Source organism: Perognathus longimembris, chromosome 6 (genome assembly GCF_023159225.1).
Source record: "Perognathus longimembris pacificus isolate PPM17 chromosome 6, ASM2315922v1, whole genome shotgun sequence".
Classification (NCBI taxonomy): domain Eukaryota; kingdom Metazoa; phylum Chordata; class Mammalia; order Rodentia; family Heteromyidae; genus Perognathus; species Perognathus longimembris.
The window spans coordinates 50,617,227-50,726,966 of record NC_063166.1 but is presented as its reverse complement, the minus strand read 5'-3'; the positions used below and the strand labels follow the sequence as shown (position 1 = coordinate 50,726,966).

Below are 109,740 nucleotides of genomic sequence, written 5' to 3'. Positions count from 1 at the left end.
GACTCAGGGTCTGAGCACTGTCCCTGGCTTCTCTTTGCTCAAGGCTAGCACTCTGCCACTTGAGTCACAGTGCCACTTCTGGCCATTTTCTGTATATGGCGTGCTGGGGAATCGAACCCAGGGCTTCAAGTATACAAGGCAAGTACTCTTGCCACTAGGCCATATCCCCAGCCCTTGCCTTGCTTTTGCATTTCGGAATGTCTGAGTCTCGGTGGCCTTCTTGGTGGTGGTTTCGCAACTTGGCATAACATTACCTATGTTCCTTTATTTCTTGATGGATCATTTGTTTTGTTTTTTTCTGTATGGCCATTCCAAGTGGTACATTTCCCATAAGGGTGGGGAGGGTGGGTGAGGGGATGCTTAGAAAGAGGAAGACCTGGAGAAGAGGAAGGAAAGAGGGATGCGAAATGGTTTTTACAATGTGGTCTCAAAACAGATTTTGGGGGAATGGGAGACAAAAACCAGGAGAGCGCAAGGGTAGGATTGACACTGTCCAAAAACAAATGTACTCTTTACCTGACTTGTATAACTGTAACCCCTGTGCACATCACCTTTATAATGACAAATTTAAAAATTATTTTAAACAATTTTCTGGTAGCCTCCGTTGGTGGAGTAGGTGACAGCACACCTACAGATACAGAGTCATCAAGGATATGGGAGTCATAAACCCTAATCAGGACATTCAAGCCAAAAGTTTAATTTTGTTTTGTTTCTGTGTCTTGAAGAACCAGATATACATGCACTAATATGTCTTAGTGGAGTCATTATCTCCACAGCCAAATAAATTCACAAGTTTCATGTTAATAGTGCCTGGAAGGATCCTGAAGGTTCCAGGTGAGTTTAAGAGGAGGAGTCATGATTTTATCCTCCTAAACATTAAATTGTTCATGAAGATGTTCAAAAGTTTGTGTATGATTTCAGTCCTTTTCCTTATGAATTCTTTACTGGAAGTCTTCCACCTGGAGCATAGAGCTCAATCCTCTGTCCACTCTCCCTAGGAACTAAGAAAACCGCACAGCGACCCTACAGGCTGTGAGTGGGAACTAAGGAATTTGATGTTAATGTTTACCTATTTCCTCCCAAGAAAACAGTTCTGCCAGAATTGGGAAAGAACTCCAGAGAGATAAGGTGGGAGAATGCAGTCTTGATCTTCTATGCAACCTCTGGGAATGAAACACTGACTAAAACCAGCAGCAACGTTGTTTGTGCTAGGCAAACTTGAGATCCTGGAGAGCCTCTCAGCCTTGGTAGGATTCTCAAATCCTGCTCTGGAGTGAGCAGGAAAGAAGACAGATCCTTGCTTGACTCATCAGTAAAGAAAAATATTTGGGTTTTTACAGCGCTCCTGCTGCCCTAGCCAAAGCAGCATTCATCACAGTTCTGAGCTTGATAGTTTTCTAAAGAGGCACAAGGTTGAAGTCATTCCAATCGTTTTTTATTTTTACTTTTTGAAATGGGAGATGACATTGACCCAGAAGTCAGGGCCATGCCTCCATATCTCCTTCACAAGGCTTGTCTGCCATCCCTCCTGATCCCTCTGTTCATTTGCTGAGCACAACCAATCTCTTTTCTGGGACAGCTTTGTTCTGAGATTTCAAAAGTGATACCAAATATTATTGACATCAAATATAATTTCAGCTGCAGTTTGGGATCGCAGCCATCTTCCCCATCCTTGCACTTAGAAACAAGAGGAGCCATTCTCATTGCAGAGCGGGTATGAAGGGTGATCACTGGCCAGTAGGAGTCATGACCAACTACAAGGATTAAGGAAGAAGCTCCACAGTACAATACATGCCTAGGAAGAGTAAAGCCCTGGATTCAATCTTTAGCACCTACATAAATTATTTTTTCATAGTTATTACAAATACATATGCAATGCACATGTGTATATACCAACTAATAATGTATACTTTATATAACATACATGTAAGTACATATATGTGTATGCTTGTGCATAGCAATTAGATGGCATTCTACTGTGAAGAACTGCCTCTGCCAGTTAACTAAAAACATAGAAGGAATGCCAGAGTTAGGAACATCACCATTTTGCAGCTATCATAAATTGAGTCAGGCAAGAAAGATCAATAGATGTTAGAACTGACACACAAACATTTGATTAAGAACAGGATATATTCATTGGCATAGAGGCTCATGTTTGTCATCCCAGCTGCATGGGAGGCCGAGATCAGGAAGATTATAGTTTTAGGTTTGTCTGGGTGGATGGAGACATCATCTTAGCAGAAAAGGCTGGTCACAACAGTAAATGCCTATAAAATGTAATAGGAGGATCATAATTGAGCTAACCTTAGCAAATAGTGAGTCCCTATCTTGAGAAACTCTCTCTGAAGACAGACAGACAGACAGACATACACATACACATACACACACAGAACTCAATGTAGGCATGACTATTTCTCTAGATACAGAGATAGGAAGGCCAATACAATTTCAATAGAATTGCAAAAATTGCACCAAATTTTACCTCCACACAGTACAAAATTATCTTATTTTCCCATAGCTCAATAACATGACATATGACCATTGTCAATTCCAATAAGGAAAAACTAGCATCACCTGTTGATTTAATTTGTCTTCCACTGATAATTACTAAGGCTGGGCGGTTGGCCAGATTTACTATTAATCACTAACTTATTTGTCTTGGGGTCACAAAATAAGGTTGGCAGGAGTACTGCTCCTTGGGATTTGCAATACCACATCCAATAAATCAGTTCTCTGGAAACATTGGAAGGATGTCTGACGAGGATGCATGTTCTCTGTAAAGGGAAAATTTTGGGTTTGCTACTTGGAAGCCATTTGTAGGATTGTAGGATGTATTCTGTTTTGGAGTGAAGGGTGAAGTGAACCTCCACATGGCCAGTCCATTTCAATCCCCATTGAGAGTTTACATGAGCTATCATCTGAGTCTTGGATTCCCTGCTCCTTACTGTTTCAACAAATGGTTTTGAAAGAACCCTGGTTTGGCCAGGCACCAATCGCTCACACCTGTAATCCTAGCTACTAAGAGTCTGAGATCTGAGGATCAAAGTTTGAAGTCAACTCAAGCAGGTTAATTGGTTAATCTCTAATTAACCACCAAAAACCTAGAAGTAGAGCTGTGGCTCAAGAAATGATTTGCTAAAATGGAAGAAGGCGCCACCGCAGTAGGGAGGCACCCCAACTCGCTCCAACTGAATAATGAGCTGGGAACTCCAGCACCCAACACCCCATCAAGAACCCAGGAAAACCAGCAGCCAGAAGCAGTGGAGAAACGCAGGAAAACAAAAAGGAGCAAAAAAGAAGAGCCGAAAACCTACATGGAGCCGGAGAATCTACGGGGCACCCTCCCCCCACCAGCCGACCCTGGCCCAAACAGGGCCAGGCTGGGAAAGGGGACCCGGCGATCGGCAGACCGACTGCGGAAAACTCACACCGGGAGCGCAGAGTCCAGACAGCAGAACTCCACGGACACCAGGGAGAGCGCAGACCAAGACACACGGCAATGGTGGCGATGGGAAGTTCGGGTAAACACCCGGAACGGTCGTAAGCGGCTGGGGAACCCAGCGGTGCAGAAGGGAAGAGCCAGGGATGCCACCACGACCTTTCACCACACCTGAAGGACCAACAGCGGCGCGAGACACACACACAATCCAGGACCAGTGAGTCCCCCATTACCCCCTCCCCCAATGGGAAACCAGCTATCAGAGACCCAAACCCTACAAAGAAGCTAGATTTCCCTCCCTCCCCCTCCCCACCCTGAGGGAACAAAGAACCCCCAAATCAGGCGGGAAGCTCCCATCAGGCGCTGGGAAGGCACAGGAGTTTTTTTTTTTTTTTTTTTTTTGGCCAGTCCTGGGCCTTGGACTCAGGGCCTGAGCACTGTCCCTGGCTTCTTCCCGCTCAAGGCTAGCACTCTGCCACTTGAGCCACAGCACCGCTTCTGGCCGTTTTCTGTATATGTGGTGCTGGGGAATCGAACCTAGGGCCTCGTGTATCCGAGGCAGGCACTCTTGCCGCTAGGCTATATCCCCAGCCCCAGCACAGGAGTTTAGCAGGGGAAGGGCGGAGCAGCCCCAAGGTCGCCCAGGAGCCGGAACTGGCCGAACCGGCCCTGCCCCCTTCCCAACAGGGGCCGGGGGACGGCCAGCAGTGCAAGCCCCACCCAAGGCGCCTTGACCTCGTGGACTTTTACAACTGAAAACACAGGCACTGGTGGGCAATACCAGCACAGCAGGGACACCTGGGCCTGATCACGCCCTCCCCCCCCTCGCAGTGGAGGCTCAGTCTGCAGGCGCTAACCTGCGCCTGGACAGTTGATCCCACTGGGCCCCACACATACTATCCCCCACAGCGGACTCACGGGAGGATGCAAGCACAACCCAACAACCCAGGGCTCGCTCTGGTAGGTGTACCCCACTCAGGTGGACGGGGCCACAGCGGCAGCGCCCATTGTAGTGGGCGCACAGCGCACAGGTGGGCAGGGCCCCCAGCGACAGCGCCTGCTCTGGTAGGCGTACCCCGCTCAGGTGGGCGGGGCCACAGCAACAGCGCCCCGCTCTGGTAGGCGTGCCTACACAGGAGGGCAGAGCTCTCTATCGGCCCATGCCTACTCAGTTTGGCGCATTTCGCACAAATGGGTGGGCTGCACCCCAACAACACCGGGCCAAGAGCGGTCCACATAGGAAGATGAACTGCCTGAGAGGTGAGCTCCTCTGACCAAGATACAGAGTGGAAAAAAGAACCAAAAAAGAGATAAGCCTCCACGCCACGCTGAATTAGCAACCAACAAACCCCCAACAGGGGCATGCTAGGGTCAGCACAGCACAGCAGCAGGACACTGTCCCGCAGAGAAAGACACAGAACCTACCAGCCCCCAAGTGCAGGGAGAGTCACTACCTCAGCAACAACCGAGAAGGTCACGCTCACCCATTGGGAAGCAAGGTACAACAGCCAAACCCAAACCCAGAGCCAGGACACCAGGGCACAAGGCTCCCACTGATGGACCAGTGGGAACCAGCACAAAACCAAACTAGGGAAGCCACCCACAGATCTCCAGATGCGCAAATCACAAAGAAATATAACACAGTTCATCAAAGGGCAAGCCAACTCGCCAGCTCCAAAAAGTAGCACGACTGAAGAGGAGATGGAGAATAAAAAAGCAAATGAAGCCATGTTAACAGAAATGATGGAAAGCATCAGAAACAAAATCAGAAAACAATTCTAGGAGTTTAGAGTGGAAGTCTTGAAGGACATCCAGGAGCCAAGAAAGAAATGGAAGCAAAAATGGATACAATGCAAACCTCCGTTAAAGAAGACCTTAACATCCTGAGAAGTGAAATGCATGAAAAAATAGATTTAAAATACAACTCTTTAAAGAAGAAATTTCCACAATCAGAGCTGATCTGACAACCATAAATAGCTCTCTGACATCCATAAACTCCGCAATTGAATCCACAGCACAAAGAATTGACCATATGGAATCCAGAATCTCTCTCTTAGATGATGAAGCAGCCGACAACAACCAGAAAATTACCACACTCCAAGAAACAGTGAAGCTTCAGGGCAGACTAACCCAGGAACTAATGGACAAAGACAAGAGATACAATCTGTGCATAATTGGAATAGAAGGAGCCTAGTACCAGAGCAGAGGGCTTAATCATGTTCTCAATAAAGTAATTGCAGAAAACTTCCCCAATCTCACAAGGGACCCCATCCAGGTAACCGAAGCCTATAGGACACCTGGCAGGCCAGACCCCAGAAAAGCCACCCCAAGGCACATAATATTCAAGACTTCAGATCTCAAGAATAAAGAGCAAATTCTGAATGCAGCCAAAATGAAGAAAGAAATTTTCTACAATGGGAAGAGGATCCAAATAACAGCAGACCTCTCCACACAAACCTACCAAGCGCGAAGTGAGTGGAAGAACACTATCCAAGTACTACAGGCAAACAATATGCAACCCAGGATTGAATACCCAGCGAAATTGGAGTTCACATTCGAAGGGAAAACCAAATCTTTCCATAGCAAACAGGATCTAAAGGAGTATGTGAATAAAAAACCAGCCTACAGCAAATTCTAAGAGGGGAATCCCACCCAACAGAGATAGTACAGGACACACAGACAGAAACAGAAACAGAAAGAGCAGCTCACTAAAGATAAGAAAAAAAAAAAAGGAAAAAACAGCCCAACAAGAAAATGGAAGGAGAAAAAACACTCTTATCCTTGATGTCTTTGAATATAAATGGTATAAAGTCTCCGATAAAGAGGCGCAGACTGGCAGAATGGATCCGCAAACAAAAAGTTGGCATCTGTTGTCTACAAGAGACCCGCCTTACAGCAAGGGACAAAAACGGGCTCCAATGAAAGGATGGAGCAAGATCTCCCAAGCAAACGCACCTACCAAAACGGCAGGTGTAGCCATCCTGATCTCAGCCAAGCTGGACTTTACATTAAAATCAACTCAAAAAGACAAAGAAGGACACTACATTTTAATACAAGGAAAAATCCAGAATCAAGGCATCACGATGATAAATGTATACTCACCGAACAAAAGAGGCCCCACATATGTCAAGCAAATTCTCACAGAATTACAGAATAAGATAGACGCAAATACAATCATAGTGGGAGACTTAAATACCCCACTCTCCCCAAGAGACAGATCCAACACCCAGAGGATCAGCAAGGGAGCTGAGGACCTAAGTAACACCATACCCCAAATGGATCTGACAGATCTATACAGAATCTTCCACCCTACAGAGACCCAATACACCTTCTTCTCAGCAGCCCATGGATCATATTCCAAAATAGACCATGTCATAGCCCACACAAAGAACCTCAGCAAATATAAAAGTATTGACGTCATCCCATGTATTATATGTGATCACAGTGGATTAAAGGTAGCCCTCAAGAACAACACTTACCACAGAGGCTATACACATTCTTGGAGGGTAAACCCCACACTGTTATCCAACACATGGGCCACAGACCAAATTAAAGATGAAATCAATGAATTCATAAGCCACAATGACAATGAAAATACATCACAAAGAAACCTATGGGACACAGCTAAGGCAGTACTAAGGGGCAAGATCATTGCCCTCAGCCAGCACTCACATTAAAAGAATGGAAGCAGAGCAGGTGAATAACCTCACGATGAAACTAAAACAACTGGAGAAACAAGAAATGACCAAATCTAAAATGACTAGGAGGAGAGAGATCACAAAGATTAAAGAAGAGATAAATCTGATTGAAAATAGAAAGACCATTCAACAAATAAATAAGACTTAAAGCTGGTTCTTTGAGAAAATAAATAAAATTGACACACCCCTCGCAAGACTTACAAAAAAAAGAAGAGATTCATATATGTAAAATCAGGGACTCCACCAGAAAAATTACAAGTACTCACGACATTCAAACAATCATAAGGAGCCATTTCCAGAACCTCTATTCAGTAAAAAACAATAATTTTACAGAAATGGATCAATTCTTAGAGAAGTATAAACTGCCCAAACTCAACCAAGAAGAAATAAATCAACTAAATAAACCAATAACTTACAGTGAGATACAGGAGGTAATCAAGAGCCTCCCAACAAAGAAAAGCCCAGGCCTAGATGGATTCACCAATGAATTCTATAAAACCTTTAGTGAGGCACTAATACCAATACTCCTCAAACTCTTTTGCGAAATAGAAACAGAGGGAGAAATCCCAAACTCATTCTATGAAGCTAATATCATACTCATTCCCAAACCAGGCAAAGACCCAACAAAAAAAGAGAACTACAGGGGCTGGGGATATGGCCTAGTGGCAAGAGAGCTTGCCTTGTATACATGAGACCCTGGGTTCGGTTCCACAGCACCACATATACAGAAAATGGCCAGAAGTGGCGCTGTGGCTCAAGTGGCAGAGTGCTAGCCTTGAGCAAAAGGAAGCCAGGGACAGTGCTCAGGCCCTGAGTCCAAGGACCAGGACTGGTCAAAAAAAAAAAAAAAAAAAAGAGAACTACAGACCAAGATCACTAAGGAACACAGACGCAAAGCTCCTCAATAAAATATTAGCTAACAGGATCCAGAAACTGATCAAGAAAATTATACATCATGACCAAGTAGGCTTCATCCCAGTCACAAGGATGGTTCAACATCCATAAATCAATCAACATAATTCACCACATAAACAGAACTAAAATCAAGAATCACATTGTTATCTCAGTTGATGCCCAAAAAGCCTTTGACAAAATACAACATCCATACTTATTAAAAACTTTGGAGAGAACCGGAATAGATGGAACATTCCTAAAAACAATAAAAGCCATATACAACAGACCAACTGCTAACATCATATTAAATGGAGAGAAACTTAAATCATTCCCCCTAAACTCAGGAACAAGACAAGGATGCCCACTCTCCCCACTTCTTTTCAACATAGTGCTGGAATCCCTAGCCATAGCAATAAGGCAAGAGGAGGACATCAAAGGGATCCACATTGGCAGGAAGAAATCAAGTTATCCCTATTCACAGACGACATGATCTTATATCTGAAGGACCCAAAAAACTCAGTCCCCAAACTCCTACACTTAATGAACCATTTTGGCAAAGTAGCAGGATACAAAATCAATCCACAAAAGTCAGCAGCTTTTCTTTACACCAGCAATATAAAAACAGAAAAGGAAATTATGGAAACAATTCCATTTACAGTAGCCAAAAAAAGAATAAAGTACCTAGGGATCACCCTAACCAAGGACGTGACGGACCTATTCAATGAAAATTATAAAAATCTAATAAGGGAAATCAAAGAAGACACAAGGAGATGGAAAGACTTCCCATGCTCATGGGTAGGCAGAATCAATATAGTGAAAATGGCCATATTGCCCAAATTGTTATACAAATTCAATGCAATCCCTATCAAAATCCCAGTCACATTCTTCACTGAAATAGAGAAAGCAATCCATAAATTCATATGGAACACCAAAAGACCTAGAAAAGCCAAAACAATTCTAGGCAAAAAAAGCAGTACAGGAGGTATCACACTACCAGACTTCAAGCTCTACTACAGGGCCATCATAACAAAAACAGCCTGGTATTGGTATAAAAACAGATTGGAAGACCAATGGATTAGAATTGAAGATCCTGAAATAAAACTGCACTCTTACAGTCAGCTGATATTCGACAAAGGAGCTAAAGACATACAATGGAATAAACATAGCCTCTTCAACTACTGGCGCTGGGAGAACTGGGCAGCCATATGCAGAAAACTCGAAGTAGACCCAAGCCTATCACCATGCACCAAGATCAACTCAAAATGGATCAAGGACCTCAATATCAGACCTGAATCCTTGAAACTACTGAAGGACAGAGTAGGAAAGATGCTAGAACTTATAGACACAGGAAGGAACTTCCTAAATATAGTCCCAGGGGTACAACAAATAGGGGAGAGACTCGACAAATGGGACTACTACAAATTAAAAAGTTTCTGCACAGCTAAGGACATAGCCACCAAAACAGAAAGACAGCCAACCATATGGGAAAGGATCTTTACCAGCACAGCAACAGACAAAGGCATCTGTCATCTACAGAGAACTAAAAAAACTAAGCCCCTCCAAGCACAATAAACCAATTAGGAAATGGGCAAAGGCGCTAAAGCGAGACTTCACAAGAGAAGAAATAAAAATGGCAAAGAAACATATGAGGAAATGTTCAACATCCCTGGTAGTAAAGGAAATGCAAATGAAAACAACCCTGAGATACCACCTCACTCCAGTTAGAATGGCCTATACTCTGAACTCAGGCAACAACAAATGCTGGAGGGGGTGCGGGGAAAGAGGAACCCTTCTCCATTGTTGGTGGGAGTGCAAATTAGTACAACCACTTTGGAGAACAGTATGAAGGTTTCTCAAAAAGCTCAATATAGACCTACCCTATCACCCAGCCATACCACTCCTAGGCATCTATCCTAAACAGCAAGTCTCAAGATATCAAAAAGACATTTGTACTTCCATGTTTATCGTGGCACAATTCGCAATAGCCAAAATATGGAAACAACCCAGATGCCCCTCCACAGATGAATGTATCCATAAAATATGGTACCTTTACACAATAGAATACTACATAACAATTAGGAATGGTGAAATATTGTTATTCGCAGGGAAATGGTCAGAACTCGAACAAATAATGTTGAGCGAGACAAGCCTAGAACACACAGAACAAAGGGGCATGATCTCCCTGATATATGACTGTTAAGAAAGGGAGACGGAGAGACAGTAGAGACCAGGTCTGTGAAACCATAAACTTCTTGTCAAATGGTATTTCCCACAGGATTGGGTCAGCGACCCAACAGTATGTAACTAAAACCAAACAATTACTCAACATATAAAGGTCAAAAATCGACCTCTCAGTGGAATACAATAGCTCAAAAGCTATGTATGTACGTTCATATAAGACTACTGTCCACATATTGTCTAATATCGACATTACATTTAAAGCCCTAGGCGAATATTCTTGGGCTTGGCCACGTGGCTACTGCATATGTTCTTGATACATTGTATATTGTATATATGTCTACCTGACCTAGAGAAGGGAAAGAAAAACAGGGCGTAAGATATCACAAGAAATGTACACACTGCCCTACTATGTAACTGTACCCTTTTTGCACAACAGCTTCTCAAAAAAATTTGTGTTCAATTAATAAATAAATTAAATTAAAAAAAAAGAATTGATTTGCTAGTCAGTGAAAAGAGCAGATACTCAGAAACCTTGCTCTCCAAAATCACAGACACTAAAAATTTTCGGTTTGAAACCATGTCAGTGAAAATATTGTTATTTGCATCTTGCCAGAGGATCTGAACATTGAAGGTAACTTTAACCCAGAGAAGCAATGCCCATTTCCATCTGGTACTATAAACCTGTGGGCCAGGGGCCCACCTGGTTCTTATTTGGTCAGATAGACAAACAGTGTATAAGAACAGCAAAGTTTATTCAAAACTCAAGTATAACCAGGCACCAGTGGTGGCTCACGCCCATAATCCTAGCTAACTCAGGAGACTGAGATCGAGGAAGGAGCATCAAAGCCAGCTCAGGCAGGAAAGTCTGTAAGATCCTTAATTTCCAAGTAACAACCAACAAAACAAAATGGCAGAAGTGGAGAAGTGACTGAAGTGGAAGAGCTCTAGCCTTGAGCAAAAAAAGCTCAGGAACAGCATCCAGGCTCTGAGTTCAAATCCCAGAACACCCCAAAACACCCCCAAAAACAATAACAACAAAACCCTAAAGTATACGGTAACCAAGAGGCTGTGGCTAGAAGCAGTTCAACAGCTGCTATTGAGAGTTGTTTTCTCTTTTATTTTCTAGGGAGAGGGTCCAGGACAACCTCAATGGAGAGTGATTATGCTAATTAGGGCTTGATTGACAGGTCTGGGTTATATAACGAGCTATATTTGGAATGTGCTGAATATTCACTCCCAGGTTTTTAATTAGATTCATGAGAGTGAGAGGCAAGTAATATTCATAAGCTGTTAAGCAGAGAAAAATACCTAAAGAGTTGAGTGAGCACACTGACATGTGAGACTGCATACCTTGGGGACAGGTAGACATCCCTACCTTTCCCCTATCTGCAGGATGCAAATAACTACAAGAACTAGGGAGACAACCACAAAAGGAGCATTTGTGGATAGTTCAGACAGTGACTTAGTTCACACCTTTCCTGTCTGCCCCCAGTTAGCGAATCACCTCTGTCGTATTAATCCCGGCTCCTTATATGAATGTTATTTTAAGATTTCACTCAATTTTGTAGTTTCCAAGGACATAAGCTCAATTCAGACCTAGTGTAACCTCTTTCCTATGCAGCTTGGCTGTGCTTTGAGCTTCTCAAAAACAAATTTCAGACAAATGTTTCCATAAACTCCACCTCCCTCTAATCTTACAAAAGGGAAATTTTTGTTTTGGCTCATGGTTTCAGTTCTAGTGCTTCAGGACTTTTGGCAAGGTAGCACAGGGTAGTGGAAACATATGGGAGAGAAAGCTACTAACCTGCTGAGAAAGGAAGCAAAGAAAGAGAAAAAATGGAACCAGGGTTCTAATATCCCCTTCAGGGGGCACATCCAATATAATATAACTGCTTCCCATTACGACTCATCTTTTAAAGGCTTAATCCCCTCCCAACAGAATCATGTGCAGACAGCTGGTGATGGCTTCCCAGCTAGAGTGTCTGGACAGCACTTTGGTTCTCTTCCACTTGGGCCTTGCTTCTCCACATAGTTCCTTGGACTTTTTCATGCATATCTGAGAGGGAACATGCTAGGCATTGAAAAGCAAGACCTAGTTTTCTTTTCTTTTCTTTTCTTTTTTTCTTTTTGGCCAGTCCTGGGCCTTGGACTCAGGGCCCGAGCACTGTCCCTGGCTTCTTCCCGCTCAAGGCTAGCACTCTGCCACCTGAGACACAGCGCCCCTTCTGGCCGTTTTCCATATATGTGGTGCTGGGGAATCGAACTGAGAGCTTCATGTGTAGGAGGCAAGCACTCTTGCCACTAGGCCATATTCCCAGCCCCTCAGTTTTCTTAAACTATACCGTTCTTCACAGTCACTTCTACGCATTCTCTTGGTCTAAACCATCACAGGATATCCCAGATCCAAGAAGTGAGAAATTGAATCTACTTCCCAATGAGAAGAGTAGCAAAGAACTTTTAGTAATCTTTGAGCTACTACTTAGTTGTTCTTAGTTATTCTTCTTATTCTTTTGAGGCAGCAAAGGATTTTCCCACATATTTCTTGGACACCTCCTTTTAAAACCTGTCCTTAACCAGGAATCAGCGATCCATACCTATAATCCTAGATATTTGGGAGTCTGAGATGAGGATAATGAAAGGCCTTAAAAAGGTGGATTATAGTCCAGGCAGAAAGGGTTGGTGGGAATTTAAACTGGTTCAGCCACTCTGGAAAGCGGTATGGAAATTCCTCAGAAGGCTAAACATAGAGCTAACCTATGACCCAGCAACCCCACTTTTAGGCATCTACCCAAAAGACCACAAACAAGAACACACTAAAGCCACCAGCACAACAATGTTCATTGCAGCACAATTTGTCATAGCTAGAATATGGAACCAACCCAGATGCCCCTCAGTAGACAAATGGATGAGGAAAATGTGGTACATATACACAATGGAATTTTATGCCTCTATCAGAAAGAATGACATTGCCCCATTTGTAAGGAAATGAAAGGATTTAGAAAAAATTATACTAAGTGAAGTGAGCCAGACACAAAGAAACATGGACTCTATGGTCTCCCTCATAGGGAATAATTAGCACAGGTTTAGGCTAGTCACAGCAGAGGATCACAAGAGCCTAATAGCTATGCCCCTATTAACATATAAAATGATGCTAAGTGAAATGAACTCCATGTTATGGAAACGATTGTTGTATCACTGTTGTAATCACTTTCAACATGCCATGTGAAACCATAGCATCTATTATTGATGATCCTCTTGTATCCCCTTCCTGTGGTTGTACCTGCACTATCTCTGTATCTTATATCTGAGTACATTGGAAACCATGTATACTGGTATTAGAACTAGGAAACTGAAAGTGAACACCAAAATCGAGAGACACAGGGTAAAAAGACAAACGACTACAAAAGCAATACTTGCAAAACTGGTTGGTGTAAATAAACTGAACAACTCATGGGGGGAAAGGGAAAGGGGAAGGGGCAAGAGGGGAATGAGGGAGGAGGTAACAACACAGTACAAGAAATGTATCCAATGCCTAACGTATGAAAATGTATCCTCTCTGTACATCAGCTTGACAATAAAAATAAAATTTAAAAAAAAAGGGCTAAGAGGCGTGGCCAGTTGGTAGAACACTTGCCTATATACTGATTTTTGTCACTTCTGCTGTCCCTCACACTCCTACCCATAACTTCAATATGACCATAATATCTGGATTGAGCACTTTGTGCCCAATACAGAACACCTACAACTGATTCTGATACATGGCAGTGTTCAGTAAGTATTTGTTGACTGTTGTGGGATTGATGAAATGGCTCCAGGAAGAGAGAGCCATACAGCTGGAAGCAAGCAGTGATCAGACTTTACATGCACGTGTTAAACACAGACTGCAAGTGTCAGGCATTCAGAAATGAAAAGAGAGAGAATATACAATCTTGGATGTTAGGTCTCAAGAGTACTGTAAGGTGACTTTAGTTCCTTGTTTTATGGATGAAGGCAGTGGGATCCAACAGTGGGTAGGTTTAAAAACCAGGAGCAGGCACTGGTGGCTCAGGACTATAATCCTACTCAAGAGGCTGAGATCTGAAGATCGTTGTTTGAAGCCAGCTCAGGCAGATAAATCCAAGAGACTTATTTCCAATTAATCAGCAAAAATCAGAACTGGAGGGATGGCTCGATGGCTCAAGTGCTAAGAGAGCCTTAAGCAAGAAAGCTGATTGAGAAGCTGAGCCCCTGAGTTAAGTCTCAGTACTGGTGCAAAAGACAAACAACTCAAGCCCCTTACCCCCTTGCCAACTAGGCCATGTGATTTGGGTTACTTGCTAGGGCTCTCAGCTCATCCCCAATGTTGCATCAGGAAATTGTATTCCTAGCCTGACAGTGCCACAGTAAGATGTCAGAAACCAGATGATGAGTTGCGCAATGAAAGTCAAACTTACCCTTCATGAGTTCTTCTCATATTAGACAAAAGTAGTTTGTTTGTTTTTTTTAAAGAATTTTGTGTCATTTATTTGTCTTTGGTAGTAGGATCAGCTACATTAAAAAAAAAATCCTGGTCTTTTGGTGTGACCAAATCACCCTCCCTTTTCTCTAACCACAGGCTAAAGTGTTGTCTGTAAAAGGTAGAGATTTCTAAGCCAGTTCTCCCTACCCAAGTGATCCTATGGTAGAAAGATAGAAACGTGTTCTCTGTCTTTCCCTGGAAGTAAAGCTTTGTGATCCTTACCTTTGTTGCATTTTTGAAAGCACTAATTAGTTTAAGGCATTTTCCTAGTATGCAGCACTAAATTCTGGAGTGTGAGTAGCTTCTACATTGTGAAGCCTTAAGCCAGATAATGACTCATTTTTGCTTAACCCAAGTGTTCAATTCCATGTTTTAGTTCTTATTCAAGTTTCTTGAAGGATTCTATTTAAGAAACATGTGTTAGGACAAAGGAACATACTAGTTCATGTGGAAGATTCATTTCAGAAAAGAATACAGGGATTTGCCAAAGAGTATAAATCAGGTTTCAAAAACAGAATAAGAAATGGTGCTTGTACACTTTGTATACCAAATGATGAATATATTTTCTCCTTCAAATTGAGATCATAATCTTACTAAACAAAATTTGTACTGGTGATTTTTTTTAATGAATTAATGATTCTCTCCCACTCCCCTCCCATCTTTACTTCCAGCTTTATGATTAGCAATACCTTAAAAAACTCACAAGCTAAGCCCAGGAGAAGTTATGGGTTCAAATTTTCTTGCCTATGATGATGCTTCAACAAAGTACAGACTTCATATTAATTCACCAAATGGATGATTGATGTTTATTTGCTTAAGCAATGAATAGCTAATGAGACGAGATGGATTGCATTTTTCTTTCTGTATTTGTCATGAGCCGTACATTTTCCAGCTTGTGCTTCAGTTAAAATCACATCAATGCACTTAGTCATTTCATGCTCTTCCAGAACCATCTGCTGGCATTCCCCTCCTTTTCAGTTGGTGCAATGACTCCATCTTACAGAGACACTGCTTATGTTTGTCAACTGAGTCTGTAAAGACAGGATGCCCTCTGCACTTCCCTTCCTTCAAAACACAAGGTTCCTAAAACCCTAGAATCAGATTTGTATGACTTTCCTTAGAGACAGTTAAAATGCCAAGTTTTATGTTACATGTGGAGTCTGTCTTAAGAACGTGGTGAGTCACACACTCACACTGCTGTCTAACCCTCTTCTTGTTGAGCCCTAATCCTGCCTAGTAGTTGCATATCAACAGTTATGTGGACAATCACATGGCTGGTGTAAAATCATTTGCCTCAGAAGCACTGTCACTCAGGAAGGGCTCAGATAAACATAAGGAAGTATGAGTTTCCTTCACTCCCACACTGACTTGCAAGATCCTAGACTCATTGTGAATTCCACTCTATAGACATCAGGGACTCCCAATTTTTTTTTTTTTTTTGGCCAGTCCTGGGCCTTGGACTCAGGGCCTGAGCACTGTCCCTGGCTTCCTTTTGCTCAAGGCTAGCACTCTGCCACTTGAGCCACAGCGCCACTTCTGGCCATTTTCTGTATATGTGGTGCTGGGGAATCGAACCCAGGGCCTCATGTATACGAGGCAAGCTCTCTTGCCACTAGGCCATATCCCCAGCCCAGGGACTCCCAATTTTTGACCACTGCAGTAATGTTACACTTATATAAGTCATAGAAATCCTTTGGAAAACTGTTTGATGGTTTCTGACAAAGTTAAACATACACCCAACATGCTAAATTTATTCCAAGGTATTTGCCATAAGAATGCAAATGTATTCACACACAAAAAAAAGACATAAGAATGCTCATAGTAGCCTTATTTCCAACAACAGCTAGAAAAAGCCCAAATGTCCACGAGTAGTCAAGAGTAAATAAACTCTGGGGCATCTAGATGATGAGATGCCACATAGCAATTTTTAAAAAAACACAATGCACTTGTGGCTTATGCCTGTAATCCTAGCTACTCAGGAGGCTGAGATCTAAAGATTGTGGTTAGAAGTCAGCCTGAGCAGTGAAGTCTGTGAGACTCTCATCTTTAACTAACCACCCAAAAGCCAGATGTGGAGCTGTGGCTCAAGTTGTAGAGAGCTAGCCTTGAGCACAAAATCTCAGGAACAGCAGCTCCCAGGGATTTTAAGCCCCAGGATTGGTATGCACAGAGGAGAATGACTGATTCAAATAACATGGATGCATTTCAAAAACATTATACACAGTAAAAGAACCCAGAAAAAAGACTAGAAATGGTATGATTTCATTTCTATTGAACTCTGGGAAAATACTGTTCTAATCTTTAGTGACAAAATCAGACCCATGATTGCCAGGGCTAGGAGGAAGCACAAAAGGCCTTTTATTTTAGTGATGGTATTGTTCTATATCTTGATTGTAGTGGTAAATCACAAGTGTATACATTTGTCAAACCTATTAAACCCTACAATTTAAACAGATGCACTCTGATATGTATAACTTGTACCTAAATAAAGTTGGCTAACAACAACAACTATAGTTGAACATATCTCCCAAATAAGTGAAAATAGAAGGGACTTTTCTAAGGTGCTTATGATGTAGGATAGGCAAAGTGGCAGATCCAAGTCATGCAGCCCTGCACTGAAGAAGGGATTGGACAAAGAAGCATATGGACAAGAATTAGAGGTGGAGGAAGGAAAGGCAAAAAGGAGTGAGGGACAGAGAGAGCGTAGAGATCAGGAGAGAGATATGACATGAACTGGGACCATTATGCTTTGGAGTTAATGATACATCATTTTAGTAAAGGCCTTATCTCAGTCACACTTCATATATTCTTGCTATCTCCCTACATGCGTTAACCTTTCTTCTTCTCTTGCTTAAACTCATATGGAATCTTTAGTTTTTTGTAAGTCCTTAAGGCCTTATTCTCCTTGAACTGCTACTAACTGCTTATTATTACTTAATTTTAAATATGTCTATGGCTTTATAATGTAGGACACAAGCTCCTTGTGGGAGTATTGGACCCTAATTCTCCTACAGTTCCTTTACTGTAGGAGCTGGGCAGTTCTCATAGAAGTCCTGCACCTGCATTCTTTTTGAGACAGGGATAACAATTAGGGGTAAATAAGAGACATCTACATTCTTTTTTTTCCCCCATTTTATTTCTTTATTGTCAAAGTGTGATACAGAGGGGCTACAGATTCATATGAAACATCTACATTCTTATGCTTCAACTTAGGGAGATTTGAAGTTTTTGAACTCTTTACTAATTCATTCCATTTCTGCTTCAATTGAAAGACCAAAATTTCAATCACAAAGCCAAGACCCTCTCCAGAAAATGTCCATTCTGAGGCAAGCTGAAATAGAGTTGGTACAGTTAATTACATGATAATTTCAAATATTAATGATTTCTTCTTTCCAATCAGGAATTTCAGGCAGGGCAGTCACATTTGTATTCAACACCTGTCAACCCTGACCAGAAATCAGGTTTCTATTTAAGACACACCTTGACAAGTGGATTAGATGTTCTAGTGAAAGGCAGATAAATGTCACTCATGTCACTATAAATAAAAGTCTGGGCCTGCTTATCAGCTTGTAGGGTTGAGGTCTTACCTTCAACACTTCTCAGAGTGCTTTACACTTTATTATCCTTTAAATGAGGTCTTTTCCACTGCGCTTCTTCCATTTATACTTCCAGAGGGAATTAATACTGTTCAACTCTTTGAAAGATAGGGCTTCTGTCACCTTCCTGTCTTTTCCTTTAAGAGACAATACAACCTGTGGCCTTAAACAGAAATCTGCCAGAATTTTCTCAAATGTCATATTAGGGAATGTAACGTAGTGGGATCCTTTTATAGTGCTGGGTCTAGGACATCCTATACTTGCTTTACAAGCAAATCAGGTTCTAGCAGGTTATGGTCATTTCTGGTTATGGTTTCAAGTATAGGATTTGACATATAAATCCATGTAATAATAAGCCTAGACTTAGATCTATGTTTCTTATCACATTCTACTTCCTGAAACCTACATATGCTTGCTAAAGGTGTCAGTAGCAACATACACAAGTTTCTGTACATAGAACACCATTTCTCAAAGCATCTAAGGAGTACAGGCAACTAAATGCACTGCAACAACAACAACAAAAGATTCTATGAAGAGAAAGAAATTTAGATATAGGGTAACTGAAGAGACTCTAAAATGGCCACAGAAATGCAGTCTGCTTAGGCCATTGTAACCCATATTTCTCAGCTATTTGACCACAGAATCTCCACATTAAAAGGTATATTATTCATTGTTACATTTTTGGAGTTTGAGGATTTTATATGCTTTTGTTTGACTAATGTGTGAAGACAGATTAACATAGCTTAAAATGAAATGCCCTTTCTGACTAAATCAATGTATTCTTATTAAAGCCTTTAAATGCACTTTCAGTTATTTGTATTTCCAGATTACATTTGTATACCTTCATTTGACTACATTGTAAAGCTCAACAGGGATAAGACTGCATACAAAGACATGTTCTCCATTTTTGCTTATCAATGTCATGTTTTAGGTAGCAAGGATTTGAGATATGAATACATCAAAATATTACAACTTGAGGGGCTGGGGATATAGCCTAGTGGCAAGAGTGCCTGCCTCGGATACACGAGGCCCTAGGTTCGATTCCCCAGCACCACATATACAGAAAACGGCCAGAAGCGGCGCTGTGGCTCAAGTGGCAGAGTGCTAGCCTTGAGCGGGAAGAAGCCAGGGACAGTGCTTAGGCCCTGAGTCCAAGGCCCAGGACTGGCCAAAAAAAAAAAAAAAAATATTACAACTTGAAAAATCAGTTTTGGTTCTAGAAACTTATAGATTCCATTTCCAGATTTATGTTCACAGAACTCCTATGAAATCTAAATTCCTCATTATACAGGTGAAGAAACTGAGGCTTAGAAACATCAAGCACAGTCACGATGCATTTACCAAGGTTCTTCAGAGAAATAAAACAAATAGTATTTGAGAGTAAAGAAATTTAAGAAACTGTCTCACATGATTGTGGAACCTTGGCAAAATCTAGTCTGATGTGGTACTTCAATAGGCTAGGAAGGGCTGTGGTTCTAGTCCAAGGGCAGTCTGATGGCAGAAATCACTCATTTTCCCTTTATGGTTTTATATATATACACACATATACCTATATGTATATATAGGTATATATGCCAAAGATGTATTTCTATATTATCTTCAAGAGCTTTTTAATTCTGCCTTTTTCATGCTTAGAATTACAACCAATGGAGCTTTTGGGGTTTTGTAAAAACAAAAACAATTAGGTAGGACTGTTATAGTTTAGATCTAGAATGTTCCTCAGAGGCCCATGTGTTGAAGGCTTGGTCCCCACATGGTAGAGCAATTTAAGAGGTGACAAATGGATCTGTGACCTAATTGATGGATTAACTCCTAATGTATTCGTAATTGGGTTACTATTGGGAAGTGATGAAAACCGTAGAAGGGAAGGCCTGATTGGAGAAAGTGAGTCATTGGGGGCTAGCCTGTGAAGGGCAGAACCTTGTCCCAGTCCTTTCTTATTTTCTTCTTTCTACTTCAAGGCTGCCAGGAGGCAAGCACCTCTGTTCCACTACACCCTCCTGCCATGATGCTCTACCTCACCACAGACCCACCACCATGGGGCCATGTACTTAAATCTCTGAAATCGTAAGCCAAATGAATCTTTTCTCCTTTGACATTGTCCGAGTGTCATAAAGGCAAAAAGCTAACATAGCTATTTATTTTAAACTGACATTTAGATAAAGAATTATTATATAAAGCTGGGCACTGGTGGCTCATGCCTAGCTATTCAGGGACTGAGAGCTGAGGGTTGTGGTTTGAAGCCAGCCTGAAAAGGAAAGCATGGAAGGCTTTATTTTTCCAATTAACCCACAAAAATCTGAAAGTGAAGCTGGGGCTCAAATGGTAGTGTCAGCCTTGAGCAAAATAGCTAAGGGATAGCACCTAGGTCCTGAATTCAAGTTCCAGTACTGGAATTTTAGAAAATAATTATTTCTTTCTTTCTTTTTTTGCCAGTCCTGGGGCTTGGACTCAGGGCCTGAGCACTGTCCCTGGCTTCTTTTTGCTCAAGGCTAGCACTCTGCCACTTGAGCCACAGCGCCACTTCTGGCCATTTTCTGTATATGTGGTGCTGGGGAATCGAACCCAGGGCCTCATGTATATGAGGCAGGCACTCTTGCCACTAGGCCATATCCCCAGCCCTAGAAAATAATTATTTAAATAATAATTTAACATTTTTTTTTGACAGTCCTGGGGCTTGAACTTGGGGCCTGGGCACTGTCCCTGAGCTTCTTTTGCTCAAGGCTAGCATTCTACCATTTGAGCCACTTGAGGAATGGAATGGAACCCAGGGCATCATGCATGCTAGGCAAACACTCTACCACTAAGCCATATTCCCAGCCCTTTAGGCTATTAAATAAAAAGTAGTCTCTTAAGTCTCTACAGTGCAACATGTGTCATTTTTCATGTTTTCAACTCCATGTGTGGATCTATTTGAGGGTTGGTTTCTCACCGATTCCTCTATCTGCTTCTGCATTAATAGTCTTACTGCCTTATTCTAACTTCATAAATCTTGCTTCCTGATTTACATGGTGTCTTTTTACCAACAAAGTATACTAACTCCGGGTCCTAAATTTATTTCAATTAAATGCAAAACAATGCAAGAAATTCTTTTTTCCCCCCTGCGCTAGACATGGGGTTTGAATTCAGGGCCTGGGTGCTGCTGTCCCTGAGCTTTCTCATTCAATGGTAGAGCACTCTACCACTTTGGGCTACAGCACCACTTCTGGTTTTCTGGTAGTTAATTATGGATAAGAGTCTTAAGGAATTTCCTGCCTGGGCTGGCTTTGAACCACCATCCTCAGATCTCAACCTCCTGAGTAGCTAAGATCTACAGGCATGAACCACAGGCAAGTATTTGGCTGAGATCAGCAATTTTTCTGCACACACACACACACACACACGTAGCTGGAAAGCTGGATGGATGTTACGTGGTGGCTAAACTCTGTAACTAAAGTGAGTAATTTATGTAAACCAGACACTGTTGAAAATACCTTAAGAATCCTCCGTTTCATAGTTCTGGTATTGTACGGCAATATAAAACAGAAAAGAAATCCGGAAATGGAATTAACGATGGAGCTTAGCTGCTTCAGCCGCAGTTTGGGAAGAAAAGAAGGTAAAGTAAGTCATGCCTTCTCCAGAGTGCCCAAACGGGAAGGGAAGTGCTCTCCAGGGCCTGCCGAGCGCGGGGATGTGTCCCAGCCCAGGGCAGCGGACGTGGAATCTAAGGCAGTGGCCACCGAGAGCGACAAGTGTCCAGCGAGGCCAGGCGCAGTTTCGGCTGCAGGACCAGCGATCCCGCCACCACCCCGGCCAAGTTACTAACAGCCCCGTCAATTAGCCCACTCACCTATGGGAGTGTCTTTCCCGACTTCCCTCTCGGCGACGCGGTGACGTCACTGCCGGTCTCCGGCGCGCACGTGGGAGGAAGCGCCGCTGCTTGTGGCCGCTGTTCCGCTTGTCTCTTAGGTTACACTTGGCCACCAGCCTCGGCCGCTACGCCTGTGCTGCCGCGATGGGAGTCCCAGCGTTCTTCCGCTGGCTCAGCCGCAAGTACCCGTCTATCATTGTCAACTGTGTGGAAGAGAAGGTGAGGAGGCGCCGGAAGGCCGTCCAGATGAGCCCCGGCCACTGTATCTCCAGGCCGCTGGGCCTGGGTGTGAGGTGCCCCCTCCCGCCTGGACCTCACCGGAGCCCTGGCCTTCCCGCCAAATCCCGGGGCCGCGGTTGTCCCGCACTCGGTTAGACGTGGATTTTGAGAATTGGAGTGCGGAAGTAGCCTGGGCGGGGCCAGAGGCTGTGGCTGGGCCTGGACGCGCGAGAGGGTCGCTCCTCCCTAGCCCCGCTTTTCCTGGCACCGGAAGGCTCCGCCCACGGCTTTGTTTCCTCCCAGGTCCGCGCAGTTTGGGGACTTGGGACTCCACCGCGGCTGTGCTGCACTTGCCAGCCCTGCCGAGTTGTTGTCGAGTTAGCTGGTTATGGTTGCAGGTGCAGATAGATCCCTGCTTTTAATTAACAGTCTTTTAATTGTTGGCGGTGAGGTTTCTGTTGTTTACTATCTAGCGAGGCTGTTTTTTGCAGTAAAGTTATAAATATATATGAATTATATGTGTACACACACACCCCACCCCACCTCCACCACAAAGCAGTCTAGGACTAGACAAAAGTCGAACGAATGCCCTCGCCTCTTGTGTCCCGGAGTGGTTGTTGAAGTTATCAGGAACGTTAGGCGCACTCGAACAGTTAAGAGACTTGAGGTTATACGTTCCTTAAAGTATATAATTTATTTAATTTAACTTGTCCATCCAAGTGAACATTGCTTCTTTATCAGAATCACAGTCAGAGACTTGGCTGTACAAGTTTGTTTTGAAAAATAAAGGAGAGAACTTTAGAAATGAAAACGTACTTTGATTGTGATCCCTGTACAGATGCATATTATGTGTGATTCTGTTTCTTAATGTTGATTTTCTTTTTCCTAGACTTGCCTTTTTTCACTTTGTACCTCCCCTCACTATTTTTATCAGTCATTCTTTCTTTGGGGAGACTCATTGTTGGAGTTTTGTTTCTATCTCCCGCCCTCCTCCCCCCCCCCCCCACCTTTCTCGGTTTCACCCCGTGGCCTAGGCTGGCCTTCAATTTGCAATCCTCTTACTCTCAGCCTCTCCCAGTGCTGGGATTACAGGCACGTGCTCAATTTTTGAGTCCTATTTATTTCTGTGATAGTTAAAAAAATAAATTCTAGAGGTTTACTGGAAAGCTGCTTTCTGGGATTTTCAATGGGAAGTACTGTTTTCTGGATCATTATCTTTCTTGCTAAAATGAAAACTCTTCCTCGGTTTTTGTTCTTAATTGAATTTTTAGTAAATGCCATTGGGCCCACAAGTTTTCTGTCATTATAGGTCCACAGGTATCTCAATTCTGCCCTATACATATGAGACATGGAGTTCCAAATTTGAAAGCTGTCAATACTTAGAAGACCTTGTTCTTTTGTCTAGTTATTCACAAAGTTCAAGATTAGTGTGTTTTTATGTACTTAATTAGTAGTTTTTGCTGTACTTTAAATGTGCCAGTTACTATTCTAAGCATTTTATGGATAGTAGCTTCCTAGATCCTCAGAACCAGCTGCATAACTGTTATTTATTATTACAAGTCAGAAAACTGAAATAGAAGGATTAAGTATTACTCTCAGGTAACATCAGACTTAGTATAGAAGCCACAAAGGCCATGCACCTAATATTTACTCCTTTCTTTGTTTTTCCTTTTTTTCATTTTGATCAGTTATTTCTGAATTTTATTTTTTAAATTAGTTATTTTTGAGAATGTGTGTTGCTATATAGCCCAACTGGCCTTGAACTGCTGGGTGCTAGCAGTTTTACTGGCTTCATCTTGTAAGTGGCTGAGATTATAGGCATGTCTAGCTTCTTTCTGAATTTCAAACTATCATGATTATGGACCTAGGTATAGATTTTATTTTAAATTCTTCCTCCCCCTCTTCCCCCCCCCCCCACATGTACTTGAATATGTAGCCCAGGCTAGCTTTTTTTGTTTGGTGCTGGTTCTAGGGCTTGAATTCAGAGCCTGAGCACTGTCCCTGAGCTGTTTTGCTCAGGGCTAGTGCTCTACCACTTTAGCCACAGTACCATCTCTGGCTTTTTAGGTGGTTAATTGGAGATAAGAGTCATGTAGACCTTCTTTCCTACCCAGTATGATTTTCAACCATGATTCTGAGGCCTCAGCCTCCTGAGTAGCTAGGATTACAATCATGAACTATTGGTGCCAGGCTCAGGGTTGGCTTTTTACTGGAAAACATTCTGCCTCAGCATCCCAGGTGGAGCGCTGGGATTACAGATTATAGTGTTACCACGTCTGACTTTTAATTGTCTTGGTAGGTATTTGACAGACTCTGAGTCTGGAGTCTTGTGTTATTCGGTGTTAAGGAATGCTCTTTGATTATTTCTTAAGCTTTTCATCTTCCCTCTCAAAACTGTAGATACTGGTCATCACTGGTAGTTTTTCTTGTCTATTGTCTTCTAGCTCTTCTCTCTACCATCACTCCTATTTTTGCAGCTTTATGAAAATATAACTAACATAAGTAAACATACATTGACGTGTACAATTTACTAGTTTATACATCTGTATAACTATCACAAAAATGAAACAGCAGTATCACTTCTAGAGTTTTCCTTTTGTCTTTTTATAATTCTCCACCACCCTTCTTGTGGTTTGTCAACTGTTGATGTGTTTTCTAGTCCTGTAAGTACCTTTTCCTCTCTAAAATTTTATCAAAATAGCATTCTACAACATAAACTCTTTTCACAGCTTACTTTCCTGTAGCATATTTGAGATTTGTTCATGTTGATACATGAACCAGTAGTTCATTTTTTTAGAGGAGAGATATCTTGCTATGTATTCTATCTGTCCAGAGTAGATCTTCCTGCCTGGGCCTTGGGAGTACTAAGATAGGCATGCATCATCATGCCCAGCGTCATTTGCTTTTTAGTTTTTTATCTTATTCTGTTCTGAGTGTACTACATTTTGTTTATTCATTCCCCTGATTGAATTCAATGGTTGGATTGTTTCCAATTTGAGGCTATTACAGAAAATATTTTGTACAAGTCTTTACATGGACATAGGCTTTGGTTTTTTTGGAGGGTTTTCTAGGAACGAGATTGGTTTATATGATAAATTTGTGATTATTTTAAAAAGAAAAACCTTGTTGTATTCATAACCTTTGTTAAATGATACCTCCTTTGTACAACTATAAAGGTAAAAAAGAAAAAACTACTTTTCCCAAATTGGTTGTGCTATTGTACTTCTTTTTGTTTGTGGTTTTTTTATTATCAAATCATGCACAATTGTTGAATCAGTAAGTCATACACTTGACATAGTAATATTAAAGTGGCTAGGCAATAAAATCCAGCACCATATTCATCCAAAGAGCACTGGAGCAAAGCATTTACATTTTGCCATTTACATTCACCTTATAGTATTTCAAGTTAGGTAACAACCTTTTCTCTATAGCACTTCATCCTTTTCTCAGCATTACCATGAACTCACAAGATGAAGGGTGGGCTTTTTTATTGTTAGAGACAAGTACAACCATATTTCAGACCTCAGAGTTTGCTGATGAGGAGAAATGTCTCCCTTATTCTGGATCTTGGCTTTTACATTTTCTATTGTATGTAGAGCCCAACCTTCAAATGTGATAGTCTTCTCCCTAATTTTTTTTTGTAAATAAAAATCTGCATCTTGAGCTAGGTGCTGATGGCTCATGCCTATATCCTTGATACTCGGGAGGCTGATATCTGAGAATTGAGGCTCAAAGCCAGTCTGGTCAGGAAAGTCCCTGAGACACACACCCCTGACACACACACACACCCCTGACACACACACACACACACACCAAAAGTAGAGTTGTGGCTCAAGTAGAGCCATTAGCCTTGAGCACAAAAGCTCAAGGATTGGCACATTCACACACACAACAATCTGCATCTGGTGCTAATTCCACCATACATGGTTAATTGGAGAGTTCCTTTAAATTTTGTTACTACCAGCACATGAGAGTTCTGCTCTATCTCCTTGTCAACACTTGGCATGGTCTCTTTCAATTCTTAGATTTTCTAGTATGTCATTTTATTATGGCTTTCAATTTGTATTTCTGTAATGGAAAATCTTATCAGATGCTTGATGGCCTGAGCCACTCCTCTATAGCTCCTTTTACTCTGGTAACTTATTAAGGTAGGGTCTCATTGTTTGGCCAAGTTGGCCTTGAACCAGTGGAGATCTCAGCCTTCCAAGTAGGTGGATTATAGGCGTGAGCCACTATGCTTGGCTTCTTAAACTTCTTTTTTGTTTGTTTGGACTCAAGACCTTGTGCCTCCTAGGCAATCTACACTTGAGGCTCTCCCGCAGTGCCTCTCTTTTCCTGTATCTTCGTTGTTAAGGGGTCTATTCAGATTTATTTTGTCCATTTTAAAATTGTATTGTCTTGTTTAGAATTGGTTATATATTCTAGATAAAAGTTCTTAACATTTGTCTTTTGCAAATATTTTCTCTTACTCTACAGCTTGCCATTTTACTAAACAATGTGTTAAAAGTTTAAAATTTCAATGACATGATTATTAGCCTTTTTCTTTTATATTCCTGCTCTCTTTTACGATTAAGCAGTCTTTGCGAAAGCCTAGGTCTTGTATTTCCTTAAATAACTTTTATAGTTTTAGTTCATCTGATAATTTGTTTTCAGTATTTTAATACAGTGAATTTTAAATGGTAAGCCTACTTTGCCTTCGGTAACCCCATGGGTTACATTATATTGTTTTTATATATTGTTGGGTTCAATTCACTGAAGTTTTCTTAAGAATTTTAAAATACATTGATAAGAGATTCATGTAGTATTCATGTCTTTACTTTGTTTTGTTTCTATAATGGAGATTGAACCAAGGACCTTGCCCATACTGGGCAAGTTCTCTACAGTTTAAGCCATGCCTGCAGTTCTTTAGTTTTTATGGTGTGTATGTGTGTATACACATGTGTGTACGTGCCCATGTACTAGTCAAGTGTGTGTTTTGTGGTATTGAACTCAAGGCTTACCACTCTACCACTTGAGACATGCTTCTTGAGTCCTTTTTTTCCAAGTTTTTCAGATAGGGGTCATGCGGCTATCATTGCCCATCTGGCCTTGATCTTTCTGTCGCGTCCTTCTGAATAACTGGGATTACAGGTGTGTGCCACTTATACCTCCTCTTCCCCTGCTCTCCCCTCTCCCTTCTTCCTCTTCATCTTCTTTGACAAGAGTCTTCCTATGTAACCTAAATTATTTATCTTGAATGCAGTCCTTATACCTTTGCTTCTGAGTACTGGGATTACAGGCCTGTACATTGCATTTGGTTGTGTAGTTTTGATATTACAATAGTGTTGGACTCAGATGATGTTATAGTGTTTACCCTTTTCAGTTTTTTTAAGAGTTGTTTGTAGATGTTGTATTTTTTCTTTCTTAAATATTTAGTATAGCTCATCAGTGCAGCCATGTTAACCTGTGGATTTGTGGAAACTTTGTTTTTGTAGAGTGTATGTATATGTTGGGGGGAGTAGATTAGGTCAACTCAACTCCAAAATTCTGCTTCTGTAAATGGCTTGCTTGACTTGTTTGTTGCTTGCTCTATCCCCTGCGTCAAGCACCTACATTTGTGCTATGCTTTTATCTTTATAAACCCCAATTTGAGGACTGCTCAGGGTCACGGTGGCAGCTCCCGAGTCTGTGCTGCGTTCCTGGCTAGTCAGGTCACTTTTTGCTTCCCCAATAAATCCATCTTTTTGCTTGAGACTGTCTCTCAGTGGTGGAGTCTTGGAGGGACCGGAAATCCCTTCCCTTGAACTCTGTAACATTTCTAACCCCATAACAGTGTGTGTTGCTTGCTTGACTTGTACTTTGTCACTTGAGCTGTACCTCCAATCCAGTATTTTACTGGTTAATTGAAGGTAGAATTTTTTGCTCAGACTAGCTTTGAATTTGAAAGATGCTAGCTAGAATTACAGGCCAGAGCTATCAGCCTTTTGTTGATGAACTTTATTTGGGGAATTGAACTTTATTGGGGAATTACTCCTTCTTTAATACTATAGGTATATTTATAATGGCTACTTTAAAATCTCATTTTATTAAACCCAACAGTTTGAGCCAGGCCCTGGTGATTCAAGCCTGTAATCCTAGCTACTCAAGAGGCTGAGTTCTGAGGATTGCGATTCTAAGCCAGCCTGGGCAGGAAAGTCCATGAGACTCTTATCTCCAATTAGCCACCAGAATACTGGAAGTGGTGCTATGGTTCATAGTAGTAGGGCACCAGCCTTGAGTGAAAAAGCTCAGGGACAGTGCCTGAGTTCAAGACCCATGGCCAACAACAATACTAAAAAAAAAAAAAAGAAAGAAAAGAAATAAATCCAATGGCTGGTCAGGCTCTTAGACAGCTTATTTTGTTTGGGGGGGGGGGGGCGGTAGAGCGGGGTGTGGATGTGGGTCCTGAGGCTTGAACTCAGGGCCTGGGCACTGTCCCTGAGGTTCTTTGCTCAAGGCTAGTGTTCTACCACTTTGATCCACAGCACCACTTCCAGCTTTTTTCTGAATAATGTCTTAGAGATAAGAGTCTCCCAGACTTTGCTTCCCAGGCTAGTTTCCACCTGCCATCCTCAGATCCTCAGGTCTCCTGAGTAGCTAGGATTACAGGAGTGAGCCACCTGGGCCTGCCATGACATACTTTTTAATGGTCTTGTTTGTTTGTTTGGGGTTTTGCCATTGTTATTGCTGTTTTTTTAAATTTTGATGTGCCTGGTAAGTTTTTGTTGCAAATTGAACATTTTAAATGATACATTGGAGTAACTAGTCCCTTCCAGGCCCTATTAAGGCTTCTTATTCTTTTTTGTTTATTGACTGAATGAATTAGTTTGTTGAAATATATGATCTCTTTTAATTTACTATGCTTCTGCTGTTGATCCTCAGGGATTATTGTAGATGCTTGTAGTCACTGTGGTGAGATGTTAGTGGTACAAGGAGCTTTTGCTCACATTCTTTCCCTGATAACACCCAACAGTTAAACCCAGAAGTGGTTTCAGAGCATAAATTCCTCTGCCAATTAGTTTTATCTAATTGTGGCTCATTATTGGAATTAGTTTCTGAGTCCCCTGTTTGCTATTTGTGCTTAAATCTAACATTAAGGTGATTCCCAAAGTCTCTTATTCCCTACCTAATGTTCTCCTGAAAACTAGCTAGCATAGGCTGGCAGTCCCACAAATATCCTAATCACTCTTCACCACATTTTTCATTATTCTTAAGAGTACAGGTTTAAATTTCACCATGTTCTTTTGTAAATAAAGTTCCAGTGTTATAGCTCTTCACCCTGTTTTATTGGAAGTTGTTGCCAATATGATTTAATACCTGGACAGCAAAGATCAGTTTCACATGTCTTGTATATTTTGCATCTCCCGTAGTATTTTCTTTAGTAATTGTAATTCCACTATTATACCCAGCCTGGTGTGTGCTGAGGACACATCTGCTCATATGTTACTGATTGATGCTTATATGATTGACTTCAATAGTAAATAGGCATGAACTTTGTGTTAGAGGTTTACTTTAAAACTTGTGAAACATATTTTTATATAGTAGTCCTGCCATATCTGTGCTTTTACTTTGCATAGTTTCTTACCTGTGGTCAACCATGGTCTGAAACTAATGGTAAGCTTTAGATATACCCAATTTATAAGTTTAAAATTGTGTGCCAATCTAAGTATTGTGATGAAACGTCACACTACTTACTACTCTACCCAGCCTAAAACATGTTCAAATATACATACATACATACATACATACATATATTTGTGTATATATGCATAAGTATATTATATACTTCGTGCTGTAGTCACTTGATAAGGCCTCACACTATAGGAAGTAGTGATGCAACTGGGTACCAGTGGCTCATACCTGTAATCCCAGCTACCCAGAAGGCTGGGATCTGAGGATGCAGTTTGAAGCTAGCCAGGCCAGAAAAGTCTATGAGACTCTTATCTTCAATTAATCACCTAAAAGCTGCAAGTGGAGCTGTGGCTTAAGTAGTAGAGGGCTATCCTTGAGCAGAGAAGCCCAAGTACAGTACGCAGACCCTAAGCCCCAGGACCAACACCAAAAATGAAAAGAAAAGTGAAAAAAAGGGAGAGAAAGGAAGAATAATTATACTGGCAGTTTGAATATACTAAAAAGAATCTGTAAAGTGCTTATTTACTATCAAGAGATGAACATTCCTAATAAGCCAACAAATAATAAAGAAAAGTAGTTTATACTGAGATAGAAGATTAGAATGAATAACATTCAGAGTCTAGCACTGTCTTTAATTTCAGGTATTCACTGGGGCCTTTGGAACATTTTATATGGATAAGAACTACAGTAGAGGCTTCATTATTTATATATCCTTTTCTTCACACTTCCTAGACAGGTACTCTACTGATTGAGCAATACCTACAGCCCTTTTTGTTCTGTTTACATTTGAGATAGGGTCCCTTTAGTGTTTAAGCTGGAATCCCATGAATTTTTTGTCCTGGCTAGCCTTGAGCCACAATCTTCTGGATCTTTGCCTCCCATGTAGGATGATGGGTGCATGCTATTGGTGCCTGGCTTTTTTGTTTCCTTTTAATATATACCTTTATCTTAATTTTTGGCACTTTCATGCATAAATACAATAATATTTGAGCTACATATTTAGGATATACATATCTGTTCGATCTCTGAAATTGTGAAAGACTGTTTCCTACTAGGCAGAGATACCTTGACAGCCAAATTTCTGGGTAGGGTTGTTCCCTGTTTCTCCTGGGAATTGCTAGTCAACCAAGATACTACTTTCTCTGCTCTTCTGATTCAGGCTTTTCAAGCTTCTGTACTCTTGTGGGAATACCTGTCTCAAGTTGCCTGAGACAGTAGGGCCTGAATGAGTAAAAGAAGAGGAGATGGATGGAAAAGGTTGGCCTGCCTGCATGTTTCTGTGAGTGAGTCCTTTCTGGGAATTACTTTTGATAGGATTTTTTTCTCTACCATGTTTTAGGTACTGTATTCTGTTTTACTTTTAGTGGTTTTCTGTATTTTAGGCATCTTGTGATTTTTCAGCTACAGTGTTTCTACTTTTTGTTTCCTACCATAGTTGCACAATGTTAATTATTTTTAATGATGAAATAATTTGATTTTATTAACAATATTATTTTTATTTATTTGCTTTTGAAATGGTCTTGCTGTATAACCCAAATGGTGATCATTCTATCTTAAGCTCTTGTGCTGGGATTTCTGGCATTCACCAGCACACTTGGAATACATATATGCATGTAGCTATATTCAATCAGAGTAGCTATTGTCTTAGCTGCTCCTTTCCCCCCCGCCCCCCTTTGGTGCCAATCTTGGAGCTTAAACTCAGGGCCTGGGTTTTGCCATTCATCTTTTTTTGCTCAAGCCTAGCACTTTACCACTTGAGCCACCGCCCCATTTTTGGCTTTTTGGTGGTTAATTGGACATAAAAGTCTGACAGGCTTTCTTGTCCAGGCTTGGATCCACAATCCTCAGTTCTTAGCCTCCTGCATAGCTAGGATTACAGCAGGGATTACCCAGTCTTATTTTTTTATATAGTTCATATCAGTAAGTTCACTTACACTGTACAATTCAGTTGTTGCTGGAATATTTATATGGTTATGCAATCATTACTCTCTGTTAGGTGATTTTAGAACACTTCATTCCTCTCGTTATATCACTATTGTTCCCATTAGTAATTATTTCCCTTCTCTTACCTTTCCCCCTCTCAGCTAGAAGTCACCATTATTCTACCTTCTGTCTATAAATTTGTCTACTGTAATAATTTCATGTAAATGGGGTCGTACAATATATGGTCTTTTGTATTGCTGCATGTGGCCAGACACTTCCACAGGCTTTTATACTCCAAGCATCCCGTGGTCCCCTGCATAAGGCACTGGCTTTCCTGTTTACCATATTCTCTAATACAGTGTACACTCATAGCCTTGGATCCACTCTTCCACTACTTACCAGGTTCAAATACCTTTTATCAGACCTGACTGCAGGTGAACTACAACCCTCTGGTAATGGACAAAGTCACATGCACTGGCCATGAAAACAAAGATTCTGTGTTTGGTGAAAATAACTTTGTGGATTGTGTACTATCTTTATGAGGTTTTTTATTACTTAGGAAAATAAGTGTAAAACAGTTAAGTGTTTGGGTGGGTTTTCTTTTACATCTATTTGCTTTTTAAAATGTAATCATATGCTTATAAAGTGATAACTTTATAACTCTAGTTAAATTACTCTTCATTAAATAATTGAAAAAAATGTGGTCTTTTGTGATTTATCTTCTTTCATTTAGTATAATCTTTTCCGGTTTATCATGATACAGTATGTGTATGATGGGCTTTTAAATTATTTACATTTGTGGTGTTTTGTTTTTTTATTATTGCCTTATGTGTGTTTGGGGAACTGTTATTTTAAAGTGACCTTTACTATTGATAGCAGAAATTAGATCTTATGATCTTAATCTTCTGTTGAAGACTTGGAAGAGAGTAATAAATACCATTTATAAAAAATGTAATTGCCTACTTCTGGAAGTGAGACTGTGTGTGTGTGTATGTGTGTGTATGTGTATGTGTGTATGTATTGTGTTTTGGTCCTGGGACTTGAATTCAGGGCTTGGGTGCTTGAGCTTTTTATTTTTTCCTCAAGCCTAGCACTGAGCCAGGGCTCCAGTTTTTTGATGGTTAAGAGGTTCACGGACTTTACTGCTCTGGCTGGCTTTGAGCTATCATTCTCAGATCTCAGCCTCCTGAGTAGCTAGTATTACAGGCATGAGGCATCAATGCCTGGATAGCTCTTTCTTTTGAAGAACTTAAAAATCTAGAATGACAAATATAAGTCTGAAAGTGTTGTGAGATAATAAGCAATGTTGTAAGGAAGTGTAGGAGGAAGATGCAGTAATTTCTTGGGGAAAGCCCATTATAACAAGATGTTCTCAAGTGAGTGACATTTGATCTGAGTCTAGAAATAATAAGATCTAAGGAAGCAAGAATTGATGGGTGAAGAGGGGACTATCAAGGGAGATGCATTATGACAAGGCATTGAGGGAAGAAAGAGTATTTCCTAGGAAATTTTGAAATAGCAAGTGGGCCTCAACAGTATTGTGGCAGAACAGGAGACTACACCAGGCTCTTTGTTTTGTAAGACAGACATTAGTGTATTAGAAAGTGAAATGACATTGTAGAGATTGGGCTGGAAATCAGAGAACGTACTGGTGAAGCAGTGCACAGTAGGGTTGTTTAGGTCAGTACTGATAACCTGGTATTTATGGTAGTGGCAATGAAGGACACAAAATGGAGAGACTTCATCCCCTCCCTCTTCTAGGGTAAATTGACAGGATTTATTAATGAGAATGATGAGGGAAATGAACTCTTAAGGTGACTTATAATCTCTCACTTGGACATTTGAATTATTTGGGAATTTGATAAAAATCACCCACTTTTTCAAACAACTTGTGTTCGAAGCCATTCACTTACAGTGGATGGGAGAACTACTTCAGTTTAAGAAATAAAATATAAAGGTTATTTGAAGTGTTTTATTTCTAGTTTGGAAATGAGTCTAGAATCTTTCATCTTTGAACCTGAACAATCAAACTACTTAATTATTGCTTCCTTATAGCCAAAAGAATGCAATGGTGTAAAGATTCCAGTTGATGCCAGTAAACCTAATCCAAATGATGTGGAGTTTGATAATTTGTATTTGGATATGAATGGAATCATCCACCCCTGTACTCATCCTGAAGATAAGTATGTAACCTATTTGTATCACTGATACACAAATTACAGGAGAAATACTATGTTAAATTCCATTGTTTGCTTGTCATTATAGACCAGCACCAAAAAATGAAGATGAAATGATGGTTGCAATTTTTGAGTACATTGACAGACTTTTCAATATTGTAAGACCAAGACGACTTCTCTACATGGCGATAGACGGAGTGGTAAGTGCTAAAATAATTAGAAACTTCCTTATTTTTGTTGGTTTTCCAGTGACAGTGTCTAGAATGAAAGTGAAGTAAAAAGTGAAAAACATTGACTTGTGAAGTTGAAGAAAAAAACTTTGTGATTCATTCATGTGTATTTTAATGTTTGTTTTGTACCAGGGTAGTTTGTGAATGAATACTCTCACTTTGAAAGGGTTACTATGGAAAAGAGGGAGACATAGATCCATAAATGAGTTCGGTCATTTATAGGCACTAAATAACATTAGCAGGGTGTGAAGTGAAGCAGAAGTCAGGGGGTAACTGAGAGTTAGAAGATAGAGAAGGTGATTTTTGTCCCTTTTCTTTTTCTTCTTTTTTGTTTCAGTCCTAGGGCTTGAGCACAGGGCCTCAGTGCTGTCCTGAGGTTTTTGTTTTGTTTTTTATAAATATTTATTTATTTTGTTGTTTATTTATTTTCTTGGGTCTTGGACTCAGGGCCTGAGCACTGTCCCTGGCTTCTTTTTCCTCAAAGCTCTAGCACTCTGCCACTTGAGCCACAGCGCCACTTCTGGCCATATTCTATATATGTGGTGCTGGGGAATCAAACCCAGGGCTTCATGTATATGAGGCAAGCACTGTTGCTACTAGGCCATATTCCCAGCCCTGTCCTGAGGTTTTTTGTTTTGTGTTTTTTTTACTCAAGGCTGGTGGTGCTTTGCCACTTGAGCCACAGTTTCACTTCCAGCCTTTTCTGGTTAACTGGAGATAAAGAAGCTCACAGACTTTCCTTCCTGGGTTGGCTTTGAACCACAAACCTCAGATCTCAGCCTCCTAAGTAGCTAGGATGATAGGTGTGAGCCACCCCTGCCCAGCTTATCCCGTTTCTTTAGAACAAAAAAGTAATTGGAGATTGATGGACAGTAGGAGATATAAAAGTACATTTGACGTGAAGGTCAAAAAGAACTCATTTCCAATGGCTTTTATGGGACATTGTGTATCTGATTTGCAAATTATCCTTTCTTTAGTAACAGATATAGGAAAAATCTTCCTGATCCAGATTGTGTAATAACTACTTCTTGAATAGTGGCTGGATCTTTTGAGTAAAATGACTTTCCTTCTTTGGTTCCTAATTCAGGAAAATTGGCATTAGAAATGTGGTCCTTGGTAGAATGAACTGATAGGGTTTCATTGGATGTTTGTCCATTTGTTATGTCACTTCCTCACTTAACAAGGTTCTGATTTTAGGTTCTTTGTCCTAGTTTAGGTTTCTAGACATTTGAGTTTGTTATGAAATCATTACTAAACATAGTAGTACTTTTATAAAAATAACTGATTGAAAGTAGTATACATATTTATTTGTGAATATTTTGAATAGCATTGTGTGAGTATGAAATGTGTGTTTTCAGGCACCACGTGCTAAAATGAACCAGCAACGTTCAAGGAGGTTCAGAGCATCAAAAGAAGGAATGGAAGCAGCAGTTGAGAAGCAGCGAGTCAGGGAGGAAATACTGGCAAAAGGTAGAGAAAATGTATTTTGAAAGCTTTGAAATTCTTTGTGGGTATGTAGGTAGGAGCTGACTTAATCTCATAGAGGAGAAAGGGAAGGTCAGGAGTACTGATGGTCACTGGGACTGATCTCTCCCCAGCCCACATGGTATAAGGTGTGAAATCTGGTTGGTTGTAGCAAAGTGGCAAAGTTATACATAATAATTTAAATGTAGAGACATCCTAATAGACCAGGAAAGCCACATTTATTGGCTCAAGGTAATTATACTTTGTAGTTGGAATATAAAAGGTACCGTCAGCTTGTAATTATGAAAAATTTTATTATGCTATCTCAATATGTCAAAAGTATGAGAATATGTAGTTACTTCAGCCACAGCTTGTATGTATAAAACTTACTTTAGACTCTAAAACTTGTTTGTATTTATCACAGCATGTTACTTTAAAAATTCTTTTGAAAGATGAAATTATGAAATTTATTTGTGTCTTAAGTAGCTAATTGGTGATACAGAGCAAAATAAAGCTTTTTAGGCTACTGGTTCATAATTCTCTTTCACATACAATGCTGTGAAAGCTTATCTTTTTTTTTTTTTCACCTTTTGGTGGCATCTATGTCTTAAGAACTATTATCAAAGAAAACCCTTAAAAAAGTTAAGACCCTTAATTTACAGGTGTTTACACATGCATGTGTATGTTCTCCTTTGCAGAGAAACAAATTCATAATTTTGTGTTCTTATGTAACATAAAACTATAAAAATACTATACTACAAGAGAACATAGTTGGGTTTTTTTTTTTTTTTTTTTTTTTTGGTATGCCATATATTGTTTGGCAGTCTTGTTAAAGTTTAACTTAAATTTGAAAAGAGGAAAAATTTCGTTTTCTTCTCCCAAAGGGGAACATTACTTCTCAGGTGACAACATCATTATTTCTTTTGTATTTAAATGTTTCTTGCTCTGCCTTAATATTAATTTGCCTCACTTATGGGCAAACAAAACATTGCATCTCTTCTCTAGGTGGCTTTCTTCCTCCAGAAGAAATAAAAGAAAGGTTTGACAGCAACTGTATTACACCAGTAAGTAATCTCAGACTTTGCTAGCTATTGCTAACTCTTAAATGATAGGTTAATTTCTTTCTTTCTATCATTTTAGGGAACTGAGTTCATGGACAATCTTGCTAAATGCCTTCGCTATTACATAGCTGATCGTTTAAATAATGACCCTGGGTGGAAAAATTTGACAGTAAGTTTCACATTTTGGTGCTTCAAGAAGATTAAAGTGATTATTTGAGGCAGTACTTTGATATGACTGATATTATTTGTACTTTTCCCCCCTTAAAATGCTAGTTGGCTGTCAGAGAAAAGAGAAGCTTCCAAGATTATTGGAAATGGGGTGCCTTGTATAGTCAAGGTTTAGATAGCTGAATTTTCTCTCAATGCCAATTTTGCTCTTTTACCATCACTTGCAAAGTTATAAAATGGGATTCATGATTTTTAAGGTAGTGTATAAGAATGTTGTTCTCAAATAAAGTTTCTGTTATGTTAAAATATAGTAGCTTAAAGTTGTGGACTGCCTTTAAAAGAATGAAATGACTGTGTTCTCATAAAAGTTAAGTGAACTTTCACATAATTTTAGGTTCTTAAGAATTTCCCTTAAATTATTACTTTAGTGTCTTATTGATTATTCTTGGGGATTATGTGTTTTGGTGCTATATTCTTGGGTAGTAGTGAAAACAATAGGAACTTGTGAAAGGTTGTTCTGATGGTTGAGTCTGACCTAGGCATTTCATTCTTTTTCATTCCATATAGTAAGTTAATCAGTGTAGTGTATTTTGTGTTTTACCATATATACCTTATTTCAGAGAAATTTAATAATAGTGTATTATGAATTTTAACTTAATTTTCCTTAGGATACCTAGTTCTTCCCATTTTTTGTGACAATAGAAAATGAGATAAACTGAAAGTGTTTTTTTAATAGGTTATTTTATCTGATGCTAGTGCTCCTGGTGAAGGAGAACACAAAATCATGGATTACATTAGAAGACAAAGAGGTAAAACTCACTTACAAATAATTATATGTTCTATGAAGTAAAAAATGGCAAACCAATGTGGGAATGTAGCTTCATGTTAAGAATACTTAGCATATGCAAGGCCCTATGTTCAATTTCTAGCATTTCCCTCCCAAATAAAAAAAGCCATTGACTAGAAAGTATTTGTAAAGGGTTGATAATTTCTGTAGTGTGCAATATATTTATATAAATGTGTATTTCATTACTTTTAGCCCAGCCTAATCATGACCCAAATACTCATCATTGTTTGTGTGGAGCTGATGGTAAGTTTCTTATATTAAACCAGAGCAAGTCCATTGGTTTGCTGTGTAATCTGTCTTGCTCACTTCACGTCTGTGGGGAACTACTATTGAGTTACTGTGTAATCTGTGGCCACTGATTACCTGTCATTCATTTTCTTTTCATGTTTTTCAACCTTTGATACAATTCCATATATCTTTTTTTTTTTTTTTTTTTTGTCTGTTGTGGGACTTGAACTCTGGGCCTGGGAGCTGTCCCTGAGCTCTTCAGCTCAAGGCTAGCACTCTATGACAAGCCACACAGCTACTTCTACTTCTGGTGGTTAATTGGAGATAAGAGTTTCAGTTTCCTGTCCCAGGCTGGCTTGAATGGATTTCCTCAGATCCCAGCCCATCTTCCTGAGTAGCTCAGATTATTGGCATGAGCCACTGAGGCCTGACTAATTTCATATTGCTACAATGAGCAATTTCCTGTTTTATCCTGAGTGGAAGTTGTAGGTTCACATGTCTAGAAGATTTCTTCACTGAGAATTGCTGTGAAGTTTCAGCCTTTTTGGTTTTGCTCTTATTTGTGTACTCATTGAGGGGGTGGTTTGAGTTGATGTCTTGTAGTACTTTGAGTATGTAAAATATCCACTCAAAAGTGCTCTATGTTCAGTGTTTTGTTTTGTTTTTCCTTATTGATCAATAGCTGATCTCATTATGCTTGGCCTTGCTACACATGAACCCAACTTTACCATTATTAGAGAAGAGTTTAAACCAAACAAACCCAAACCATGTGGTCTTTGTAATCAATTTGGACATGAGGTCAAGGATTGTGAAGGTTTGCCAAGAGAAAAGAAGGGAAAGGTAAGACCTTTGAGATGGGAGTTGCTTCAGACTTCTCCCCATAGAGAGGTATCTTTAAAACACTTGAAAGAAAGCTTGTATTTAAAAACAAGCACACACATACTTGTTCTGCTTTATATATTTTCTAACATAGCCAATGTCTCCTTTAAGTTCTTGTAGTTAATGCTGTTTGTTGCTTATAGAAGTTGTTTAAAATTATTGGTCAGGTATGTTAAACTTGATACTTTTAAGTTAATACTAGTTTCTAGGTATTTTGGGTTTTCTTGGTTATGTCTGGTTGCTTTTAAATGGGTTTCTGCTTTTAAGAATAGGGTATGGGGGAAGAAGCGAAAAAATAAAAGAAGTACAATATGATTCCATACATGGTATAAAATAAAATATTAATATTAGTTAGACATAGATCATAGTCTGGTAAACCAGTCTTCCAATAAACATAGTTTTCATATATAGTTGTATTTCATTATGATCTAATGAGATATAGGGAGTTCTTTCAATTTGTTTGTATTTACTAAGACTTGCTTTATGTCTTAAGGTATTATCTAGTTTGTAGAAAGTTCCATGGGCTACTGAGAGGAATATGTTTTATGCAACTGTTACATGAAATACTCTAGATGTCTGTTAAGTTTATTTGGTGTATAGTGTTCTTTGTTTTTTCTGTTGATCTTTTTTTTTTTTTTTGGTTTGTATGATCCATCTACAATATTGGCAAGAGTGGGATATTGAAGTCTATTACTATTCTGAGTTCCACAGTGTGTCTATGTTAATAACTGTTTCCTCCTGATAAACTTTCCCTTTATTAATATGAAGTGACCTTTGTCTCTTCTGACTAGTTTTAGTTTAAACTGTTTGGGTTTTTTTTTTCCGGTCCTGGGGGCTTGAACTCAGGGCCTGGGCACTGTCCCTGAGCTTCTTTTTGTTCAAGGCTAACACTCTACCACTTGAGCCACAGTGCCACTTCTGACTATTTATGTGGTACTAAGGAATCCAACTCAGGGCTTCATGCATGCTAGACAAGCACTCTACCTCTAAGCCACATTCCTAGCCCCTAAAAATCTGTTTTGTCAAATGTAACTATTTCAGAGTCTCTTAGCTTGGAATTTTTGTTGTTGTTGTTCTTTAAGCTTTTGTCAGTGAAATGTGTTTCTTGTTTACAGCAATTAAGTAGATCTTTTAATCCAACTTGATGTTTTGTGTCTTTTTTTTTTTTTTTTGTCTTGGGTGTGTGGGTTCTGGGGCTTGAATTCAGGTGCTGTTCCTAAGCTTTTTTGCTCAAAGTTAGTGCTCTACCACTTGAGCCACATCTCTACTTCTTCTGTCTTTTTGATAGTTAATTGGAGATAAGAATCTCATAGACTTTCCTTTCCAGGCTGGCTTTGAACCTCCATCCTCGGATCTCAGCTTGTTTGCACCAGCTTGCTTTTATATCTTTAGATTGGAAAGTTGAGACCATTAATATTGTATTAATATTGAAAAGTATATCCTATTTCTTGTCATTTTATTGTTTTTATGATGGTTACCTCTTACCTATTCCTCCTTTTCCACTGTATTCATCTAGTGGGGTTTATTGTTTCCTGTGCTTTCCTGTTTTATTTTTCTCTTCTGTGTATTTCTTTATAGTATTCTTTGTAATTCAATTTTGTGGTCATGAATTCTTTTGGCTTTTTCATTAAAGGTTATTCTTCAGTTATGAAGAATAGCATCATTGTGTACACTAATCTATTTTGTCATTGCATTTTAGAGTTTGTTGTAAGAAATCTGCTGTTATTCTAGTAGGCTTGCCTTTGTATCTGTATATCACTTCTGCTTTGTAGCTTTTAATGTTCTATGTATTTAGTATTTTAACAAATATATAGTGTCTCATATCTCTTTCTTCTTTCTTTTTTCTTTTTTCAATTGTGGGGCTTGAACTTGGAGCCTGGGAGCTGTCCTTGAGCTCTTTTTGCTCAAAGCTAGTGCTGTGAGCCATGAGCCACTTCTGGTTTTCTGGTGGTTAATTGGAGATAAGAGTCTTATGGACTTTCCTGCCTGCAGAGAACTTTCCTGACCAAGCTGGCTTTGAACTGTGATCCTCAAATCTCAGACTCCTGAGTAGCTAGGATTACAGGTGTGAGCCACCAGTACCTGGCATTAGAGATCTTACAGTGTTCTTTTCAATTGTTGTAATTCTTCTGCTTTGTTTTCAATCCTGATAATCTTGTTTTCAGCTTGTTCTAGTCTATTAGCTAGTTTTTTGATTGAATTTTTTATTTGTACTTGAGCAAAAACTCGAGATTTCTATATTTTTATAGAACTTGTTTTTCATATCCTTCATTGTCTTCGAGACCAGTTACCTGTTTATTTGTATCTTCTTTGAATTCTTTCAGCTGTTTATACATCTTCTCTTTAATTTACTGTTCTTGTCATTTAAAAACTTGTTTGAAATTTCTTCTTTCCTATTAAGTCTTTTATGTGGAGCTCTTATTTTGAGTGTGGCAGGTTGCCTCGTTTACTTATGATTTTTTCCCTCTGATAATTAATACATCTGGGGCCTGGAATTTAGCTGGAAGTTTACATCTTCTGTCTTTTTGGTTATTGATTTTGCAGAGTGCTTATTTTCCTTTTACTAAATTGGAAGTGTGTAGCTCAGTAGTTGAACATTCAGTTTCTTTGCTGAAGATATTGTATTCAGGCTTCTTTTCCACTAAGGTGACAGAACCTGGCCATAAAAGCTATCGCAGTTAAGAAACCACAATCTTATATTTGTGGCAATCCATAAAGAAGAATAGTTGCCAGTATGGTTTTGGTATTGTTAGATGAATATAAAAGCAAAGGTGTATCTTTGTGATCTAGGAAGATTCCTTGGTACAGTGGCAGTGGGAGAAAAATAATAAATAATACAAATGTTATATAGATAATGAAAATGTGGCAGCTAAGCTTAGTAGAAAGAGGTTAATAAGAAGTAGGTTGATATAAGTAGAAAAGAGCTATAATCTTGTGTGGAAGAAGCATCAGGGAAAAAAGCTGAACATACATAATACAAAATATACAAAAACAGAAAACAAATAGTGTTCAGACCCATCCGTCTGTCAAGATGTAGAGCCAGAGGGCAGTCCTAAAGAAGTTATTTAGTAAGCCTCAGGCTCATTGCTGCCCTGGTCTGAGATGAGGGGCATCATTCCTGCCCACAGAGGGTAGATACTTTGACAACTCCAGCAGCTAAGTCCAGCATCCCAACAGTCTCTAATGGTACCTCTGATGGACATTTTGAGTTGCAATTCTTTTCTCCACTTCTACAGCTACTAAAGTGGCTTCCATGCTTACTAACCTGGACGTTCCCTTTGCATGTCTTTGCCAGTCATCCTGAGCAGCTACCTCTGGTGCCTAAGCTGACAATGTATTTCTTAAGAGTTTAAACTCCTCTGCTGGGTCCTACTAGATAACCTCTCTTTTCTCAACTACCTCTTGTGACCCAGACTCTGGCATGGTACCATAAGACTCTTTGAGCAATGATTGCTCCTAATTTTGAGTTCCTCAGAGAAACTCGGTTTTGAACAATAGGCATTCCCTAAAGATGGTATCTTATTATTGCTCCCTGAAGTAGTGGGTATGACAGAATGCCTTTATTATTCGCCAAGGTTAGCCTCCCGTAGTAGAAGTAGTAGCTGCTTTACAAATCCCAGTACTGAGATTAATGCGGGATATGTGGGTATTTCTAAAGCTAGAATTGACAGTCTGTTGCTAGGGTTGTCTGTTACCTTGCAATGGAGTCTTCACTTTTCCTCCTCCCTCCAAGGGATCCTGGGACAGCCTTTGCTTAGAACTCCTTGCTGCTTTTCTTTTGCTGGCTTGGCTTCTTTATAGTGGTCTGCCCACCAACTCCTTTGTGGTTCTTGGTTTTGTTCTGTCTCCAGATTTGTGTCTCTTCTGTATTACTAGAATCTTTGGTTTTCATGTTTTTAAATGGATGTAAAAACGTAACAAAACATGGAAGAAAATGCATTAGAGACCATATGTGTCCCCTAAAGAATAAAATATTTTCTATCTGACCTTTGGGTTAGAACTTCTTGCTGCTTTGGGCCAGATAATAAGTTAAGGTAAATAATACCATGTCTAGGTATGATTTAGTTTATGGATAATTTTTATTTCAGAATGGTTTGTGGTGAGCTTCTTAAATTTTAGTACTTGTAATTAAAATGGATATTTTTTAGAAAAAGATTTAAAACATTGCTTGCCTTTCTTACAATAAACTTACAGGGCTTGGACTACACATGTTTAATCTCAGCTCTCATTCTTGCAGCATGATGAACTTGCAGATAGTCTTCCTTGTGCAGAAGGAGAATTTATCTTCCTCCGGCTGAATGTTCTTCGTGAGGTATGTATCAACAGCTACTGGAAACTGACACATAAAACAGGGTGGCTCTTGAAAGCTTTAATGGCAGCATTTTTTTTTAATTGTAGTATTTGGAAAGAGAACTCACCATGGCCAGCCTACCATTCACATTCGATGTGGAGAGAAGCATTGATGATTGGGTGTTCATGTGCTTCTTTGTGGGAAATGACTTCCTTCCTCATTTGCCATCCTTAGAGATTAGGTATGAATATCCATGTGGTTTTATTTTCTAACTACTATTTTAGCCTTCTTTACTTTACAGAGCCTATTGGTCCTAATGTGTGTTTGTCTCCTGGTGGCAGGGAAGGTGCAATTGATCGTTTGGTTAACATATACAAAAACGTGGTGCACAAAACTGGGGTGAGTTTACTCTTGAATTATTTTAAAACAGAAGTGTTTGCTGTCTAAGGAGATCATTTTACATGTATTTTATCACTTACAGGGTTACCTTACAGAAAGTGGTTATGTCAATCTGCAGAGAGTACAGATGATCATGTTAGCAGTTGGTGAAGTTGAGGATAGCATTTTTAAAAAGAGAAAAGATGATGAGGTAAAGTGTTTCTATTGCAGTAGCTAAAATTGCTCCTGTCTCTAATAGGCTGTGATGATCCTGTGATTGTACTTTTAACCTCTTTGAGTGTCTTGTACTATCATTATAGTATATCAACAGTAATGTAATTGTGAGTATCAGTGCTTTGATTGCTTTCTCTGGAACTATGTATTACACACTGTTTGAGTTACATTGTAATTTTCCCCATCTCTTCATTATCTTAATTAGGATATAAATTCAAAAACCCCTATCGCCAAAGGGTATGAAACAGGAGTTGTAAGCCTAGAAGAATGCTGGCCTTGAGCCAGTGGCTGCCATATTTCATAGAAAATCCTTTAGAAGATAGGTTAAGTCCTGATAGTTAAGTATTGGGGTTTGGGTTGGATTACAGTAGCTAGGGGTTGGAAGAACATAAGACCTAGGGAGGGCTGCCTGCAGCTCCTGTGAAAGAAATGGAAAGGATGGAACTAAGATTATATGTACTGAGTGATTGCTCAAGGAAAAAGTCCAGGTTTCTGGCTTGGACAGTTAGACATTTGTTGGTCCTGCATAAGGAGTCAACAAATACTGGGAGTGGAGGGGCTTGGGACAATTGAATTTCATTTTGGAGATTTTGAGTTTGAGGGATTACAGGATATCTGAGAAAGGAAAAGTTCTGGAAAAGATACTAGAGAACTTTAGTTGCTGGGAAGTACTTAAAGCCATGAATGGAAATTTGAAATTCTTTGGAAGCTTTTTTTTTTTTTTTTTTTTTTGCCAGTCCTGGGCCTTGGACTCAGGGCCTGAGCACTGTCCCTGGCATCTTCTTGCTCAAGGCTAGCACTCTGCCAACTTGAGCCACAGCGCCACTTCTGGCCTTTTCTATATATGTGGTGCTGAGGAATTGAACCTAGGGCTTCATGTATAGGAGGCAAGCACTCTTGCCACTAGGCCATATTACCAACCCCTTTGGAAGCTTTTGTATAGTCAAAATGTCTCTCATAAAAGCCTTGGGAAACATGAACCATTTAGAAGAAAAAGTTCTAGAGAGATGGAAAGACTTCTCCTAAAGAGAAGAGAAGCCACTGAAGTTACCAGGGGGGCTGATAGAGATGACCAGGTACCTAGTAAATGGCCAGGTGTGTCCCTGGGGAATTGATGGGGGAGCGGCATGTAGGTAGAGTGTTTGGGAGGGTAATTGTGGCAGGTAGCAAAGGAGGTAAGCATTGGGCAGAATGAGCAGATAGTAGCTTCTTAGGGTGAAGGAAATGGTTTCATTAACTGACTGAACAAGTAGTAAAGCAATAATTGTTGGTGCATTGCTTCATAATCTTTGAACATGTCATAGACAGTATTTTCTTTTTTGTATACTGTAACTCTGGCAATCTCTTAAAATCTCCTAAAAGGACTTTGGGCATTACTTTATATAGCATAGTTGTTTATATGCCTTCTTTCCCTAAACCTTTGATTATTGACCTGATTTTGCCAGTGATTATTAAATGTTGAGGGTAGACATTTAAAACCCAGTTTTCAAAAATTACAGTAGTTTCACTTCATCTACTGCCGTTTATGTTTAAACAACAACAAAAATTAAGCTGTGCACTGGTACCTTATGCCTGTAATCCTAGCTGCTCAAGAAGATGAGATCTGAGGATCACGCTCAAAGCCAGCCTAGGCAGGAATGTCTGTGAGACTCTTATCTCCAATTAACCACTGAAAAACTAGCCATAGAACTGTGGCTCAAGTGGTAGACTGCTAGCTTTAAGTAAAAAGCTAAAGGACAGTGCCTAGGCCCTGAGTTAAAGCCTAGCACTGGCACACATACACAAAAAAATATATTGTGTACTATTTGGTATCATAAGTGCTACATGTTAGAATAGTTCTTATATGTGGCTTTAGCAGACTCTATCATTTAGTATGATTGATACTTAACGTTAGAGTGAAAAGCATGGGGTTTGATAGCTACCTAGTGAATCAGATTTAGTTAATATGGTTTTCTAGCTGATCTGGTGAAAAGGATATTTTAAAGCTTTGATTTTTTGATTTTTTTTTTTTTTGGTGAGTGTCCTCAAAATAATATAACATCCTTCCACATGACTGGACAACAGAGAAAACCCTCACAAATTCAGTGTTAAAGTTTATCAGTATGTACATTTTTCTACGAAGTGTGACTACAGCTTTTGATATATTTCCAAAGGAATCATGATTTTAAGGAAAAAAAAAAAAGAGGAACGATCAATGAGGTCCAAGCTAGTAGTATGCTGTTCTGCACTGCTGTATGACTGTTAACCCTTAGATGTATTTAGTAAATCAGCAGAATGGATTTAAAAGGATAGTACCGGGATATTTGTTATTAAAATTGAGAATTTAGCTGGGTGCCAGTTGCTCACGCCTGTAATCCTAGCTACTCAGGTGCCTGAGATCTAAGGATCATTGTTCAAAGCCAGCCCAGGTAGGAAAGTCTGATAGACTCATCTCCAGTTAACCACCAGAAAACAAGGAGTGGCGCTGTGGCTTAAAGTGGTAGAGCACTAGCCTTGAGCGAAAGAGCTCAGGGACAGTACCCAGGCCCCCTACCTAGTTCAAGCTCAATGATGGATAGGAAAAAAAAAAAAAAGACAAAAGAGCATTTAGGCCAGAAATGTGATGCTATTTATTTTTCAGCTTTGATGTTTTTTGCCTTACAAACAAATGCTTATTCAACATAAGCCAGTCACAATTCTGAGTGTTAATAAGATCTCAGCCTCCTAGAGTAGCTAGGATTACAGGCATGAGCCACCAGCTCCCAGCTCATTAGTAAGGTTTTTAAGTAGAAAAGTGGCAAAATCTGACATGTATAAAAACCATCTTGCCAGTTACCTTATGTCAACTAAGTATAATATGGAGGCAAAAACAGAAGCAGTAAGCCTGGAAAAGTGGCTTTTACTTTGTTACCCAGTGCAGTTCAGAAGGTGGCACTGGTAAGAGATAAATTCTGATCATTTTTGTTTGTTTTTTTAGAGATACTGGGATTTGAACTCAGGGTCTTATGCTTGGTAGACAGGCTCTCTCCACTTGTGCCATACCTCCAGCCCTTCAATATGCTTTGGAAGTAGAAGCAATGGAATTGGCAAATGGATAATGAATGTGAGAGAAAGGAATGTATCAAGAATAATTCCTTGGAGGGTTGGAAGCATGGCTCCGTAGAGCAGCAGACAGTGAGCAAAAGCATCAGGTAACTGAGTTCAAGTTCCAATCTTGAACAAAAAGAAAGAAAAGTAGAATGACTCCATGGCATTTTTTTCTGAGCATCTGACTGATGTTCTGAGTGACTCTTATGAAAAAGACTTGGAGTGAAAGGGGCAAAGGCAAGTGTGGAAAACTCTGTTTTGGAAATGTTAAATTTGTAATAACCCAGATGGAGATGTTGAGTAGGGAGAAGTCCTATTAGAGAGTTATCAGCATAGAAGCATAAGTCACCTAAGCATCACTTCAGAGATATACCTTCATGTATCTAGTGTTTAACTACAGACTTGGCAGAAAGTATCAATCTTAGATCTCATTAAGATACTACATTGCAATTTACGAGACTTGGCAAAACAGAAATGCAGTTGCCCAGGATAGCCACCCTTGCCATACCTATTGGACCCATTTTAGGTCACTATACAAGCCCTGGCCAATTCAGCTGACCTTTCAGAGCAGTGATACCTAGGAAAAGTTGAGGATTAGCGTGTGAAGCCTTGTAATGGACCAGTGTTAGTATATAGCAAGGTGAACCCCAAATCCCATCCAGTTAAAGCCCTGGGTGCCCTCTGAAAAGAATCAACACAGTCCAGACATTTTTGTGAATTAAATTGCAGCACATATTAAATTTCTTTTGTCCATTAAGGGATTTTTTTGGAAGTGAGGACTTTATTGCTAACTTTTTTTCCCCTCTGTTGTGTCATTCATGCTATAGAGTTTTTTTGTAGATCTTCATACAATGGTAATCTGATGTACTTACTTACTTAGCCAAAACTTAAGGGTTATTTTCTTATTTGTATCTTCTCCACTTTGGCACTTTCTTCTTTTTTTTGGCCAGTCCTGGACCTTGGACTCATGGCCTGAGCACTGTCCCTGGCTTCCTTTTGCTCAAGGCTAGCACTCTGCCACTTGAACCACAGCGCCACTTCTGACCGTTTTCTGTATATGTGGTGCTGGGGAATTGAACCCAGGGCCTCATGTATCCGAGGCAAGCTCTCTTGCCACTAGGCCATATCCCCAGCCCTGGCACTTTCTTCTGTCCAGGCCAAAACCAAGGTCTATGTTGTGGCTCTTGCATGTTCCTGAAATGTCAAAAAAATAAAAATAAAATTTATGAAGAACAATTGTATCTAAAAGTTCTGTCTTTCTGCTGATCACTTTGAATATGTAGTTTATTTCATAGTTTAATTATATACCTAAACTTTGGGGATCTTCCTTTAAAACTTAAAAAATGGCCTTCTGAATCATTGTTTAACTCTGACATTTTTGTGTAATTATTTGACAGACTATGTGGATTTTATACTTTTAGGACAGTTTTAGAAGACGGCAGAGAGAAAAAAGAAAAAGAATGAAGGTGGGTTTTAATATTATGAAATTGGCTATGGTTTTACTGTTTTTGAGAAGCGTATTCATCACTGTACCTTTGTTCCTGTATTTACTTTGGGAGAAAAATACTGAGTTCAGTTTTCAGAGGTCTTTCCCAGTGTGGAATTAGGATACACTTGATGGGCAGGAGGTGGGGAGTTGTGATTATCTAGCTATTATAATTATTTGCAATAGGTTTTGTTTTGTTATGAATGTAATTAACTCCATCCTCTTGAAAGTTATTACACTCTTATTCCTACATTTTTGTCATTTATCTTCTTAGAGCTCAATACTCTTAAAAATTGTTGTTTCCCTGCTCTGAAATCACCTCTGATATCTAATTCCTTCAGAGTACTGTTGTACCTTAGTTTGGCTTTCCAGGTACTCTGTAATGTTGTCTAGTTCTAGTTGTACAGTTCAGGCCCCCTGCCCCTCCCTGTACTCTGTAATGTAGTCTGGTTCTAGTTGTGCAGTTCAGGCTCCCTTCTTCTCCCCGCCCACTCTGCTTCTCAATATGCCTATCGGTGCTGACTCAAAAAGTATTGAGTATTGTTGGCTTGGTGCTGATGGCTCATCTGTAAATCTGAGGATCACAGTTCAAAGGCAGTCTAAACAGGAAAGTCTATGGGACTCCCAACTAACCACCAAAAAAGCTGGAAGTGGAGCTGGGGCTTAAGTAGTAGACCACTAGCCTTGAACAAAAAAGCTCAGGGACAGCACCCAGGCCCTAAGTCCAAGCTCCAGTACCGGCACATACACAAAAAAGTATTGCCTTCTTTGGTACCACTCACATTACACATTTTCAATAAGCTTTTCCTTGTTGGTTTTAGTCCTATTACTGTGTGGGCCCTTTCTTTTAATTCTGCTATTTCTTGCTTGTAGTATTTGCATATTTAATTTCATGATGCTTTCTGTTAATTTAACTTTTTTTGGTTTTTGTTTCTTGTCTTATCTGGGTTTTCAAAGTCATGGAATTAGGGACTGACTTTTATTATGTTTTATTGGAGTTGAGCAAGTTCAGGAAACAGGAAGGGAAAAAAGTAGAGGGTTTTTTTTGTTGTTGTTGTTGCATGTAAGTTCAAAACCACTTTATATTAGGGACATTTGATTTCTACCTTATATATTATTATTATTATTTTCTTTCAGTCAGCATCTATTTAACCAGTCATGAAATATTACCTGTTGCATGTAATTATGTATCTCATTAATTTGGTTTAAATCTAGGTGATGGGCAGATTAATGTTTTTCCTAAGTATAAGTTACACTTGACTTAAAAATTTTTTTATTCTTACATTATTTTCTTTGCTTGGAATTCTGTCTTGAATGTTTTCTAAAATTGTAAATAAACACTGGTTAGCATAATGAGACTTAAATTGACTTTGTGTACCAGAACAGTATATTATATGTACTTTTTGGCCAGCATTAAGTATTAAAGACTGTTGTTTGCAGAATACAAATAGCTCTCAACTCAAACTGTAGATAGCCCTGTAATGTTAGTGGAAATATGTTTGGTAGCTAAATGTGTAAGATGGGGGCACTCTGTATTTCATTGCCCTTGTTTCTGTTACCTGTGTTGTTCTGCTTTAAGTTTAATTTCTTCAATTATTTCCCTTTGTGTTAGAGAGATCAACCAGCTTTTACTCCTAGTGGAATATTAACCCCTCACGCCTTGGGTGCAAGAAATTCACCAGGTTCTCATGTAGCCAGCAATCCAAGACAAGCAGCCTATGAAATGAGGATGCAGAATAACTCTGTAAGTTACTCACTTTTGTGTGGCATTGAAGAGCAATAAATATATTCTTGGAATTTTGTGTCTCAATTTTATCACTTAACCTGAGCTTGTTTTATAGGTTTATTTCCTTTTATTTTTAATTTCTTAAATCTATCTTTGTAATGTAAAAGAAAAATGTGGCACATTTTTATACATACGAATGTAAGCAATACTGCAGTGTTCAGTAATGCAAATGGGCCACAGCTGCTTTCCTCTACCCGAAAGAACTAGAGTAGAAGATGGTAGAAGCATGACTGGGATAATTTCTTAGACTCTCAAAAGCAGCCTAAACCCTGGCTGTACAATTCAGACATAATATTTTAGGATCTAAACTGTGGTTACTTCCTGTTAGTAAGTTCAGAAACTGAAGGGATTTACCACAGGTATCCCTCCTTGCTTTATAATCCACTTTACAGGGAAAAAAAAGAAAATCCACCCACTCTTCCAAGCTGTGCCTGGTCTATGCAGCAGCTGCCGTGAGTGAAGAGACCATGAACTGAGAACTGGCAGTAGAGGAAGGAAGTTTAAGTGTTGTAGTATGCTTTTGTTATGAAATATCAGGAAATTACTGTAGTTTAGGTGTTTAAATTTTATTACTCTATAGTTTTCCTATTAATTCATGTATCGTATCCCTTATTACAAGGAAACTATATGGAGAATTTTTTGCTTTATTGAAAGATTGATTTAGCTTATATTTAAATTAATTCACACCTTTAAGTTTCAGGATTTGCAGTTTCCAAAGTGAAACTTTGCACCTTCTGAGAGAAGCAGCCTGGTTTTCTATTCTATTAGTTGTTTTAATGGTTTTTGTCTTACTAATAGAGTAGGACATGATAAGTCAAACAGATTGAAGTAAAAGTTGAGTAGAACGTAAGAACTTCTTATCTGCCATTCAGAATTATATGACTATATTCCTGCAGAGATATGAGAGTGGCTGAGATTCCCAAATATCCTGTTGATGATAGTATTTTTATCTTAATCTCACAGAAGCCCTTAGATGTAAAATTTGGCAGTTTTATTTGCTTTGAGATAGATTCCAATGTTATATTCAGACTCCATGGGACTTGATCCATAGAGCTAGTCCATTGATCCATGTCTCCCATGGAAGAAGGAGTGGAGAGACTTGTAATTAGGTTGCTTATTCTGTCTTACCTGTTCTTAACATAATTATTCCTATAGAGACAGGTATTGAATTGGTCTTTAAAGAGAGAATTTTTCACTTTTAGAGTGTTGCAGGCTTAAAGAATTCATGATACCAAATTATCAGGTTTTTAAAAGAAGTCTTTAAAGATAGAGATTTTGGAATATTTTGGGTGTTCTCTAGTAGTTGGTACTTGATGGTCAGCTTTGTTAAAACTATTAGATAGTTTCTGTTTCTTCATGTATGAAGCTTCAAATATTGCATTCTGAGTTGTGGTTTTATAGCTGAGGCTTTTTTGTTTTTTTAATATAGAATATTTCACAAATTTGTGTCATTCTTGCTCAGGAGCTATGCAAATCTTCCCTGTGTCATCCCAGTTTTAGTATATGTGCTGTTGAAACAAGCACTTAGGCTATCTTAGAATTTTTCTGATTGTAAAAACATTAAGAAATTTGGAGGAGGTAGATGCCTGCATAGCAAGCATGAGTCTGTGAGTTCAAACCCCAGTATTGGGCTAGGAATGTGGCTTAGTGGCAGAGTGCTTGCCTAGCATGCATGAAGCCCTGAGTTTGATTCCTTAGCATCACATAAAACAGAAAAAGCCAAGAGTGGTGCCATAGATCAAGTGGTAGAGTGTTAGCCTGGGGCAAAAGGAAGCCAGGGACAGTGCTCAGAGTTCAAGCCCCAGGACTGGCAAAAAAAAAAAGAAAAGAAAGAAAAAAGTGTTTGTGAGAAAAAAATCTAAAAAGAAATTTGTGTGACTATAGTGTGTTTAAAAACGTATACACTTATTGGTAGAGGCAGAAGAGCACTTAGCATTAAGTGATAAACTGCTTTTCTTGAAAGTACACTGTTTTTCATTTTTTAATGTATTTAATTTTTTTTGGTACTGAGGATTAAACTGAAGATCTTATACACATTTGTTTGTTTGTTTGTTTGTTTTTAACTTTTAATCTAAAATCTAAAGATAGGAAGAATCAACCTGGGACAGTATTATGACTTTTTTGTATGAGTTGATAGGAATGCCACACTTATAATTTAACACAAGTGCCTTAGTAAATAGTGGTAATTTACTGTCTTACCCAAGCCACATGTGTCAGACAAGCAGCATACTACTTAATAATTTATCATATAGACTCTTTCATTTTATCCTTACAATACTCTATTTATAGAGATAAAACATTATTGTCCCCATTTTAAGAAAAGGCTAAATTTCCTAGAGCCATGCATCCAATAAAGATTGAACTTGGCACTGCAGATTCAGTTCTGTCTGATTTAAAATATCTGTCTCATTTTCAAAATACTAAAATCTTTCCTGAACTAATTTTTTCTTTTAATTGTATTGAATTTATATTATGAGTAAGGTTGACATTCATTTTGTAAAGTAAATGCTTTAAGTTCTATGTGAAGTATAACATTGCTTTGATTTCACTATTCTGGGCTTAAGGTATGAAATGTTGCCTTGTAAAGCTTTTAGTTGGAGTACCAATAGCCTTATCAGTTCTCAATGTTAAGATAATTCCGTTTGCTTGAGTTTCCTAATATGTTGTCAATAATGGAAGGAAAATTTTACTGTGAACATATTTTTGCCACTTACATTTTTGGTCATTTGTTCATTTAAACAAGTTACAGAAGGCTTTCTTTTCTTAGATATTTAAGTGTATACTATATTCTTCTTATTATCTTTCAGGATTTCATTTATACATGTCAGTTTATGAGTACAATGCATCTCAATCCATGTCACCCCTTAAAGGGTTTGTTTGTTTGTTTTTTTTTTTTTTTTTTTTTGCCATTTGTGGGGCCTGAGTACTGTCCGTGGCTTCTTTTTGCTCAAGGCTAGCACTCTGCCACTTGAGCCACAGCGCCACTTCTGGCCATTTTCTATATATTTGGTGCTGAGGAATCAGACCCAGGGCTTCATGTACACGAGGCAAGCTCTTGCCACTAGGCCATATTCCTAGCAGAAGGCTTTCTTTTAATTTTTAAATTAAATATAAAATTATTTAAGGCCGTATTATTGAATTGATTGAATTTGGCACAAAGGGAAACTAATATTGAATTTAAAGTGGTATCTAACTATTAGCAGTATTAATGAAAATCTGCTTTTTTCCTAAGGTGGCTAAAATTATTACCTATTGAATTTTATTTAACAGTTATTGGGCAGAATCCCACTGCTTTCTAGAGTGATTGTACTAGGTTGAGACTTTAATGTTAATAGCATTCTTACTGAATACAACATTGACTTTTACATCTATTGTATGTTACGTTGGATATTTTTCCTCTCAGGACTTTGCTATTCTTTCTTTCTTTCTTTCTTTCTTTCTTTCTTTCTTTCTTTCTTTTCTTTTTTTTTTAGAATTTTGCTGTGAAAATGATTGACAAAGGAAAGCAATTCAAGTGAGCAGTTTTTCGTTTTTCTCTTAATTCTGTTAAGCATACGAAGCTCAATGTTTTGTGTTACTCTTGGAGAGGAGGGTAGAATTGGACAAGATAACCTTCTAAATGTATTTACTATGTCTAGTTAATGGCTGTTTTTAAAAATGTGTGCCTATGAAGCATAGTAGATAATGCCAGTTGGTTGTATCTTTTTGTATAAAATGAGTAATAAAATCCTTCTGTAATATTATAATTGTCTGCAGAGTCCTTCAATATCTCCTAATACAAGTTTCACATCAGATGGCTCCCCGTCTCCAATAGGAGGTATTAAGAGAAAAGCAGAAGACAGTGACAGTGAACCAGAGCCAGAGGATAACGTCAGGTGAAACTATTTTTTAGTAGCACTTTGTTAGCCAATTGCTGAAATAGATGCAGTCTAATTAATGCTGTTTAGCTTAGAGCAGTAGTGCCTAAGACTCACACCTGTGATCTTTTTATCCATCAGTAATTAATGTGGAGAGTTAGAATAGTCAGTAAATTCCAGTGAGATGTATAAGCTATAGCAGTTAGCCCCCAAGTATCTAGATTAGTATGCATGCAGCTTTTCATTTTCCGAGCCACTTTTTCCTCTGAGACCAGGCGCTGGATCATGATGCTAGACACGAGGTGTTTAGCTCTGAAAATGTGATCTGAATGTTACTGTTCAGAGGTGAAATTTTCAGGCTACATAGTTAGAAAGTTTAGTTTCACTTGCACAGTAATGCAGTTTACTTTAATCTTCTCAACTGAAAAGGCTTTTCCCCAAAACGAAATAAGCAAAAAATAATTCTAATTATTGTTTTGTTAACAACTACAAACTTGAGTATGCACGGTTTTATTTCATGATTAGGAATTTCCTCTTAGGTATATACTTGAAATTCATAATAGATTTTTCAAGTGGTCCAGAAGTTTGGGATCACCTAAGAATAACACCTTTCCTATAAATAAGTCTAGGTTTGAACTCATGATGCAAAATACTAAAAATTGAAGCTAAGGATTTAGGAGCTGCTCATGATGGTGCATACCTGTAATCCCAGAATTTACAAGACAGGATTGAGAGTTGGGGGGCCAGTGTGAGCTCAGCAGTAGAGTGGTTGCATAGCACCTGTCATTCTCTGGGTTCCATTCCAGCTTTGCAAAAAAGAAGTGGGGTAGGAGGAGGGAGTTAATGAATTAGAAAATTGATATGAATGAATTCCAAATCCTAGAATTACATGTCTGCACGCATTACCATGCCTAGCTATAAAAAGTAGTTGTAAAGTTTTTGCTTAATTAAAAAGAACCGTGTAAAGTGGTATTAAAATTTGGGGCACACAGCATTCTTGCATACACTTAATAACAGGTTTTTCTTTTTTAAAATCTAATTTTTTTAATGGATTTGTCAGAATCAGTATTTGGATTTTTTTCATGTTAAACTGTCTTTAATCCTATGAAAGCAGACTCTTAGAAATAATTACATGACTATATCAACTTTTTCACATTTCTGGATATTAAATATAAATTGATTTGAGATATAAATCAGTAGACAGTCTGTTTTGCAAGTGTATTAATTAAACATAAACTGGCTTTACCTGGTTGTTAGGTTATGGGAGGCTGGTTGGAAGCAACGGTACTACAAGAACAAATTTGATGTTGATGCAGCTGATGAGAAATTCCGCCGTAAGGTTGTACAGTCTTATGTTGAAGGACTTTGCTGGGTTCTTCGATATTATTATCAGGTACAAAAAATATATTTGCCCAAATACATAGCTAATCATTTTAGAATAATAGTGATTTCTATAGTTATGTCTAATATTGAGTATTCTGAAATAAAACCCTGGGTCTGAGCTTTGTCTGTTAAGGTTTTGTTTTTTGGCTCAAGGCTGGCACTCTTATCACTTGAGCCACAAACTTCACTTCTGGCTTTTTGACTTTTTTTAAGAGTCTTATGGACTTTTCTTATTGAGCTGACTTCAAACCACGATCCTTAGATCTCAGCTTCTGCCATAGTTAAGATTACAAGTGTAAGCCACTAGTGCCTTGGGCAGCTTCTTTTTTTTTGGCCAGTCCTGGGGCTTGAACTCTCAGGGCCTAAGCATTGTCCCTGGCTTCTTTTTACTCAAAACTAACACTCTACCACTTGAGCCACAGTGCCATTTCTGGCTTTTTCTATGTATGTGGTGCTAAGGAATCGAACCCAAGGCTTCATGTATGTGAGGCCAAGCACTCTACCACTAGACTGTTTTCCCAGCCCCCAGCTTCTTTTTTTTTTTTTGGCCAGTCCTGGGGCTTGGACTCAGGGCCTGAGCACTGTCCCTGGCTTCTTTTTGCTCAAGGCTAGCACTCTGCCACTTGAGCCACAGCGCCACTTCTGGCTGCTTTCTCTATATGTGGTGCTGGGGAATCAAACCCAGGGCCTCATGTATATGAGGCAGGCACTCTTGCCACTAGGCCATATCCCCAGCCCCCTGCCCCCCCAGCTTCATTTTTTAAAAAAAGATTCTTCTGGGTTTTTTTTTTACCATTAATAATTTTTGTTTGTTTATTGCTATTATGCATGCACACACACAGCTGCCATAATATTTGAAAAGGCTTGAAGCTTCATAGATATTAATACATAAACAAAGTTTTTTCTGTGTTAAGGATTCTCAGCATCCAATTGTGTAGTTGACTGTACTTCATACTTAAGATAACTAAATTTTAGTGGTTCTATTTTTAAGCAAATTTAGGATACTTGGTAATTGATAATCCCTAAATAATTGAACAAAGGACAAAGCCTGGCACACAGTCAACACAAATCTAAAAGGGATTTAAAGGATAGTATTCCTTTCATAATACAGTAATATACAAAGTGAATTCAAACTGAAGTGATTTGTATCTGATGCATATCTTTTTTTTTTTTTTTTTGGCCAGTCCTGGGCCTTGAACTCAGGGCCTGAGCACTGTCCCTGGCTTCCTTTTGCTCAAGGCTAGCACTCTGCCACTTGAACCACAGCGCCACTTCTGGCCATTTTCTGTATATGTGATGCTGGGGAATTGAACCCAGGGCTTCATGTATACGAGGCAAGCTCTCTTGCCACTAGGCCATATCCCCAGCCCGTATATCTTTTTTTGAGATGTCAAATTGCTGAGAAATTAGGTGGATATGTTGAGGATTGTAACAGAGCAATACCTGGTTTCCATGCTTAGAGAGCCTACCAAATTAAGTTTAGTGTGACCTGGGAGTTGAGGAATTTTGTAAATATAAAGTAAACTTAGTGCACTAAGTACTGACTGTATACTATTCTGTTTGCATGTTTCACTACTACTTTTAGAAAATCTTAATTTATTAGACACAGAGTCAAAACACCTGTCAAAAAGACATGTTTTTATTTTGAATATAGCCTGCTTTTTGTTGTGGTGGTAGTCTTTTGCTTTCTTTTGTTTTTTGTTGTTATTTTTGTGTTTGCTTTTTTTTGTTCAGGTCTTGGGGCTTGAACTTGAGGCCTGGGCCCCATCCCTGAGCTTTTTTAAAAGCTAGTGCTTTGCTACTTGAACCACAGCTTCATTTCTAACTTTGTGGTGGTTGATTGGAGATAAGAGTCTCTTGGACTTTTCTTGCCTGGGCTGGCTTTGAAATGTGATCCTCAGTTCTCAGCCTCTGTGTAGCTAGGATTATAGATATGAGCCACCAGCAGTCAGTTGTGTCTGTTTTTTTTTGGTACTGGAGTTTGAGCCCAGGGTCTTGAGCTTGTCAGGCAGGTGCTCTGCCACTTGATGTTGCCAACCCTTTCTGCCTTTTTTTTTTTTTTTTTTTTTTTTGGTAAGATTTCACTTTGATGTTAGCCTTTTAGTTAGGGTGAGAGACATGTACCACCATGCCCGGCTTTTTTTATTGGTTCAGATAGAGTCTGTCAACTTGGGCTGTCTTTAAATGACAGTCCTTCCAATCTCAGCCTCATATGTAGCTAGTATTATAGGGGTAAGCCACCACACTTGGCTACTTAGCTTTTTTTTGACAAGAGAAAATTATATGAAAATATGTGAGTCATAAAATGAGACTTATGGCTGTTTAATGCTCAATTACTAGTCCACTGATAGCTCCAGTTACCTGTTTACTCAGCTCCAACTGCTTTTGGTTTTATTTCATGATAAGTTTAGAGTTCAAAAGAAATGTCATCAAATATAAATCTTCACCAAATTGTATTTATGAGTATACACTTGATGCTCAACTTCTGATGATTGAAGATGTTTTACAGTATTTTTAAGTTAACCAAAGCTCAGATTTATTCAAGATAATTTTAAGAATTCATGGGTATTTTTATAAATAGAATACTCTAGGTTAATAGCCCAGTATTTGTTTATTTCACTGTGCCTGTTATGATACAGATTTTTGTTGGTGCTGTTTTTAATGATTATAGGGCTGTGCTTCCTGGAAGTGGTACTATCCATTCCATTATGCGCCATTTGCTTCAGACTTTGAAGGTATTGCAGACATGCCTTCTGATTTTGAGAAGGGAACAAAACCGGTAAGCTTGATTAGAGTTCATGAAATAAATGGAATTTTGGATTAGATAATAATTTAAAGCCTTTACTTTTCTCTATCTCGCATACAGTTTAAACCACTGGAACAACTTATGGGAGTCTTTCCCGCTGCGAGTGGTAATTTTCTACCTCCATCATGGCGGAAGCTTATGAGTGATCCTGTGAGTGTTATAGGATTTTGAACATACTGATGACTCAGTTTCTGACATATATTTTACTACACTAACCAGCAATGGTTTTTGCATCTCATAGTTTAAAATTTTAAAGTACAGAAACATAGTATATGGGTTGTTTTGTATGTTTTTCAGTACATAATGCTTTTTTCCAATGCTTTTTTAAAAATCAAACTTGAGTCCTTTATCTAGTAAATAAAATTGTTTTATTTTTAAGCCTGCTTGCTAGATTCTTTTCAGTACTAGGATTTGAATTCATGGCTTCATATATATTTAGGCAGGCGCTCTACTACTTGAGGCCGACTGCCCTTCCTTCCCTTCCCTCCCTTCCTTTTTCCCTTCTCTTCTCTCCGTCTTCCTTCTTTCCTTCCTTCCTTCCTTCCTTCCTTCCTTCCTTCCTTCCTTCCTTCCTTCCTTCCTTCCTTCCTTCCTCCTTCCTTCCTTCCTTCCTTCCTTCCTTCCTTCCTTCCTTCCTTCCTTCCTTCCTTCCTTCCTTCCTTCCAGATAGGGTCTTTCTTTTTTACCCTGATCAGACCTTGATCTTCCTACTTAAACCTGGAATTACAAGTGTGTTCCACACACCTGGCTTATATGTTGCATTGGAAAATTTTTTAAACTTTTGTCTTGGGTGACTTTGAACCATAGTCCTTTTTGTCTGTGCCTCCCACATAGATGATATTACATCTGTGAGCTGCTTGCCTAGCCTCTGTTCATCTTTTAAATAAATGATTGATGATCATATACTTTACTATTTTTTCAGGCTTGATGAATTAGAAAACTCACATATTGTTTGTAACAGAGCTATGTATCTGCTGTTTTGATTCTTTATACTTTTGTTATTAATATAGGATTCAAGTATAATTGACTTCTACCCTGAAGATTTTGCTATTGATTTGAATGGGAAGAAATATGCATGGCAAGGTAAAATTTAGACATCACTCTTTGTTAACACTTTAGCTAAAACTGAGTACTCCTACTAAATTGAGTAATTCAAGAAATGAATATCTGTAGTTAGTAATCTCACCTGATTAATAACCTTTTTTTTTTGCCAGTCCTCGGGGCTTAGACTCAGGGCCTGAGCACTGTCCCTGGCTTCTTTTTGCTCAAGGCTAGCACTCTACCATTTGAGCCACAGCGCCACTTCTGGCCATTTTCTATATATGTGGTGCTGAGGAATCGAACCTAGGGCTTCATGTATATGAGGCAAGCACTCTTGCCAGCAGGCCATATTCCCAGCCCTAATAACCATTTTAATAGTAACATTCTGATTAACAGCAACCTGAATTCAAAGACCTTCATAATTACAAGTTTTGTAATTAATTAGTGATATTTGTTCTAGTCAGCCAGTAGTTTGTATCACTTTTCAGAAATTACTGAGGAAGAAACATGGTCATTTCCACATTTACATTATATTATGGAAATTTCTGAAAAAAACATACTGAAATCCTTATTTAAATACTTGGCCTTGATCATTTCCCTTTCTTTCTTTCTCAAAGGAATAGATTTTATAGGAATAACGATACAAGATTAACACTAAATTTAAGGTGTTAATTACCACTTAACAAATGTTGGCTATTGAATGTCAAACATGATAAAGAAATCCTTCCTTATACTAAGCCAGTAGGCTAGCTTTTGTTTCACCCCAAAGCTTTCAGCAATCATTTCAGATTTTTGCAGTCGTTTTAACCTGTTCTTTCTCCATGTTTTTTCAGGATAATAAATACATTTGGCGAAACAGTTTTACTTTTTTGTTGATTATTCCCTATCGTGTGGTTATACCATCTAATAACATGATTTAAAGAGAATCAATCATGAGGCAAGGGACATAACTATTTTAAATTGAAACATTGTTATTTAGATTTCAGCATTGACTTGGTTTGCATTAGCAGTAATTTCATACAAGCTTAATGCAACAATAATAGGAAATACCTCACTGGTTGAAATTAGAGGTAAAAGTATACCTACTTTGATCATATGTAAATTTCTTGGGAGTCTCAGCTTTTGAAGGAGCTCTGTGAAAGAATTTTGATTAAAGCAAAGAGAGAAGAGGCATAAAAAAGGAAAAAAAGTAAAATAAAAACAATGACTAAATGGGTAAATGCATTTATATATTTGCTAAATAAGTAAACAAGTCCTTGCTTCGGTTTATTAAATAAGTATATAAATGTACACAAGTTGCTAACTGTATTATTGTATTCTGTATCATTTAAATCACTGACAAGTATTTTCAGTATAGAAAATAAAGCAGTGTCCTTGCCAATATATTTATTTTCTGTTGTTTAAATAATCATCCTAATAGTGATGAAATTGTAATATGATGGTTTTTATTTTCATTTCCTTAGTGATTATTGATATTAAGTATGTTTTCATGTACTTGCTAATCATTTACATGTCTTTAGAGAAAGTTCTTTGTCATTATTAATTTGGTGGTTTGATTTTAGTTGTTGCATTGTAGAAGTTGATTTACATATGTGTGTTGGTATGTCTGTGTGAGTGCTTTTAGTTGAACCTAAGGCCTCACACATGCTAGACAAGGGCTCTGTCACTACTATATCCACAGCCTGTAGAAATTCTTCATGTAGTATAAATTCTAATACCTCTTTGGGTATATGATTTGCATATATTTTCTCCTATCTTGTGTTTGTCTGTACTCTGTTATAATATCCTTTGGCATACACAGTTTTTAAGTTAAAGAAATGTAATACATTTTGCTTGTGCCTTTGGTGTCATATCCAAGAAATCATTGCTAAGTCCACTATCATGAAGTTCTCCTCAGTTTTCTTTCTTCTCTTCCCCTTTCTTTCTCTCCTTTTCTCCTTTCTTTTTATTTTCTCTGAAGCTTCCTGAGCTTTTTTTTATCCAATAATTTTTTCTCTTCTATATTTCTCCATTTGTTTCTGGAAATTTTTTCACTCTTAAATTTATATCTTTGATCCATTTTGAGATTTTTGTGGGTTTTTTAGGTGGGGTGGAACTAGAGTTTGAACTTTGCTTGCCTAGGCAAAGTTAGTTTTTGTTTGTTGTGCAATGTAAGGATCGCACTTCATTCTTTCACATCTAAACATCCAGGTTTTTCAGCATCAGTTATTGAAAAGATCTTTTCCCCTTGAATAGTCTTAGCATTCATGTTGAAAGTTAACTGACTGTATATATGATCATTTATTTCTGGGCTGTTTATTCTATCTATGTGTCATCTTCATACCTCAACTATACTGTTTTAATTATTGAAGCTTTAGTAAGTGATGTCAAAAATTCTATCTTCTAGAGCACTTGCCTAGCATGCATGAAGCCCTGGGTTCAATTCCTCAATACCACAGAAACAGAAAAGGCCAGAAGTGGCACTGTGGCTCAAGTAGCAGAGTGCTAGCCTTGAGCAAAAGAAGCTTAGGAACACTGCCCAAGCCCTGAGTTCAAGTCCCAGGACTGGCCAAAAAAAATTTGTATCTTCCAGTGTTATTCTTGTTCAGAATTGTTTTGGCCATTTGGGTATCCCTTGAGAGTCTATGTACATTTCTGGGCAGATGTAAATTTTTACCTTTAATAGCAATGTATAATTAATACATATTAGTATTTTTACCTAAGGTCCCTGGCAAGAGAATTTTTTAGGTAAAATTAAACACTACATGAAATAGTTATTGTTGCATACATAGTTTTACAACTTAGTGGGAGTAATAGTAATTACAGTATTTTGTTAAGTTCATTCCTGTGTTTTATAGGTTTTGAATGTGTCCACCTATAAACATCCATAGTTAAACAGCAATATTGTGTTTTTGCAAAATTTGTCTAGTATATATATCATATGATAGATTTTTAATTGCTGTATTTTTTACATGCAAATAGAATTTTTAAGTAATTTTTTCATAGTCACATATTGGCAGACTCAGATTCTGAACCCAGAGAGTCTTGACAACTCTAGAGCTCACATTTGAAGGACTTTTTACTTGAACATAACCCCTACCAGGGTTGACTTGGGGTGATTAAGAGGATTAAATGAGGTATGCCTGGACCATATTAAGAGCTCAGAGATTAGTAGCTGCTATTCTTTTTTTGCTGTTAGCATATTCTCAAGCTTTCTCAATTTGTAAAGCATTTCTTTCTGCTCTGATCTGCAAGGTTGATTTATTAATTGGTAATTTTATTGCTATCAATAGCACTGTGAGTTGTTAATTGATTAAATTTAGCTCCATGGGTTAATATAGTGGGAAAGAGTCTACTAGATGCGGGGGTGAGGGGGCAGATAATATACTAATTTCTTGTTTGTGTATTTCTACTTACTAAGAAAAAAACAACTTGAGAAAATAACACTAATTGAAATAGCCTGACTCAGATGATAGATTTTTATATTACTTCCTTTATACCCTTCAAAATGCGTACTAGAATTTCTTTTCTTTTTATCTTAAATATTCTCCTTATTTTATTACTTTGAAAATGTAATAGCTAAGCACTAACTTTGAATATCTTTTCACTTTTTATTTTTTATTTATTTTTTATTTTTTTATTTTTTGGCCAGTCCTGGGCCTTGGACTCAGGGCCTGAGCACTGTCCCTGGCTTCTTTTTGCTCAAGGCTAGCACTCTGCCACTTGAGCCACAGCGCCGCTTCTGGCCGTTTTCTGTATATGTGGTGCTGGGGAATCGAACCTAGGGCCTTGTGTATCCGAGGCAGGCACTCTTGCCACTAGGCTATATCCCCAGCCCATCTTTTCACTTTTTAGAATTTTCATATATATCAGTTTTGAGTGGCAGTAGTTTCAAAGTTATTTCACTCTACTAAGCATTTATCTTTATTGTTTACAAGTTTTACTTAGCCAGACTACTATTTTTACTATATAATACCAATGTTTAGATAACTTTTGTTTTTCTAGGTTCTTAAAGTAATGCCCTTAATTATAGCCTACTCTAGATGATCATTTTCAGCATCTATATGAACAACCTGTTCCTGTTCTGTTCCTCACCTGTAAGTCTCTTAGTTTTTCTATATCAACTACTTGACAGGCTTTAAAACATAAGTAGAATACCATGGAATTTTAGATCTAGAAGACATCTTTCATAGAGTCTGGTTGAATAGAATCTCTGGGTATTTACTTGAATTACCCTTATTTTTCAAAAGAGAAAACCAGCTACCACAAAAGCACACAGTCAGTCAACCCCTTAGAAGATGAGCTGGCTTACTTGAAAGCATCTTGGCAAGGAAGGAAGGAACACAGATTGGTGTTTAGGTGGCCATTTGTTCTTTTCACTTAAATATTCTATCACATAAAGACTAAAACCACAAATGAGCCATATGAAGTATGAGAAATGTGAAGAGTATTTCTTCTACTGCCACATACAAAATAGTTGAATCTGTGGTTTGGCTAAATTAGGAAATAGAGTTGAGTTCCAAAATATCTTGGTGTTCTACAAAATATGCCTATGTAGACCAGTATAAGCTCGAATGAGGTGCTTGTGATAGATAGCTGGAGTGATTTGTATTGGTTGGCTTCCCTAGGTGTTGCTCTGCTACCATTCGTGGATGAGCGAAGGCTGCGAGCTGCCTTAGAAGAGGTGTATCCAGATCTCACTCCAGAAGAGAGTAAGAGTCACACTGCTACTTGTTCAGATCAGTCTGTATAACGTAGACTTTGTGTTTCTGTATAAAATTGAATGTTTTTACCACGTGCCAGGGAGCATGCTGGTGGTAATTCTAGATGCTTGTTCAAGAGGCTGAGATCTGAGGATCTAAATTATTGAAGCCAGCTGGGGCAGGATCATCTCTGAGACTGTCTTCAATTAGCCAGCAAAAGGCCAGCATACAAGCTTAGGGAGAGCACCTTGGCCCTAAGTTCAAGCCCCAATACCAGCACACACACACACACACACACACACACACACACACACACACAAAATTTCTCCCATTTGTCAAATATCCTGTGGAGGTATAAATCATTAATTTTTCCTTTCTCTGATAGATAGATTTTAACTCTGATTAATCAAGTGTCAATTGAGTAGTATTTAAATAAAAATTTTTCTTAAATGTCTTAAAAAGTGACACTTAAGAATATCCTTGGACTTCTCCATTCTTACATATTTTGTACACAAAGTGCTTGCCTTTTGGGAAGATATTATTAATTTACTCAGTCTGCCTTACAGGCATCCTTGTCTGCCTTATAATAGCTTTACTTGAAGCCTTAGGTGAAACAAGCATTTGCCTTTAGAATACTAACTTGAAACGTTATCTTGCATAACAAATGGCATTGTATAATTAATTTTGACAGTAAAAAGTATATTAGATGAGGAAGGAAATTGTAAAGCTGATTTTTGCAGACATTTTTATTTAGTAACTAAGAAGCAATTTATCAATGATGTGTAGTATAATCCTTATCATTGAATGATAATTTGTATTTCCTCGAGTACTTACATATTTCTAATATCAAGTAATTGAATACTTTGTGAATAAGACAATTTTGCCCTTTATCTTATACTCAAGATATCTTTCAGTGATAAGTGTTCTGACAGTCGCTGATCTTTGAAACCTCAATGTCAGAATATTTTTTCTTCTATAAAGATATCACATGTAATTCTACTACTTTAAAATTATTTTTTATAATATGGTTTTATACTGGATAAGTTTTTAAACATGTAGATAATTTCCCTTTTTTTTATTCTCATAAAAACAGATCTTCCTCTGAGCAACAGTGGCTCATGCCTGTAATCCTAGATTATAAAAGGGCTGAGATCTGAGGATCACAGTTGAAAGCTAGCCTAGGCAGAAAAGTGTGAGATTCTTATCTCCAATTAAGCACTAAAAAAGTCAGAAGGGGAGCTATGGCTCAAGTGGCAGAGCATTAGCTTTGAGCAAAAAAGCTCAGGGACAGCACTCAGGTCCTGAGTTCAAGCCCAGGACCAGCACAAAAACCAAACCAAAACAAAAAGATCTTCTTTATCCAACAAACATCTTAGAAATACAATTGGCTTAATATGTGGTCTTAATCTTTTTCTTACTCTATCCTTAGACAGAAGAAACAGCCTGGGAGGTGATGTCTTGTTTGTGGGGAAACATCACCCACTTCACGACTTCATTTCAGAGCTGTACCAGACAGGTTCCTCAGAGGTATTGTATATAATGTGCTAAAACAAGAACTCATTTACAAAATTTCAGCAAAATTCTCTATTAAATGCATTATACAACCATGTATCTTATCTTCAGAATTTTTTAATCTCATACGGAAATTCTGCAACCATTAGATAGTATTAAAGCAAATCTCCCTTGTTGGTGGCTCATGCCTATAATCCTAGCTTTTCACGAGGCTGAGATCTGAGGATCACAATTCAAAGTCAGCCCGGACAAAACAGTTGGTGAGACTCTTACCTCCCGTAAAGCACTCAGAAAAACCTAGAAGTAGCACTGTGGCTCAAGTGATAGAGTGCTAACTTTGAGCACAAAGAGGCTCAGGGAACCCAGTCCCTGGTTTCAAGCCCCAGGACCAGCAAAAAACAAAAAAAGGGGGGGGGGTATCTCCCTATTCCAGTGTCTTCTAGCCACTGGTAATTTCTATTACTCTCTACCTCTGAATTTGAATTGGTCTCTTCTTTGTACTGAATTTAAGTGAAATCAAACAATATTTGCACTTATATATTTATCTGATTTATTTCACTTAATGTTTTAAAGATATGTCAGTGAAATAGCATGTTTTTACAAAAATGTCATTCCTTTTATGGCTGGATAATTTTCTGTTAATATGTAAATACCATATTTTGTTGATCCAGTTATCTGTTGATAACTGGTTGCTTCTACCTTTAGGCCTTAGAATAATGCTCCTATGAATTTTAGTCAACTAGTACTTATTCTCCACTTCCCATTCACTTGGGCATATAGTCAACAATGCCTTTTTCCACAGCCAGTAGATGTACCACCTGAACTGTGTCATGGGATTCAAGGAAAGTTTTCTTTGGATGAAGAAGCCGTTCTTCCTGATCAGTAAGCATTCACTTGTGTATAATTAAAGTGACTAGAAGGAATCACTATTTTTCATTTGTCTAATGTTTTCTAGTAACCACAGGAAAATTATATTTAAAACACAGCCATAGTGAACTACAAAAGACTTGGATTCATTATTTAATAGCTGTGTTAACTTATGTGGCAATATTTGAGAGTGCCTGATAACCATCAGGGCCACCCATAGGGTCAAAACTGTTTTCATAATAATACTGTTACGGTGCTACTTGCTGTTCTCTGTTCTTCTGTATACATTTTTAGAGGCTAAAATTAGGATGGTACCTTAAGAGTACAATTAAGGAACAGAGAAAAAGCTGGTCAGCAGTGGCTCATGCCTATAATCCTAGCTCCTCAGGAAACTCCAGTCTAAGGATCATGGTTCAAAGCCAAGCTGGGCAAGAAAGTCTGTAAGGCTCTTATCACCAATAACTACCCAAAAAACTTAACCACCAGGGGCTGGGGATATAGCCTAGTGGCAAGAGTGCCTGCCTCGGATACATGAGGCCCTAGGTTCGATTCCCCAGCACCACATATACAGAAAACGGCCAGAAGCGGCGCTGTGGCTCAAGTGGCAGAGTGCTAGCCTTGAGCGGGAAGAAGCCAGGGACAGTGCTCAGGCCCTGAGTCCAAGTCCCAGGACTGGCCAAAAAAAAAAAAAAAAAAACTTAACCACCAAAAAGAAGCTCCGAGACAGCACCTGGACCCTGACTTCAAGCCCCTGGAGGGCACCAAAAAGAAAAAATAACAACAGCAAAGAAGAAACACTAATTATAAATATTAGATATTTTGATTTCCAAAAATGTCAAACAGGGAATTGGAGGTGTGGCCAGAGTGGTAGAGCACAGGGCCCTGAGTTCAAGCCAGTACTGTCACAAACCAAAAAATATGTAAAGCAGTGACACTGTTCTAAGTTTTTGTGTTTTCTTTGTAAAAAATATAGCTTTTTTAATTAAAATTATATTTTATGTTAAATAATAGTTTTGCTTTTAATTTAGTTTTGTTCTAATATTGGGACTTGAACTCAGGGTTTGGTCACTCTCCTTGAATTTGTCCACTCAAGGCTTGTACCACTTGAGCCAAGCGGCTTTTTTGGTGGTTTACTGGAGAAAAGCATCTTGAACTCCAGCCGCTCCAAACCTCAATTCTCAGATCTTAGCTTCTTGAGTAGTTAGGATTATAGGAATGAGTCACAGGGTATCTGGCTAATTTAATATTTTTAAATTTTTCTTAGCTTTGATTTTGAATAGAAAAATACTTAGCTACATATTCAACATAAACAAAAGTTCTTTGTAATATTTTAATGGTTCATAATTTTTTAAGATTTTTTATTAGTATTCATTAGTTATACAAAGGGAGGTTTCATTGTGATGGGGTACAGTGTACCCTATCAAGCTCATCCCCTTTGTCACTCTCCCTTATCCCCCTAGGTCATCTTTAAGGTTATAAAAAGTTTAGAGACCAGAGTTTGAGAACTACGCATTCAACTGCTCATGAAATTGCTAATCATAGAATATACATATCTTCATCCTTTTTATATAAATACTTGTGCTTTATGTAAATACTGCTGTGTGCTTGTTGGCATTTTGTAGTTTACAGATACATTTCCCTGGTGGCTTGTGAGGTTAAGTACCGTACCTATGGATAGTGATTAACCATTTGGCATTTCTTACTTTTGAGTTAGCTCTTTGTTATTGGTTAATCCATTTCCTCCCCATTTGAATTTGTAGGGAGATTTTTAAAAATATAAATTCTGAGTAAATCCTTTGTCATAACTGTTTTCTGTTTATGAGATGGTAAACAAGGAAAACAGCTTCATGTTTTAAAGGTATGTTTTTGTTAGTGAATTGCACTGAGGCCTGAACATAGCAACATTTTACTTCCACTTATCTGAAAGGTTACAATTTACAAACAGATGGCTCCTCATTTCTCTTTAGAATTGTATGTTCTCCTGTTCCCATGTTGCGGGACCTGACACAGAATACAGCAATAAGGTAAGTTTTCCAAAATCATAGCATTTTGCTTAGGAAACAGCTCAGAACTTACAAATAGGCTTTTGTTTTTTGCATTTTAATCTTTGGTTTACAAGGAAATAGCAAATGTTAATCCACCAGTGCTTTGAGAGTCCCTGTGTTGCAGACCTCAGAGCAGAACCTCTTGACTTTAAATTATGTATATTGTTAAGGCTACTGACTTAACAAGCATGCTTATCTGTTTTCTGGTTTCCCTTGACAACCTTTAATTCTTCCTGGATTAGGAAAGTGGGAGGTAGAAAGTAGGAGTTTGTAGTAGTTTACCATCCAGGAACAAACAGATCTATATACCCTAGTGGCTTATACTGCTTCACTGTATTATAACAGATTAATTATTTTTATAATTGTGTCCTGCAAAGTTTGAAAACAGAAATGGGATTGAATGGAATTGTGAAAATTTAACTACTTAGAATAAAAATCAACACACACACACACACACACACATTCCTATGTGTGGTGTAATTACTAGTCTTGATGCCAGGATTTGTTTTCCAATCTTTTAGGCAAGTCTTAAAGCAAACACATATTAGGAATCCAAGAATTGGATAAAAGCCTGATTTTCCTGAGTCTTCCTTTTCTGTCCCATCCATTTTTAGGATTTCTCTTCCTCCCAGAAAATAGTTTAGATTTTACTTCAATTTCTCATCTAATAAAAGCATATTTATTATTGAAATATGAGTGTATTTTTTACTGTTAATATATTTAGATTGTAACTGCCTTCTTAGAAAGACTCTTAAAGAAAATGATTATGCATTGAGAAAATCTTACTAGATGATTCATTTATCTTTACATGTAATTTTTTGTTTGACTTTTACACATAATTTGTCATGGCACTTGTCTTTTGCTCTGTTGTTAAGGGTAGAGTACAGACTTTAAAACCATGCTGCTAAGCCCATCACAAACAATCTGGCTCTGACAAAATCAGTGTGGACAGTGTGTATTAACCTGTGGGGTCTCTAGCTTACATTGATGCTTCAGACCCATTAATTCCACCAGTTCTCTTTTTGGCTGTCACATTTTTGCTTGTGCTTCTCAGTGCTAGGTCATACTGCCTGGCCCTCTAGACATAGTTAATTCTACTTAGCTTTGTGATTAGAGACTTGCTCACAACAAAGTTAAAAGATGAACACGTTTTGGAGTCTGTTTAGATGTTGCAGATGTTACTTCTGAGCCTGAAGCAGCCTTTTGTGTTTGATACTCACTATGTTTATTAAGTTTAAAACAAACCCCAAATCTCTGGGCATATATATTCATATGTATGTTGAAAACTAACTTAAAAATTTTTTTTTGTTATTTTCCTAAGATTTGTGAAAGACTAAAGTTAGCTTTTACTTAATTATAAAGTAATTTTCACTTTTTTTCTGAGGGGTAATGTGGAAGCCATGATTCATTACTCTATAATATTTTGTGTGTTTGTTTCAAGCTTGATGTGCATCCAGTGTTCACTTTATATACAAAAATCTAAAACTATATCTTTCAGTGTCAGTTAATTCTGTTCTTCCTGCCTGCCGTTTTTTTCCCTTTCTCTACTTAGATGCATCCAGTGTCCTCTTTGTAATTGAAAAAGTATTTCCTTAAGTTGAATTTTGTTTAGTTATTCCTATCACATTTGATCTTACTTGGAATGTTGAGAAAAATGTAAAATATTTTACATTTATAAAAGGAATGGTAGATAATGCAATCGGATGTGATCTGGGGGGGGGGAACCTTTATATTTTCTTTCAGTTTGATTTCAGTAAAGCATTCAACATATTAGCTTCACTTTTAATAAATCTGAGCTGCCTCCCTTAATTTTTCTCACTCCAGTTTTCCTTTGCTATTTTAATTTGTTTAAACATAGATTTTTCCTTATAATTTTTTAACTTTAAATATATAAGCCCTTCTACATACGATTTTTGGATTCCAGAAAAGTTATCTTCTTAGCACAACCACACATTATTCTTGCATTGTTCATTTGGAGGATATGTGTACACACATTCAGATGCACTTTTGCATTTTCAAAGCCTGTCATAATTTGATGCATGTACAGTTCTGTACCTGAATCTCCCATTCCTCAAGAGTGCCTCTTCACCATTTTGGTGGTCTCTTCAAAGTACCTTTGACCCCTGTCTTTCTATCATTCCTTAGAGCACTCCTTTTTTCTGCCTGCTGTAGTCTACCCTTCTTTGTTTTTTTGTTTCATCTTATTTTCTTTCAAGGAAAGTGTATATGTCAGCATGGTGATACACAGTGTAATCCTCGCACTCAGGAGAAAGGCAAGAAGACTCAAGTGCAGCCTGGGCGGTATAGTGAAACCTTTTGACAAAACCAAAAATGTCATAAAATGTCAAAAACAACAACCAAACAACAAATAAAAGGAAACCCATAGAATTGTGTTTTATGTCTTATTTTCAGGAATATAACTGTTGGATGTTTTGTATTTCTCTCACAGAACCTAGCAGAGCACCATATATAAATGCTCAGTATTTGTAATTTTGGATCCAGTGCTTGACACTTTCTTCTAAGAGCTCCATACCTCCCTTCACAGCACTGTTTCTTAAACATCTCTGTTACCTTTTGGGCAAATAAGGCAAAGAACAGAACATTTTATCTCTTCCAGAAGATTTTTTTTTGAATGTGGATCTATATCAAGATGATTTTTTTTTTTTTTTTTTTTTTGCCAGTCCTGGGTCTTGGACTCAGGGCCTGAGCACTGTCCCTGGCTTCTTTTTGCTCAAGGCTAGCACTCTGCCACTTGAGCCACAGCGCCACTTCTGGCCGTTTTCTGTATATGTGGTGCTGGGGAATTGAACCCAGGGCCTCATGCCACTCTTGCCACTAGGCCTTACCCCCAGCCCCAAGATGAATTTTTTTTAATTCATTTTTATTTACTTATTGTTACCTTTCATTGTAGAAAAAAGGGTTTTGGCTTCACATGTCAATTTATGAGTACAATACATCTCAAGATTAATTTCTAAACATCCACTGCAGTATTAGTAAGGCTCAGGGTTGGCAGGCAATTAAGCAAAAATCAAAAGCTTGAAGCAAGTGTGAAATGCAGGCAATCAGCCCTAGACTTAATGGTTTTAAAAAAAAAAACACAACACTTTGGAGGGTTTAACTTCCACTACCTGTAGTACTGGGTTGGATACAGAACTGGTTACTGTCTCCTGATAGAATTTCACAATTTCATAAACTCTTTTAAGTGTTTTCAAATGTCAAGTATGTGAGTCATAAAAATTTCCCTGCAAGAACAGTTTGCATTGGTATGCTAATTTAGCGTTAATTACAGAATGTATTAGGGAAAGGTAGAGTAAAAATGAAACTTAGTATTTGGAGTTTTCTCCTTTCTTTGTGAGGTGTGGTAGCACCGTACAAAAATAATACTTAAAATTGCATTCCTAAGAGTAATTCTTTCTTGATAGTACTGAGATTTCAACTCCAGGGCTTCTACTTGCTAGACAAGAGCTCTGTCATTTGAGCTGTGCCTTCAGTCCTTTTTGCTGTAGTTTATCTTTCAAATAAGGTCTCATACATTTTGCCCTAGGGCAAGCCTTGGTCTGTGATACCCCTATCTCTACCTCCAGGATTACAAGTGTGTGCCACAATGCTTGGTTCTTAGCATAATTCATAAAGCAAATGGAAGCAGAAAAAAGATCTTTCTGCCTGCCTGCCCCTCTCTCCCTCCCTCCCTTCCTTAATTTCCCTCTCATCCCTCTCTCTCCTTCCCTCCTCTTCCTCCTTATTTCTCCCCCTACTTTCCTCCCTCCCTTCTTAGGCTTGCTTAAAACATTCGATTGGAGTTTTCCTTTACACACATAAAAATGTACTTAAAATTTTTTTAAATTATGTCCAGCTTAATGAATTCTTTCTCATTAACCAACACTTAAAGTCAGCCCAGTACTATCACCCTATCTCCAGGCTTGATTTTATACTTTTGTTAGGGCAGAGATAAAATAACATATAATCAAAAATAATTCAGACCTACTCTCAAGTCATGGTCCCTGAAATCTCTGTTGATTATACTCAGTGATCAGCTAGTTCTCTTTGATCAGAACTTGAATGATTCCTAATGTTTTGTGAGTTCTGTGGTATATGCCTATAATTCCAGCACTCTGGAGCTGGGGCTAAGAATTGCACATTAGTGGCCTGTCTTGACTACATAGTGAGACTATATCTGGGAAGAGGGAGGCAGGCAAAACAGTTCTTTTTCTTTATGTCCTCACTGTCATTTCTATCTAGATAATTGATATCTCTTTGTGGTTTTAATTTGTATTAATAATGATGTTGAGCATTTTTCAAATATTTATTGGCCATTCATATATCTTTTCAGAATTGCCTGTTTAGATCATTTGCTTAGTATCAATCACATTTTGTTATTTCCTTACTCTTGATATTATTCCCTTGTCTGATCCGTAATTGGAAAATATTACCTATTTTGGAATTTGTTTCTGATATATTTTGTTTGATGTACAAAGGCTTCCTCACTCATACAATCTCATGTGTCTTTTTTTGTTTTTGTTGTCTGTCCATTTAGTATCTTTTCTTTAAAAATTTTTATCTTGGCCTTGGAATATGGCCTAGTGGCAAGAGTGCTTGCCTAGCATATATGAAGCCCTGGGTTCCATTCCTCAACACCACATAAACAGAAAAAGTTGTAAGTGGAGCTGTGGCTCAGTGGTAGAGTGTTAGCCTTGAGCAAAAGGAAGCCAGGGATAGTGCTTAGACCCTGAGGTGAGTTCATGCCCCAGGACTGGCAAAAACAAAAACAAAAAAAAATCTTTATTTTATTTTTTGCAGTGTGTTGAGAAATGTTTTCCCTATGTTTTTTTCCTAGTAGCTTCATCATTTCAGGTCTTATACCTAGGCCCTTAGCCCATTTTGAGTTATTTTTATAAATAGTGAGAGATAGGGATGTAGTTATTGATTTTTTTTTTTTAATGGTACTGTTTTCCCAGCACCATTTGCTGAAGACTTTTCTTTTCCTACTATATATTCTTGGCACCATTTTCAAAAATCAATTGGCTATAAATTTATATTAATTTTTTGATTGCTAAAAATCCTGTTCTGTTGGTTGCTATCTTTTTAATCCCAGTATTAAACCACTTTGGTCCTTATAGATTTGTAATATGTTTTGAAGTTATGCTTCCAGATGTTGTTTTTGCTAAGGATTGCTTTAACTACATTGGGTCTTTCATGGTTCCATATTTGTTTTTCTTAATTCTGTGGAAAAATACCATTGTATTTAATCTTGTAGATTGCCTATGAAAGTATGGAAATTTTAACAGTACTCTACTCCATGAACATGAAATGAAATGTCTTTGCCTTTTCCATTCTTGTAAGGCTTCTATTATTTCTTCAGTTTTCAAAATAATTTTTACTGTAGAGATATTTTACTTCTTTGCTTTAATTCTTTAATTTATTTCTAGAGATTTTATTATTTTTACATTTTGGGCAGGTACCAGTGGTTCATGCTTATAAGCCTAGCTATTCAAGAGTCTGAGGATTACAATTCTAGGCTAGCCCAAGCAGAAAAGTTTCTGAGATCCTATCACACACACACACACACAGCAAAAAGCAAGTTGGAGGAATATCAAGATTCAGTATTAAAGTAATATTAGCCTAGCAAGCTTGAGTTCAAACCCTAAAACTACCGAAATAATATTAAAAAAAACTATACATAGTATATTACGAATAAGACTGATTTTTAAATTTACTTTCAGCCATTTCACAGTGGTAAATAAAAATTCTGCTTTCTTAAGCATTGATTTTTGTATTTGCAACTGCTTCTATTAGTCCCAACAGTTTCTCTTATCTGCTTTGCCCCTAGAACTCTTTTCAAAAGGTTTCTGCCTGTACCTGTCAGTTACAATGTTTCTCCTATTCTCTTTTGTAGTAGTTTCAAAGTTTTAGGTCTGATATCGAGGTCTTTGATTCACTTTGAGTTTATAAACAGTGAATCCTTATTGTTTCTCTGTCTTCCTAATTTTTATGATCAAGTCTAAAAGTACTAAGTTGATAGAATCAGTAAAAAATGGACATCTTTGGTTGTTTTTTTCCCCCATATCTTTAAAGCCTTTTTCTCTTTATCTTCAGCATGTTTAGTGTGGTTTTTCATGTATAATATTTATTGTGTTGAAGTATTTTCCTTCTGTGCCTAATTCATTGAGGGATTTAAATAGGAAAGGATACTGAATGCTTTTTTATTTTTGCATCTGTTGAGACAATCATATTGTTTTAATCTCTGAAAGTAATGTATTGTAATTATTGGTTTGTGAGTATTCATCCATCCTGTATCCTACATGGTCATGGTTGTATGATCTTTGCTATATGCTGTTGAGTTTGGTCTATTAATATTTTATTGATAATTATTACATATATTAGTTACTTTTTGTGCCACTGTGAACAAATATCTAAGAACTTAAGAGGAAAAATGTATTTTGCTTATTGCTTCAGAGAGTTGTGAATGCCTCTGGAAATAGTTTGGGTTTTTCCCTGTACTACTGTAGCTTGAACTCAGAGCATCCAACTCAGGACTTCATGCTCTTGTGTGATTTTCACTCCTGGCGAGCACTCTTAGCATTTAAGCCACAATTCTACTTCCAGCTTTTTGCTCGTTAACTAGAGATGAGCATCTCATACATTTGTCTACCCAAGCTGGCTCAGAACCTCTGTCTTCGGATCTCAGCCTCCTGTGTAGCTGGAATTATAGACATGAGCCATTGGGCCTGGTTTAATTTAATATAGGTTTTTTTGTTTTGTTTTGTTTTTTGCCAGTCGTGGGCCTTGGACTCAGGGCCTGAGCACTGTCCCTGGCTTCTTTTTGCCTAAGGCTAGCACTCTGCCACTTGAGCCACAGCGCCACTTCTGGCCTTTTTCTATAGATGTGGTACCAAGGAATCAAACCCAGGCCTTCATGTATATGAGGCAAGCACTTGCCACTAGGCCATATTCCCAGCCCTTAATATAGTTTTATAGCCAACAGTATCTTTGTTCTTTTCTCTTTTTTTGTCTGACATTTTATTACCATTCAGTTCGACCTTAAACTATAGCCTTTAATCGTTTTTTTTGTTTGTTTGTTTTTGGTCCCCCAGTGGAAGAGTTCCCTTCTTCCTCCACTTCCTTCCATACACTGACAAAGACATGCACCCAGGAGACCATGTGCTCACATTCTTTATACTCTTACCAGTCTTTATTTCTATTACTATAGGGGGATGCAGGATTGTTTCTTGATCAGAATGTGTTCACCAATGTATATCTTGATAGTAGCTATGTTGTAGGCACCCCACTGTTATTCACGTACTTAGATTACATCATCTTTCAGCATTATGAATAAAGATGGTATGAACATCTGATGAACATCTAGAAGTGGTGTTGGGTGAGAAAGCAGACATGTGTATTTATACCAGCAACCTTTTGAGTGGATACATACATATGTACCACTATCAACCATCCCAGACAGGACATTTGACCTTCCTTATACTCCAGTTCTGACTACACAGCTTTGTTTGGTTTTGTTTTTGTTGCCAGTCCTGGGGCTTGAACTCAGGGCCTGAGCACTGTCCCTGGCTTCTTTTTGCTCAAGGCTAGCACTCTGTCACTTGAGCAACAGCGCCACTTCCGGCTTTTTCTATATATGTGGTGCTGAGGAATCAAACCCAGGGCTTCATGTATAGGAGACAAGCACTTTTACCACTAGGCCATATTCCCACCCCCTGACTACACAGCTTTGTATAGTTTTCAAACAGTTCCTTATTTTTAAAATGCACATTAGGAGAGTAAGGTGTAGGATTCCAGGTTGGAAGGTCTATGGAGTTTTGATATTGTTGTTACTGTTTTCTCTTATAGGTTTCTTAGCTACTTGTATATAGTTTTTTCTTTTCTATTTTGTTATTGTAAGCCTCTTTTGCCTGTCTAGTATCATAGTACAATTTCTGAAGAGTTAGAGCATTACCAAGGAATGAGTGAATCAAGAAAATGTGGGTCTGGGAATGTAGCTTAGTGGTAGAATGCTTGCCTAGCATACATGAGCCCTGGGTTTGATTCCACATAAACAGAAAAAGTCAGAAGTGGTCCTGTGGCTCATGTGGTAGAGCTCTAGCCTTGAGCAAAAGAAGCTCAAGGACAGTGCCCAGGCTCTCGAGTCTAAGTCCCAGGACTGGCAAAAAAAAGAAAGAAAAGAAAATGTGGTACATATATTCAATGGAATTTTACTTATCCATAAGAATAATACTGTGTCATTGCAGGGAAATAGGTGGACCTAGGAAAAAAATATCATGTTAAGTAAAGAAAGCCAGGTTGAGAGAGAGATGTTTTCTCTCATATGTGGAAGCTAGATCTAAAATTCAATGATACATGATAATATATAGAGAGCTGGATACATTTATACACTCACTAAAGGTGGGTATACTAAGGAGAGGAATCCAAAGGCATAACTCCTCAGGATAACTAATGTACTGTTTATCAAATAAATACCAAGAAGTAGAAACATGGGTGCGGGGGGGTCTCAGGAATAGAGGGGAGAAAGGGTTACTAGCAAATGTAGTCATTATGTTCCATTTACATTATGTAAAAATGAACTTGAGAGTAGGGACTGGATGAGGGAAATGGGACAAAACAAAGCAGGGTGTGACATTGACCAAGAAGCATTGTACTTATAACCTGACTTATGGGATTGTAATCCGTTTATACAATTATTTAATAACAATTTAAATAATGAGGGGGAAAAGGTGGAACAGCGCCCATTATTTGATCATTCACAGCCAGAACATAGTATTTCATACAGAGAAAGGTATCTGAACAACATGTAGAGGAACACTGTGTATTCAGAATCAGTGAGGAAGCTACCATTTGGCAAAGTCATTAACTAAGATTTAGATGCTTCTGAATTTGTTTTTTTCTGTTAAAATATTTTAAAAGTCTCCAGTTTCCTTGATAATTAAAACTAGGTTAATATAATCAAATCATAAAAAATTTATTGTTCTCTTGCAGTATTAATTTTAAAGACCCACAATTTGCTGAAGATTATATTTTTAAGGCTGTCATGCTTCCAGGAGCAAGGTAATATCACTTAAACTACCTACGTTTATTTTATGTGGATAGTGTTCATCCGCATAAATGTATCGTTAAAGTATAGCTAGATACTGTATTTTCAAATGCTCAGGAAGCCAGCAGCAGTACTGAAACCTGGTGACTGGGAAAAATCTAGCAATGGACGACAATGGAAGCCCCAACTTGGCTTTAACCGGGACAGGCGGCCTGTACACCTGGATCAAGCAGCCTTTAGGACTTTGGGGTGAGTTATTGATTCATATTTCTTACATATTTTGCTTTTTTGAACTAGTACAGTAGTGCAGTCACCAGTTCTACATTTTTGTTTACCCCCTGCTTAAATGGTGATAACTATTTCATTGTTGCTTGAATTAGCATTCCTTACTTGTGGAGATAATTTGTTTACTGATTTATATTTCCTCTTTTGTAAATTTCTGATTTTTGTCTTGGCCTTGTAGCTTCTGAATTGTCTTTTTTCCTAGTTGTAGAAATTATGTATCTAGAGAGGGAACTTTGAAACAGGTATTTCCAAAATTGATTTGGAAAGAAAGTTATCAGCATGTAATTTATGTAGTGAATAGTAAGGGATGGTTTTTCTACCACTTAATATATTTGGAACATTCTGAACCACTTTATGAGGCAACTTCCTTGTGTATAAGATAGAGAAAATACTTTATATCTACATCATGCAGCTATAAGAGCTAAGTGTCATAATGTCTGCCAGCACTTAGGGTAGTTCTTAAATATTTGTAAATGTTAGCTGCCACTGTTGTGAGAAGTCTGTATTCTTAATAATAAAAAGAGGAAGTGGAGATATTTGCCCAAGTGGTAATGTGCCAGCCTTAAATGGAAAAAACTAAGTGAGAGTTTATTAAGGCTCTGAGTTCAAAACCCAGACTGGCATGAAAAGTAAAATAACTAAATTAACATATGTATTTAGAGTAGTCTAAATAAACTTTTTTGTGTTAGTCTAGCCGCTTTGGGAAGCCACATTAAAGTGTCTCTAAATAATAAAAGTTCTGTGTTCTGAAGATACTCTTAGTTTTTTATTTCTGGGAATTTATCCTAAGAAGGCAATTTTAAAAGAGCAGTTATATGCATAAATATTTCTAGTACATTGAAATGTATAATTCTGACATAAGGAAACAAAATGTTTTCTAAAATATGAGGTACCAACAGTTCTTTATAGGTATTCTAGGTATAGATGTTATCAATGAAGAGAAAGAACATAGGGCACTATTTGACATAGTAAATTGAAAATAGCAAAATGTGGAATAGTAATGTACATAGTGATAGACAGGAGAGGTTCTTGAGAAAACTGAAATATGTAGAAAATTTACTCATTGTTTTATATAATTAGATATTTCAAAGATTTTCAGTTAAGAATCCTGGTTTGACAAGTATAGACTTGCTAATCACCATTACCATTGCATACACTTTGGATTTTTAACTATAAACCTTTTGAATATTTCTATTAAAGAAGTAGATACTAGCAGCTACTGCATGTGTTGAATTTAGTCAGCTTGATGCAATAAGTGTATTTGTTTATGTGTGTTATATTTTTCAATTCTTTTTTCTATATTATATGGGGGATTTTTTTATTACAGCCATGTCATGCCAAGAGGCTCAGGAACTGGCATGTACAGCAATGCTGCTCCACCACCTGGGACTTACCAGGGAAACTTATACAGGCCACTGTTGAGAGGACAAGCCCAGATCCCAAAACTTATGTCAAGTAAGTTTTTACTTATTTTGTATTTTAAAAATTAGATATCACAGTACAAGTTGGTTTCTAATCCTCATTGCTAAAAAGATTTATTTACCAGTAGGCTTTAAAAATATGTAAGCTATAAGAATGATACATGAATACTATATGCAAAATCAAATCATTTTTATCTTTATGTAGTTAATTAAGGTCAATTTTTTATCTTTACTGACTAACTTGTTTCCAAGTTAACAACATGTGCAGAAAGAGTTCATTTCATTTGTTCCCTTAATGCAGATATTTGAACAGTTAAATCAGGTAAAGATCATTGCTGTCACTTGAGTCACAAAAATATCCCCTTGAAAAAAAACCAAAAAGTCGGGCTGGGAATATGGCCTAGTGGCAGGAGTGCTTGCCTCTTATACATGATCCCTGGGTTCGATTCCTCATCACCACATATATAGAAAATGGCCAGAAGTGGCACTGTGGCTCAAGTGGTAGAGTGCTAGCCTTAACCAAAAGGAAGCTAGGGACAGTGCTCAGGCCCTGAGTTTAAGGCCCAGAACTGGCAAAAAAAAAAAAAAGCTGGAAGTGGATCTGTGGTTCAAGTGGTAGAGCACCAGCCTTGAGCACAAAAGCCCAGGGACAGCAACAAAGCCCGGAATCCAAGCCCCAAGACCAAAAAAACCCAAAAAACTAAAAAGTCAATTCTGTGGCTTGAACTCAGGGCCTCTAGCTCTAGCTCTTTGTTTGCTTATGGCTAACACTCTTAACCACTTGAGCAATGCCTCTAGCCTTGTGTTTTTTTTCTGATTCTTTTGGAGATTGGAGTCTAGCAAACTACTGTACTCTACCTACGCTGGCCACAGGTATCCCACTATTGAAAATTTTTGTCTTCGGTATTTGCCACTGTTTTAATGCTAATTAAGATACACATCATCTTTTAAACACATCTTTTAAAGATAGGTTTTCTGGATTCTGAAACCTAAACAAAATTTATTAATTAATTTATTAATTCTTGAGCTCTTATTTTCTCAGGGCTCTCTTTTCAATGTATGCTCTGTCGACTGCTATATTGTATGGCTGAATGACTTTGAATGTAATATTATGAGATGCTGTAATAAAAACTCTGAGCTTCGGCAGTTTTATTCTATTTAATGAAGCACAGAAAGGGTACAAGAGTTTAGTTACACGGGATACTCACGATACAGTGGCTGAATAGCTGCTTTTCTTCTAATATTTAGCAGACAACATTCCTGAATTTTTCCATATATTTGTTTCATGTTACACTTCATGTAACAGGAGAGTCTAATCACTTTGAAATAGCTATCTGTGTACTGAGATTTTACCAGTAAGTAGCGAGACCATATCCACCTTAACTTTTAAATTAATTTTTGTTAGCATCAACTAGTTGTACAAGGAGTTTAATTTGACATATCCATGTATACGTAAATAGTATATCTTGCTCCAGCTTTCCCAATCCAACCTCAACAAGTTTCCTTGTTTTATTTTCATACATGTGCGTAAAGTATTTGACTGTATTCACTTCCTTCACAATCTCCATTCCCCCTCATGCCTCCCACTAGTAACACACTTCAGATAGGACCTGCTTTACATTTCTGTCATTCGTTTTTGTTAAAGTATGTGTTATTCAAAGGAGCTTAACCATGGTATTTCACACATGTATCTCTTGTACTTTAATCATATTATATGTATTTTATATAAATATATGTGACTTTGCTTTGTTCTGTTGCTGCTGTTGTTGTTTTTGCCAGTGCTGAGGCTTGAACTCAGCCTGAGCACTGTCCCTGGCTTCTTTTTGCTCAAGACTAGTACTCTACCACTTGAGCCACAGTGCCACTTCTGGCCTTTTCTATGTATGTGGTACTGAGGAATTGAACCCAGGGCTTCATGTGTACGAGGCAAGCACTCTACCACTAGGCCATATTCCTAGCCCTGTTTATATTTTAATATGAGAAAATAAGGGACCTTAGTCCTCAACCTAGCTTAGTTTGCTTAATGTGATGGTCTCTAGATCCATCCATTTCCCTGCAAACAATATAATTTCTTTTTTTTTTGAAGCTGAATAATACTCCATTGTATGTGTATATCACATTTTCTTTTTTTGTTGTTGTTGTTAAATTTTTATTGTCAAACTGAGGTACAGAGAGGTTACACTTTCATACGTTAAGCATTGGTTACATTTCTTGTACTGTTTGTTACTTCCTCCCTCATTTCCCTTTTCCCCCTCCCCCTTTCCCTTCCCCCCCACCATGAGTTGTTCAGTTCATTTATACCAAACAGTTTTGCAAGTATTGCTTTTGTAGTCGTTTGTCTTTTTTAACCCTGTGTCTCTCGATTTTGGTATTCCCTTTCTATTTCCTAGTTCTAATACCAGTATACACAGTTTCCAATGTACTCAGATAAGATACACAGATAGTGCAGGTAAAACCATAGGAAGGGGATACAAGAGGATCATCAATAATAGAAGCTACGGTTTCATATCGCATGTTGAAAGTAATTACAACAGTGATATGACAGTCGTTTCCATATCATGGAGTTCATTTCACTTAGCATCATCTTAGGTGTTCTTAAGGGCTATTGGGCTGTTGTGATCCTCTGCTGTGACTAGCCTAAACCTGTGCTAATTATTCATTCAACTATTACAGAGCATTTGGGTTGTTTTTTAGCTTGGCTGTTGTGAGCAGTGCTGCAATAAACTTGGGTGTGCAGGTACCACCGGATAAGTACTTAAGAGTACTATTGCTGCATTATAGAGTAGTTCTTCTTTAATTTTTTTTTCTTTGGCCAGTCCTGGGACTTGGACTCAGGGCCTGAGCACTGTCCCTGGCTTCTTTTTGCTGAAGGCTAGCACTCTGCCACTTGAGCCACAGCGCCACTTCTGGCCATTTTCTGTATATGTGGTGCTGGGGAATTGAACCCAGGGCTTCATGTATACAAGGCAAGCACTCTTGCCACTAGGCCATATCCCCAGCTCCTAAGTTTTTGTTTTGTTTTGAGGAACCACCATGCTGATTTCTATAGTAGATGCACTAGTTTACATTCTTGGCAACAGTGTCTAGGGGTTTCTTTTCCCCACAGTTTCTCCAGCATTTGTTTTTGTTTGTGTTCTTGATGATGACCATTTTGACTGGAGTGAGATGAAATCTCAGTGTTGCTTTGATTTGCATTTCTTTTATGGCCAGGGATGTTGAGCATTTCTTCATGTATGGATTGGCCATTTGTACTTCTTTTGAGGTGTGTTGAGTTCCTTTGTTCACCCAGTTTAGTTTGATAGCCAACTGTTTGATACTTTTTTTTAGTTGGTTTTTTTTTCCTTATGGTTCTTTGCCATTTACTTTTGTCTATAATGGTTCTACTGCTTCCAAATGGGAAAAGGAACTAAGATATAATTTGGATAGTAGATCTCAAGATAAGTCTCAAGCGGTTATTGTATGGAGTGCACACATTCAACAACATGAAAAAAGGACATTTGAATAGCAGAGGTGACAGCACATACTCAATGTTACATCTCATAGGTATTACTAATTCACTTTGCATTGCTGTAATGAAGTACTTGAATGATAGTTTCTAATCCTAATGACCTCCCAGGGGCTCCTCTCACCATAGTTAAATGTATACACATCACCCATCTTTTGTTTTTGCTGATCCTGAGGCTTGAACTCAGGGCCTGGGTTGTGGGGCACACCTGGAAGTCAACTAGCTGGCCCCGCCTGTTCTCAGTCTTGGGGCCACGTGTGGCTAAGATGGCGGCACCTAACAACAACACGCAGCTGCAACAAGTGTCTTTGGTTATGACCCCAAGGCGGTTCTGTGGGCTGTGACGCCCCAGCTCTTCCGCCCTTGATGGACAGCTCATGCCTCCCCTTCCTGCCGATCTTAGACCTGATTGGCTCCTGTGCCTTATATTAGTGGCACGTACTTCCCCAATAAATGAGATCTTGCACCGATTTGACTCCCAGGCTGTCTGATTGTCCTCCGTGAGGGAGGGCTAGGTGCGGGCGGCCTGCCTACCCTTCTCCTTTCTTGGCTTGTCCTGTCGGGGCGTGCCTTCCCCATCTCTCCCACAGGTTGGGGGAGCATGGTGGGGGGGAGGTGCTAAAAACCCTGACACTGGGTGTTGTCCCTGAACTTTTTGGCTCAAGGCTGGTGTTCTACCATTTGAGCTATAGCTCCACTTCTAGGTTTTTGGTGGTTAATTTGAGATGAAACTGACAGACTTTACTCCCCTAGCTGGCTTTGAACTGCATTTTTAGACCTCAACCTCCTGAGTAGCTAGGATTATAGATATCAGCCACTGGCACCATTTTTTAAAATACATTTTTGAGCTTTAAAATTTGGTCAGACATAGTTTTGGAAAAATTGAAATCTAACCAGTTTTAATCTCATAACTATTTTCTCCATATAATGTAAAATTGCATTCCAGGGCATTGATCTAACTGCCAACTCTTCTATCAAGTGTCTGTTGATGATGTTGCTTGTTGTTAGTCTTTGATTTGTCAGTTTTTGGCTGATGAGCAATTGTCCCAGTACTGATGACTTGTTGGAGTCAAGTGCAGCCCTGAGTACTCAGTATGAATAAAGCAATTCAGTTCTGCAGGCAGAGAACCTGATATGTGACTTACCTTCATTATGGTCAGTAAACTTGTGAATTAGCTGCATTTGAAAGTGATTTTTGATTAGTGCAATCAGTAAACATGGGATCTTTCTGTGATTGCCATGCTGATTAGATAAATTGTCACTTGAGAATCTATTGGTGAAACCTTGGTTTATGTGGCCTTAGAACTCTAGAAAAGGTATAAGTTTTTTTTATATATATTTTTTTATTATTAAACTGAATTACAGAGAGGTTACAGTTTCATACATTAGGCATTGAATACATTTCTTGTACTGTTTGTTACCTCGTCCCTCATTTAAAGACCAAAGGAAAAATTTAACAGTCATTTTATTTCTCTCACTTCTACCTTCTAAAGTGCAATTCACTGTCTCACAGGTTTTTTTTTTCCTCCCACTCAAATGGATCTCCTGTTAGAGCCATACAAATGAATGATAATAAGTTTGTTTTACCATCTACTTCATTACCTATCACCCAGGAAATATTTCTGCTTTATGAATACTTATGGGCTATATGTGTTACTCAGCGACATGTGCAGACATTTGTTTAAAGGCAGCCTTGAAGTTTTTCTTGGCTGTTAATCATTTTCCTTTTTTGGGTTTAAAGCAAGGACTGTCTTAATTTTATTATGTTTTTTAGAAAATTTCATTAGGTTTTAACAAAATACATTTTTGCATACAGTGAATATGTCAACAAAATTGTTCTGGCGATGAGATGATAAATGGGAAATGGCAAGGGAAACTTCAACTGATAGACTAGAATTTGTGGAATGGGAACCTGGCTCCTGTTTTCTAACACTTGTAGGTAGACTTAAACAGCACTTACCCTTCTTTCCCAAAGCATTTGTGCTTAGTGAAATTTCCAGTATATTTTTGTTTGGATATATTGCTCTGCTTATTTTACATGTGGGATGTTTGAATCCAGTGCATGTGTTTTGCTACCGGTGATGGATTTCACTCCATTCACACTGCTTCTAAGAGAAAATGTGTACTTTTATTCTGACTTTATTTTGCAAAAGCTTTAGAATAAATGACTTAGAATGTTTTGTTAATACATGTGTCTTTTTATTGTTTTAAATATGCAGAGATCGAATGTGGAGGCTTTATAAGTACCATAGGGAGTTTGTATTCTTTGATTGTAGAGACATCAAGAACCAGAATCACAGAATTAAACCTTAATGATAAAAGGGATTGTTTCTCATATAAAGAAACCACACAAATGAAGTGATTGCTGTTCTTATAAGAATTTCTAACTTTTACCTTGTCTAATTAAGACTTCATGGTAGTTTATAGTGATGTACTCTTGTCCTAAAATAGAGAACTTCTCACATTCTCTGTGGACTGTGGCTTAGCTTCTTGAATTTCCACTCAGGTATTGAACAAGTATTAGGTTCTGATGACAATTGTGAAAAATCTTCTCAGTGTTGTTACTCAGTCTGACTGCTAGTAATTTGGCTAAGAGATTTAAAAGGGGGACAATTCAGATTCAAATTGATACCACCTTTCTTTCCATTCAAAATGAGATTCTGCCTGGAAGTAACAGCTGTTGAAGAGACATCTCAGGCTTGGCTGCTGGGAACTTCATGAAGACTTCTGTTTGCTTCGTATAAAATGTCCATAGCTAAAAAACTCTCAGGCTTGCTCTTTCAGTCGTGTTGAGATGAAAAGGAGGCTCAGAGCAGAGGAGGCCATACTTTAATCATTATGGGCTATACTTTACTCAAGTCTATGTTCTCCTTCGTGGGGCTTTTTGGTTGGGGCGGGGGTGGGGGGGTGTCAGTATTGAGGTTTTGGAACTCAGAGCTTATTCTCTCTTGGTTTGGCTGATGTTCTTAGCCACTGAAGCCATGTTTCCAGTCCTACTTTTTGCTGGTTATTTTAGAGATAGGATCTGATGGACTTTCTGACCAGATTGGTTTCAAACCACAATCTTCCAGACAGCAGCCTGAGTAGCAAGAATTACAGCCATGAGCCACAAGTGTTCCGCACTTTGTATGTTTTTTTTTCTTTCTTTAAAAAATTTTTAAGTAAAAACTAGATTGCATCTTGTTCTTATCCAGAGATAAGCTTTCATTTCTTCTTTCTTTTAAAAAAGCAATTTTGAAAAATATGTTTCTAGTTTGTGTTTTCACTAAAATGTGAGTCTGTATATACTATGGTAAGCCTTATTGTCTTTGGTCTCTGGATGCTAGAGGAGAACCACTTTTTTTTTTTTTTCTAGTTTTAGGACTTGGAAGCTGTCCCTGAGCTTTTCCACTCAAGCATGGCCATTCTACCACTTGAGCCACAGATCTACTTTTGGCTTTTTTGGTAGTTACCTGGGTTGCCTTTGAGTTATAATTCTCAGATCTCTGTCTCCTGAGTAGCAAAAATTACAAGCATGAGCCATTGGTGCCTCACTCAGTAGATAGCTTCTGGAAACAACTGTTTTAATTAATTAACTGCAAGCCCTGCTGAAGGCAAAATAGTAACTGAAAGGCGAAATAAGGAGCTGAAGCTGAGGTTTGGTATATCTTGGGGTACACAGTGGGCCCTCATTTAGCTGTCAGATGTTGTTCCTAATTCAGCTTTGTGTTAAGGGGAAAGTTTTTGCTGTCAGAAATAATAGAAAAGTGAGTGATCCCTTCATTAATACATCTCCCTGGTTTGTGTTAGAAAGATTGTGTGTCTGGTTTTTGTTGTAGCAGTTTGTGCCTTTATGAGGAAAATTTCAAGATATCTATACACATTACTATTTTTTTCTGTCTGTGTCTATGGAAAACCTAAACTTTGTTTTACACAGCATTTAAAATACAAATATATGTGTATGTGTGCATACATATATGTTTACATATATGTACAAGATAAGGAGTGCGAAAGAAATGTGCATGTTTAATGGCCTACATTACCCCAAATATAAAGTAAAAAAAATTACTGGTCCTGGTGGATATTTTTGTATTTGTATTTACTTATGATCCCGGTTACATGCTTTGTATTCTAAGGTGTTTTTTTTTCAGCAGCTTTCAATTATAAAATGTGTGTAGGTAAATAATTTGTGTGTGTGTGTGTGTTGTTTTTTTTTTCCACAGCTAAGGACTGAACTCTCGGGGCCTTTGCATTTGCCAGGCAGGCGCTCTTCAGCTGAGCTAAATCCCCAGCCTAACAATTTTTAAAATTTTTTATTAATCTTTTTTCCTGTGTATTTTCCAGATATGAGGCCTCAGGAACCCTGGCGAGGCCCACCTCCTCTTTTCCAGCAGCAGAGATTTGACAGGTAATGGTAAAGCAAACTTGGCACGTAGATATTTTTCCCACTTCAACCTTTGGGTTTGTTTGTTTGCTTAGAAATCAAAATCTCAGTGGCTTAAAATACACCTTTTCCCAACAAAACCAAATATTCTTTCATGTATCCTTTAGGAAAATATTTAGTTGACACTGAATTAAAATGCCCATGTTTATAAACTTTCATACTTTTCTTGGTTCTTGGCCATTATTTTACTAAACTTGGAGATGCCCAGAAAAATGAAATACAGCTTAAAACTGTTATTAGATTTTTTTGTCAGGCTAAACAAATGTCTTTTTAGCAGGGTTATTCAGCTTAATGAGGCATAACTAATGATGTTCCACTTTTATCATTTCAGTGTGGCAGCATAGCATTAGTACAGAGCAGCCATTGATTCTTGCTACAAACCTCTTGAAGTTCTAATCAGCTTCTTTGGTACAACTTTTTCAGGGCTGACAAGTCTATTGTAGGGCCGTGTCACTGTAGGTCAGTAGTTATTAGTTGCCACTGAAAACAGTTTCTTTAACTACTTAAGACTGAACTGAATTAAATGCAGAAGGGACTCAGGAGAGGATTATGGGATCTGCAGTCTAATAAGTACCATGGACTAGGAGGAATGTGACATGGTTTAATAACAAGGGATGTTTGACATGTATTCCTTCATTGATAAGTTGTGTGCTTCTAAGTCAGATGGATTCTCCATGACAAGACATCTAGGCATGTTATGAATAATTATATTAACACCTGTAGAATAATTTTTTTAAGTTAGCTTTAAAATGTGTCAGTTTATATATATTTTTTTGACATCAGTAAATACAAACACAAATGGAACCCTGTCACAGTAGGGCTGGCCTTTTCACATTTCTAGTTGCTTTACTGTGCTATTTTAGCAATTTGTGATCTGTTTGCAAAATGAAGAAAGCATAGTAACAAGTAGGTTTATAAATGCTCTTCCCCTTAAAAAAAATTTCACTTTATTTTTATTGTTTTATTTTGTTTTTAAGAAAAGGCCAGCCACCAGTGTCTCACATTTGTAATCCTAGTTACTCAGGAGGCTGAGATCTCATAATCAGAGTTTGGAGCCAACCCAGGCAAGAAAATTTGTCAGACTCTTGTCTCTGACTAACCACCAAAAACTCAGAAGTGGAGCTGTGGTTCAAATATTAGAGCACTAACTTGAGTACAGAAGCTTAAGTGATAGCACCCAGACCTTAAGTTCATATATTTGTTTTGTTTTTCAGTGTAAGTCCTATTTCATTACTGTCAAAGTGCACCCATTATAAAATAAAAATTAAAAGAGGATAATTTTTCTGAATTATATTTCTCTCGTATTAATAATTACTAATGTTTAATTTCTGTTCACAAAGTATCAGCCCAGTGTTAAACTCCATTTCATAAACATGACTTCATCTGTTCTTCCCAGCAACCTTTGAAGTAGTTGCTATTTTTTGTTCAGTTTTACTGATATAGAAGCTGAGACATGTGGTTTAGAAGCTTACTACCTAAGCTCACTCTTCCATACCATTCTTTAACAAGAAACTTTTCCCTAGAACAAAAAAATGCAAATGTTTACTCTGAGCATAATATAAAGCCACAGAGACTTCAAAGGCATCTGGTCTACTTCTGAGGCTCTAGCTCCAGTCGTGGCAGCTTCTTCCTAAGATCATTGTCTGTACATTTCTTTGCCAAGTACTAGTATTATCTTTGTGAACACAGCAGGTTTGTTTGGACAAGTTTTGTAGGGTAGGTAGTTTTGTTTGGTCTTGTACTAAAGGTTGAACTAGTGAGCAAGCACTCTACCACTTGAGTCACACTTCCATACCTTGTTGCTTATTTTTGGGTTAATCACATATTTAAAACCATGCTTGAGCCAGGCCCCAGTGGCTCATGCCTGTATTCCTAGCTTCCCAGGAGGCTGAGATCTGAGGATCACACAGTTCCAAGGCCAGCATGGGCAGGAAAAACCATGAGATTCTTATCTCCAATTAACCACCAAAAAAAAAAAAATCAGAAGTAGAGCTGTGGCTCATGTGGTAGAACACTAGCCTTGAGCACAAAAACTCAGGTACGGGGCCTAGGCCTGAGTTGAAGCCCAGCCCAGAACACACACACACACACACACACACACACACACACACACACACACGCACACGAAAACAAGTTAAATATGAGCAATAATAGAATTCTATCTTCAAGCCTTTGGTTTTGATCATATTTGAACAGCCAGACATGGTAGCTCATGGTAGCTCATATCTGTTAATCCTTACTGTTCAAGAGGCAGGAAGATTGGAAAGATACGATTTGAGGCCAGACTGGTCCAAAAGTTAGTAAAGCACCATCTTAAATAATAAGCCAGCAGGTGGTGTGTACCTATCATCACAGCAACTTAAGAGGCCATAGATAGGGGGATGGTAGTCAGAAGCAGTCCTTTAGGAAATAAAACAACAGCAACTCTATGCAAAAGCAAAAAGGGGAGTGGGATGTGTGTGTTTCAAGTGGTAAAGTACTTGCTTAGCAAATGAAAAGGTCTGAGTTCAAACTCCAGTTACAAAAAAAGCAGGGGAGAGGGTTGGGGGAGATTGAAGAAGGAAGAAGACAGAGAATTGTTTTTTTAATTAACTTTGAATTCTGGGATCCTAAACTTCTTTACTAGCTGATAAGACACATTGCATCTTTTTTGGGGGGAGGCGGGGGAGTGACATGAACTTTTGGGGCCTGGGTGCTGTCCCTGAGTTCTTTTGCTCAAAGCTAGCACTCTACCACTTTGAGCCACACTACCACTACTACTTCAGTTTTCTGGTGGTTAACTACAGGTATGAGTCTCAGGGACTTTCCTGCCCAGGCGGGTGGGCTGGCTGGCTTTGAACCAGGATCCTCAGATCTCAGCCTCTTGAGTAGCTAGGGTTACAGGCATGAGCTACAAGTTCCCAGACCTACATAATTTGTTTCTACAGTTTGTGTCAGTCCAACCATTCCGGTTTAGGAGACATGGAGGAGAAACTACTCTGACTTTGCCCAGATATTATAAGTAGTGAAGTTCTTACAAGAGCCAAGATTTACTGATCCTTAGTTCAGTACATTTCCACTACACTATTTTCAGTATGTGTTGTGAATCCTTTTAGCAAAGAGAATTTTGAGCGTGACTTGTTTGCTCAACTACAGGGTTATGCTTTGAATTGCTTCCTGCTATAGAATATTATTTATAATTCATATAGTACTTTGATATAAAAATTCATCCAGAGCCAGTCATGGTGGCCTGTGCTTATAATCACAGCAGGGGATTATAAGTTCAAAGCCAGCCTGGACTACAACACTGTCTCAAAAATAAATTTAACTACAACATGAAAACCCTCCATCCTGCTGCCCTCATAACCTGTGAGTGTTCAGACCAATTAATCATAGAACATCTTTAAAAACTGATTAGCCATATACATAAGTTAAAACTACGTAAATTGTCATTCCATGTTGTCAGCTACTTTCCAAAGGAGTACTTTGAAATATTTTTGTCACCATGATGCTAACTACATCAAATCAGTTGCCCCAGTTTCTAACTGCCAGTTCTTTGAAAAATTAAGATAGAATTGTTTTAGTGTTTATGTCAGACCTTAAGAACACATTCTCATAGGCAAATTAAGTAACAAATAGGTCTACCTTATGAAAATAAAGACCTTCCTACGAATGAACAGCAGGGTAATAATGCTCTGTTTATTCTGTCACTTATTTTTCATTATTATAATGGTTTCTAGTCATAAAAATCTTTGTCAACAATATCAGTAATCACTTTAAGCAAAAAAAAATTGTTTTTATACTGTTGGCTTTTTTCCTAACATATCATTACAATATAACATTTTATAGATTTTTTTTTTTTCCTAGAGCTGAGGACTGAACTTGGGGCCTTGTGCTTGCCAGGCAGGTGCTCTCCCACTGAGCTAAATCCCCAGCCCCAGAACATAACATTTTAAAAGTGTGCTGTCAGCCAGCCAGGCACCAGTGGCTCACACCTATAATCCTACTTACTCAGGAGGCTGAGATCTGAGGATGGCAGTTCGAAACTATCCCAGGCAGGAAAGTCCCTGAGACTCTTCTCTCTAATAAACTGCTCAGAAAAAGCCAGAAGTGGCGCTGTGGCTCAAATGGTAAAGCACTAGCCTTGAGCACAAAGAGGCTCAGGAACAGCACCCAGGCTGAGTTCAAGCCCCAGAACGGGGGAAAATGTGCTTTCAGTATAAATTATGCCAGCAAGTTTTCCTGAAATACATTTGCATGCATTTTATTGATCTAAAACTAAAAAGAAAACCTTATCACCTTTAATACAGTGTGTATGTCACATGTTTGGCTTGTGGGTTTTGTGCAACTGGATCAGTATTAACAAGCCTCTTTGGTCATGATATACATCTTAACCCCTCACTATCTCTCACTTCTGAAGAGACAAGGGAAGATTGTCCTACCTGCCTGAATAGTCGTTTTTACTCTTAACAGAGGAGATGCTCTTCACAGGATTTATTTGTACTAACAATGAGCCTATAAAATAATTGTAAGCACTAAATGTATGCATTTCTTTCTGAGATACAGACTTTTAACTTACTTCAAATCATAACACATTACATTTTAGCTCCAGTTTCTGCCACTAACTATAAAGATAGCTTTGGCTTTTCTCAAGTTCTTCAGAGACCTGTTTGCTGAGCCATTGCTCAGAATAAAAATTATAGTTGGGTTTCCTCCTGCCCCTCCCTGCCTTAAGAAGGAATGTTCTGAGTGAAGAGAGGAGAGTGAAGGGTAGAGCCAAGAGTAGAGGGTAGCAAAGATGGGTCCAGGCTTGAATAGCTCAAGAAGAATGCATCACCCAATGAGCCCATGCTTGGTTCTTTTACCTCTTAAGATTTTTTTTTTCCCAAAAAAAGTGAAACTCATACGCTATTTATAGCTAATAGTGGCTAGCCAGCACCTTAATGAATTTAAATTTCTATTGAATTATTCTTGGCAGGGGCTGGGAATATGACCTAGTAGAGTGCTTGCCTTGAATTATTCTTGGCATCATTCATAGCCCCAACGTTTCTTATGTTAAAATACACTGGAGTGTTTTGCTTCTGTTTAATTCTTGTGCTGACTTTTACAAAATAGAAATTGGATAAAATACCTCACAAAAAGTTACATCTTAAATGGTGAATACCTTTAGAAAGTACATATCCTAGCCACATTGTTTATATGACAGATTTTAATTATGATTTAATCCCTTATACCTGTTGCTTTATATCTGCAAAGTTAAAACAGGCACTTGAAGACAATTAAAACATTTCTTTCAACCAGTAATCTGGGACAGCAAACTGGGTTATAATAGCTGTTGAATCTGTGTTCCCATGTAAACTGTACACCAAATGCCAGTCAGCCCATGCCAATTAGTGCTCGTGTTGCTAGGTCACCATGGTCAATTGAAAGCTGCATCAATAGAACTTGAAAAGGTTTCCTCCCGATCAGACCCTCTGACATATTGAGCAGAATAATGGATGGGAAAAAACAGCCAAGTCCCCTACCCTGGATTCAAAATACTTAGCAGTAAGAATTCATTTGCAACCTGCAATTAACTTGAAATAATGGATTCCAAGAACACGTCTGGATATTTTTGAAAGTAAAGCCTCATTTTCATGTCTTATACGTGTTTACTCTTCAGATAGCATCATAAATATAGCCAACTTGGTGATCTTAGATCTAAATCTTCAAACGACTAAAAAAGTTTTACAATTAAAAATAAACATTCTTTTTAAAAGTCAGATGTTTTGAATCACTCTTTAATAAATACTGATACTTAATAATGTTTGTTAGATTTCACTGGGCATAAGAAACATAAAAGTCACTTTGATACTATAGATCCCATATGACAAATGGGGAAAATAGTATTGTCCTAAAAAATAGAGAATGTGCCATTTGTTGACTTGGTTCTGTAAAATGGGCCATAATAAAAACATGGTACCTTTCCACAGGGGCGTTGGGGCTGAACCATTACTTCCATGGAACCGGATGCTCCAGTCCCAAAATGCACCCTTTCAGCCAAACCAGTACCAGATGCTTGGCGGACCTGGTGGCTATCCACCCAGGCGAGATGATCGTGGAGGGAGACAGGTAATGCAGCATGGTCTGTGGGTAAAAAGCATAACTGTTGACTTTGCATTAGCATGACTCTCAGGACTAAGTACTTTCTCACCAGTGTTTCTGGAGAAGACAATTCAGCTGAACTTGTATATGTCATTAGAAACGTACTCAAGGTAAGTATCTGCCTTACTAAGCAGTGAAGACACTAAAAGAATTTTCAGCCCAGAAATTCATTTTATTATTGCAATCAGTGATAATTAGCACAAGTGTAAGTCAGTCATCAAAATACATTGTTTTCCTTTTAAGGAAATTATTCTTTAAGGATATTATTCTTTAATGGAAACTAGATTTGTCATAGTAGATGAGATTTTTTTCTGGAATTTAAAAATAATACTTATTCAACCATTGTCTTTATTCATATTAGAAGTCTCCTTTCTTGACTTGTTGATATCTGACCTCATGGAAAGATGTCTCTCTTTGAAGACTTTTTTTTCCCTTAAAAGTTTTTTTTTGTAGTGCTGAGATTGACCTCAGGGCTTAGTGCTTGCTCGCAGATTGTCTGCCACTTGAGCCATGACCGGTCCTTTTTGCTTTGGTTATTTCTGAGATAGGGTCTTTGTTTTTGTCCTATCTAGCCTGGACTACAGTTCTCCTAGGTATTCTTCCAAGCATAGCTGGTGTAACAGGCTGGCCTCAAACCATGATCCTCTCACTCCACCTTCAGAACAGCTAGGATTCCATGTGTGAGGCACCAGCACTACCTTCGTTTTTTCTACTGAATGTAAACAGCCATGTCCCTGGATGAGTAGTACTATGATTCATAAATTTAGTAAGCTAGCTTCATTTTCTTCTCTTGATACCATCCAGTTTTAGCAGCATGTAAGACTGGGGTCTATTAAACATAATTTCCCCAACAGTCTCACACCCTGGGCAGCATTGACATGATCTTTAATCAAATCCTTGCTAGACAAGAGGATAAGAATGCTGCAATTCAGTGTGGTGTTCGTGGGTTTGGCACCTGCAGTGATGTGAAGTGGTTTTTAAATTGCTTACCTAGTGTTGTCTACAGGCCTTTTACAGTGCTTTGCATGCTAATTTTCTAGCTTGGGTTCTTGCCATGTGTCCAGAGGCCTTTTTACATGTATTTTTACAAGTTCTCTTAACCTTACTAGAAAGTAATCACCTTAGGCTGCACGGCCACCAGTAATCCTTGGTACTCAGGAGGCTGAGATCTGTGGATTGCAGTCAAAGCCAGCCTACTAGGAAAGTACATGAGACTAATTTCCAAAAAAGCCAGAAATGGAGTTGTGGCTTCAGTGGTAGAACAGTAACCTTGGGCACAAAAGCTCAAAGTCAGAGCCCTGGCCCTGAGTTCAAGCCCCAGGAATGGCACCCCCTAAATCACCACCACCCCCCAAAAAAGAAAGTTATCACCTTAACTGCAGATGCCTTTTGGAGGGCATCATAATTCATTAAAATCATTTTTTCTCTTTTTTTTTTTACTTTGAATTCTTTTAATCCATAACCTCTAAAAAGTTACATGAACTACTTGAGTCTGACTATGCTACAACAGTTTAGATAACACTGGGTTATTTAATAGCTTTTGTGTGCATGTGTGCCCATGTGACAGTACTGGGGCATGAACTCAGGGCCTGGACACTATCCTTTAGCCTTTTTTGCTCCAGGCTGGCACTCCTACTTGAGCCATACCTCTCCTTTCCAGTTGGAGATTGGTTAATTGGAGATAATCTCACAGACTTCTGTCTAGGCTGGCTTCAGACCTCAGTCCTCATCTCAACCTCCTTAGTGGGTAGGATTGCAGGTGTGAGCCACTGGCACCCAGACAGCAGCAATTTTTTAATGAGGACAGACAGAAGACCCCTTGGAGAATGATTAGTGCAAGTCAGGAACCCCTCTGACTCTGAACCCCCGTAAAATTGGGCAGTAGAGCTGAAGACTAGCTGATTACACTACTAACCCCTGTTCATCTTCTAACTGCCTTCTGTGGAGGGCATCTCTTGTTCAAGAACTCTGCTGTGCAACAGATAGGCCTGGTGGCTCATATTGTAATCATAGCTACCTAGGAAACTGAGGTTCGGAGGATTGAGGTTGGAGGCTGGCCCAAGTAGAAAAGCTAATGAGACCTCTTCATAGTGGAGAGCTAGACTTGTACTTCCGTTATCCCAGCTACAGGAAGCCTAACAGGAAAATCTTGCTTCACTAGGCAGTAAGCAAGGCATTGTCTCAAAAATAGCCAGAAGAAAACAGGGCTGTAGGCCTAGGTTATGTTACTGGCAAAGCTGTTAATCTACATTGTGGTTCTGAGGGTCTTGCATACACTATAATTGAAACTACCAAAAATCCTCTGTAGCACAATGAAGGGTTGTTCTATTTTAGAACCCTGGAAGCCTAGAATGAGATTTAGCTTCTTCCTTTTTTTCACTTTTTTTTCAATACAGAGCATCAAAACTCAGGCCTCACACATGCTAGGCAAGTGCTTGACTGTTAACCTATATCTATACCTCTTAGAAGTGGAATTATTGCAGAAGGGATGTAACATTTAACTTGAGTTCTATAGAAAAGTTATTTGCAAGCATACTAGAAGGATATGTTATAACTTTTATGATTATAATCAGTTGAAATAACCTTAAGTTTATTAATACTGTACTATTTACTGCTAAATAAAAATACATCCTGAAAATAATTATTCATTAAGATTTAATGATTGCTAGCCGAGCTCTGGTGGCTCATGCCGGTAATCCTAGTAGCTACTCTGGAGACTGAGATCTGAACATCACAGTTTCAAAGCCAACCTGGGAGGGGACTCCATGAAACTCATATATCCAATTACCAGAAAACCGGAAGTGGCGCTGTGGCTCTAAGTGGTAGAGTGCTAGCCTTGAGTGCACAACCTCAAGGACAGTGCCCAGGCCCTATAAGTTCAAGTCATGGCCAACCAAATAAAAAGATTTAATGATTCCAAGTTTCTTACCTCAATTAAACAAAATTACTTTCCCTATGCAAGTAATATTTTTACAGATGATGTGGGTACAAGAATGTGTTTTCAAGTCCTGCTCAGAGTGGTGACAGAATTGAGAGCAACACTGTACATATTGTTGTTTACAGAAAACATTTCTATAGTTCACTTGTGTGCATTTTAGGGAATTTTTAGGTGTGGTTGTTAAGGCTTGTTTTTTAATGATAGCCTGTGTGCTAGTTTTCTGTTTCTGCTTTGTAGCAAGCTCTAAGCTCTGGATTCAAAGCACCTATTTATTGGGACTTTGCATGTGTTATATGTTAAGATGTGTTATATGTTAAGACATACTCGGCTTCTTTATGTTTTTCCTGAGATGTAAAATCAATTTCTTTGCAAGGGTGTTAATCCAAAAGGCAAACTCTCTTTTGTTTATTTTCAGGGATACCCCAGAGAAGGAAGGAAATACCCTTTGCCACCATCATCAGGAAGATACAATTGGAATTAAGCTTTTGTAAAGCTTTCCCAAATCCTTTCATCATTCTACAGTTTTATGCTATTTGTGGAAAGGAGATTTCTTTCTCAAGTAGTAGTTTTTAATAAAACTACAATACTTTGTGTATTTCTTTTAACTGTATATTTCTACTGGTCTCACTGTTTTATGTTGCTTTCCAAAGATGTGTGTTGCATAATACAGTGAATCTGAATTTATTATTGCTTGTGAACACATTTGATGAAATTAGGAGAACTGGTTTTTTCTTTATGGTTATAAATCAAACCAGCTGTGGATTTTAAAACACAGTGTATTCTAGATCATCTAAGATCCATGCTGATTTTTAATGCACAAGAATTAGGTATGAACATTTGAGCTGAAACACTCAGAGTATATATTGTTCAGTATTTGAAAACATTTCATTAATGTACTTGTCTTACAGAAATTTCTGGACTTTAGTAAAAAAAAAATAATAAAGCCACATTTTAAACACTCTTGTCTTTGTGTATTACTTTTATAGTATTTCAACTGAAAATCTTGACTAAGCATAGTTGCTATATTTTTGTTTGTTGGTGATGTTGGGGTTTGAACTTAGGGCCTGCCACTTGAAACATGCCTTCCCTTCCCCCCTCTTTTTACTTTAGTTTTTCAGGTAGGGTCTGCCTCTTTTTTCTCCTTCACTGGCCTCAGATGATGATTCTGTGCACCACCACACTCATCTTTTTTTACATAGAGTCTCACACCTTTTTTCCCTGCTGGCTGGTCTTGAACTGGATCCTCTTACCTCTGCCTCCTGCACAGATGGGATTGCAGATGTGTGCCCTATTCTCAGTCTAAGCAAGTCGTCTTTATAAATCACCTTTTGCAGAAAATAATTCAGTCCTACAATTGGATATCAAAAGCAAGTCAATGATTTTAAGAGGATATAATCAGCAAGACAATCCAACAAAATATTTTATTAAAGTAATATGTTCATTATTGAAAAAGTCTGGGAGAATAAGTTATTTACAGTTTTATAAATTTTAAGGACTTGTTCTAAATTTCAACTTCAAGATTTTAATTCATAGTTATAGTCTATACTCCTTAGCATATTTTAAAAGGTTGAGTTCAGTTATTCTCATCTTTCCCCCTGGTAACTAAGCACACTATAATTCCTGAACTGTTATTTGGAGTTCACACCACTTTCTTACATGTTTTCTTGTAACAAAAGAGGCATGAGACACAAAGAATTTGCTACACCATCTCAAGTCTTCCATCCTAACCTAAGATTTGTTGGATGAGGCTTATCTTTGACCTTCTGATTTAGGGCATTTTTGTTTTAATATTAACTGAAGCACACTTGTTAATCTTAGCTAATCCCACCTAAACTTGACTAGGAAGATAATTAAGTTGTTCATTGCTGATAAGAGGTGACTGGAGTAGGATCCTTTTATTGTTGGGACAGTCTCCACCAGGAATTGCTGACAACCCTTATGTTACAGGGTCACCTCTACCTTGTGTTAATGCCTTTTGGTATCAGATTTCTCTGTAGTGCTCCAAAGACTAAAAATGCATACTCATCCAAACAAAGTATTGCATTTTCCAAAGCTTCTCCTAAATGTATGTAGCGTCATAAACCTGAAATCCACACTTCTATTTTCTCAGCCCTTTAGTTGGAAGCCCTCGCAAGGCTGTCTTTGACCGAATTCAGTTTTTAATGGATCATAGGAAACTGGGTTTGAAGATGACCTAGAGCAAAAGGTGACAATAAATTCCCTCTTAAGAATAGTCCAATGTTCCCTATCTCATGCTTTCTTCCCCCATTTCCTTCCAACTTGTCCCCTTGTCTAAGTGTTCTACCAAAAAAAAAAAAAAAAAGAGTCCCTGTTTCAAATAAAGGCTTTTTAAAAGTGCAATATTTACAGCTATAAACGTTTCTTCAAAATTCTAATGTCAAAGTCAACGGGCCATTTTTAAAGTACCTAATTGCACTCCATTATATTATCTATAAATAGGGCACTTTTTTTTCAGCCTCATAAAGGTTTTTAAAAATCTTAGAACCTGGAAACAGCCTGACTACTGTGGCGGTAGGGACTCGTAATGAGCAGCTGTCTTCTCTGTGAAGATCAAATGGGGTAATGTATGTTAAAGTACAAAGCCTTCTGCAACTGCCATCAGATTGCCATTTAGCGTTACAAAGGCAAATGGGGTGTAATGACCGATAGGTTAATTTTCCTGCGATGACGCCAGACTCCAGGAACAGACCGAGGTGGGGCCAGGGTCCTGCCCTAGCTCTTTTTATCCCCTTCCCCGGAGTTGAATGGGGATGGGGTGTGCCTGGGCTGAGCCTACAGGAGGTCGGGGTGCAGGAACTCACAGCCAGGCGCTGTGCCCAGAAGCGGGCGGCTGGTGCTGCCGGGACTGGCGAGCTACTCCGCAAGGAATCAAAGCCACAATAAGCAGCTGGTCCCCGTTCCCTCCTGACAGGGTCGGAAAGCTCTTGGCCAGCGGTCACTTGGGGCGTCTCCCCAGTCTGCAGTCACTGCTCCCGATGCCGTGCGCAAACCTCGCCGATGGTCCCGGTGCTCAGGGTGCTCAGCAAGCTGCCCGCGGCGGGCAGCAAGGTGGGCATGGGAAAGGTCAGCCCTCCAGGCCCCTCGAGGTGGGACTGTGGCGACCTCCCGGGCGCCCTGACTCTCGCGTTGGCTTCTGCACCCCGGCCAGTTCCGTTTCATCATCAATCCAAGTGCAAGCTCCAAACCTGTAAGAAAACATCGGAAATCGTCCCTTTTCTTTCTTTTTAAATTCCCAGCAGCTATGTTAAGTTCGGGGTCTGCGATTAACTTTAGCTATGCTTAGAAATGTAAAATGCAGACATTGCCAATTTGTCATCCACCCTCTCCTACACCGCACTGTAGCAGTTTACCATCGTCCCATTGAACCGGCAACTTGAGTCCACCCAAAAGGATCGGAAAATTGAATCCCGCCAGAATCTATTCCTGGTGATGGAGTTCTGTTTCTAGCCAGGAAAAAGACAAAACGAACGAATGATATAACAGATGGCCCCTTTTCTGAGGACGTTGTCTTCATTCGGAGTTACGTCCAATGCTCTTCGGGCTTGTTTCCCCATACTCTGGGATGAGGATCAAGAGAACAGACTAATGGATGTGAGTGGAATGGGACTAGAGCTGTTCATTGTTGCAAAATTAGTTTGCACAACCTAAATTTAGGCAATTGGCAATTCAAATTTTATTATCAGTCAGTCACCTAAACAATAACAGAAGCTGAGGTTATACTGATTTTTTTAAACATTTCATTGAACTTTAGGTAAGTATTCTAAAGCAAAACCCAACAATTTTTTTAAAACTCTCCCTGAAACTTTCTGTGGCTAAACTTAGATGTAATAAAAGTGACCTTGAAACCAGGGGGACTGTAATACTTACTGGAGAGAGCAGACTTCTAACAAGGTGTAGATGCAGTTTTCCTTCCATCTTCTCTTAAATTTCACCAGAAATTCTCACCACCAATAACAGGCTACTTATATTTTATCAAATGTATAATTGACTTGGCATTGCTTTCTCATATGCACAGATTCATATCTAAAAACCCAACCGATACATCTTTATATAATTATGGTTCACAGATTTAAAAATTTTACATCGCTATTCAATGCAGTTAACAAAGCAAGGCTACGGAAGAAGGTGCTTGCACTTTAGTGAACAGGATTGAGCCTCCGGGTTTGCTTTAAATGGAAAGCAAACAATTGCTAACCGAATGGAGTCTGAACACAACATCTGTGTGGATAGAAGTCTGATTGACTACTTGTTCTGACCTTTAGGTTGTATTTCTAAGCAAAATCTTAAATAGAAGACACCCTCACCCCCTTCATACAGAAAATACTCTCCTTGTGTCCTTCAAAATTGCACACATTTGCATCCCAATGCAGCGAAGTACCTGCAATCTGCCATTCCCCTTTGGTTTTCTTTCTGCATTTTGGTGTCTGCCTCAATTGGAAATGATGGTTAGCTAGACCCGAAACCGTGTAGGCGAATGTTACATCTGCAGAGTTAGCATCTCTGGAGCCTTGGATTGCTGTAGCCTCTACAAAACTCTGAAGGGGGCTTTGTTCCACTCAGACCCAGCGCCAGTTCTCCCTCTTGGTTGTGAAGACACTTATCCTCCTCTTCAGTTAATGAGTTTCACCTAGTCTGGCCATTTGTGTTTTTATAAAGGATCTGCAAAGTACTAATTACAAAAGAAAAAAAAAAGTTCTTGCCTTGCATTAATCAAAAGATGGAATCCTAAAGTAAAAACATTCTTTAAATTTTCAGGAATCAAACCTTTTCCTAAATCCTGGAGTGTGAGTATAAACTCAGTAAATCTCTGGGTGTAGTCCTTTGCAGCAATTACTTCTGGCTTAGGTCTTTTACTGCTTTTCAAAGGCTGAATGGAAAAGGTATAGCTACCCTAGATACACTGTCAGAATACAAATTGTTTCTTCTTAATGATGACATTATTTTTGATAGAGTTCATTAGTCTAAGGGGTTCTTTATTCTGGAAATAAACTATCAAGGGGGAAAATGCCCATGAAGATTTATTTTCCCTAAATTTAATTTCTGGTGTCATCAAACCATAAGCTATTATTGCTTTTGTAGGTATTGGGCTATAAAAAAATTATGAAAAACCATGTGGATTTTTAGAACAGATTTTTCTGGAACTAATTTTAAAATCATATAAAATATAAACAAGCACTTTGAACTCCAACTCAGCAGTCATAGTTATGCCTGTTTGGTTGTTTGTAAAGTTAATCTATTATGCAAAAACCAAAGCTGGGACACTTTTCTTTAGGTTTACTGCATTATTCTTAAATAAATTCGCTGAAATCATTTCTTCTAATGTAAATTTTTAAAATGAAACCTCACTTTCCAAAAGTGCATCCACAGCCCCTAAATAAAGGGGATCCTCCACAAAGGAGGTGCAGTTATTTAAAACAAAACCGAAAGAAGCAGAAAAAAAGCAAAAACAAAACCCAAAGAATTTACTTTATAAAATACAGTTTGGAGAAAGTGCAAATTTAACATTTATAATACCTTGCTATGGATTCATTTTGTACATTTAGAAAAAAAATTTTTTGCTATGGATTCATTTTGTACATTTAGAAAAAAATTTTTAAACAATACGATGAAATATTTCAGTCCCAAACAGCTTTTCTCAAGCTTCAAATGTAGAAGAGGTTTGGGGGTCTCTGGCAACTATGTGTTTTAATCATGCTTGACCCATATTATTTCTTTAACTTTTATTTTTCTTATAAACGGACTTTTTTCCATTGTCTCATAGTATTTTCCCCAAAACAAGTTATTTAAAAGATAAGCTGTGTTGTCACATCATGCCAACTAGTTTTATTTTTTAAATCCCTTCCCTAATATAATTAATGAAAAAGAAATGACCACTTGACTTTTTTTTTTTGGAAAAAGTACTCAAGGTTCTTTTAAGTTATATTTAAATATTCATTTGAAACATAGGAAATATAAATTGCATATTAAACAGTAGATACATAATTTATACAATAAAACACCAACAAAATCGGTGCAAGTCCTATTAAGTCCTAAATATGTTGGAAAAATTATAAATATGTTACCTTTTCTTTGTATCTTGACTACAATTCAATAGACCACCCTACTATTTCTTCTAATTTTTTTTAGCAATTACTTGCTCATTCTGGTACTTTAGCAAAGTATTCAAATTCAGAAGAAAATACATTAAAGAGAGTAAATGCCTTGACTACTGGATAGGAAACTTTTATCAGCTGAATTGGAGAGGCCAGATTCCATATATAAAAAGTAGTTCAAACTCCTTCTTTCTTATGGTGAGTTGCATCTTGGGGAAGGCTGGGGGCTCCCCTGGGATTATATGCAAAAGTTCAAGATATTCTGAAATCGCATTGAATTTAAAAAGCTCTATCAACCCAAATAAGCAGTACTTTGATCCTTTTTTATTCTATAGCTCTATTTCAACCTAATTGCAATAATTCCTCTGCAAGAATGTCGCTGTGCATATGATCCACCTTGAACTACAATTCAATTTACTTTCAATCAAACATTAATGAAATTGCACTTAGGGAGACCCTTTGAAAATTAATCTCCCAAGATAAATGCCACTCGGACAAGGATACCTTCTTAAAGCTGGGATGATTTTTAAGAGCTACAAACACTAAGAAAGTTTCCAACTTTTCAAACTGTGGCAGCTTTGGTCAGGAACATAGTGAATGTGGACTCGGTCAGCTTTTCGAATAATTTAGAAACTTGCGGGGGGGGGGGGAGTCACTTCCACCAAGCGTGATGTGACATTATTCAGTTCTGGGGCTGTCTGTCTCCTGCCCCCAGTAAAGAAGTTCAGAGCCTGTCCCTGTGGGGGACTCGTCCATTTGTTTTTGCTTTTGTTTTTGAAATCTCCATGGCCTCCGCAATCTCCCCCACTGGTTCTAGCAGTTTCTTGTAGACCCTCGGGGCTGCAGGCGGGACCCTTTTGGGGAGCCCGCGCTGTCACCACGTCCTGCCATACAGCAGGTTGGTGCCCAGCACGCCTCCACCGTAGTCTCCCGCCGCCACGTCCAGGGCCGCCAAGCCGCCTCCGGGGCCGTGCAGCGCGGGCGGGCTGGGCGACAGCTCCTCGAGCTCGGGCGCGGGCGTCGGGGCCTGCGGTTGCTGGCCAGCCTGGCCGGACGTGGGCGTGCCGGCACCATTCTGGCACGGTTTGCCGTCCTTCACCAGCACGGGCACGGCCACGCGGCGCGGCGACGGTGGTGGCGGTGGCGGCGGACCCAGGCCGCCCTCCTGCTGCAGCTGCTGCGCCGCCTTGTCCTTGGCCTGCCTCTTCATCTTGTAGCGGTGGTTCTGGAACCAGATCTTGACCTGGGTGGGCGTCAGGTGTATCATGCTGGCCAGGTGTTCGCGCTCGGGCGCCGACAGGTACTTCTGCTGCTTGAAGCGCCGCTCCAGCTCGTACACCTGCGCTTGCGAGAAGAGCACCCTCCGCTTCCGGCGGGGCGCGGCCGCGTGTAGCGGAGCCAACGATTTGGCGGCGTCCGCGATGCCCGTCAGCGAACCCATGCCGGCCACATTCACACCCGCCGACGGCCCCATAAACCTGGAGACTGGGAGTGGGATGGGGAGGGAAGGCCAAGAAGATGGCGGTGAGCGCCAGGCCCTCCGGGGACCCTTCCCGCCGCCCAGACGGCACGAGCTTCCCTGCTTTCCCCGCTCGCTCGACAGAGTCCCAGGATTCCCCTAGCTCGCCACGGCCCGGGGCCCCAGCACTCTTAAGGAGCCAAGGGGCCCAGTCACCCCTGTGCGCCCCTGGCTGTGGGACCCAGGACACCCCAGGCTTCTCCAGGCTCGGTCCCAGGACGCACCTCGCGCGCCCCACTCCGTGACCTAAGACGCCCGCCGGGGCCCCAAGCTGGGTCTCTGAAAGCCCCGTGCGCCCAAGTACGGGTCTCCACACCCCTTGCGCGCCCCATGCGGAGGCCCAGGACGCCTCCGGTCCCACGTCGCGGCCCTGGATCCTCGAATGCGCGTGGCCTCGGGAAGCCGGGGCCGCCTGCCCTAGCGCGCCCAGGGCGCGGACGCCAGGACCCTAAACGCCGGGGTTGTGGCGCGCCAAGCCCGCGGCCGCCCGCCTGCCCGCAGTGCCCGCAGTGCCCGCGCTCCTCGCCCCGCTCACTTGACGAGTAGCGCGGGTCCGGGTTGGCGCCGTACCAGCCGGTGGCCGCGGCCGCCGCGCCGCCCCGCATGCCATCCGCATAGGCGGGCAGCTCGCCCATGTTGCCCAAGCCGCCGTTGCAGTAGCCGCCCATGGCGCCGTGCGGAAACTGCGAGACGCCCGGGGGCATGTGGTACGTGGCGGCCGCCGCCGCCGCCGCTGCCGCCGCCGCCGCCGCCGCCGCTGCGTTGTGCCCGGTCATGGCGTGGGGCGACTGCATGCCTGCCACGGCGGCCGCCTGCGAGGAGGGGCCGGGCGGCGGCGCGCGGTAGGCGGCGGCGGCCCCCAGGGGCGCCCCCAAGCCGGGCGGCGCGCCGTCCATGGCGCCGCCGAACTTCTTGTAGGTCTCCTCGATGGGGCTCAGGATGTCGGATACGGAGAAGGGCGTCGTGTGCTTGGGGCTCAACGACATGGCTCGGCGGACCGCCAGGTAGGGGGGCCCGGGGTGGGGGCGGGCGCGGGCGGGACGCGGCGGCCGGTGGTCGCCGCCACCTCGGCGGCGGGCGGGCGGGCGGGCGGGCAGCGCCTGTGGAGAGCAGTCGGTGGCGCGGCGAGCGCCCGGAGCTGCGGGGATCTGGGGTTTATTTTAGTCCAGCGCCAGGTTTACGACAGACTCGGGGGGCGGAGCAACATCCCAAACGAGCAAACAATGGTCATTGACATCTTTTTCTCTCTCCCCCACCCCCCCCCCCACCCCGGAACGGAGGCGAGAAAGGTAAAGGGGGCAGTTGGGTGTTTCTTGAAAAGATCATCCGCCTTTACTTTCCCCATCCTTCGCGCCTCCATCCGCGCCAGTTACCATGGCCCTCGAACACTAGAAATAGAAACTCGGGCATTGGTGTCCAGGCTAGACGTGGACACTTGTCCACACTTGTCTCCTGCCACACCCGAGTTTTCCTGAAGTGACTCCGTGGCAGAGTCCAGTGTAATTGCGAGTGGGGGGGGGACGCGCGGCTAAGTTTGGGAGGGGGTGTTTTGCAAGGCTGGCTGCATCCTTTCCAGCTATCAACCCCTCACTGGCTCCATCATCTAAAGTGTTAAATTAAAATTAAAAAAAAAAAAAAGCTCTTGGGTTCCACCATAAGAGCGCATAAAGAGAAGAGGTACAATGACCGTTCTCTGCCATTGTAGCGCTCTCTAATTTATGCATCTTTAGATTCTTAAGCATCATTTTGTGGGCCACCAAACGGATACTTCCAAATTAGCTCAAAGTATCCAAATCCAAAGAAGAGAGAAAACACACAGAGAGACGCTGGCAAATGCATAGATGCTAACTTGTATTTTGTTTTTACTCCGAGGGGATGGAAGTTGAACAGGAGAGGAAGGTAAACTTTTATTTGCTAAAATGTTTCGTCTTCTATTTGCACTTGTAGAGTTCTTTACTCTCTTTCTCTTTGTTTCTGGCCTCCCTTGTGTCTGACTTAAGATACATTTTCCTATCACTACCCCCATCGAGAAAAGGAGAAAACTAAAACCCGAACCCGAAAATTTAAATATTGCAATAGGTCTTTTTGTTGTTATTTTTGGAAAAACAACCTATAGAGTTATATGAAAATGAATGTAGAAAATTAAGTGAAAACAGTAGCTTCTCTCAGAAAATACAAAACCATAGATTTGGTGATTGTTTACAGCTTTGTTGTCTTTTGATTTGTAAAAATATCTGCAAAGAACTTCAAAATTATCAAATGCTCAACAAGACAAAGGCTAAAACAAAAGGAGTTGTGTAGACCATATTCACTAAATTTTGAAAACAATCTTGCAATTAAAAAGCATTTGATAAAAGGGAAATGAAAACACAAATTTAAAAAAAGATGATAAAAGAGGAAATGAAGATTCAATTTTAAGTTTTCCTGGAAACTGGAGTAGGAGAAACAAGAACAATGCTTTCTAAGCAAGAGTTTACTGTGGAAAAAAAAGAAAGAAAAAGAGAAAGAACAGAAGGAAGAGAAGGAAGGGAGGGAGAAAGAGAGGAAGGAAGGAAGGAAGGAAGGAAAGAAGGAAGGAAGGAAGGAAGGAAGGAAGGAAGGAAGGAAGGAAGGAAGGAAGGAAAAGAGAAAAAGAAGAATGGGAGGGAAACTACTAAAGTTTAACGGGACATTTGCACTTGTCTCCAAGATGAAAACTGTTATGTTTTGTTTGGTTTCAGGCCTGTGGTTAGAATGTCACTCCTGGCTTTGTCTTATTGTTTGAATTGTTGTTTTGATCATTGTAGTGTAGTTTTGCAAAGACTCTACCCTTTATAGGGAGAAAACTCCATGTGGTCACTTTGGGAAGAAAGTGGCAACTAGAGGAATATTGCTAGTAATATTCAAAATATGTACTAAGAACAAAATGCAAAGTTAAATGAGCTTGTTTACAGTCATCAGTTAATGACAACCTTATTGTTGCAACTTTAACATGATGCTACTTTTGCAGGATCTTTAATACTTGGGCTAGGTCTTCCTTCTTACCTGCACTGGATCACCTACTTATTTTTTCCCAAGTTAATGATACAAAGAAGCATTTAAGCACATATTTAATCAGTTGCTGGGAACCTTCTGAAAAGTCCAATTTGGCCTTTAAACTCTTGTTTCAATTTAAATTGTATTATATTTATTGGCTTAAAATAGGAAGTCATTTTAAAATTTCATCGAAGACAATAAGGAAAGTAAAAAATAGTTATTTTATTACATACATAGATATAAAAGTCACTTATGAACCATCGTATTTTATTTCTCAATTCTAAGCATAATTTTAAAAATGAAACCGTTATCACGAAGTCCATGTTGATTAGCTGTCCAAATTGAAAAGGTATTAACAATTTTTTCCAGATGGGTATCAATCACTCAGTTTTCAAGCAATACATTTATTTAATCTCATTTTACTTATAGAACTTCAAGATAGCACTTTGAAGTACAGGTGGTTATATTATTCATTGTTGCTTTGTCATGTACATGAGTAGTATCTGGAAAGTTGCCATCTTTAAGTAACAAAGCACTTTATCACATCTGAAGAATGTCTACAGAGAGTTACTTTCTGATTGTTTAGAAACATAGTCAACCAAATATTGCTCCTTCAAAAGAGGTGAACAGTTGCGGGAAGGAAAATTTACAATCTTCAACATTTTGTCTCATTCTAGACATTGCATACTGTCATGCTAGAAACACTCACTATTTGAATGTGTGCAAATGATTTTAAAAAGAGAGAATATATTATGTGTACTCAAAGACATAAAATCATAATATTCCACTGGTACTTTCTATCAAACTTTTTGATCAGAATATTTTCCATCCAGATTGAAATAGAAATTTGTAGTTGATTGATGGTTATATACTGTTGATTAAATTGGATTTCAAAGGAATTTGTTTTCTTCTCGGTAATGTCTTCTTGTTCCTTCTATCTGCCTCAAAAACAATGCTGGCACTCAGGGCTTTAAAAAAAGAAGAAAAAAAAAAGGCAAATGCTCTCCCAAGGCAAAGAGATCCCTCCCTGCACTTGCCCTTTACCTGTTTCTCTTGGGTTTGCCTTCACATCATGAATGAGTCTATTTTGTTTGCCAAGAATAGCATATTTCATATGATTTGGTACTTTTCTTTTCTCATAGTTTAGGTTTTTGTAGTTTCACACATACTTAACATGAAAAAGTTAATCTGAAAAAAAAATAGGCTGTGGCAAATTACGAAAGTTTTTTCTAGGCAAAGAGATTTCTATTTCTTTGATGAACCTGAGCATCTCTGACGTGTTGATCTTATGAACAACAACAACAAAAATCTGAAGCAGGCGCTGGTCTCCACCCCCTCCCCACCGGAGTTGGGATTTGCTGTTGTCAGACATCTCAGCAAGAGGGGCCTGGGAGAGTGAAGAAACCTTGTGACTTGTGATCGGCTTTGAAGTGGAGTTCCAGCCCGCACGGAGAGGGAGATTTTGTCTTTCCAGAGTAGCAAATAGATTGCCAATTGGGCCTAAATTTCCTCATCAAATTGAAATGTGTTTCAAAATATAACTCACTGCTTGATGCTCAAGAAAGGAAGTGTCATTTAGGAACAAGACACTTGCTGTATTTGTGGTTAGTTTTAACCAGTTGTGAAATCATTTGACTAATTTCAAGTTGGAGAAGGGCTCTAAAGTATTGTCTTTGCAGTTGGGAAGGAATAAAGAATAGTGCCAAAGACAGGATTTTGTAGAAGAATGTGAGTCATTAGGAGAAAAATGCTAGAAGAATGAAGCAAAGTTTATTCTAAATATTTGCTAATAGCTGAAGTTTCTGAAGTATGGTTCTCTCTCTCTCTCTCTCTCCCCCTCTCCCCCTCCTTCTCTCTCCCTCTTTCCCTCCCTCCTTTTCACTTCCCTCCCTCACTCCTTCTCTTCACCCCCTCTCTCTTGTGCTATTTAAAATTTGCCTTAGCAAGTTTACTCTTGTATTTATAGGACTTTGTTATTTCTCTGTGACACAGTAGTTCTCTTATACTTTCTTTATAAAATGTAAAATCCTGGTTATTTAACTACTCAAAAATATCTTGAATGATTCTCCCTAAAATTTGTATATTTTAGGTTAAAAACAGTTTCCCAGTTAACACAGTTATTAGCACAATGTAAGAATGTATGGTAGATGCCTAGCTAGGTCTTACTAAATCATAATAATGGAGTCCAATTAAATGATTTCCTTAAAATACACACACACACACACACACACACACACACACACACACACACGTCAACAAAAACCAATAAAAAAAAAAAAGACTTTCCCTTCTAACAGGCAAGCTGTAATAGTTTTTCAGTCATATGACAGGTTTTAGATTTTTGTTTTTAGGTCTATAACAGGGAGTTAAATCATGAAATTGGCCAGGAAGCCATAATTTTTTACCCTAACATTATAAACTTAAGCTAGAAATTTAAAAGTTTTGGCCTTTAAAAAGCTGTATCTTAGAGTAAATAATGCGTGTTATGGGGAAAACAGTGGCAATATTATAATAATTTTATTTCTGAATAAGTTTACTTATACATTTTGCTTACCTAGAAAGTTTAAAACTTTAAACAATATAATGGTATGTCTATTGAACAATATCTTTGACATCATTTGCCTGTTTTAGAATGTCATTAAATGTCTGTTTTATAGAAAAGAGAATCTTTTGCATTTTAAGCATAGCTGTATTTCTATTATTTTTGCATGTGGAACTGGTTATTGTAAATATTCTATCCATCACTTGAAGGAGAATTCCAATTTTTGGTGTTTTGGAAAATTATTAGATTATTATATTTGTTAATAAAATCTTACTATACACATTTTAGACAAACTAGGACAATTTTATACCAAGTGAATAATTTCCCCAATTTTTTGTTCAGTGTATTGCTAATATTGAGATGATATTTTAAACAGG

At 38.8% G+C, this 109,740-nt stretch overlaps 2 protein-coding genes, 1 long non-coding RNA gene and 1 other non-coding gene across 5 annotated transcripts; 1 reads left to right on the top strand and 3 right to left on the bottom strand.

Moving 5' to 3' along the window:
- The first annotated feature begins 22,188 nt into the window (after positions 1-22,188).
- On the top strand, positions 22,189-97,130 carry Xrn2 (5'-3' exoribonuclease 2). Of its 2 annotated transcripts, XM_048348708.1 has the most exons (30): positions 22,189-22,375; positions 34,004-34,131; positions 34,214-34,325; positions 35,714-35,825; positions 36,825-36,883; positions 36,960-37,049; positions 37,785-37,857; positions 38,088-38,138; positions 38,806-38,963; positions 43,240-43,314; positions 43,401-43,534; positions 43,635-43,692; positions 43,775-43,882; positions 48,393-48,437; positions 50,070-50,201; positions 54,000-54,118; positions 55,358-55,493; positions 58,155-58,262; positions 58,350-58,439; positions 59,300-59,372; positions 63,938-64,021; positions 65,442-65,539; positions 66,327-66,406; positions 68,359-68,415; positions 77,425-77,493; positions 77,597-77,728; positions 79,092-79,219; positions 87,014-87,077; positions 93,065-93,203; positions 96,590-97,130. In XM_048348708.1, exons 1-30 carry the CDS (start codon positions 22,301-22,303, stop codon positions 96,653-96,655), a joined length of 2,853 nt encoding a protein of 950 aa, XP_048204665.1. In that variant the 5' UTR covers positions 22,189-22,300; the 3' UTR covers positions 96,656-97,130. The 2 variants fall into 2 exon arrangements, with proteins under 2 accessions (XP_048204665.1, XP_048204666.1); XM_048348709.1 differs by lacking the exons at positions 22,189-22,375; positions 34,004-34,131; positions 34,214-34,325; ... (1 more) ...; positions 36,825-36,883; positions 36,960-37,049 and having other exon boundaries at positions 37,798-37,857; positions 38,910-38,963.
- Positions 51,663-51,767, bottom strand: LOC125354081. Its single transcript, XR_007211463.1, has one exon. It is a non-coding gene; the product is annotated as a U6 spliceosomal RNA (small nuclear RNA).
- LOC125353198 lies at positions 62,799-63,435 on the bottom strand. The gene is made up of 2 exons (XR_007211286.1): positions 63,158-63,435; positions 62,799-62,916 (listed from the first exon to the last, which is right to left on the bottom strand). It is a non-coding gene; the product is annotated as an uncharacterized LOC125353198 (long non-coding RNA).
- Positions 97,131-103,161: 6,031 nt separating the features above from the next.
- Positions 103,162-104,804, bottom strand: Nkx2-4 (NK2 homeobox 4). Its single transcript, XM_048348710.1, has 2 exons — positions 104,342-104,804; positions 103,162-103,772 (listed from the first exon to the last, which is right to left on the bottom strand). The coding sequence occupies exons 1-2, from the start codon at positions 104,790-104,792 to the stop codon at positions 103,162-103,164; spliced, it is 1,062 nt and encodes a 353-aa protein (XP_048204667.1). The 5' UTR covers positions 104,793-104,804.
- Between the last annotated feature and the right edge of the window lie 4,936 nt (positions 104,805-109,740).

Excerpts from the sequence above, each read along its gene's own strand:
- Xrn2 (XM_048348708.1), top strand. The coding sequence starts at position 22,301 with ATGGGAGTCCCAGCGTTCTTCCGCTGGCTCAGCCGCAAGTACCCGTCT. Across the intron at positions 54,119-55,357 it reads GAGCCAGAGGATAACGTCAG|GTTATGGGAGGCTGGTTGGA; the intron begins GTGAAACTATTT and ends CCTGGTTGTTAG. Across the intron at positions 79,220-87,013 it reads GATCCCAAAACTTATGTCAA|ATATGAGGCCTCAGGAACCC; the intron begins GTAAGTTTTTAC and ends TGTATTTTCCAG.
- Nkx2-4 (XM_048348710.1), bottom strand. The coding sequence starts at position 104,792 with ATGTCGTTGAGCCCCAAGCACACGACGCCCTTCTCCGTATCCGACATC. Across the intron at positions 103,773-104,341 it reads GGACCCGCGCTACTCGTCAA|TCTCCAGGTTTATGGGGCCG; the intron begins GTGAGCGGGGCG and ends TCCCACTCCCAG.